This window comes from Giraffa tippelskirchi, chromosome 11, assembly GCF_054371585.1.
Source record: "Giraffa tippelskirchi isolate mGirTip1 chromosome 11, T2T-mGirTip1v1.2.pri, whole genome shotgun sequence".
Lineage (NCBI taxonomy): Eukaryota > Metazoa > Chordata > Mammalia > Artiodactyla > Giraffidae > Giraffa > Giraffa tippelskirchi.
In genome coordinates, this window is record NC_137285.1 from 47,591,352 (window position 1) to 47,735,530 (window position 144,179).

The following is a 144,179-nucleotide window of genomic DNA, read 5'->3' on the forward strand; positions in this document are numbered from 1 at the left end:
ACTCGTTCTTCTGCTTCAGATATTCTGCTATTGACTCCTTCTAGAGTATTTTTAATGTCAGTAATTGTGTTGTTTGTCTCTATATGTTCATTCTTTAATTCTTTTAGGCCTTTGTTAATTGCTTCTTGCATTTTCTCCATTTTGTTTTGTTTCTTTCATTTTGTTGATCAACTTTACTATCATTATTCTGAATTCTTTTTCAGGTAATTTTCCTATTTCCTCTTCAATTATTTGGACTTCTCTGTTTCTAGTTTGTTCCTTCACTTGTGCAGTGTTTCTCTGCCTTTTCATTTTTTTTTTTTTTTTTACGTTATTGTGTTTGAGGTTTCCTATTCCCAGGCTTCAAGGAAAGTTGAATTGTTTCTTTGAAGAAGGTTGAATTCTTTCTTCCTTTTGGTTTCTGCTCTCCTAAGGTTGGTCCAGTGGTTTGTGTGAGCTTCACAGACAGTGAGATTTGTGCTGAGTTTTTATTTGTTTGTTTTTCCTGTGATGGGAAAGACTGAGTGAGGTGGTAATCCTGTCCGCTGATGATTGGGTTTGTATTTTTGTTTTGTTTGTTGTTTAAATGAGACTTCCTGCACAGGGTGCTACTGGTGGTTGGGTGATGCCGGGTCTTGTATTCAAGTGGTCTTCTTTGTATGATTTCTCACTACTGATACTCCCTGGGGTTAGTTCTCTGGTAGTCTAGGGTCTCGGAGTGAGTTATCCAACTCCAAAGGCTCAGGGCTTGATTTCTGGTCAGGAAGGAAGATTCCACAAGTGGTTTGTTATGCTATTAAGTGAGATTAAAACAAATATCCAAACACAAGAAACCAAGGATGAACCCCAGAAAAATGGAAGTTACAAAATCAGGCAAATAACAATTAAAATAATGGAATATACACATATATACATACACCTATGAGCAAAGTGAAAACAGTCCAACAAAAGTAAAGTACAGTAGACTGATCTGGCAAACAAAGGAAATGAAAAATTATATTTACCAGTAAAGAACAAAACTAACTTAAGCACAAACTGGAAAACAAAACTAAAACAAGGTGCCAAGTGGGCAATAAAGCGATGAAAACAAACTAACAAATATGTTGAGAGGAAAGGAAAGAAAGAATAGATATGCAAAGTGAAATAGAGGTAGATGAAGAAGATTTATGTACATTAAAGATTAACTGCAAGGGGAAAAGAACAGGAATGACAAACAAAGGAATAAATGTAGAAAAAATATAATACATTTAAAAAATTAGAAATAAAAAAAAGAAAAGAGAAAAAAATTGAATATGAAAGAAAAAAGGGGAAAAAAAGGAAAACTCCACAGAACTGCAAAAGCCCAATGTAGACGCAGAGGTTTATAACAACAATAGAAAATGTGACTGAATATGCACATATACATATACACTCATAAGCAAAATCAAAACAGTCCAACAAAAATAAAGTACAATAGATTGACCTGCCAAACAAAGGAAACCAAAAATTACAGAACAAAACTAATTAAAGCACAAACTGGAAAACAAAACTAAAGCAAGGTGCCAATGGAAAATAAAGCAATGAAAATAAAACAAATATGCTGAGAAGAAAGGAGAGAAAGAAAGAATAGATATACAAAGTTAAATAGAATTAGATAAAGAAGATATATATATATATATGTTAAAGAGTAACTGCAAGGGGAAAAATAATAATAGGTTTAAAAATTAAAATTAAAAAAGAGAAAAGAGGAAAACTCCACAGAACTGCAAAAGCCCAATGTAGAGGCAGAGGTTTATGACAACAATAAAAAACGTGACTGAGGAAAAGAAAAAAAAGGTCAAAAGCTTAATTGGATTTCTTAGTGTCTATAAAGTCAACAACTGCAACAGAGGCAGGGAGAAGGAATTAAAAAAAAAAAAAAAGAAAAAATCAGAAGGTATCTACAGAACAAGTCAAAAAATAGTAATAATAAAAAGTTTTTCTTGAGTCATTGTTGTCAGAGTCCTTTCACGCGCTGGGAATCACAGTCCACCTTACCTCCCTAGGATGCCCTCCAAAACTCTGCTGATCTCTGGATGTGCTGTGGGGGCTGCTCAGATTCTAATCTGGTCCTACAGCTATGTGTTCTTGCCTCCAATGTCCACAGCTATCAGAGCTAGTGAGTTTTCTTTTGTGGGCGCTCTCAATGACCTTTTATATATTCCACAGACACAGAATCTGCTTAGTTGATTGTGTAGATTTAATCTGCCGCTTGTACAGCTGGTGGGAAGGTTTCCGTCTTCTTCCTTAGCCACATTGCCCCTGGGTTTCAATTGTGGTTTTATTTCCACCTCTGCATGTGGGTCATCCACTGTGGTTTGCTCCTGAGGCTGCCCTGGAGGGCTTGGGTTTGCCCCAGTGAGGGCCAGATGTGGAGGTGGTGCAGCTGCATGGGTCGCAGGGTTTCTGGCAGCACCAGGTATTCATGGGGGGTTTGTGGCTAGGGCAGCAGGAAATATACTGCTCTAGAAGGGTATGGCAACCAGTACTGGCCAATACACTCCACGATTCTTGCCTGGAGAACCCCCTCTTCTGACAGAGAAGCCTGGCAGGCCACAGTCTACAGGGTTGCAAAGAGTCGGACAGGACCAAAGCAACCCTGCATGCATAAATGCAAGACATTTTTTTTTTTTTTTGCTTGTGGCAGCTCTGCCCCAGTGAGAGTTGAGCGTGAAAGTGGTGCTGCTGCTTGGCTTGTGGGGACCCTGGCGGCGCCAAATGTACAGGGACACAGACTACCTCCGCCACTGGAGTTATGGCCCTATCAGAGTCTTTTTCGAGCCTCTTGTAGCTGGCAAACAGAAGGTCTTTTTGGCCAGTCTTTCTCTGTAGCTCTGCCTGTTCAGGGACTTAGAGGCTCCCTTGCCTGGGGTCCTTCTCTGTTGTTCTGCGTGTCAGGCACATAGAAGGGTCCCCCTGGCTGGGGTCCTACTCTGTAGATTGGTGCATCAGGCACTTAAAGGGGCACCCTGGATGGGGTCCTATTCTGTAGTTCAGTGCATCAGGCCTTGACAGGCCAGCCTTTCTATTGTTGCCGTGTGGGGAGAGAGAGGCTATGGTAATGGCTCCAGCCCCTATTCCTGACTCAGCAGTATCGCTTTGCTTCCATGGCTGCCTGGCTTTCCTCCAGTGGCATTTCCCACCATTATCTCCTCCCTCACATCCCCTCAATCCATCTCTCTGCGGTCAACTGCAGCCCTTACCCTGGGATTGCTCCACAATCCCTTAACTCCAGCTCCTAGCTGCTGTCCCTTCCAGGAGACCAGCATCTCTGTCCAGGGTATGTATGGCTGCGGCAAGGTCTGTCTGATTCTCATTCCATTTAGGCTGCCACAGATCAGCTGTTTCACTCTCAGCCTTAAATGTTTCTCCTCTGATTCAGACAATTGCCCCTCTATGGGGATGGGACCCCTGCTTCAGTTCCCCAACCTGCCGAGGGCAAGTCCAGTCCTGCTAACACCTGTTTTCCCCCCTAGTTCCTTCATCCTACTGAGTTTTGCGTGGGTCTATATATATTCTTTTCCACTGGTCAGGTACTCCTATCCACTCTCAGCTGGTGTTCTACATGCACTTCTGTGTCCGAAGGTGTATTCCTGATGTATCTGTGGAGAGAGATGCACTCCACGTCCACCTACTCCTCCACCATCTTGTTCTCTCCATGTCTGTTTTATATTGGTCTTTCATTTCTGCTAAGACAGATACTATGTCTACCTTGTTTATAATTTTGCTTTTAAAGACATAGGAGATTGTCTGGCTCCAATGATTCAATTAATAAGAATATAGAGTTATAATAAGGTGATTTGTTTTTCCATATTGTTTTTACCTCATTCAACTCCTCTTCATAGACAAGAAAGACAGAGTGGAAGACTTGAAACAGAAGTCTAACATCCTCTGTCAGAAGTATTGAAGGGATGACTCTCATGGAAAGAGAAGGATAGAACACTGGTTATATTCTGAAATTGAATTATATCACTTTCACTTTTTTTTTAACTTAAGGCTGTGTTCCAAAATAATGAAATATTTAAATATTGATTATTAAGATCATGATGACTATTTATTGTTGCTTTATAACATAAAAGATATTAAACAATGAGGAACTATCCTTGGAAAACTAAAGAAACCATTTAGCATTATTAACTAAACAATAAGAGGTGTATTATGACACCGATGAATCTGGGTGATTCAGTGTTTTTATTCCATAATTGAGTCTACTTGACCAATAGACCTAGAGACTCATACTCTTATTAGTAGTAATGCTGAAATTTTCATATACATTTTAATAACTCTAGTGGCTATTGATTCTTAAATCTAAGCTTTAGATTGAGAAAAGTATCATTAATTTAAAGATTTAAATATGTCTTTAATTTTCAGCACCAAGCAGAGAGAATATATATTTCATTTGGAGATCTGTGATGCTGAGAGTGTCATTATGAAAGAGATTGGATTTGAGCTGAGTTTGATTAGATCCCCCTACACACCAGGTAGAAAGAAGACCCACAGACTTTAAATTCTGGGGAAAAAATTATGACTGCAACATGTAGGAAAACATCATGCAAACATTTTCAGGGATTATCAGATTGTAAATTGACTCCCAGAGGACCCAGGAGAAAACTGGCAGGAAGTAAATCAAAAAAAGTAAGTTTGGTTACATAGGTTAATGAATGCCATATTAAGAATTGTAGTTTTCCCTGGTAGCTCAGTGGTAAAGAATCTGCCTGCTAATGCAGGAGATATGAGTTCAATCCCTGATCTGGGAAGATCCCACCCACATGCTGCAGAGCAAATAATCCCATGAGCCACAACTATTAAGTCTGTACAGTCGCACCTGGGAGCCACAGCTACTGAGACCAGTGTGTCCTAGAGCCTGTGCTCCACAAGAGAAGCCACTGCAATCAGAAGCCTGTGCACCACATCTAGAAAGCAGCTCCCACTCAATACAACTAGGGAAAAGCCCACACAGTAACAAAGACACAGCATGGCCAAAAAATAACAAAACAAAACAAAAATTTGAACTTTAAGATCAAACATTCCACGGAGTGTTTCTGACCAGAGTTCCATTCCTAAAAGGAAATATGGGGAGCCACTAGTAACATCTACTGAATATGTTTGGGATGGCAAGCAAGAGGATCTGGAGTACTGAAACAAACTACTGGCTGACTCTGCCTAAGGCCCTCAACTTAAAAATACTCATATTGTTGTTGTTTAGTCATTAAGTCATGTGTGACTCTTTGCAACCCCATGAACTCTAGCTCACCAGTCTCCTCTGTCCATGGAATTCTCCAGGCAAGAATACTGGAGTGGGTTCCCATTTCTTCTCCAGAGGATCTTCCAGACCCAGGGACTGAACTCGAGTCTCCTGCTTGGCAGTGAGTCACCTGGGAAGTCCCAAAATACTCATATATCTCAATACAAACTGTGATAGATTCCACTGACTTAAAAGGAGTAAACCGAAATGAACGAGTTATTGGTTTTGAAACAACTCAGTTTAACATTCATTAAAAAAGAGTTGTCCACTATACGATCACAAAGGTCAACCAATGTCGGGAAATGTTGAGCTTGTCTTTCTTGCTTTTTCTTTACAGAAGCACATAATTTAGCCTCTTAAAGCTAATTTAGAATTGTGACTTTGGCTTTTACTTTTACTACATCAAAGACTTTATACCTTAGCTCAGGCTCTGCATTTTAATCTCAGTATTCAGGTGTCTGGGAACTTTACTAATAACATCACAAATTAGAGGGAGAGCTTCAGAGATGGGTACTTGACATTCAAGCACAATTTTCATAGACTTACCAATTTATGTTTGACTCTAGTCTGATTTTTCCTAGTATTCATTTCCTTTGCACTTTTCAAAGCACTGTCTATATATCTGAAAATTTTCAGTTTAGTTTTCTGAGAAAGTAACACTGTTTTAAGTAATCCTGAATGCTAATTACACAGAGAATCCAATCCACGATCCATAATCATTAGCAGTCAATGTGTTGCATATGTTAATATTAAGTTGTTACTTTGCTTTACAATTTTTCTGCATCTTTAAAAAGTAGCCAATTTTGTTTAAATAATCTTAAAACACAAATTTTCCAAAATATATATTTTTATTCAACATTCTTCCTATTTTTTTTATAGTGGTGGGCTCAACTTTCTAATATTTTCTTAAGTATTTTTGTATTTAGGCTTATGAGGAATTATGGTCAGTAATATTCTTTTGATATTTCTAATAAATTTTAGAATGAAAAATATGTTACCTTAGGAAAATCGCTTGGGAAATATTTCTCCCCTTCTATTATTCTATTTCTTCCCCTCTATTATTAAGAGTATGTATAAGTTTGACATGATTTCTTTTTAAATATTATATGTAGTATCTATATGAAAGAAGACTGGAGGTTTCTTTGTTGCAAATATTTAATAACCAAGTGAGTTTTGTATCAATTTTGGTAGATCTGATTTTTTTTCAGATTTTTTTCAATTCATTAAAATGTGTAGAGTTTATCAGTATAAAGTTTATAATTTTTACTATTACTCTGATATCTATCAGCTTCCCTTGTGGGTCAGCTGGTAAAGAATCCGCCTGCAATGCGGGATACCTGGGTTTGATCCCTGGGTTGGGAAGATCCCTGGATAAGGGAAAGGCTACCCCTCCAGTATTCTGGCCTGTAGGATTCCATGGAGTCCATGGAGTCCCAAATAGGTGCTAATTGTTATAATTTCTTTGATTTCTGATATCAGTAACTTATCTCTTTTTTCTTTATCCATTATAGTGAATGTTTTTCAAATTTGTTTATTTTTTTTAAGCATTAGCTTTTGGTTTAGGTAATTTTGTGCATTGTTCTTGTAAGATTGATTTCTTCTCTTTAATTTCTACTAACTTTCTTAGTGTTTACCTTTTTTCTTGATTTCTAAGAAAGAAATTATAGATGAATGTTGTAAAACTTTGTTTTTGATATAAGCATTTGATGGTTTAACTTTCCCTGTAAGCATTGCTTTAGTGGTACTGTTTAATTTCTGAGTATTTGATGATTTTCTAGATAACATATTATTGATTCTGATTTAATTCCAATGTTGTCAGAAGATACATTCTTAAATATTTTATTCTTTTGATATTTATTCAGACTTTTAGTTTATCTTGGTAAATGTTTTATGTACACTTGATAAAATATGTATTCTGTAACTGTTGGGCATAATATTGTGTAAATTTCACTTATGTCAAGGTTGTTTATTGTTCTGTTCAAATTTGCTGAATCCTACTGATATTTTTCATCTAGAGTTTTATTGATTGCTAATAGAGTTGTGTTAAAATTTCCATCTATAATTGTGTTTTTGTTTATTATTCCTTTGATTTTGTTAGCTTTCTGCTTTGTGTATTCTGAAAATCTGTTAGATCCATACACACTTATAATTGTTTTATCTTAGAGGTTGGTTGGCCCTACTAACATTTATATTTCCCTCTTTATTTCTGGTAACAGTACTGAAGGCTGCATAATCTGATAGAATATAGTCACTCAATCTCACATGTAATTAGTGTTTTCTACTATAATTTTTTCAAGTACCTTTTTCTGTTTCATTGTCTTTTCATCTTTGAGGTTAAAAATTACATGGATGTTAGACCCTAAAATTTGTTCCTTCAGGTTCTTGAATATATTTAAAATAGCTCCTTTAAAATTCTTTGCAGGTATCTCCAATTTTCTTGAAGAGATCTCTAGTCTTTCCCATTCTATTGTTTTCCTTTATTTCTTTGCATTGATCACTTAGGAAGGCTTTCTTATCTCTCCTTGCTATTCTTTGGAATTCTGAATTCAGATGGATATAGCTTTCCTCTTCTCAGTTCACCGAAGAATTGATACTTTTGAACTGTGGTGTTGAAGACTCTTGAGAGTCCCTTGGACAGCAAGGAGTTCAAAACAGTCAATCCTAAAGAAAATCAGTCCTGAATATTCATTGAAAGGACTGATGCTGAAGCTCCATACTTTGGCCACCTGATGCAAAGAGCTGACTCATTGGAAAAGACCCTGATGCTGGGAAGATTGAAGGCAGGACGAGAAGGGGACAGCAGACGATGGTTGGATGGCATTACCAACTCAATGGACATGAGTTTGAGCAAAATCCAGGAGTTGGTGATGAAGCAGGAAGCCTGGTGTGCTGCAGTCAATGGGGTCACAAAGAGTCTGACACGACTGAGCAACTGAACTGAACTGAACTGAACTGAACGCTCTTTACTGCTTCTTCCAACATCTAGGGCATCTGGGATCCATTTCTTTTGAACAACTCATGACTTATTTCGTGAGTATGTGTTATGTTTTTCTATTCCTTATTATGTCTGATAATTTTTTGCCTTAAAATTGACATTTTGAATAGCATATTGTAGACACCCCAAGGAGGGCTTCCCTGGTGGCTCAGATGGTAACGAATCTGCCTGCCAAAGCAGGATACTTGGGTTTTATCTCTAGGTTGGGAGTATCTCCTGGAGAAGGGACTGGCTACCCACTCCAGTACTCTTGCCTGTAAAATTCCATGGGCAGAGGAGCCTGGCAGGTTAGAATCCATGGGGTCGCAAAGAGTCGGACATGACTGAGTGACTAACAGTTTCATAGACACTCCGAGTTTAGTTATATTGATTTGAAGAGGGTTGATTTTTGTTCTAGGAGGCAATTAACTTACCTTTGCAACAGATTCTGAACTGTTTTCTATGGAGCGGAATGCAGCAGAAATTTTCACTCAATTCTGTCAGATTATAGTTGCTGGTTTTATAGGAACCCTGCAGTCTCCTTGCCATGTGCATAATTCAGTGATCAAGCAATGATCTAGGCAAAATTTACAAAGACATTTTAGACCTCAATTCCTGTATGACTCTTTCATCTGGACTTTTGCTAATCTAGTTTTTGTTTTTATAATCCACTCTATCATCTCTGAGTTCTGTATTCTGACACCTCAAATAATTAAGGCTACTTACTTACTTTGCTGCACTATACCTAGGAGTTTAGGGTTTACCCTCAGCCAAAAAAGTTATGAACAATTAGGTCCCTTGTTTCCAGCATCTAATTTCCTGAATTTTTGCCCACTTTTAGACAGCCCTACTGGTGGCTCAGTGGTAAAGAATCGCCTTGCAATTCAGGAGCCACAGAAGATGCGAGTTCAATCCTTGGGTTGGGAAGGTCCCCTGGAGAAGAAAATGGCAACTCCCTCCAGTATTCTTGCCTGGAAAATTTCATGGACAGAGAAGCCTAGTGGGTTACAGTGGGGTCACAAAGAGTTGGACAAAACTGAGTGGCTGAGCACACAAACACTGTTAACCACACACAAGTTTTTAAGTATTTTGTGATTTAACCATGAAATAATTGTTATACGTGGGAAGCAGGACCAAGATATTTCATATCAACAGGCTATTTTTATTATTTCACATCAAAAATATTTCCTACCTATAAAGTGTAATGGGCAAGGAAAAAAATAACTTGCATATGAATCACTTGGAATGTATCTACTTTAGGTATATATTTAAGGATCCCCTTTTAGAAAAAAAATCATAGAAATGTGGTGTATTTTTGTAAAAATGGTGAGTTTGGGAAGGAGAAATTTTAAAGAAAATAGGAACAAAAAAGACATTGTAAACAATATAGAATTTATTAATCAGCTAAAATTATCCTGTGTGTGATGAGAGTGATACCATCTGAGCTCAAATTGTTTGTCCTCTCGGACATCAGAAATCATAGATCAATCATAAATTCCCTCCACCCCTCACCCCACCTCCCACCCAGTAATCCAGGTAATAAGTCATTGCAATGGAAACTTTGACTATCACAAAATATCTTAATAGGAACCGACCTTCTTAACATTTTCCTCCTGACAAAAAACCATAATGGACCACGGATTTCTAAGTGCTCAGCCCAATTTCTTTTACTGTTTGAGAATTCATGATACTCAAAAAAATTGTGAAGAAGCAGTGAAAAAATTCTTTGATTTTCAGACTAAAGAAAGGAAAGAGAAAGAAAATGGATAGAGTGCTTCTCGAGTTTATTGAGTCACTTCAGTAGAAATGCTTCTACTTCAGTACAGTATCTGGTATGTGCAAAGTGGCCCACAGGGGTGGGGATGATGAGCACTCAGACACACCTGGAGCCATTCTGAAACACTAGAGCCAAGAATAAAGACTTCAACATCTATCAAGAGACCACTATTGAAGAGAGTTATTCATTGTCTTAGAATTTATCATTACAAAATTCAGGATAAATAGATATCAAGGGAAAACTGAAGAACTTTTCACCTAAGCTTTCAAGATAGACAGATGAAAATAACAGCACCCTTTCTAGTTTCTTCGAATGAAACAGGAGGGAAAAAAAGTTTGACCATTTGAGACTTATAGAAATAGAGTTTTATATATCTAGCTAAAATAATTTGACTGAAAATAGTTCTTCAAATCACTTTTTCCTCCATCAAAGTCAAAAATGACTTTGGCTTAACATTATTAAGCATAACTGAAAACAGGATATAGCTATGTAATTTCAAAAGGAACTCTTTGACTAGCAAACATATACTAAATAAATGTATTCATCAATCATACTTTGTCATGGAACAGTCTTATGATATTTTTTAATAATATAAAATGGCGATTTTGTCAGCATTTTTGATGCAATATAAATTCCGTAAAAATGCTGCCCAAAACATAATCAACTGCATCCCAAGTGATGTCAGATACTTATAATTTTCCTTGATGCAGTCTGTAAATGTTTAAACTTGAGTAGCCATATTAAATACAGTTACTTTCTGGCAAAATGCAATTTTTGACTAGGCAATCATGTTTATCAGGAAGATTCACTGTATATTACTTGTACCTGAAAGAAGCATTTTCTACTTTCTACACACTCAGCACTCTGATAGCAATGCTTTTTGTGACACCTGGCTAAAAATAACTGTGTGAGGAGAAATGAAGATAAGTTTTTTTTCTTTTTGAAAAATAAATCATATAAAAGAAAATTACATGCATGTTGATACCACGTATAATTTTAAATGTTTCTTATTTCCTTTCAAAATACTGTTCTTTATAGTATGAATATATATTTCAAGAAAAAAATCATTACAGTTATTTCATTGAAAGTGACTCTTTGTGACCCATAGCCTCTAGCCCTCTAGGCTTCTCTGGATTCTGGAATGGGTTGCCATTTCCTTCTCCAAGAGATCTTCCCGACCCAGGGATCAAACATGGGTCTCCTGCATAGCCAGCAGATCTACCATCTGAGCCACCAGGAGGCCTCTTATTTGACTGTGTGAATGCTTTAGTTTCCAATCTCATACGTGTCTAATCTTACATGTCAAAGTGATTAAGTAAAGGAATCAATGTTTCACTTCTCTTTAAATGAAATTGTGTCATATAGAAATAAATATAGTATGAAAGGATATACATACATGGCTTAAAATATTTGTATTAGAAAGAAATAGAAATCATATGTACAAGTGAAATTAAAGGTCAAAGTTGAAAAGTAATGATGAGATAGTATAACTTTGCACTGGAGAAAGAAATAGCAACCCATTCCAGTATTCTTGCCTGGAGAATCCTAGGGACGGCGGAGCCTGGTGAGCTGCCGTCTATGGGGTCGCACAGAGTCGGACACGACTGAAGCGACTTAGCATAGCATAACTTTGCAATCACACCTTAAGATTTCCTCCCCTGAAGACTGAAAGAAGGATGAAGAAGTGGAAGGAAATGAAGTAACAATTGCAGTAACTTCTCCCCCATGAACAGTCAAGAGCCTAAATTTGACCCATGCACTCAATCTACTCATCAGTGGAAACAAGTAAGCTGCTATCAAGTTTTCTGCTATCTTCAAGGGATAGTGAACTAAGAATTCCCAGTTCCTACTAGAGTCAGGCACTTCACCTAGAAACTTCCCTATAATATCTCCTTGAATAAATTTGATAGTGTTGTAACAATCCTTTTCAAGTAACAAAGGTAACAGTTTTACTAATATTATGCATGTTTTCTACAAGGTGGAAACAGTATATAGAGGTCAGGTACTTCTACCTACAATTTTAATACCTAATATTTGCCTAATCATAGAACTTGCTGCTACAGGCAGTGAATTCTGAAACTGTTTATGAAAATCTGTAATCTGAATAGCTAATTCTGTCATGTTAGTTTTAAGTCCTGTCTCTCTGGTTTCTTTCCTTCTTTATCCTTCATTTCTTTAGTTTGCTGTTGCCTCTCTATATTATTATATGAAAAATTGGATCAGTAGCTGAAAACTGGCCCACAATATATTTTATTTATGCTATTATTATTTTATGCCATGGCACCATGTGATAGACTTCACTTCACATTTGACTTAAAGATTTCTAACAGTTATTAATAAAAATAACTGAAGATTTCTTTTGGTATTTCACAGATTTCTCATCATCACTTGATATTTAAATCATTCTCTTTCATAAGATCTTTATCATCATCTTTGTCAATGGTCCTTTCAATTATAAACATGTGAACCCTGCCATATGCATGTTTTTCAATGTTTTTAAGTGGTAAATAATTTTTCTTCCCTGGTGGCTCAGATGGTAAACAATCTGTCTGCAATGAGGGAGACCTAGGTTCAATCTCTGGGTTGGGAAGATCCAGTATTCTTGCCTGGAGAATCCCCATGGACAGAGGAACCTGATGGGCCACAGTTCATGGGGTCACAAAGAGTCAGACACAACTGAGTGATTAAGCACAGTACAATTTTGCTCAACATCTCACTTTACTGACTGATGAAATTCTGCATCTTTGCCAAGATAAATGCAAATGCACCTTGTTCACACTCTTTTTAAATTTTCATTCTTTTGTGAAATGCTTGTAGCATCCAAAAATTGGCAAAATACTTCTAAAAATAAACGCCTGCATTTCATGCGTATTTGTGTGCTGGGGTGAAGGTATGGATGTTTGAATAGGAGCTAATCCTAGGAGATATTTTGGTACTATTATAAAATAATGTCACATTATAAAATTATTTTATTCCTTTTGCAACCTTGCAACTGCAAGGATTCAAAGATTGAGTACTTTGATGATGAGGCTTCTTCATCAAAAAATTGGCAATAAGGGCCCTGTAGCAAGAAGCATAAATCTCAGAATGTAGAAAATGACATGAGACAGAGAAAAGGTAGACAAAACCAAGAAGAACCTAGGCTAGACCATCATTATTTTCTTAATCAAATCAATTATCTCATTACTAATTCTTCAGTGATGAAGAGTAAAGATTGATTTCAGAATCAAGCTTTGCTGCTGTTTGCCTAATTTATGATATAGTTGTCATTCCAAAGTGCATTTGAAAATGTATAGTCCTTACCACACATTTTCTTACTGTTTTCACATTGTGCTTAGTTAAGAATTCTATGAGGTAATAATATATCAATATAACAAAGTGAGAAGTGTAAAGCATGTTAAAAAAAAAAGCAAATGGCCACAGAATTTCCAAACTTTAGAGAAGGGGGATTGTGTCAGATAAAGTTTTGGTTAGGAAAACTCATTATTGGGCCTCTTGAGAGTAGAATTTGAGATTAAAAAACTGAACCTGTTTGTTTTTTCTTAGCTGCTCCTAAGGGGTCGTGGATATTAAGAAGTGGAGAAGAGAGATGATAAAATGTTCTAGATGAGGTTACAGCATCTCTTTATAGGCCAAGGTTAAAACATCAGAAACAAAAAAAAAAAAAAAGAAAAAAAAAAAAAAAAACATCAGAAACAGCCTGGCAGATAAAGCTATACCCAAGAATCTCCTGAGGTATACCAGTCTAGTTTTCTTACTTGGAAATTTACCAAGTCCTCCTTAGAGTAATTACCTTTATTTGGTGGTGGTAGAAAATCTGAGAAAAGATCTTGGGTTACTTAAAGAAAATAACTGAACTTGGTTTTGTCCTTTCTTAATATTAGGGCTCTTGTCAGAAGGAAAATGTTCTGATTGACAATGCAAAGATGTTAAATCACTACTTCCAGTACATCCTTATTAATCACATGTTGGATTGGGCAATGCTTTCAATTATTGAGGTATACATTAATGTGAATTAAACATACAACTGAATTGCATGAGCTTAAAAATTTTTTAAAAAGAATCATAATTGCTGTAGCAACAGTCATTCATTAATTTAATCATGAGAAATATGCCATGGTAGAGTTGTTAAGACCACAAAACTGGAGGTTAGTCAGATCTGGGATTGGAACTTGGCTCTGTCACATTAAATCTTGATGTTACTTTGAAAAAACTGGTTACATTTTCTTTACTTTGGTTTTTTTATTTGGGGAAAAAAAAGTGATAATGTCTACTCCTTCTCCTCTGAGGTTGTGAGCTGTGATAAGAATTACAATACACTGGGCAGTATTTCTTAAAGCAGAAAGGGGTAGCACCAGTGGTATATTAGATGCATTAAGCTGGGACTGCAGAAGTATTAGTAATATATTATAATGGTGGCATATCTGAATGTAAATATTTGTAAGTGTATGTGTATGATGGGGAAAAATGTATAATTAGGAGACCCATAATTTCACAAAAAAAGAAAAAATGAGTTCATTATAAAAGGAATCAAGCAAAAGACAGATACATCATTAATATAGCAAAATATTGAAAAAGGAAGTTTGCAAATCTATGAGAAGATACACAGAATTCTCAGAAGAGCAAACAGTACAGAGAAAGCACTCATTACACTGTAATTATTGTTGTAAAATGCCAGCTATTGTCCTAGGGGCTTTCACATACATTACTTTATGTAGCGGTATCGGCAATCTCATGAGGTATCTTCACATTTTAGAAGACAGATAATCAGAAGGTCACATACGTTGACAAGTGCTCAGCCAACATCACACAGTGAATTTGGCCTATCAAAGATTCCAATCCAGGGAGACAAAATGCCACTATCCCTTTGCAGTTTTACTCTGTCACAGCTGCCTCTTCATCTAGTCATTCTTTGCCACCAATGATACAGTCATTTTATTATATTATTTCATTTTTTGATTCAGCTATTTTAAATTCTGTGATTTTTTTTTCTGACTGAAGAAGCTCCCTTCTCTGATATCACCTAGCAGAACTATTATTTTTTTTATTTTAAAAACCATATTAGAATTCTACCAGCACATGTAATTACTCTGGCAATATTAAAAGATGAAACATTTGAAGTGAGTGTGAGAACTATAAGCTGTTCATGTCAGTAATTACCCAATTCATGCAATTATTGCTGGAATTCTTATTAACTGGGGTCACCAACAGCTCTTTTCAGGTTAAGTGGGGGAATTATTAACAAAAGGAAAGCAGAGAACTAACTACTGTATTTTTAAGATATGGTTTTTAATAGAGTGAGTTTAAAAAATTAATTGGTTCTATAATTATAGCAAAAAAAATGAAGTCAGAATCTTACATTCATCAAGCAATACATTTATATCTCTGAATAAATTTGCAAGTGTTAGCTGAATTTTGGAGAATAATAAGCATTTATTAAATTGCTACCTTATTTTCATTCATTTTCATATATACTAAAGTAAATATGAAAGTGGGAAAACATTGCTTTAACTCTTATTGTGTGGAAAAGTCATATATTTATTTTGGAAAAGAACTTAAGAATCATCTGAAAGTAACGTGTGAGAGAGTGATTTTCAGAATATCTCTGTAATTAACAAAGTAATTCTAGTAGAAAAATGTTTGAATCAAGAGTAAATTGGAAACTATGCATAATGGAATAAGGACTGCTTTTATTGGTTCTTCAGATAAAAGTGGGCCTTGAATTGAACAAGTTGATGGATTTCTGCAAAATGAGTTTAGATCAGTGTTAAGGATAATGGTTATCAGCTTATGATTCAATCCATGACAAATAAGTAGGCGGAAGCCAGTAATCAAGCCTTGCCCACAAGTTCAAACTTCCAAAGAACAAGGAGTATCAGTGAAGGCCAGCTATGTGGTTCCTTATAAATTCATTATTGAAATATTATGTATATGTAATGGACATATAAACTATCTGAACATTAAAGTATATCTGTTAATCCAGAAGGGAAATACTGAGCAAAGGAAAATAAGGAACTCTTATTTCCTTCTTCCTTTCATTCTTTTATTTCTTCCTTCAATACATGTTTATTGATATTAAACTCCATGAAAACTCTTCTGAGCATTAAGGAAGAAGAAATGAAATGAATATGAGATTTTCTCTGCTGATGGGTACTCATATATGGCAGAGAAATTGATGCTGGACTGTAACAATGCTAATTCAGGTATAACAGGCTTAGTTCTATGCCAGAAAGAGTACACATTAGATAAAAACTAATTCCTAACAGAGAAAGGAGAAGTTTTGTGGAGACAATCAGCAAGTTCACTAACTTTACCTAGAAACTGAATAGACTGAAATGGGCAGAGGGAGAGAGGAAGGAAGAAAGGTATTTCAGTATTAGGACTCTGATAGTAAAACAGAGCTTTGGAGAAATTTTAATACCTGTTGTAGCTGGCCACTATGCTAATATTGGGTTTCCCTCATAGCTCAGTCAGTAAAGAATCTGCCTGCAATGCAGGAGACCTGGGTTTGATTCCTGGATCAGGAAGATCCCCTGGAGAAGGAAATGGCAACCCACTCCAGTACTCTTGCCTGGAGAATCCCATGGTCAGAGGAGCCTGGCAGGCTACAGTCCATGGTGTCACAACAGTGGGACATGACTTAGTGACTAAACCACCACCATGCTAATATCCATAGAGTAGAAGGAATATAGAGGTATTGAGTCCAGACTCTGTGTGTGTGTGTGTGTGTGTGTGTGTGTGTGTGTAGGAGTGGGTTAGACTATGAGCTTTAATTTTTTTTATTTTTTAGTAAGGTTGGGGAGAGCTTAAAAGAGATTTTGAGCAAAAGACTGACATAAAAGTATTGAAGCTCTAATAAGAAAGTGGCAGAGGGAGGATGGATTGAAGAAAAGAAGCTTTGAAGCTCCTACAAGAGTAAAACTGAGAAGCAATGAGATCCAAATTAAAGGAGAGGGAAATTTCAAAACAGACACAAGACATATTCCAGATATAAAATCAAATGAGGCATGTAAAGGATACCCTCAAATTTTAAGTTTCTGTGACAGAATTGAAAAATACAGAGGAAGGGCTTTATGAAATAGCATGGGCACTTCTCTTGTAATTCACTCTCAATTTAGCACCTAATATAAACTACATTATTAAAGCCTGCTATTACAATTGACTGATACTGGATGCATCACAAAAATTGTGAAAACAACAAATTCAAAAATAACACTGGAAGTTTAAGTGACCCTTTTAAACCAGATCATTGCACTGCGAATATTTTCAGTTTTTTGAGTTGATTCCTAGCATCAAGTACTCACAATAGAGTTAAATGCTTTTATCATTAAAACAAGCTAAATGAACAGAATATGTTACACTATGTTTCATTAGCTTTAATAGACAACACTTCAAGGCACCAACTACATTTCTCTGTAAGGTTATTAAGGGCTTGCAAATTCAAAATTTACAAGATTTTTTTAATCATAAATTTAGACTAATTAATGAATTGATTTAGGAAAAAATGCTATAAAGGTCTTGAAAGTGAAAGTGTTAGTCGCTCAGTCATGTCCGACTCTTTGTGACCCCATAGACTATAGCTCACCAGACTCCTCTGTCCGTGTAATTCTCCAGCCAAGAATACTGGAATGGATAGCCATTCGCTTCTCCAAGGGATCATCCTAAGCTAGGGATTGAATCCATGTCTCCTGCGTTGCAGATGAATTCTTTACCATTTCAGCCACCAAGGAAGCCATGCCCTAGTGGCTCAGATGGTAGCAGATTCATTAGAAATGGTTACCCATTCTGGTATTCTTGCCTGGAGAATTCCACGACAGAGGAACTAGGTGGACTACAGTCCATGGGGTCACAAAGACACGACTGAGCAACTAACACTTTTGCACTTTGGGGTAAAAAAGGCATTTACTACAGTACTAATACATTTAGTTTTTATGTTTCAAAAATCTATCTAATTGACATGTGTACTCCAATAAATTTTTTTAAAAAATTGTCATATGTTAAGTTCATATACTCACTGTTTCCTGAAATTTGCCTCTAAATGTCTGTCATGAAAATCATGATACATTTACATTTTAAAACTAAACATCACATGTGAGAGTAAGTAAACATAATTGTGTAATGCCTTTTAATTACAGGTTTAATAACTGTCTTTGGCATTGCCTTTCTTTGGGATTGGAATGAAAACTGATCTTTTCCAGTCCTGTGGCCACTGCTGAGTTTTCCAGATTTGTCAGCATATTGAGTGCAGCACTTTCACAGTGTCATCTTTTAGGATTTGAAATAGCTCAACTGGAATTCCATCACCTCCACTAGCTTTGTTCATAGTGATGCTTCCTAAGGCCCACTTGACTTCACATTCCAGGATGTCTGGCTCTAGGTGAGTGATCACACCATCATGATTGTCTGGGTCGTGAAGAACTTTTTTGTGCAATTCTGTGTATTCTGGCCACCTCTTCTTAATATCTTCTGCTTCTGTTAGTTCCCTACCATTTCTGTCCTTTATTGAGCCAATCTTTGCATGAAACGTTCCCTTGGTATCTCTAATTTTCTTGAAAAGATCTCTAGTCTTTCCCATTCTATTGTTTTCCTCTATTTCTTTGCATTGATCGCTGAGGAAAGCTTTCTTATCTCTCCTTGCTATTCTTTGGAACTCTGCATTCAAATGGGTATATCTTTCCTTTTCTCCTTTGTTTTTCGCTTTCCATCTTTTCACAGCTATTTGTAAGGCCTCCTCAGACAGCCATTTTGCTTTTTTGCATTTCTTTTTCTTGGGAATGGTCTTGATTCCTGTCTCCTGTACAATGTCATGAACCTCCATCCATAGTTCATCAGGTATTCTGTTTATCAGATCTAGTCCTTTAAATCTATTTCTCACTTCTACTGTATTGTCATAAGGGATTTGATTTAGGTCATACCTGAATGGTCTAGTGGTTTTCTCCACTTTCTTCAATTTCATTCTGAATTTGGCAATAAGGAGTTCATGATCTGATCCACAGTCAGCTCCTGGTCTTGTTTTTGCTGACTGTATAGAGCTTCTCCATCTTTGGCTGCAAAGAATATAATCAATCTGATTTCAATGTTGACCATCTAGTGATGTCCATGTGTAGAGTCTTCTCTTGTGTTGTTGGAAGAGGGTGTTTGCTATGACCAGTGCGTTCTCTTGGCAAAACTCTATTATCCTTTGTCCTGCTTCATTCTGTACTCCAAGGCCAAACTTGCCTGTTATGCCAGGTGTTTCTTGACTTCCTACTTTTGCTTTCCAGTCCCCTATAGTGAAAAGGACATCTTTTTTGGGTGTTAGTTCTAGAAGGTCTTGTAGGTCGTCATAGAGCTGTTCAACTTCAGCTTCTTTGGGGTTACTGGTTGGGACATACACTTGAATTACCGTGATATTGAATGGTTTGCCTTGAAAACAAACAGAGATCATTCTGTCGTTTTTGAGATTGCATCCAAGTACTGTGTTTCGGACTCTTTTGTTGACTATGATGGCTACTCCATTTCTTCTAAGGGATTCCTGCTCACAGTAGTAGATATTATGGTCATCTGAGTTAAATTCACCCATTCCAATCCATTTTAGTTCACTGATTCCTAGAATGTCATGTTCACTCTTGTCATCTCCTGTTTGACCACTTCTAATTTGCCCTGATTCATGGATCTAAGATTCCAGGTTCCTATGCAATATTGCTCTTTACAGCATCAAATCTTGCTTCTATCACCAGTCCCATTCATAACTGGGTATTGTTTTTGCTTTGGCTCGATCCCTTCATTCTTTCTGTAGTTATTTCTCCACTGATCTCCAGTAGCATAGTGGGCCCCTACTGACCTGGGGAGTTCATCTTTCAGTTTCCTATCTTTTTGCCTTTTCATACTGTTCATGGGGTTCAGGCTTCAGCAATATGTGAACTGTGAAATTCCAGATGTTCAAGCTGATTTTAGAAAAGGCAGAGGAACCAGAGATCAAATCGCCAACACCCAATGGATCATCGAAAAAGCAAGAGAGTACCAGAACAACATCTATTTCTGCTTCATTGACTATGCCAAAGCCTTTGACTGTGTGGATCACAATAAACTATGGAAAATTCTTCAAGAGTTGGGAATACCAGCCCACCTGACCTGCCTCTTGAGAAACCTGTATGCAGGTCAGGAAGCAACAGTTAGAACTGGACATGGAACAACAGACTGGTTCCAAATAGGAAAAGGAGTACGCCAAGGTTGTATATTGTCACCGTGCTTATTTAACTTATACGCAGAGTACGTCATGAGAAATGCTGGGCTGGATGAAGCACAAGCTGGAATCAAGATTGCTGGGAGAAATATCAATAACCTCAGATATGCAGATGACACCACCCTTATGGCAGAAAGTGAAGAAGAACTAAAGAGCCTCTTGCTGAAAGTGAAAGAGGAGAGTGAAAAAGTTGGCTTAAAGCTCAACATTCAGAAAACTAAGATTATGGCATCTGGTCCCATCCCTTCATGGTAGATAGATGGGGAAACAGTGGCTGACTTTATTTTTCTGGGCTCCACAATCACTGCAGATGGTGACTGCAGCCATGAAATTAAAAGACGCTTACTCCTTGGAAGGAAAGTTATCACCAACCTAGACAGCATATTGAAAAGCAGAGACATTCCTTTGCCAACAAAGGTCCGTCTAGTCAAGGCTATTGTTTTTCCAGTGGTCATGTATGGATGTGAGAGTTGGGACTATAAAGAAAGCTGAGCGCTGAAGAATTGATGCTTTTGAACTGCGGTGTTGGAGAAGACTCTTGAGAGTCCCTTGGACTGCAAGGAGATACAACCAGTCCATCCTAAAGGAGATCAGTCCTGGGTGTTTTTTGGAAGGACTGATATTGAAGCTGAAACTCCAATACTTTGGCCACCCGATGAGAAGAGCTGACTCATTGGAAAAGACCCTGATGCTGGGAAAGACTGCAGAAGGACAAGGGGATGACAGAGGATGAGATGGCAGGATAGCATCACCGACTTGATGGACATGGGTTTCTCTGGAGTTAGGGAGTTAATGATGGACAGAGAGGCCTGGCGTGCTGCTGTTCATGGGGTCGCAAAGAGTCAGACACAACTGAGTGACTGGACTGAACTGAATAACTGTCAGGCCTCATAGGATCACAGAAATTAAATATGCAAAAGCACATTAACTCATCTATTCCATCCCCTTGACAGTGCACAGATATTTTCTGTTAAGAAAAACGGCGTTTTACAAAGTGCTGTTTCTATTTCAAACTACTTTGTCTTCTATTTTCTCTCTTTTTCATAATGTACCTGACCACATTGTATTGTGGAATAGAATGATTACTTACTTTCACAACAGGACTAATTTTTGGATCTAGGAGTTTGGGGGAGAAATCAGAGATAAATGGATCCAAAAATATCATGCTACACTTACATACATGATGAAATTAACATCATGTTAAATAATAATAGAAAACAATAAATGTAATAAAAGCTTTACATGTATTTTGTAATAAATAAAAAAAACCCAACTTTTCAGAGATAAAATTGATAGTATTTGGTAAATGATTCAATGGCTTCGCAGCGCTGGAGCGACTGTGAGTAGATGCCCCACATTCAAGGGCAGAGAAGCCCCAGCTAGACGGTTGGCACTGGACAGGTTGCTGTGCCACGCTGGAGTGGCAACTGCACCAAGCTGGAGTGACTTTGAGGAGATAACCCAGGGCCAAGGGCAAAGAAGAAGCCCCAGTGAGATGGTAGGAGTGGCAAAATCACATTCAGAATCGAACCGCACACCCGCCAGAGGGTTCAAACATATCTTGTGTGCACCAGGACCCAGAGACCCCACAGAGACTGAGACAGAACTGTGTTTGTGTGTTCCTGAAGAAGTATGGGTCAGCAGTGGACTGCTGCAGGGGCAGGGGCTCTGGGTGCAGTAGACCTGGGTATGGCATAAGCGTTCTTGGAGGAGGTTGCCATTAAACCCACAATAGAGCCACCAGAACTTACACAGGACTGGGGAAACAGACTCTCAGAGGGCACAAATAGAACCTTTTGTGCACCAGGACCCAGGAGAAAGGTGCAGTGACCCCACAAGAGACTGACCCTGACTTGCCTGTGAGTGTCTAGGAATCTCAGGTGGAGACATGGGTCGGCATTGGCCTGCTGCAGTGTTGGGGTCACTGAGTGTAGCAGAGCTTGCATGGGACCTTTTGAAGGAGGTGACTATTATCTTCATTTCCTCCAACATAGTTTGGCATCAGGTCAAATAACAGGGAGGGAACACAGCCCTGCCCTTCAACAGAAAATTGGATTTAAGATTTACTGAGCATGGCCCCACCTATCAAAACAAGACCTAGTTTCCCCTTCAGTCAGCCTCTCCCACCAGGAAGCTTCCATAAGCCTCTTACCCTTCTCCATCAGAAGGGCAGACAAACTGAAAACCACAATCACAGAAAACTAACCATTCTGATCACATGGAGCACAGCCTTCTCTAACTCCATGAAACTATGAGCCATGCTAAGTAGGGCCATCCAAGACTGATAGGTCATGGTGGGGAGTTCTGACAAAACGTGGTCCAGTGGAGAAAGGACTGGCAAACCACTTCAGTACTCTTGCCTTGAGAACCCCATGAACAGTATGAATAGGCAAAAAGATAGGACACTGAAAGATGAACTTCCCAGGTCAGTGGATGGCCACTATGCTACTGGAGATAAGTAGAGAAAAAACTCCAGAAGGAATGAAGAGACTGAGCCAAAGCAAAAACAACACCCAGTTGTGGATGTGACTGGTGATGAAAGTAAAGTCCAATGTTGTAAGGAGCAATATTGCATAAGAGCCTGGAATGTTAGGTACCTGAATCAAGGCAAATTGGAAGTGGTCAAACAGGAGATGGCAATAGTGAACATCGACATTTTAGGAATCAGTGAATTATAAAAGAGTGGAATGGGTGAATTTAACTCAGATGACCATTATATCTACTACTGTGGGCAAGAATCCCTTACGAAAAAAAAATGGAGTAGCCAACACAGTCAACAAAAGGTTCTGAAATGCAGTACTTGGATGCAATCTCAAAAATAACAGAATGATCTTTGTGCATTTCCAAGACAAACCGTTCGATATCACAATAATCCAAGTCTATGTCATGACCAGTAATGCTGAAGAAGCTGAAGTTGAAAGGTTCTATGAAGACCTACAAGTCCTTCTAGAACAAACACCCAAAAAGATGTCCTTTTCATTATAGGGGACTGGAATGCAAAAGTAGGAAGTCAAGAAACACTTGGAATAACAGGCAAATTTGGCCTTGGAGTACAGAATGAAGCAGGGCAAAGGCTAATAGAGTTTTGCCAAGAGAACGCACTGGTCATAGCAACCCTCTTGCAACGACATAAGAGAAGACTCTACACATGGACATCACCAGATGGTCAATACGAAAATCAAATTAATTATATTCCTTGCAGCCAAAGATGGAAAAGTCCTATACAGTCAGCAAAAACAAGACCGGAAGCTGCATGTAACATAGACCGTGAATTTCTTGTTGCCAAATTCAGACTTAAATTGAAGAAAGTAGGGAAAACCACTAGACCATTCAGGTATGACCTAAATCAAATCCCTTACGATTATACAGTGGACATGACAAATAGATTGAAGGGATTAGATCTGATAGACAGAGTGCCTGAAGAACTATGAATGGAGGTTCCTGGCATTGTATAAGAGGCAGTGATTAAGATCATCCCCAAGAAAAAGAAATGCAAAAAGGCAAAATATTTGTCTGAGGAGGCCTTACAAATACGTATGAAAAGAAGAGAAGTGAAAGACAAAGGACAAAAGGAAAGATACACCCATTTGAATGCAGGGTTCCAAAGAATAGCAAGGAGAGATAAGAAAGTCTTCCTCCATGATCAGAGCAAAGAAATAGAGGGAAACAATAGAATGGGAAAGACTAGAGACCTCTTCAAGAAACTTAGAGATACAAAGGGAACATTTCATGCAAAGATGGGCTAGATAAATGGCAGAAATGGTATGGACCTAACAGAAGCAGAAGATATTAAGAAGGGGTGGCAAGAATACATAGAAGAACTATACAAAAAAGATCTTCACAACCCAGATAATCACCACGGTGTGATCACTCACCTAGAGCCAGACATCCTGGAAAGTGAAGTCAAGTGAGCCATAGGACGCATCACTATGAGCAAAGCTAGTGGAGGTGATGGAATTTCAATTGAGCTATTTCAAATCCTAAAAGATGATGCTGTGAAAGTGCTGCACTCAATATGTCACCAAATTTGAAAAACTCAGCTGTGGCCACAGGACTGGGAAAGGTCAATTTTCATTCAAATCCCAAAGAAAGGTAATGCCAAAGAATGCTCAAACTACTGCACAGTTGCACTCATCTCACACGCTGGCAAAGTAATGCTAAAAATTCTCCAAGCCAGACTTCAACATTACGTGAACAATGAACTTCAAAATGGTCATTGTGGATTTAGAAAAGGCTGAGGAATCAGAGATCAAATTGCCAATATCCGCTGGATCTTCGAAAAAGCAAGCGAGTTCCAGAAAAACATCTACTTCTGCTTTATTGACTTAGCCAAAGCATTTCACTGTGTGGATCACAATAAACTGTGGAAAATTCTGAAAGAGATGGGAATATCAGACCACCTGACCTGCCTCTTGAGAAATCTGTATGCAGGTCAAGAAGCAACAGTTAGAGCTGGACATGGAACAGACTGGCTCCAAATAGGAAAAGGAGTACGTCAAGGCTGCATATTGTCTCCCTCTTATTTAACTTATATGCAGAGTACATCATGAGAAACGCTGGGCTGGATGAAGCACAAGCTGGAATCAAGATTGCAGGGAGAATTATCAATACTCTCAGATATGCAGATGACACCACCCTTATGGCAGAAAGAGTTGAAGAACTAAAGAGCCTCTTGATGAAAGTGAAAAAGAGTGAAAAATTTGGCTTAAAGCTCAACGTTCAGAAAAGTAGGATCATGGCATCTGGTCCCATAACTTCATGGCAAATAGATGGGGAAACAGTGGAAATAGTGGCAGACTTTATCTTTTTGGACTCCAAAATCACTGCAGATGGTGACTGCAACCATGAAATTAAAAGATGCTTCCTCCTTGGAAGAAAAGTTATGAGCAACCTAGGCAGCATATTAAAATGCAAAGCCATTACTTTGCCAACAAGGGTCCATCTAGTCAAGGCTATGGTTTTTCCAGTGGTCTTGTATGGATATGAGAGTTGGACTATAAAGAAAGCTGAGTGCAGAAGTACTGATGCTTTTGAACTATGGTGTTGGAGAAGACTCTTGAGAGTTCCTTGGACATCAAGAATATCCAACCAGTCCATCCTAAAGGCAATCAGTCCTGAATATTCACTGGAAGAACTGATGCTGAAACTCCAATACTATGGCCACCTGATGCGATGAACTGAGTCATTTGAAAAGACCCTGATGCTGGGAAAGATTGAAGGCAGGAGGAGAAGGGGATGACATAGGATGAGATGGTTGAATGCCATCACTGACTCTATGGACATGAGTTTTGAGTAAACTCGGGGAGTTGGTAATGGACAGGGAGGCCTGGTGTGCTGTAGTCCAGGGGGTCTCAAAGAGTCAGACATGACTGAGCGACTGAACTGAACTGAAAGAGATAAAGTGAAATGCTGTGAAATGTCCAGAGATTTCTGATTTGAGACCTTCAAGTGGAAGTGGGAGGTTAGGAACATCATAGGTGACAAGTATATGTGCATAAGAGAAAGAAAGAAAATTCGCCTGGAGGTCACACTCTAAGTTCACTCTTTCCTATTCCTCTTTGATTCCCAATTTCAGGCTGTCTTCTCCAGCTGTCCAAAGCTTTCTCTACTGTTTGTCTGCACAGAGTTTCATTGCATGGCTTCAAGCATTGACCTGCTCTGTCCTCCGGACATACACAATATCCAGCAGTGCTACTTTACACTTTTTGGGTACCTCACAATATGAAAAGGATTTTTGTTAACCTTTAACACTGCTTACCTCAAGCAAGAACCAAGTGACAAATATTATACTCTACATTTTGAAGATAAGTAAATGAAGCCTTCACAATTTTAAATCATTAGAAATAGATCCATTGTTAGAAGCCAGTTCTGCTTCCAGGCAAGCATTTTTTTTTCTGTCTTTCTAGAATGACCATAACTTTGGTGGTACTTCTAATATATTGTAAATAACTAAAGCACAGTTTACTAAATCATCCAACAGTCATTTCAAACCTCTTGGTAATAGATTTTCCAAGTGGTAGAATATTTTAAGTGAAATTTGTGCCATTTAATAAAATTTATAATGATTTAATAATACCTGGCATTTTAGCATTACATGTATCTACTGTATGCATTTGAGAGAGAGGTAATATTCAGAGTTCATTTCTAAAACATAAACAACATTTAGTCTAATACCGAAAACACACCATTTTACTAACACTTTTTTTCTATGAAATGAGAAGTATAATCCTTGCTATGTAACAATTGTTATTCAAAACAATTGTTATTCAAAAATATTCTTCAGAAAAAATGAAGTGAAAGAGGATGTTGATTTTTGCTTTTGAAATCTCAAGTTGATGAACATAACACTTTAACAATTGAGTCTCTCATAGAATACATTTCATCAACAAAAATCTCACATATGACATGCAAATTTATTTAACAAGTGGTATAACTAAATGGAGTGTATAGAAACAGTTGTATTGAAATGTAGGACAGTTGTAAATTAGATTTTATGATGACACTTTATGCATGTTTTTGAGGAAGAAATGTCAAAACTATCAGTTCAATGAGCCACTACAGGGGAAAAGAGACTCATCTACATTAAAAGAGATTCATTATAAACATAAAATAAATAATTAAATAAAATAAGGTCAAAAGCTGAATAATAAGATATAGATGTGTGTGTACTTTTTTCCTTTCTCAAGGCCACATAAAAAAGGTTATATAAAGTTTAGGTGACAGTTTGGGGATTAATTTTCGTTGAAATGGTACATATTCACTTTGATATATTGGAATTTTCAAATCATTAACAATGCAAGATTTAAGTTATTTAAAATTATTTAAATAATTTGAAAGAAATGATTCTGATGTTTATTTTGCAAGTATGTGCTTGGTTTAAAGAGAATACCGACTAGTATTAAATATCCTCTGTAGGGTAGAATCCACTTATCAATCCATTAATTATGATATTGTATTGAAAGCTTGCACTTTTGCTTAAGTTTGTGCTAGATTTATATAGCGTTAGTCAATGTGCTATTAGCATATATGAAATTGAACTCTGTAAGTACAGAGGATTTCTAGCTAGCTATTCAGCCACATTAAATGTTTCCTTTCAATTTAATTTAATAGAATGTACTTTTCCTCTTCTGCAAGAAGAGCTATGGTATATTCAGAGAAATACAAAGATAAGCAATACATGGACTGTGCCCTCCAGTGGCTGATAACTCCTTTGGAGAAACAGACATAAACACCAGTAGTTTGGAAACATCTCTGATGTAGGTAGAAGGACAAAATAAAATAACATCCAGTGTTTAGGATAAGAAAATTGCAGGCAATAAATTACACTGTCATTTTTCTTTACTATAGATACTAGACATTTCATTTAACCTGTGTAATCAATAATTTCATTCAACCAATGGCCATTTTTCTATTCATATGCTTCATTTCCTTACTGTTTTTTTCACATATTTAAGAGATTTTATTTTCAGATTCACTTGAGATCTCAGTGTTCCTTTTCCTTTTTGTACTTTTATTTTTGAATGCTGTAGATTTTGATATAATTTGAATATTCTTATAAAATTATGAGCTGAAAAATTAGCCATGCCCATGTCTCAGTCTGTGTTAGCAACCAAAAGATTGAAAGGATCTTTGTCTATTTAAAACATTTCAGTGTGCAAATTGACAAAAAAAAAAATCATTGCTTTTCTTATAGTTCCTTTTAGCTTTAATGTTCATTCATTTATTAATCATTCAATTAGCAAATATTATTGAGCCTCTAATATGAGCCAGATATTGCTGTAGGCACTGAGAGTGTAATGGTAAAAGATACTAACAAAACATCCTTGCTTTTGTACAAATGCCATCCTAGTGTGGGAGACTGAACATATGTAAGTAAAATACAGCATATGTTAGATAATAATAGGACTTTAGCCCATCTTTAAATTCAAATCAAAATATAGAATCCTACTGAAACTAGAATATAAGGGAGTCTGAAAAAATCTAATTGCCTGTTTTTATCTCTTGTGATAGAAAGAAGTGCACAGAGCTTGAGAACAAATACTGGGCACCTAAAGAAATAATAGGTAGCAGAATATATGCCAATTTGGCTAATATTTAAAATTTCACCCTTCAGCAGTGCTAAATACAACATAATTCTTTCTAATATTCTTTCAATATGATAATGGCCAATCTTCATACAAGGATGTCCCCAATCTCTGCTCCTCAAATAGGCACCTTAGGTACCATCAATTACCAAATCCATCCCTGAAGGGAAGTGAAGTGAAAGTCGTTCAGTCATGTCTGACCCTTTGCGAGCCCATGACTATACAGTCCATGGAATTCTCCAGGCCAGGATACTGGAGTGGGTAGCCTTTCCCTTCTCCAGGGGATCTTCCCAATCCAGGAATTGAACCCAGCTGTCCTGCATTACAGGTGGATTCTTTACCAGCTGAACCACAAGGGAAATCCATCCCTGAGTGACATTAATTATTTCTTAAATTCAGTTACAAACTATCTTTGATATATTTAGTTCCTAAAAACTTTATATGAACCAAAATTTATATGAACCACCATACTTTATGAAAATTAGTAAGTGTAAACTAGAAGAGTGAAGTTGACTTATATAGACAAAGATATACAAAATAAAGCAAATAAGAAATATAAATATACATAGTTGTTTAAGCTCTCTTTTCTGTGATGGATCACACAGTAGTAGTTTGCATTTCTAATTATCTCCTTCCACTGAGCATTCCTTTTTTCTTTGCTCTCACCCAGCATTTAGCTGTCAGGATTTAAATCTTAGTCATGAAGGGGTCAGAGACTTCGTTGATCACTGTCTTTAGTGTTCTTATGGTTCTCCACGGAATATTAAATGGTATCCCCAAAGAGAGAATCTCCTGAGATTCAGACTTATGCCTCTTTGAATACACTGTTAAACAACACTGGGTTGAACATTTTGCCAGATACTAAATGATACAGTGTTTTAACAACAGTGCTGAGAAGTAAACCCAAAATGAAAATTTGAGATGAGTTTTCCAAGATGACAATGCCTGAATTCATTGATAAAAGTCTTTGCCACCCTGGTGTTTGCTCAGTTGGCTCATATTCAGTGTGGCCAAGACAGCTGGGGTGGAGCTTATATGTAGGCTTGAAACATGAACTTTTCCTCTGCTCACCTGCCACCACCACTGCTACCAAGTGTCTACCCGTCAACAGCAAAGGTCAACACTGACTCACTAACAGGGCTTTATGTCCAAGTAAACCAGCCAGTCACCTGGTGGCAGGATAATTACAGGTGATTATTTTCAATATGGAAAGGCCAGAGATTAGTCCTCATAAAAATAAACCTCTTGGATATGGATTACTTTTCCTCTCAATGTTTGCAATGCTTCTGTGAAAGCCACGTTCTTTGACAACCTAAGTTTTATTGTTATGCTATCCCAGGACATTCACAGAGGAAAGATCTAGAAATTGCTGCAAAATATCATGTCTGTGAAGTCATGTGTTTGTGTACTACCACTGCTAAAGAAAGCAACATTTTTTTTAAATTATTTTTTATCTCAAAATACCACATAAATATATCTGGTTGGCAGAATGTTAATTGCATTTATAATCACTGAAAAAAGAGAATTTGATTAAAATGGTAGTAGGGCTTTGATGCCTTACAATACAAGAGAGAGTACAGGAATGTGTGTAGATAACTATAGATTGAAATATGGGAAGGCACTGGAAAGTTTTGCTCAGATAGACAACATAATCTAAGTTTCCCTTCTAGTCCTCTGCCCATATGTCCTATTTCTGAATCAGGTGCTTCTCTTTCAGATATAGATAAATTATCATAATTGTTAATGCAACATAGGAACTGTATTCAAATTTTAGAATAGGTGGGATGTTTTTCTCAGGGATCAAGACTTTCTTAAGAGCTACCATAATCTCTTCACATACTGAAAATGCATTGACTAGATGTAGGCACTGAGAATTTGGAGTTAAATGACGCAGGTTTCTGGACACAGGATCCCATAGTTAAGTTGGGAATACAGTTATAAAGCATTTGGACACTAATATGCAGAATTTCAGAGATTATTTGATGAACACTGTGAGAGAAAAAGATTTAAAGATAATATATTGGTTTAACTGAATTGTGAATAGTGAAAATAAATTAAGCAAAGACAAAAGGGAAAGATGTTCTAAGAAAACAAACTAGATGCTAATTACAACTGTGATAGCATATGCTCTTATCAGGAAACAACAAGCAATTTAAGTAGAGTGTTAGGGTGACATTTCAGTCTCTACAGGAAATTCAAAACTGTCTTTCCTCCTGAAGATATATAGCTTTGTTGTACATGCAGGAGAAAATGCATTTCTCAACAACAAAACTAGATCAACTTGGGTAGAGTTGGGTGGAAGAGGAAGTTTTGCCAATAAGGATAAATTGGTTATACATAGCACTAAAAGGACAGTATATTCTTCTGACTCACACGACTTGCCCTTTGATGTCCTTGTTCCATCTCCACCAACTGCTACATTGGCACAGTTCTGAGTTACCTAGAGGAGATGGTCAATCTTAGATAATCAAAGGGGAATGAAGCCAACCACAAGCTGGGAAGGAAGCATGAATACGCCACAAAAACTTCCTTGTCAAAAGCTTATTTTTATAGGAGATGTTTTAGTTTCTGGTGACCCAGCCCAACTAATAGAATCAGAAAGTGTTCTGGTCCATGCCCTAATAATAAATGAGTGCATTTTCCAGTAATGTTGTCCATGATATAAAGAACAATCATCAGATTAACAGAAGTAGCCTCAGAGTACAGACAGTTAGTCAACGACTAAGGAATTGGGTCCTCATATTGGCTATTTATATTCCAAAACAAGTAATACCCTTAACAGCCAAAGACTCTATGAAAAGGATCTGTTTTGTAATGTTAATTTGACTAATAAAGAAAGTAATACTGAATAAGATGAAAAAGAATTCCAATTTAAAAAATGAGGTTTCCAAAGTACAATATGTAATAGTCTAAAAACTTATCTAATGTCATAATTCCTGATAAGTTTTGTAATAAGTTATTACTCAATCTTTTTGAAAGTTCTACAATACAGGTAGAATTATCTGTCAGGCTTTATATAAGTTGTATAAGTATGGGGTATACATCCATATGCCAATGGATATTGTCTTAGTGTTATTTCTTCAACAAAAATTAGCCTCTTACTTAGAATTTAAATTTGAGTGTTTTTTGTTGTTGTTGTTGTTGGTACACAGATACTATAGAATACTTTGCCCTAGAACTGCTGAAAGGATCCTATCTATCTCTATCTAATTTTCAAGTTTTGTCATCAGCAGACACTTAGTAGAGAGGTTTCCTTAGTAAGAAATGATTTTTTTTATTACATGCTGTAAAATCACAGTTCAAAATTACCTGAGTAAATTTATTTTCTTTAACAAGTACTTTATAAATATTCATTTTAAAAGTCATGTTTATGAATAGAAATGGTCCTTTGTAAATGTCCAATTACAATAATTTGACAAGGATAAATACACTTTGTGGCAAACAATACCCTGATTTATGCAGATCCTATTAGATATGACTGTGAACTATAATTATCCAAGTGGACTATAATTTTGCCTGCCCAGTCATTCATCGAGTTTAACACACTCAACTGAGACTGAATTTTCAAAGCTGTTTCTAACAGTGGCAATGATGTATGTGTCACTGACCTTTCTAATTCTGTTTTTGCTTGAATAAACAATCTCAGCTAGAACCTCATTCATGTTATTTTGCTGAACTCAGGTACAAAACAAAGTAAGAATAATATTAATAACAAGACATTTTTTATTCAGTCTAAAAAATGTGTTTGCTACTTTTGTAGGTTTTTTTTTTTTTTGGTATATTTGGCCATTAGAGTTTAAACACATTAGTACTTAAATTATTGCCTTGATGAAGTAAATAGCCTTCTTTACGGAATATTATACATGGGCAAGAAGTTACAATTTAAATACATGTGTCAAGTTTGAACATACTTGAAAAATTGAATACATACAATTGAAAAATTGTATGTTTACTTCCATATTTTAAATGAATGACACATCATTTCTCTTAACTTGGTAGATAAAATCAGTTTTTAGAACCTAATATGCCTTTAGTAATCGTAAATAACAATGCATATCCAAATTAATCACCATGTGATAGTATTATACTAATGCTGATCAGTCTCCATGTTTTAAAGTTCTTCAGTCGACATTCACCAAATAGTTGTGGAATGTAGTTGTATTTTTCTAATTTTAGATGACATTCTATTGAGAACAGAGTTTAATGTCTTAGAGCAATTCTTTCATTTCTTCTCAACTCAGCAGTCAGATTTAACTTATAGGACTTATTCTTTTGGAGATTCTTCTAGTACAGTTGACCCTTGAACAATGCAGGGGTTAGAGACATCAATCATCTGTGTAATAGAAAATCTGAGCATAATTTGTAGTTGGTTGTCCATCTCTATAGTTCTTTATCTGTGGATTGAACCAATCTCACATCGTGTACTACTGTAGTATTGAAAAAATTCTCATATAAGTAGATTTGCACAGTTCAAATCTGTCTTGTTCAAGAGTCATCTGTATAATATTGCCTTTATGGATTGATTTTTTTTTAAGCACAAAAGCAAGTTAAACTATGCAATCCCAATCAAAATTCCAACAAGTTAATTTATGGATATCAACAAATTGATTCTAAAGTTCATAAGGAGAGGCAAAAGGCATACGGTCTACCTTTTTAAGAGAAACATGTTACTAAATACAACTTTCTTTAAATACTTTCCTTTCTTCTACCCTTACGCACTTGGGGGAGAAACAGAAAATTCCTACCCCTTCCATTCAGGGGATTCTATGTATAAAGTCTGAAATGGTGAGAATAAAGTACATTAAGAAGATTAAAGTTGGAGAACTGAGGCTATTTGATTTTGGATTTTATTATATAACTATAGTAATCAAGAAAGTGTTGTACTGGCAAAAGAATAGGCATATTAAGCCGAGTAGAAAGCCCAGAAATAGACCTGCATAAAAATGATCTAAGGAGCAAAGGCAATACAATGAAGCAAAGATAGTCAGCCTCTTACACAAATAGTGCTGGAATAACTCAACATCCATATGACAAAAAAAAAACACAAAGAAAAGACTCTAGACTGAGAATGTACACTCTTCACAAAAATTAACTCAAAATGGACCTACAACTAAATGAAGAAGACAAAACTGTAAAACTGCTGGAAGATAATAGAAAGAAATCTAGATGACCTTGAGTGTAGCAATGACTTTTTAAATACAACATACCAAACACAAAATTCCATGAAAGAAATAATTGGTAAGTTGGATTTTATAAAAAAACAAATCCCTTTGCTCTATGAAAGACAATGTCAAGAGAATGAGAAAATAAGCCACATACTGGTAGAAAATATGTGTAAAAGACATATTTGGTAAAGATTGTTATCCAAAATATACAGAGAACTTTTAAAACTCATTATAAGGAAACAGAAACCTGATTTAAAATGGATCAAAGAACTTAACAGACACCTCACCAAAGAAAATGTAAAGATGACAAAAGAGCAAGTGAAGACACACCACATCATACATCATCAGGGAAACGCAAATTAAGATGAAAATATATATCACCAAACACCTATTAGAATGGCCAAATCCAGAAAATTGACAACACCAAAACCTGGCTAGCACCTGCAGCAACAGAAACTCTCATTCATTCTTGAGAATGAAAATGGGTGGGAATGCAAAATGGTACAGCCATTTTGGAAGACAGTTTGGTGATTTCTTACAAAACTTGTCGACTCTGTCCATGCATTCTATTAGTCATGCTCTTTGGTGTTTATTCAAAGAGGTGAAAACTTATGTTCACATGAAAACCTGCACACAGATATTTATAGCAACTTTATTCATAATTGTCTAAACTTGGAAGCAACCAAGATATACTTCAGTAGGTGAATGAATAAAGTGTGGTGCATCCAGACAATGAATATGACATAGAGCTAAAAAGAAATGAACTATCAAGCCACGAAAAAAAACATGCAGGAAACTTAAACGCATATTAGTATGTGAAAGAAGCCTATCTGAAAAGGCCTACATACTGCAGGGTTCTAACTATATAACATTTTGGAAAAGGTAGAAATATAGAGACTATAAAACATAAATGTTTTCAGGGTTGTTGGTGGTAGTAAGCAGAGATGAATAAGTGGAGCACAGTAGATTCTTAGGGCAAAACACTGTAATTCCCCGGTGGCTCAGTGGTAAAGCATCTGCCTGCAATGCAGGAGACTCTGGTTTGATTCCTAGGTTGGGAAGATCTGCTGGAGAAGGGATAGGCTACCCACTCGAGTATTCTTGGGCTTCCCTGGTGGCTCAGCTGGTAAAGAATCTGCCTTCAATGTGGGAGACCTGGGTTCTATCCCTGGGTTGGGAAGATCTGCTGGAGAAGGGAAGGTCTACCCACTCCAGTATTCTGGCCTGGAGAATTCCACGGGCTGTATAGTCCATGTGGTAGCAAAAAATCGGATATGACTGAGCAACTTTCACTTTCACTGTAATTTCTGTTATTAAAATAATGAATACATGTTACAAATTTCTACAAACTCATAGAACGTGCAACACTAAGTTTGAATCCAAGATGAATTATGGACTTTGGATAATGATGCATCAATTTTGGTTCAACCTTGGTAAAAAATGTATCATTCTGGTAGTGAAGTTAATAATGAGGGAGACTATTCAGGGGTTATATGAGAAGTATCTATAACATCCTCTAAATTGTGTTGTAAACCTTAAACTACTCTAAAAAATGTTTTGTTATTTTTTCCCTAAAGATAAAGCTTAGACAAAATTGAAATTTATAGAATTGAATGCAGGAATTTAAAAATCAATTTGTAAAAAAAGTACTGCTTCTCAACGCAACTACTTTTTCTTGGCTACTCCCATTTATCAAAGCAATTGGTCCCTGAATGTATGTGAAGATTGTCATCAGTATTTGGCTCTGAAATGCCTGCTACAAAATGTAAATTCTTGTTTCTAGGATAATCCTTGTCATTGGCAGGGACTCTATAGCTAGTAGGAAGTGCTGCAATGAAATCAACCCTTGGGCATAAGAGTGCTGGGTCCTTGACCAATAGAAAGAACTACTGACTGGTATTTAATATAGTGTTCTATGTCAATAAACAGAAAATATTTAGCTTGTGTTCTGAAGTTATATATACTGTGTTGTACAAGTTTCAAACCAATACAAATTTTTCTGTTCATAGATCACTGAAATTTAACAAAGACACATTTTCAGGGTTTTTTTTTTTGAATAACCTTGTCTCAATCTTAAAGTCAGTTATGAGCCCATAAAATTCTGGACATGGTATATTCAAGGGGGAGAAACAAATATGAATTTTAATCAACAGTTGGTATGTATAAAACCCAGGGAATTTGAAATCTACAATGCTTTTATTCTAAGCAGGTGTGCAAGACAAACTCCCTAGAAGATTTTTTTCCCCCAAGACTTCAACTATTTCTTTCTAAGAGGCTTCCAAACTATTTTGTTTGTACTTCTGCCCAGTAATGTCAGTTCACTTATAGAGACACTTTTACAACTCAGCAAAGAACACAGCAAAGGTTCCTGGTGGACTTCTACTATATAGTGAAATTATTAATTCTATGTATAGTATTGGGGCTTCCCTGGTGTCTCAGACAGTAAGCAATCTGCCTGCAATGTAGGAGACCAGGGTTCAATTTCTGGGTTGGGACGATCCCCTGGAGAAGGGAATAGTAACCCACTCCAGTATTCTGGCCCAGAGAATCCCATGGACAGAGGAACCTGGCGGGCTACAGTCCATGGGGTCTCAAAGAGCTGGAACACAACTGAGCATCTTTTACTTTCACTTTTCATACATACATAGTATTAAAATACTGATCCATGTTTACTCATTTTTCCCCTCATATCTAAACTTTGTTTTGCTATATTTTGTTCTAAATGTTTTTCCTATTATTTGTATCAAATATTTATATTTGATCACTTTATTATTATCTATATATTAATAGTACCCTTTTTTTTTCCAATTTTATTTACTTGAGTTAAGATTAAGTAGAAAAGTCAACCAATTTGATGGATGTGGTTTTTTACCCACAGCAACTGAAAAATCATAAAAGTTGGTAAGCTCTTAAATTACTAAGGTCTATGTCTATTAAACTTATAGTTAGTTTTGAAGATAATGTATTGCACTTCTTTAGAGATGAAATTCCTTCCATACTAAGAAGTTACAGTTTCTATATATTTATCTTCTATACAAAACATTACCTGTGGATCATAACTTTTGTATCCACCTTTGGAAAGCACAAAGTCCCAAATTCCACATTCAAATTGTATTAAAAATTAAGTGTTTCATTGAGAAAAAATCATTTTTTGAGATAAAAAAATTTGCATACTCTCACTCATGCTCCATCTATAGTTCCACTTTCTCCATTGGCAACTTCAACACACATTAAATGTATTGAATGCTTCCTTAAAAACTGCCTGCCCAATAGACACACTTGGAGAGAGGAAAACAGGAGTATCAAAATAAAAGGAATGTTCCCCTTGTAGGCAGGCTGGTTAATTGTATGTGTATTCATTTTGATTGATTTTTAAGACTTACGGAAAGAAAGTAACTTTTCAGTGCAGAAACAATTACAGCTGGAACTGCTATCCTTTACTGAATGAACAATGCTATTTATAAAGGAAGAAAATTACAAAAGGCTTGTTTCCTGCTGTTAATTTTGCTAGGGCAATGATTAGTATGACACTGCTGGGAGCTGCAGGAAACCTTTATGATACATGAGCAGGAAGGAGGTGACCTGATAAGTGGTGTTAATCATCAAATGCTCCAGTTAGTGAATGTGTCAACAAGGGGCCAGAGAGGAGTTATGCCTGCCCCCGCCCCCGAGAGTCATTGTGGAAAGTAATGTTAAGTAAAATTGGAAGTGACCTAAATCAGCAATTTTTTTACTTGAATCAATTGGAGGTAAGAAATAAAATTCTTGGTGGGAACAAGCGGTTATGTTAAAAGAAAATCAACAACAGGATTCAGTTCAGTCGCTCAGTCGTGTCTGACTCTTTACGACCCCATGAATCGCAGCACGCCAGGCCTCCCTGTCCATCACCAACTCCCGGAGTTTACCCAAACTCATGGCCATCGAGTTGGTGATGCTATCCAGCAATCTCATCCTCTGTCGTCCCCTTCTCCCTCCTGCCCCCAATCCTTCCCAGCATCAGGGTCTTTCCAAATGAGTCAACTCTTCACATGAGGTGGCCAAAGTATTGGAGTTTCAGCTTCAACATCAGTCCTTCCAATGAACACCCAGGGCTGATTTCCTTTAGGATGGACTGGCTGGATCTCCTTGCAGTCCAAAGGACTCTCAAGAGTCTTCTCCAACACCACAGTTCAAAAGCATCAATTCTTCGGAGCTCAGCTTTCTTCACAGTCCAACTCTCACATCCATACATGACTACTGGAAAAGCCATAGCCTTGACTAGACGGACCTTTGTTGGCAAAGCAATGTCTCTGCTTTTCAATATGCTGTCTAGGTTGGTCATAACTTTCCTTCTATTTTCTTTTTTCAGCTCTGTATTTAATTTATGTTAGTTTTCTAGAGCTGCTTCAACAAAGTACCATAAACACAGTGGCTTAAACACACAGAAATTTATTATTTCACAGTTTTGTAGTCTAGAAGTCCCAAATCAAGTTATCATCAAGTAGCAGAGGAGAACAAACTTGAGTTCATATTGGATCTATGCCTTTAGCTCTATCTCCTGTACTCTGTTGCCTTGCTTAGTCGTGCACAGGCATGACTGACCCTCCACCTTGGTAGAAGAATGTTGCCTAATAGCTTGAAATGTACAGGATAGCCCATTCTCAAGGCTTCGACCTTTAAAGGTGTAACACTTTACCATGCATATAGAGAAAAAGTTGCAAAACAGAAAATAACAATTGTCCTGTTGGAGGTCTATAGGAACACTGTGACTAGATCTATGTGGATGGTTGCAAGAACAAAGGACTCTGGTACCGAGAAGTTTGCAACAACCAATCACACCCCCTTCCCTTTTAGTATAAAAGAAATCTGAATTCTAACTTGGACAAGATGGCTTCTTTGGGGCACTAGTCTACCATATTCTCATCTATGGGCTTTCCAAATAAAGTCACTATTCCTTGCCCAGTAACTCATCTCTCAATTTATTGGCCTGTGGTGTGGTGAGAAGTATGTGCTTAGACTCAGCAACAAGTAGGTTCAGCTCTTTTTGAAGGCCAAGAAAAGAAGTGATTCCATGCCTCTCTTCCAGCTTCTGGAGGATTGTGCGTGATCTTTGTAGTGGAGAAGCATCACTCATCTCTGCCTTTAAATTCATATGGCTCTCTTCCTGTTTGTGTGTCTATCTCTAAATTTCCTTATTTTATAAGGTCACCACTCATATTGGATCAGGGCCCACCATAATGATCTTACTTTAATTTGATTATTTCTAGTTAGAGAGCCTATCTCCACCTAAAGTCATATTCTAAAGTACTGAGAGTTAGGACTGCAACATACCAATTTGGAAGTGGGTAGAGAGAGGCACAATTCAACCGACAAAGATTAAAAAATAGTGAATAGGCTGGACTTTCATTCTATAGCTTAAAAAAGGTAAAGTTTGAGCAATGACACATATACTTACCAAAAAGTCTGCAAGGGGCAGAAAATGAAAATATGTATATGTCAAAGCACTCTGAAATATCTGCAAATTAAAACTTTTTTTGCTGTAATATTTATAAAGATAGGGATCAACTGAATCTTAGCACTGTAACCTCCCTTTTCACATGAAGAAATCAAATTTACCTTGATATTAAAGGTACTGAAGAAATTACAAAGTTAATCAGAGACAGGACATGCCAGTTTAGTATAAAGACTAATAGGACACCCCAAACAGAAGGCAGATACGGTTTACTCTTTCTGGGTAAATTTTGTGCTTAGTAGGTCTTTCATCTTCTAGTAGCCACAAAACATGCAATTATTATTAGTTTTTAGTTTGCTACATGATTAACTTGTGTAGGTTCTAGAGGAAAGAGTAAATCTTAAAGATATACATGGTACCTCTGTGGTGAATAAAATTTTCATCAAAAGGAAGAACACTGTCAAAGAGAATTAACATACAATAACATATCTGTGCTGAAAATAAGTGGATCATATTTTAAATTTCACAAGTCATGTAACATCTCAATTGTTATAAGGTCACTGTAGAAATGATTATTACAAGGGTCATTTTTCACTTTATAGGTGGCAAATGCCAATGGGAACATGATAATACTTTCAATCATCAGTGACTGTATTGGACATTCTCACAAACACATTTGGTTTCCACACCATCCATGTCTCCTAGGATTGACAATTATCCTATGAGAAAACTATTGCAAAGAGAGCTTGAACAACAGGTTTTTTGTGTGTTTTGTTTGTTTTTATTATTTTAAGTCATGTAGTTGTGGAAGGCCTATTCCTTTTCTTAGAGTTTCCCTTCAATCTAGGTTTAAAATATGAGATTCTTGACTCTCTAAGGCTATTTCCAGTGTTTGGAGCCTGACAGAGCAGTCTAACTGCTGACCTGCTTCCATATTCAGCTAATTATGTTTGACAAGAAAATATTGATTCAGTCACAACATTTAGCAACTCATTTCTTCTCCAGAACTTTTAAGCTCATCTGGATTATTGCATAACCAGCTGGTTTGCCATTTGCCCATGTTTAGTCAAATGAGGGATTTTAATGCACTATATTATGATGAAAGCCGGTCAGGTTTGCCAACATGAAATAGCAACTATGTACAACTTACATGAGAGTTTTGTACATTAAGTCTAAAAATGTTAATAACCACTCTCCTGTATCCCCTTAGCAAAAAGCAAAACCAAAGAAAACAAAATCAACCAACTAGGCTCATGTAAAAATAGCCTCAATGCTAAAGTTCTTTATGTTCTCAGGGTGTATTCCTGTGAGTTCAGAAATCATGGTAAATAATTGTGAACTATCTAGTTCAAGTTCAAAGTCATTATTTAATAATTTTTTTTCAAACCTGGAATTTTGACAGCAACCAATATGTTTAATTTAGGTATACTGTAATACAGGGAGGAATGATTAATAGAATAGAAATAAACCTTGAGATATTACACGTTCTCTCCTGTTAATCTAGGTAAGGATATGCTATCATATTTGACCATTCTTGAGTCATACATCCGAGAACTGGAATCATTTTCTCATTTAAAAATTATTACTATTTGTAAAATTGCCTAGCCTACATATACAATGCTATTTATTTCTTTTTTCCTTTTTTGAAACTCTGTTTTATATAATTTTAATGAAAATTATTTTTAAAAATGTCTTACTGATTTTTAAGGACAGAAAGAGAGCAAATATATGTGTTCAAAATAATCAGTGTTAGTACATCTAGATTTTAAAATATTTTGTAGCTATATCAAAGAGGTAGACATAATTGATGCATGAATTTGAGGGGCAAATGTAATACAAAGAGAACAGAGGAGGAACAGGCATACCTTGGCTAATTCCAACTGTTGTAGAATTACTCAGTTACAAGATCTTCTGGGGTGGGGTGATTTCTTCCTTTTCCTGAAATTATAAGGTATTTATGACTTTTTGTAAATAACAGTTTTGAACTTTAAAAAACAGAACATGATCAGCTTAATCTGGAAATACCTGAGGTTTCTAGTTGTTATTGTTGTTTGAATTGTTTCAAATATGGTGCAAAAATCAGAGAAACATAAAGCAAAACACTTCCCTGAATGAACACTAGTTTAGTTTCCTCTAAAAGGAGGTATGTATTTGTGCATGGGTGTGATACTTGTGGATTTATGATTAGAACAGCTGGACAAAATGTAGCCACAGAACTCAATTTCACATTTCAGAAATACCTGTTAGCCTAGAGATGTGGTTGATGAGGAAGACTTAAGCATGCCTAGACCACTGTCCTGCGCATTTTGGGGAAGTTGTAATTATCACCCATTACATTGTGTACCCCAATACAGAAGAGTGAAGTCATTACTGAACATGGACCAATGGGTTGATGTCAACGTTTTTTCACCCCCACAGGCTGAGAATACAGCCAAGCAGAATTCTCCCATTCCAGATTGCATAGTGGAAGTCAGACCTCTAAGTTTGGTCCACTATTTTTCTATGGACCAGGGCTGAGATTGTAGCTTCATTTGCAAGAACGACATCATTGTCCAGTGCTCCAGGGTTTATTATTTGAAGTGTTATGGTCTGAATGTTTGTGTCCCCTAACAATTCATTTGCTGAAATCCTAAAATGCCCACAGAGACAGAATTAGGAGATGCAGCCTCTGGGAGGTACTTGGGTAATGAGGGTGTAGCCCCCATGAATGGGATTAGTGCTCTTGTAAGAGACCTCACAGAATTCCTTAGTTCCTTCCATCAAGTAAAGTTACAGTAAAAAGAGAGCTGTCTATGAAACAGGAAATGGACCTCATCAGACACTGAATGGTCGTGGACTTTCTAGACTGCAGAACTGTGAGAAATAAAATTCTATTGTTTATAAGCCCTTCAGTTTTTTATACTTCGTTATAGCAGCCCAAACCGACTAATACATGCAGCTTTGAAGATCAGTCCTGCCTATGTTTACTGGAATTACAAAAATGAAAAAAACCAAAACAAAACATTTAACTAGAGAATTTATGTTTCTATAGCTTTGAGATTTCCCTGTGTTTTGGCTTTTGAGGAGGGCAGAATGTGATGTCTTTAGTAACAGGCTTTATACCATAAACACCTTGCTTCCACAATAATGGGGTTGGTTTCACTATAAGAAAACTGCTGCTGCTGCTGCTAAGTCGCTTCAGTCGCGTCTGACTCTGTGCAATCCCATAGATGGCAACCCACCAGGCTCCTCTGTCCCTGGGATTCTCCAGGCAAGAACACTGGAGTGGGTTGCCATTGCCTTCTCCAATGCATGAAAATGGAAAGTGAAAGTGAAGTCGCTCAGTCATGTCCGACTCTTAGCGACCCCATGGACTGTAACCTACCAGGCTCCTCCGTCCATGGGATTTTCTAGGCAAGAGTACTGGAGTGGGGTGCCGTTGCCTTCTCCGATAAGAAAACTATTCTACCCTTTTTATTTGTGCTTCTTCTGATAGTAGCAAGAAGAGTAATGGCTGTGCTCCACCACTTACTTTTCTCCCCTTCACCGTCTCCCTGGCTACACCTCAACTAAATGATTCAGCTTGAGTAATGACCAGCAAGGAGTCACAGATGGGTTCTATTCTGCATCCCCTTTCAAATATAAAAATGTATTTTCATCTTGCTGGTTGGTTGTGGAGTACGAGTTGGCTAATTGTGCAGCACTTAGCTGAGAGTCTCTCAAATTATTTTATGACTGCAGATCATTCTAGAAAAGAAGAAATGATGTCTTATTTCATTGCACACTGGCCACCTATATCATCCCCTTATGGAAGAAAAGAGAGTGCAGATTTTCTTGTATCATTGTAAGCAGCATTGTGAAACTTTCTCAGGAGGGTGATTAGAAAACATCTGTAATCATCGCTGAAAGGACATCCAATCTGCATGAGATAGTTAATCCATCTCTCCTTCTCTCTGGCCAGCAGGATGCAAGAAATGAGACCCTTCTGATTTCTTCAGTAGAATTCTTTCTTGAGTTACAAAAGATACACAGCTTCATGTGAAATCCAAATGGCTTTTTAATAGGCTGCCCATTGTTTCTCTGGAATAAATACAAAAAAACTCTGCTGGAAGAAGTGGGCTTTCACCACTGTGAGAGGTGAGATCTATGATTTTGGAGAGCAGTTTATCCACAGTTAAGAAGAATATGATATTGTATGCATGCTGTTTTTCTTTTTGGTGCCATATTCTCAAGCCTCAGGGACTAGAAAATGTGGACAAGCTCACCGATGCTGTTTCAGGCAGGGACTTTGGCAAAATACAAAATGTAAAAATTTCCTAAAACCTTTCTCCCATTTGAACTTTTTTTTGGACCTCACAAGTGCTAGTATCTCAGATTCTGAGGAAATTCCAAGTCAGCTATGTCAGGAAAGATATTCTAAGAGCTGGAAATCAGAAAGACAATATAAGAAAAAGATCTATATGGAGAACACAGATGAAACAGCTTAGGAGATGGGTTTCAAATTAGGAGTCAAAGAAAAAGGGTCCAAAAAGAAGGCAGGAAGGTCAGAATTATGGCTCAGGAGAGTCAGTGAAGAGGGATGTCTGACAATGAGGTAGGAGTCATTAAAAGGTCAAATGTTAAAGGGGATGGGAAGAGCTGGAAAATACTAGTAACTGTGGCAATCGGACAGCTATTGGTTCCATGAGAATAGTTTCAGTGCATCAATGTGACTGAAGTCAGAGGTATGACGTAGAAAGTAAATTCAAGTTTGAAAGTAAAGAGGCAAATGGGGAAATGGGCTGATTTGAGGGTGGGTTGCTTATTTTTCTCATGGGAGTGAATTACCTACATCTATAGGTAAAGAATTTTGTAAACCAAGAACTTCCAGATATCCAAATGGGGTTTAGAAAAGGAAGAGGAACTAGAGATCAAACTGCCAACATTTGCTGGATTACAGAGAAAACAAGGGAATTTCAGAAAAACATCTATCTCTTTTTCATTGACTACCCTAAAGCCTTTGACTGTGTGGATCATGACAAACTGTGGAAAACTCTTAAACAGATGGGAATACCAGACCATCTTACCTGTCTCATGAGAAACTTGTATGTGGGTCAAGAAGTAACAGTTAGAACACTGTATGGAACACCTGATTGGTTCAAGACTGAGAAAGAAGTAGGATAAGGCTGTCTGCTGTTACCTGTTTGTTTAACCTGTATGCTGAGAACATCATCAGAAATCCCGGGCTGGAAGAATTACAAGATGGAATCAAGATAGGTAGGAGAAACATCAACAACCTCAGATATGTGGATGATACCACTCTAAAGGCAGAAAGTGAAGAGGAACTAATGAGCCTCTTGATGAGGGTGAAGGAGAAGAGTGAAAAAGCCTGCTTAAGACTAACTATTAAAAAAAACTAAGATCATGGCATCTGGCCCCATTACTTCATGGCAAATAGAGAGGGAAATTGTGGAAGTAGTAACAAATTTCCTCTTCTTGGGCTCAAAAGTCATTGCAGATGGTGACTGCAGCCATGAAATCAGAAGACAATTGCTTCCTGCCAGGAAGTGAAGTGAAGTGATAGTCGCTCAGTCATGTCCAACTCTTTGCAAACACATGGACTATACAGTCCATGGAATTCTCCAGACCAGAATACTGGAGTGGGTAGCCTTTCCCTTCTCCAGGGGAACTTCCCAACCTGGGGATTGAACCCAGCTCTCTCACATTGCAGGCAGATTCTTTACCAGCTAAGCCACAGGAAAGAAAAAAATTACAAACCTAGACAGTGTGCTGAAAGTCAGAGACATTACTCTGCCGACAAACGTCCTAGGGACAAGGCTATGGTCTTCCTAGACCTAGGCTAGATAGCATATTTAAAAGCAGAGACATTTCTTTCCCAACAAAGGTCTGTATAGTCAAAGCTATGGTTTTCCCAGTAGTCATGTATGGGTATGAGAGTTCTACCATAAAGAAGGCTGAGTGCTGAGGAATTGATGCTTTGGAACTGTGGTGTTGGAGAAGACTCTTGAGAGTCCCTGAACAGCAAGGAGATCAAACCAGTCAATCCTAAAGGAAATCAACCCTGAATATTCATTTGAAGGACAGAGGCTGAAGCTGAAACTCCAATACTTTGGCCACCTGATGCTAAGAGCCAGCTCATTAGAAAAGACCCTGATGCATGGAAAGATTGAAGGCAGGAGGAGAAGGGGATGACAGAGGATGAGATGGTTGGATGGCATCACGTAACTCAACGGACATGAGTTTGAGCAAGTTCTGGGATTGGTGAAGGACAGGGAAGCCTGGCGTGCTGCAGTCCATGGGGTTGCAGAGTCAGTCACCGCTATGCGACTGAATAACAACAATAATAACAATAATGGTCTTCCCAGTAGTCATGTAGGGTTGTTAGAACTGGACCATAAAGAAGGCAGAAGACCAAAGAATTGATGCCTTTCAACTGTGGTGCTAGAGAAGACTCCTGAACCTCCCTTGGACAGCAAGGAAATCAAACCAGTCAATCATAAGGGAGTTCAACCCTGAATATTCACTGGAAGGACTGATGCTAAAACTCCAGCATTTTGGTCATCTGATGTGAATAGACAACTCATTGGAAAAGTCCCTCATGCTGGGAACGATTGAGGGCCAGAGGGAGAAGAGGGCATCAGAGGATGAAATGACTGGACGGCATCACCGATGCAATGAACATGAATTTGGGCAAACTCTGGGAGATAGTGAGGGACAGGGAGGCCTGGCGTGCTGCAGTCCTTGGAATCACAGAGTCAGGCACAAATGGGTGACTAAACAACAGCAAAAATAATAGGTAAAGAAACAGATGGAGAGGTAAAATTGAAATGGGTTTTGTAGACATTTAAAATCATAATTTGGAAGCATATTTTTGTATAAAATTTTATATTTCTATGTAGAGGTAGGGTATGGTGTATCAGAGTATAGAAATTAAATTTATGTTTCCATGCCAATAAGTGGACAAATACATAACCTATAACGAATTAAGAGTCTGGGTGAATTCTGACATCAAATTATTATGATCCCTTGACAGAAAGCAACACTAAAGTAGAGGAAACTTCCTCCTTTCCCATCACTTTCACTCCTGCCCAGAAACCTGGTGGTCCTGTGATCAGACTGAAAGGATCAAACTTTGTGGTAATGCTTTGCAGCTCTCATAGATATGCATTTGAATCTATGAATCAATGTTTAGGAGACAAAGAAGAACAATGCCCCTTACCAGCCTTCCAGGCACATATCATGTCCACATATATTATAAAATAATTGGGGATTTCTGACACAAAACATTAAAGGTAAAGCTGGATGTACATAATATACTAGATTTTTTGACTTGACAAAAGGAATGACTAATATATATATAAGCATTCCTAGAAATAACACTTAAGAGATTTATTCTAAATAGTCAAGCAAATGGGGAACTACAACAAATGCTTTGCCTTATTATAATTTAAAAATTTAAAAAATGCAAAGAATCAGATACAGGTTAGGGTGAGGGTTAAGGACAGAATGTCCCATTCACTTGCTGCTCAGAGACTACTATTGATAACATTTTGGTGGTTTTACTTTGAAATTTTTATATTTATTTGAATCTGATAGAGATATAAATATGCATAATCCTTTTCCAGTGTCAAAAACTGTATAAAACAGCTTTATAATATCCCATCATGTCAGCAAATTAATTTATATAAAGATAGCTTAGTGTTGAAATTTAGGGAATAAATTAATCATAAGCATACAGTGCATTTTTATGATATTTTCCTTGTTATATGTTCTCAGAAGTAGAATCACAGAGTCAAATATATAGAAAATTTAAATGGATCTTGATGCTGCAAAATTTCCCCCAAATGTAGACCCAGTATAAACTCCCACTTATCATGCAAAAGTCTGCCTGGTTCTCTTTGCCCTCAATAAACGGCCTGTTGCCCCATCTCATTAAATATACATTTTTTTTTGGTAAGAAAGTATTTTACTGTTTACATAAAACATTACATTATCTTTGATGAGACACATTCTAAAAACCTTGAAAAATTACCCATTTATTTAAGTTTCAGTTCAGTTCAGTCGCTCAGTCGTGTCCGACTCTTTGCAACCCCGTGAACGCCAGGCCTCCCTGTCCATCACCAACCCCCGGAGTTTACCCAAACCCATGTCCATCAAGTCGGTGATGCCATCCAACCATCTCATCCTCTGTCATCCCCTTCTCCCTCCTGACCTCAGTCTTTCCCAGCATCAGGGTCTTTTCAAATGAGTTAGCTCTTCTCATCAGGTGGCCAAAGTATTAGAGTTTCAGCTTCAGCATCAGTCCTTCCAATGAACACCCAGGACTGATCTCCCTTAAGATGGACTGGTTGGATCTCCTTGCAGTCCAAGGGACTCTCAAGAGTCTTCTCCAACACCACAGTTCAAAAGCATCAATTCTTCAGCACTCAGCTTTCTTTATGGTCCAACTCTCACATCCATACATGACTCCTGGAAAAAACATAACCTTGACTAGACGGATCTTTGTTGACAAAGTAATGTCTCTGCTTTTTAATATGCTGTCTAGATTGGTCATAACTTTCCTTCCAAGGAGTAAGTGTTTTTTAATTTCATGGCTGCAATCACCATCTGCAGGGATTTTGGAGCCCAAAAATACAAAGTCAGCCACTGTTTCCCCATCTATTTGCCATGAAGTGATGGGACCGGATGCCGTGATGTTAGTTTTCTGAATGTTGAGCTTTAAGCCAGCTATTTCACTCTCCTTTTTCATCTTCATTAAGAGGTTCTTTAGTTCCTCTTTGCTTTCTACCATTAGAGTGGTGTCATCTACATATCTGAGTTTATTGATATTTCTCCCAGCAATCTTGATTCCAGCTTGTGTTTTATCCAGCCCAGTATTTTTTACCTTGTACTCTCTGCATAGAAGTTAAATAAGCAGAGTGATAATATACAGTCTTGATGTCTTCCTTTCCCAATTTTGATCCAGCCCATGGTTCCATGTTAAGTTCTATCTACTGCTTCTTGACCTGAACACCGGTTTCTCAGGAGACAGGAAAGGTGGTCTGGTATTCTCATCTCTTTAAGAATTTTCCACAGCTTGTTGTGATCCACACAAAGGCTTTAGTGTAGTCAATGAAGCAGAAATTTTTTCTGGAATTCCATTGCTTTTTCAGTTTGCATCTTTATATCAGAGAGAAGATTTTCAACTTACAAATCAAAAGATTCCCATATTCTAGATTTAGAGCTATTTTTCTTTTAAATGTTTTTCTTTCTCTTTGTTTAAAAAGTTTCATTTAGCTTAAGAAAGAAGACTTTTAAAAAAAGTTCCTATCAGGATCTGAATGTCAGTTTTCAATTTTGCCAACTTCTGATCACAGAATTACTTAGAAAAATATATCCTTCCAAATACCTTGTCAGATTTCAGCTGAGACAACAGTAAATATTCCTGGAAGTATTGAATGACCTCATGGACCCAAGTGTGTGCATGCTCAGTCATGTCTGACTCTTTATGACCCCATGGACTATAGCCCACCAGGCTCCTCTGTCCGTGGAATTTTCCAGGCAAGAATACTGGAGCAAGTTGTCATTTCCTGCTCCAGGGGATCTTCCTGACCCAGGGATTGAACCTGCATCTCTTGAATCTCCTGTATTGGCAGGCAGATTCTTTACCACTGCACCACCTGGGAAGCCAAGAGGCATCCCCAAAAAGGGTGTAAAAGATACTATCTTCCCAAGATTCAGAGTCATTCTCAAAGACAGCCCAACAAAAGAAAAATTATTCCCTGAGAGTTGACAATAGTCAGTAGGACTCCAGCTATGAATTTTGCACACCCAATTCTTCTTGGCAATATCTAGCCCCAAGTGGGGTGCAACTTACATTTCTGTTCAACCATATTTTGAGGCCCCCAGCCTGACAGTTGAACTGACTGCATATGAAAGAACCAAAAACCTGTGTGTCCCAGTTAGGAAAAAGCCAAGCCAAGTTCTTAGGACACAAAATGAGACAAACAAGAAGGCAATAACTGTCCCTAGGAGATAAAAGGATTGATAATCAATAAAGGGCAATGAAAAATTTTTATCTTTCTCTCTAAACTAGACACTACAGAGATGCAGGACAGCTGACGCTGGTAAGAATTCTCATCCTTTGCAGGCTTTGCCAATTTTCCCTGGATCCCATCTGCAGACTCCAGAGTAAATAAGTTTGCAGAAGAGAGTACTAGAATATGGCAAAGTTTCCCAATAATTTTAATTTTAGTTTCTCTCTGCCTATTTGAGGGAATAACTGGTAGCATTTTGCCAGCGAATCCTTCAGAGTTCCATCAATCCTGGGAGAGCCTGCCTTCAAGGGTAGATATGAGGGTACTGGAGTTGGTGTGGCAATCTTTGACTTTTGTTTATAATCTTGCAGTCTCTTCAGAGTGGAAAAGCAATTCATATAGAGAATTAGTAGACTAAATGTTCAGGTGACAAAAGATAGAGCGCAGTAGCAGAAGTCACATCAGTCTTATGATCTCTTGCTTTAGGTGCCTCCCGTGTCTTTAATTTTTCTGTAGTCTTTTGTAATGGACCTTCCAATAAAACTATAAATTTTCAAGTTTTTTTGTAGGTGTCTGCATGCAAATTAAAACAGGAATCCCATTCTGTTTGATTTGGAAATCCTTCTTCACTTGAATGATCCTGTCTAGTTGGAATGTCCCCTGTAATATACTTTGTAACTTTAGGTTGTTTAGTAACATTTTGCCATTTTTGCAGATATCTAGAGTTTTAAAACCACAGTCTTTAGACATAAAATCAGCAGATGTGCCAGAACGTGATACTCTCAACTCTTTGAAACTCGAGGATTCTATTTCTTTAGCTAATCCTTGCTTCTCTCGGAGCCAAATTAATACCCAAGATATGCCACTGGGTTGGGGATTGTGTGGTATTTTACAAATGAATATCGCAAAATAACTTGGAATAAATTCAATGCCATATATGAAAAAACAATTTACTAGTAATTACAAAACATTTATGAAAATAATTTAAGACTATTCAAAATTTGGAGAGACAAACCAATTTCATGGATTGAAATAAATGATACCGTAAAGGTTTAGTTTTCTCCAAATGAGTCTATATAGTCATCATAATCTCAGTAAAAAAAAAAATCCCCCAAACCTCCCTCTCTCTCTTTTCTTTTTGGTTTTGTTTTAGTAGAAGCTGACAAACTGACTCTAAACTTTGTAGGAACTACAAAAGTCATAAAAAAAAAACAAAACTAAAAATGACATAGAACAAGAATTATGCTAATACATTTTAAGACACATTCTCAAGGTATCAAGTGGTGTGGTATTCACTTAAGGATAGACTTAAAGATCAAATGGAACAATTAAAAGAGTAGAGAAATTTACTATTCACCTCCGCTAATATACACCCGTCATCTGTTCAATTCACTAAAAAAATAAACCTTTTCCAAATCATGTTAATTGATTTTTCACAGTGCTGCCATGGGCAAAAAATAATCATTTGACTAAATAGTGGTGGAATGGATATCCAAAGAAATGTATCTTAACCATTTGCTTTTTCCAAAAAGTTATTAGCTCAAATGGGATCATACACTTAAAGCTGTAAAAGTTCTAGAAACAAATATAAGAAAATATTTGCCCAACATAGGATAGACAGGGTAGGCAAAATTTTTAAAAAGAACTCAGAAAACACAAGGCATAATATATACATACATATATAATATTTATGTCTGTATATATATATATATATATATATATATATATATAATTGGTTCCTCAAATTCCACAAGGTCCACATCTGTGAATTCAACCAACTATGGCTCAAAATATTTTTTTTAAAAAATCAGAAGTTCCAAAAAGCAAAACCAGAATTTGTTTCACAATGGCAACTGTTTACATTGTATTTACAAAGCATTTACACTGAGTTTACAAAGGATGTGTGTAGATTTTATGCAAATAATATACTATTTTACATTAGGAATTTGAGTATCCATGGATTTTGATATCTGCATGGGTCCTAGAACCAATCCCCATACATATATACATTTGGCCCTCAGTATATTAATATATATATACATATATATATATGGCATAAACTCACAATATAATACTGTGTAGTAAGAAAGAATATGGATATATACAAAAACATGGATAAACCTCAAAATCATTTTGCTAAACAACAACAAAAAAGCCAGATACAAAAAATGATACATATTAAATTATTCTATTATGTAAAATTTTAGGTCAGGCAAGACTAATCTGTGGTGACTGAGAGCCAGTCTATGATGGCCTGGAGTCAGGGATGGATGGGTGGGTTTAGTACAAAATGGCACAAGGGAATTTAGGGAGTAATGGAAAATAAAAATTCTGTATATCCTGATGTGCCGTGGTTACACAGATATTAACTTTTTTTTCAGATACTAACATTTTTAAACATAAGAACTAAAAATTTCAAATGAGTGCATTTCATCATATGTACATTATATAAAAATAAACTAGACTAAAAAAGTATGCAACAGTTAAATAATAAAGTAATGTTCAAACTCTATCACAGAACAATTAAATAAGAATTTCTGGTGGTAAAATCTGTGCCTTGGTGTTTCCTACAGTTTCCAGGGAAATTCTAATATATAGGCAATGTCTAAAATAACTTGTTTAATGGGAATGAGGTGACATTCTTGTAAACTTCTAGTATTCTACTTGTCTTGCTTACTAGTAAGCAGTGTGATTCTTATTTTTATGTTTTGTTTTTCTGTTCATAGACCTAGCTCAACAAAGAAAACAAACTCAGTTATAAAAATCTGATGATAATCTTAGTACAGAACATCTTTTTTGACAAAACAAGAGAAAAAGTTGGTATACTTTCATACTAGGGAGATTCTTCTTTTACCTTGCCTATAAGTAATTCTGAAAAAATGGCAGTAAATAGTTTAAGACATGATAACTTATTTAACTTTTTTAAAACTAGTTTTTACCCAGCCTGTTGTGCTCAAAATCATTTCAAACAAATAATACATTTGATTAATGTGCACACCCTAAAAAAATCTGGAAGAAGAAAAATATCAGGGTCCCAATGAGAATTTGTTCTAGGACTCTCAGCTGTCATCTGCTCTGCATTGAACAAAAGCAATCAATAAAACAAACATGTGGGAGACGTTCTGAAGTAACAAAGAGCAGTCTAATTAAGGAATGCCTTGTTCTAGAAGATTCAAAACTGAGTGATGCCGCTTACCTCTTTCTTACCACCTCTGCATATGTCATGGTTAAAAATATGAGCTTTGGAGTCAGGTGTACTGGATTTTAATTCTGTCTTTATCACTTACTAGTCAGGTGGCTAAGTGCAAGCAAACTAATTTCTCTGGACTTCATTAGTAATCTGGGATAACAATAATTTCTCTTAGATAATGTGAAGATTAATTGAATTAATGACTGTAAGGTGCCTAGCAATTTTAAGTTAAAATAAATTTTAAATACCATTGATGTAATCATATTTCAAAATTTGTCCCTTGTTAATGATCATACAGGATGGAGACAGTGACTTTTATATCACATAAATTCACACTGTTGTTATTCAGTCGCTCAATCGTGTCCAACTTTTTGCAACCCCATGGATTGCAGCCCACCAGGCCTCCCTGTCCCTCACCACCTCTCAAAGATTGCCCAAGTTCATGTTATTGCATCAGTTATGCCATCCAATCATCTCATCCTCTGATGCCCTCTTCTCCTTTTGCCCTCAATCGTTCCCAGCATCAGGAACTTTTCCAATAAGTCGACTGTTTGCATCAGGTGACCAAAATACTGGCGTTTCAGCTTCAGCATCAGTCCTTCCAATGAGTATTCAGGGTGGATTTCCCTTAAGATTGACAGGTTTAATCTCTTTGCTGTCCAACAGACTCTCAGGAGTCTTCTCTAGCATCACAGTTCAAAGCCATCAATTCTTTGGCACTCTGCCTTCTTTAAGGTTCACCTCTCACAACCCTACATGACCACCTGCAAGACCATAGCCTTGACTATATGGACGTTTGTTGGCAGAGTAACGTCTGCTTTTCAAGACACTGTCTAGGTTTATCTTAGCTTTTCTGCTGAGAAGCAATTGTCTTCTGATTTCATGGCTGCAGTTACCATCTGCAGTGATTTTAGAGCCCAAGAAGAGGAAATCTGTCACTACTTCCACCTTTTCCCATTCTATTTGCCATGAAGTAATGGGGCCAGATGCCATGATCTTAGTTTTTTTAATATTTAGTTTTAAGCAGCATTTTCAGTCTCCTTCTTCACCCTCATTGAGAGGCTCTTTGGTTCCTCTTTGCCTTCTGCCATTTGAGTGGCATCATCTGCAATCTGACGTTGTTGATGTTTCTCCCACTTATCTTGATTCCAGCTTTTAACTCATCCAGCCCTATATTTTTCATGACGTGCTCAGCATATAGGTTAAATAAACAGGATGACAGCAGACAGCCCTGTCATACTCCTTTCTCAATCCTGAATCAATCAGTTGTTCCATACAGGGTCTGTTACTTCTTGACCCACATACAGGTTTCTCAGGAGATAGGTAAGATGGTCTGATAGTCCCATCTTTTTAAGAGTTTTCCACAGTTTGTTATGTTCCACCAGAGATCAAACTGCCAACATTCGCTGGGTCACAGAGAAAGCAAGGGGATTCCAGAAAAACATCTACCTCTATTTCATCAACAATGCTAAAGCTTTTGACTGTGTGGATCATAAGTTCACATATGGAATGATAAAATAAGAACTGTATTTATTAAAATAAGAACTGTACTTAATAAAATAAGATGTGATGCACAGCCATTTAATGTTATGCCAAGTAGTGAAGAAAAGGTAGTCTTTTAGATCTAAAACATATGATTACAAGTTTGAGACAGGAAGCTCTGCTTTCAATTAAATGACTCACAAAGCTTGTGCAGAGAAGTCTGGTTTCCCACACTGTAGTAGGTCAAGGTTGGCAAAAACATGCCAGGCATGCTGTCACTATACCCGCTGTCATGGAAAACATCCAGTAGACCATGAACTGTCCTACTCTGTCTTGTGCTGTGCTGTGCTTAGTCGCTCAGTCGTGTCTGACTCTTTGCAACCCCATGGACTCCTCTATTCATGGGGATTCCCCAGGCAAGAATACTGGAGTGGGTTGCCAAGCCCTCCTCTAGGGGATCTTACCAACCCAGGAATCTAACCAGGGTCTCCTGCATTGCAGGCAGATTCTTTACCAGCTGACCTACCAGGGAAACCCCACTGAGTCTTAAAAGAGTCCAAAAATCTTTGTTATTTGAAAGCTCTAGGCTTTCCCTTCTATTGGAGTTGACATTTCTGATATAATGCTATAAATGGAATAGATGATTCTTATAGCTATAACCAGGCTTCTGGAGGCTCAGATGATAAACAATCTGCCTGCCAATGCAGAAGACACAGGTTCAATCCCTGGGTCAGGAAGATCCCCTGGAGAAGGGAATGATCACTACAGTATTCTTGCCTAGAGAATTTCATGGACAGAAGAGCCTGGCAGGCTATAGTCTGTGGGGTCGCAAAGAATCAGACATGACAGAGACTAACACTTTCACTTTTTCACATAGCTATAACCATTATAAACATTTCTGTTTCTGTAGATATACATATGAAAACAACATCCAGTGATGTTTAAATTGAAAAGTACAATGAAAACAAGAATAAAAATTATTATGGCCAGTGTATTTAGGGAGGAGAAGGGATATATGAGAATTCTACTCTCATTTTTGCTATTAACCTAAAACTGCTCTAAAAAATAGTCTCATTTTAAAAATTTAATAAGTCAAGCTGTGCATTATGCATGTGACCAAATATACAAAAAAGATGGTTTTGTGTCAAACTAATCTAAATTATGATTAATTGAAAACAGTAATGTACAAGAAGGGGCTTCCCATCTGACACTAGTGGTAAAGAACCCGCCTGCCAATGCAGAAGACATAAGAGACATGGGTTTGATCCCTGGGTTGGGAAGATCCCCTGGAGGAGGGCATGGCAACCCACTCCAGTATTCTTGCTGGAGAATCCCATGGACAGAGGAGTCTGGTGGGCAACAGTCCATAGCATCACAAAGAGTCAGACAGGATTGAAATGACTTAGTATGCACACATCCAGTTTAGAAGAAAGATGTCATTAGATAATGGAGCTCCAATAAAAAGAACAAAATAACAGATTAAGACTCTGAAAAATGAAAAAAAAAGAAGTAATGCCATGAGATAGTCACAGTTGGAAGTGGGTCAGTATTCCAGGGGTTCAAACCTTTTTTTTCAGAGACAACCAGTAGCACTAAGCTGAAAGAGAGGGCAGAATCTAAAGACTTTGAGATTAGATTCCACCCAAGATCTAAGGTCAAAAGCAGATTTTTCTCCGTCTGGAAATGTAAAGAGCTACGAGTGAAATGTTTGGCCTTTAAAACCCTTATGTTCACATTGTAAGCTTGAAACTTCACATATCCAACTAGTATGTAAAATGGTGAAGGCAGGGCAGACTCCTCTTGGGTATCTCTGAGCACACCTCTCCCTGTTCTTGTCTGGCCATTCCACAGTGGTGAAGTGTGAGCATCAATTATTAAACTCAAAGGCTAGGTATACAATCGAACAATCGGATTTGAGAGCTTGTTTGTAAAAACTAAGCAAACAAAGAGGTATTTGCATTTCTTTGATTTTCTTTATAAAATACTGTTAACATTTGTCTTGACTCAAATCAGCAGTTGATTTTTTTTAAATCCTTAAATACAGCAAAAATAAAACTCTTCTGTTTCTCTTTAAATCTACTTTCATAAACAAAATTGTTCCATTTATAATTCATTCAGTGTCTTTTACATACACATGATTATTATGTCTAGAATAAGATAATCCATATGAAAAGCAGATTTTATTGCTTTGGGTATATTTGCCAAATGATTTTAAAAAGAATAGTATAATGGGTTAGATGGATTTATGGGGCAAATAACTTACACTTGGCAATAGGATGCTAAGAAAAGGCTGGTTTAAAAGCTAAGAAGCTCATAATGCCAGCTCAGAATTTATAGCTAACAATTTTATAGGCCAAAGCCACAACACAGGCATCCTTATCCTGCAGTGCGAATAGGATTACCCTTCCAAGCATTAGCCTAATGTGGAATTAAACTGTCAAGTTGGCTTGCTTGCTGCATAGACTTGTGTATAAGATGAATGTAACTCTGGGAAAAGTTCAATATTGCTCCATCTGTTAAGCACCTTTTTCTTCTAGAAATACAAAAACTGTAAACATACACATGTATACCATTCCTATTTAAGGAGTGAGCCATTGTGGGCTGACATTGAAAAACATGAGGACAGCAACCCGGATTAATCTTAATTATGCTCAATTATAGTTAATACTTTGTACTTAATTATAAGCACAAAATTTTCTATATCTTAAAACATCTATTTCTTTAAAATTTTTTCTAGTTCTTAAATAATGAATGCAATTTGAATTATTTAACCATCACCAGAAAAGCCAAATATAAATCATATAAAATTGGGTAAATGAGTATAAGAATTTGCTGCCAATGTTAATCTCTAATCGTAAAAAAAAATCTCCATAGCTAAACTCATTTTCTTTGACCATTAGAAACTCTTTGGATGCTTTCAATTATTTTGTGTTCTGCCCATAACACATCTTTGTTGATAGAATCATTGCATTTTAACCATGATGACTGTGGAAAATTACAAGGCTACACGGGATATTATTAATTGCTGAAATAGCAATTGCCTGATAGTTTGCTAATAGGAATCCCACTGAACATAGAAAAAAAAAAAAAAAAAAAGACAAAAAGTACCTAGCTCATGTAAGAGGAGAGAGAGAAGAGGCAGCATTTTAAGGTAGTGGAACTAGAAGTTCTAAAATTGCTTCTTTGGGGAGAAATTTGTAATTAAGCCTTTGTCATAAATACTTAGCTAATATTTTTAATTGATATTTTTTGTTCTATTTATTTCTTATTCAAAAAGAAAAAAATTTACCCTTGCCTCACAAAGATAATAATTTAGTTCTAATCTAATCTAAGTATCTTCCATAAATTTCCTTTAATTGCTTCTAAAGAGTCATAACTATAGCTCAATAGATAGCTGGCTCTTATTTATCAAGAAAAATATTATGCTAACATTTTTTTATTCGGTACTAACTCAAGAGGAAAAGCTGGCTTTTTTCTCTTTCCTCATCTTTGTTACCTTTAGGAAAAATATTACAGGAATAGGAATTTGTGTAACTGTATAATCTTAACACATTTCTATCCATATTTAGGTAAAACAAATAGAAATAATTATGTAGATCTGGAGAACAGATTCTAAGGAGAATCTTTTGTGACTAAATTCTTAAATTTTCAATCATAGGACTTGACTATAAGCCAATCAACCATAGAATACATAGGAATTATATTTTTTTCTGAGTGTTACAAATTGAGTTTTTAAGCACATAAGTTAAAGGAAAAATGGTTTATATACATTTTAATGTTTTTTTCTTATTCATAGGTAATATAATATGCTAGGCACATATAAAATCATAAACTCAATGACTGGAAGCAACCACAAAAGTTGTTAAGTGGTTAACTCTAGGGAGAAATATGTGATTGAGAACAGAAGGTAATAAAATGTGTTTGTGCTGGGGTTGGATGGAGGGGAGTGTTGTATGGTATCATATATGTAGTGTAATTGCATTTTATGAAACAATAGTATATAAAATGTTGACTTTTTTATTATCAAGACTTTTTGAATGTAAAACTAACAGACCAGCTTCACTGTATTTTATGTTTTTATGATTGCCACAAGCTAGCATCACCTTACCTGGTAAAGAGGAATATCCACTCCCCTCCTTTTTTTTTTTCCAGTGTATCTTTTAAAATAGACTATTTTAATGTGCATTGGAATTCCCAGGAATTTTTTTTATAACACCTGTGTTGTTATTCTGACATTCAACATTTTTATTACCTGAAAATATTTTTATCTTATGGCAATATCACCTAAGAATTAATTAAATAGTAGAATCAGTGCTAGTTCAGAAAAATGCTGTCAGGTGACAGAAACCTTGGAATTCAATTAGGTATGTTAAACTTCTATGAAGAAGGTCAAGCTTTTAATTTAGATAGCTTTATTTCAGATAAAATTAAAAAAAAAAACATAATTGGGGAAAAGCACATCTAGGAGATGTATGTGCTGTGATTAGAAATGTCTATATTCTAAGACTGCATTTTTCCATTGCCTTTGCTATAGATAAAAGATATTCTGGAGTTATTTTAGGCTTGAATTATGCAAACTTTCAATTATGTAATATCCCCAGAAATGTCTCTCTTAAAATAAAATGCATTATTCCTATATCTCAATGCTGTTTGAATTATTTTCATGAGAAAAGTAGTATTTTATTTTATAAATAACCATTAAGAAGGAAAACAAATGACTGTGATAGAAGTTTCAAAAATATAAAGAGATTTTTAAAAATTATCTAGTGATACTCCCTATCAGAGATAAATCATTGTTAACATTTATCAGGTTTCTTTTTAATATATACATATACATATATACATACAAAGTTTTACAAGCTATGTAAATATGTGATATACTTTCTCTTGTCAATTTATTGTGGGAAGATGTGCATGTCCATATGATATTTTGAAAAACAATGTAGATAACTATATGTACGTAATCATTCCACTCTTTTCTTAATATAAGTAACAGTGTACTAATTTATGGAGGATTCCTGTAGTTTCTGATAATTTCCTTAGGATAGTTTCCCTGAGCTGAAATTATAGTATATTAACTAATTTAAAGGTTACTCTAAGTTTTGCTATGTTGCTTAACTGAGGATAGCATGTCAAATATGAATTGAACTGTCAAATATCAAATTAACAAACTTCTACCACAACATGGAAATCAATTTTATGAGAGTTAGTATTTTCCATTGGTCTAAGTCTTATGCCTGTCTTGGGCAGATAGATCCCTGTCATTAACACCCCAATAATTCTTCATAGTCCATTTATTCAAGCATTTTCCCTCTTCATACATATATTTTCTTCCTATTTCTGGAATGTGGTTACTTCTGTTTTTTTTTTTCCTGCTCTAGAAAGCCTGTCTCTTAGCCATGAAGGATGAAAAAAATGGGTGATTGCTATGTGGTCCTTTCATTGTTGTCTAACACCCTTAATTAGGGCTCTGTTGGCATTTAAGTGTGGCTACTCTTTGCATGAAATTCACCAGACCATTTCAGAAAGTTTAGTTTTTCTCCCCACCAGCACCTCTGCTCAAATAACTGCCTGTAGGACGTCACCAGGTACTGTGACACTAAAAATCACTCTTGATGTTCCCATATGACCACTGGGGGCTGGCACTGCCTGGGGAAGGGAAACGGGAGGGCAGCCTCCATTTTCATCTCATGGAGGTACTCACTATGTTTGGTTGCTCTGTTTTTATATCATTTCATGTCGACTCCCTTCAACATATTGGTTGATTTTTATCTTGGTTGGGACCCTTTAATACACATTTGAAGAGATGAAAATAACATTGCATTGATGTTTGTATTACCACATCCTTTATTAATAGAGTTAAGTATACATATATTATAATATGTATTAATTCTGTAAGTGCTTTGTTCATATTTTTGCCTGTGTTTTATTTGCTGGATTTCCATATGTGATCAGCTCTTTGTATAGAAGGATTATCCCTAATCAATCTGTTTTCAAAGCAACTAACATAGTGATGTTTCTAAAACGCATATGGCATTGTAGTGCCACCCTGGCTTAATTTTTTTACCCCTCACATTTAAAATAAAATCCAGGGAGTTCCCCGGTGGTCTAGTGGTTAGGATTTGGCACTTTCACTGCCATGGTCTGGATTCAGTTCCCAGTCAGGAAGGTGAGATCCCTCAAGCTATGTGGTACAGCCAAAAAAAAAAACCCTAAACTAAAATTCATGACATGAAGGTCCTCATCACATCATTCTATTCAAATCTTTCCTTATCTCATACCTGCCCAAGTTTACCAAGTCTGCTTCCCACATCAAGCTTATTTCAGTTATTGAAATATGCCAATGCATATGTGAAAATTTTCTTACCCTGTCCCTTGTTATGTAATTTGCATTCTTATCCAATGAACTACATGTGTATGTCACCTCAAAATATACACATTGAATCCTTATTCCCCAATGTGACTGTATTTGGAGACAGAACCTTTAGAGAAGTCATTAGGGTTAATTGAGGTCATAAGGGTGGGGTCCTGATCTCACATAATTAGAGACTTGATAAGGGAGAATTAGAATGTTTCTCACTCTCTCTCTTTCTCTCCCCAAGCACAAAGGAAAGGCCATATGAGGACACAGAAAGAAGATGGTCATCTGCAAGCCAGGAAGACAGATCTTACTGGAAATTGGGTCAGAACCTTGATCTTAGACTTTAAGCTTCCAGAACTGTTAGAAGTAAATTTCTTTTGTTTTACTTGTACTATTTTGTTATGGCAGCTAGACGAAACTAATATACATTTTGGTACCATGAAATGAGGATGCTCCTATACAACAAATAACTACAAATGTTAAGTCAGCTTTGGAACTAGCTAATGAGTAGAGGGTTAGAGGAGTGTTGAGGTGCATGCTAGAAAAACTCTACATGGCTGAGAAGGAACTGTTCATGGAAACATGGATATTCAAGGTGATTCTGGTGAGATATCCTTTAGAAAAGAGGAGAGCTGGAGAGAAAGCCTGCATCATTAGAGAATATATAAGTTATCATTAACAGAATGTTAGTGGAAATATGGCCATTAAAAGTCAATCTGCGAGGTATCAGACAAAAATGAGGAATAGGTTATTAGAATCTGGAAGACAGACAATACTTGTAAAGTGGCAAATATGATTAATTTTTTTCCTAGTGTTTTGTGGAAATAACTGTGAATGATGAAATTGGATATTGAGTTGAGGAAATTTCTAAGAAAAATATTGAAGGTGTGATGTGGGTCCTTCTGATTGCTTGTAGTAAAATGCAAGAGGAGAGAGATAACTGAAGAGGAATTATTAAAGAAAAAGGAACAAAAACTTAAAGGTTTGAAAAATTCTCAGTCTGTCTGTATTGTAGAATATGAGAAAATCTGGTGTGAAGAGACCACTGAGAGTGTGGCTGGACTGCCATAGACACATCATGGGATTACGGAAGCAGAAATAATGCCAGTTTTAACCGAAAGGGACAAAGACAGGACAATTGAGGGAAGGCTGTAGGACTTTATATTCTACAGGATGGGTTCCCTGGAATTCAAGTAGTTAAGACCCCATGCTTCCACTGCAGGAGGCATGTGTTCGACCCCTGAATGGGGAAACGAGATCATGCATGCTTCATGATGTGGTTAAAAATAATGTGGTATATTCTACAGGATGGGGCCATAGAGTTACTTGGCTATGAGTATGCCTTATCTTTCAAGAAAAGGGAAGAATGACCTTAAAGGTGATTCTCCAATCATCAGGGCTGCCACTCCCACCACAGGTCCAGAGGCTGCTTCTACTCCATTTTCAAAGGGTGGAGACATCGTAAGTTTCAATAAGCTAGGCTGCCACTAAATGGAGCCTTGCTTAGGTCACTTGGAATCCTGAGGGTAACTGTTGCCTAGTGCCTTAGGGGTGAGGATCTCTGTCTGGCAGAACCACGTGTGCAGTTAACAGTCTTAGTGGGTTCAGAAGATAGATATACAGCCAAAGAAGATTATTCTTAAGCCTCAAGATCTAATATCATCTGCCTTGCTAGATTTTGGACTTGTGTGGGACTTATCACTTCTTCCTTCTTTCCTATGCTTCCCTTTTGGACTGGGAATGTGTGTCCTATCAACATGTATTTTGGAAGCATATATCTTGTTTGATTTTAGAGGTTTACAGCTAGAGAGGAATTTTGCCTCAAGATGAATTGTACTTTGAGTTTCAGTAATACTGAATTAGATGGTATTTACAACAGACATTAGACCTTAGATTTTTGAGTTGATGCTGGAGTGACTTAAAGTCTTTCGTAGATGTTGTGATGGCAAGAATGACATAAATTTGGGGGGCCGGGGTGAAATGTGAATTTAATGTTTGTGTTGCCCCCAAGTGTATATGTTCATGCTCTAACCACCAATGTGACTGTATTCAGAGACAGATCCTTCACAGAAGTAATCAAAATTAAATTAGGTCATAAGAGTAGAGCTCTGATTCAGTAGGATTAGTAATTCTTCTAAGAGAGGTTCAGCACCAGAGAGGTTCAGCTTGTGCCCCACACCCCACCTCTTCCGGTGAGCAAGCAGCAAAGGCCATGTAAGAATACAGCAAGAAGGTGACCATCTGCAAGCCAGGAATAAAGCCCTCCCCAGTACTCTTTTGTGTGGAAAATCCCATGGACGTAGGAGCCTGGTAGGCTGCAGTCCATGGGGTCGCTAAGAGTCGGACACGACTGAGCTACTTCACTTCCACTTTTCACTTTCATGCGTTGGAGAAGGAAATGGCAACCCACTCCAGTGCTCTTGCCTGGAGAATCCCAGGGACGGGGGAGCCTGGTGGGCTTCCGTCTATGGGGTCGCACAGAGTCAGACACGACTGACGTGACTTAGCAGCAGCAGCAGCAGAAATTGAATAGGCAAGAACCTTGATCTTAAGAATTCTAGACTTGAGGACTATGAGAAAGAAATGTGTCGTTAAGTACCACTCTCTGTGGTACTTTGTTATGGCATCTTCATCAGATTAATACAGGCTGTGACTTAAACGCCATCTCCTCACGACACAACTAACAATAACCTTTGAAAATATAATGTCTACCCTACAACACACACACACACACACACACACACACACACACACACACATACCAGTGCTGTCTACTATTCTGTTTCTTTCAGGGTGCTGATCACTTATGAGGATTCTGATTTTAAAACATTTTTAGTCTTTTTAAATTTGTGGTTGCATTTTCTCATTTGTCTTTTATCCAGACTGCCAACTAGACTGCCAGTTCTACATACAGAAATTATTCTTGTTTCATTCATTAAGTTATGTACCCAGACTTAAGACTTAGGCTGTGTACATAGTAAATTTACTAAGAGCTCCTTAGTAAATATTCCCTAGTAATTTATATAGCTAAGATTTATTGACTTATTATTTACCAGGTACTGTCAAAATACTTTACAAGCTTTCTCATATTTACTTTTCCAGGAACCATGTGGTGTAGGTATTATGTTTTAGAGAAGAGGAAATTATGTGTCTAGCCCAGGAATAAGAGTTAGTATCAAAGAAACTAAGCTTAATAAACGGAATCTGTCTCCAAATCACTCTCAGCCATGACAACACCTTATATTTTTTCATCAGTAATGAGTGAATTACTTGAATAATGAATATCATCCTGTTGACTGTCACATAAGCAGGAAACATTTTCCCACACTGCCACCCATATTTACATTTTAATTAGTTTACTATGATCTTTTTAACAAATTTTATTTTATAAAAGTTGTACATACAGTTTTTTAAAAAAATCAAATGGTACCAAAAAGTCTGGTAATGAAGTTCTCTTTTTCCCACTGTTTCCTAGTACTCCCTAATCCCATTTCTTGGCTTTTTTTCCCTAAGGCAATGTCTACTTATATTTGCCTGTGTATACATAAAATGTATATCTAAACTTCTATATTGAGATACAGAATTTTTAAAAAGTACATCTTGTTTTCTATAATGGTGTGTAAGATTTGTGTCTCCAACAACAAACACCTTTTCCATCATTCTCTTTTTCCTACTCTTATAATAAGCCCGTATCAAAATTTACTTAAATACTCAGTAAGTACTATTGATACTATCCAATTACACTTATCATTCAGTGCTGAGCAATGTATTATACATGAGCCAATTAGTCACTCAGTCTTGTCTGACTTTTTGTGACCCTATGGACTGTATTTTGCCAGGCTCCTCTGTCCATAGAATTCTCTGGGCAAGGATACTGGAGTTGGTAGCCATTCCCTTCTCTAATGAATCTTCCTGATCCAAGGATCAAACCTGGGTCTCTCTCATTGCAGTAGAATCTTTACCATCTGAGCCGAGGAAGCCCCATATACATTAATAAGTACCTATAAAAAAGTTTTAACTTTTCTGAAATAATTGGTTGCCCCATTTTGGAATTTGTACTGTTTTGTAAGAAATACTGTTCCTTCAAAAATAGCCACTAGATTCTAGAAAGTCTTTCAGCGGGATTTCCCGTATGTTCAAACCCATCAAAATATCTATCAATTCATTATTTTCAAAGTGATCTCTGTCCTGAAGCCCTCCTCCTTCTGCACACATCCCCATGTGGGTGATGCTGCTGTTCTCCATACCTGCTATGCAACTCTCCCTGGACTTCTTTTCACTATCATCCTTTTGCTAGAACTAATCTGGATCTTCTATTTTCTGGAATCAAGGCCTTATTTTTTTCTTGATCTATTCTCTAGAATTTTAGGGAGTATAGCCTCCAGTGGTTTCCATAAAAGGCATAGGAGGTAATATTTTGAGAAGATGCATGCCACCAAAAAATATTTGTTGTATCGTAAAACAAAATCCTATTTTGCCTTGATACAGAACTCAAGGTAGAGGGATAACCCTTTTTCTTGGTATGCAAAGGTATTACTCTCTTACCTTCTACCTTCCATATATTAGTGACAATTCTAATGCAGTCCAGCTTGACTGTATCTTTATCCACTATGTTCTGAAATTTCATAATGTCATGTTATTTTGAGTGTTTTTCATTACTGCTATATACTCAATGGGTCTATTAATGTGAAAACTCATGTTCATCAATTCAGAAAAAAAAAATCATTGTCTATGATTAATGTCTTTCCTCAAAGTATAACTATGTTTGGTTACTTATTCATGTTAAAAGGAGAGAAAATGCTAAATGGAAGTTATCTAAATTGACAGAACTTGTCTGATGGTGTGTATATTATTTCATTTCTTATTGTCACATACCAAATTACCACAAATTTAGTGGCTTAAAAAATCAATTTTAATCTCACAGTTCTGTACATGAGAAGCCTGGGCATGGTTCAGAAGACTTTTCTGCTCAGGGCTTCACAAGGCTGAAGTGAAACAGTTGGCCAAACTGAATTCTCCTCCAGAGGCTCAGCTGGATAAGAACTTATTTTCAAACTCATCCTGATGGGTGACAGAATTTAGCTGTAGAAAGTCTCACCCTTACAGTACTGAGGTCCATGTTCTCTTTGCTGGTTGCTCGCCAGGGGTTGTTTTCAGATCCTAGAGTTTGCATTCAGATCCTTAGAAACACGGCCCTCTCCAGAACATGGCAGTTTTCCATTTTAAGGTCCAAAGGTCTTCTGTATTCTTAAAGTCTCTTTTAAGAGCTCACCTGTTTGGGTCATGTCCATCCCAGATGACTCCCTTTTTATTAACTCAAAGTCAGCTGGTTAGACACCTAAATTACATCTGCAAAATCCTTTTGCTTTTAGCAAATAAGATGACCTTATAATTGGGGTGATCTCCCATCCTATTCACAGTTCCTTTCCATGCTCAAAGAAGGGGGTTATATGAGGCTAAGATGAGGAGTCATCTTAGAGCTCTGCCTAACATGATGTGGACCACAGTAACATAGCAAGTCAATAATTGAGGCCATTTTTCTGCAGAAATGCACATTTCACTGAGAGCATACTTTTTTCTGGTGCTGATCAGTTTAAAGGAAGGACTAATTTAATTTTATCTCTTGAGAGATGGGAATTGTAACTCTAATTTTAAAAATTCTGGGAAGTTATCAGGAAACTGTCTGGTTTCCTGCTAATCACCAAGTAGACTCCCATTTAATTGACATTATTAAATCCTATACTCCCCTTCCACAACTGTACCTTAGGTACCAGAATTTGCCATCCTTCCATAGAGTAAGCCATCTACCTATATTCTGACAAAATGGCAAGAGATGATTTTTGTTTTGTTCCATTTTGCTTTGGGTTAGGAGAGTGAGAGGACATTTTGGAATCTAAGTTCTCCTTTTGTTGACTCTCAATTATCCATCCACCAAAAGAAAAAAAATTTATCCATCCACCTGTTTTCAATCCTACCCACATTCTGTCTTCTATCACTTGTCTGTTTGCCTTACAGCTTTCAGACTGTTACCAGCTTCCATTTGCTATGATGTGTTTTATTCTGTTTTATTTTTTCATTGTATCACTTTTACCATTAACAAATTAGTTCAAAGTTTACCAAGTTAAAACAGCAAACATTTATCATCTTTTGGTTTGGTGGTTTAGTCACTAAGTCATGTCCGACAGTTGTAACCCCATGGACTACAGCCCGCCAACCTCCTCTGTCCATGGGATTTTCCAGGTAAGAATACTGGAGTGGATTGCCATTTCCTTCTTCAGGGGATCTTCCCTACCCAGGGATTGAACCCGGGTCTCCTGCATTGCAGACAGATACTTTACTGACTGAACCACCAGGGAAGCCATCTTTTGGCTTATGTGGCTCAAAAACTCAGAAGCAGCTTAACTGGGTAGTTTTGGTTCAGTGTTCCCAAGAGGTTGTGGCCTAGATGTTGGCCAGTGCTGCAGTCATCTTGACTGCCACACAGAATCTGGTTTTAAGATGGTTCACTTACATGGCTGTTGGCAGGAAACACCAGTAGCTCAAGGGCTATTCACAGGAAGCCTCACTTTTTTGCTACATGGACCTCTCAGTAGGCTGTTTGAGTGTCCCCACAACATGGGAACCAGCTTTCCTCAGAGCGAGTGCTTCTTTTATTTAATCATAGTGTGATTTGGGGAAATAGATAAATGCATGTATTAATATATTGAGGTCTGAACAAAAATAAATAAATAAAACGACCCACCCCCAAACAACAGCAAAATAGAACAAAACAAACCCCTGATTCTATTAAAGTGTTTCTCTTTTCTTGTTCTTATCTCAAATGCTATTTCTCTCTTTGTCTTATAAGGTTACAAAGTTTTATAGTTTTGTAGAATCAACATTGAAGATGAAAATTATCATATCAAGTATTGAGCCATACCTATCTATATACTAGATAGCCTTGTGAATATACTGGATAGTCTTGTGAATTCTTTGTGTCATATTCAAAGTTTTGCAAACTGATATTTTAGTCAGACAGATTATATCACTTTTAGAAAACATTGCTTTTTTTTTTTCCTCCAGTGGGGGAAAAAGAGAGTCTAATTTAGGTTGAGGAATGACCCACATTTTTCTCATACAGCCCTTGATAAACTTCACTCAAAGATAAGTGATGGTTTTGACTGTTTCCATGTTGTTGACTATTAAAAAAGATACATAAGTTTCCCTGGAAATTCCCTAACTGTGATGAATTTCATTTTTATTATGAAAAGAGTTCCACAACATTTTTTTTCTTATTAGTATCCAGTGCCTCAACAGATAATAAATATTTTATCAAAAAGCTTACAATAAGTGGGAAGGTAGAAAATTCCATATAGTCCATTATTTGCAGGAAGTTGGGATTCAACTTTAAATTTATATTATATTAACTACCTGGGTGAGTGCAAAATTATTTGCTTTGTAATAGTTAATTTGCTCACATCAGAACATGCAAGCATTTGCTGATAAACTATGAAACTTTTAATACTACTGAAAAAACAATATAAATGATAATATTGAAAATATGCTGGGTATACACTGATATTTTAGACTTTGTAACCAACACTGTAAATGGTTCCTTTACTTGAAATTTAGAATGCTGTTTCTGTTAAGAATCTCAGCAATCTCATGATACTCATCAGAATGAAGTCAACTATCTCCAGTTGTCAGTGTCATTTTTGTCTTGTACAAACACTAAATTTTTCTATGTGTTTGTTCGGTATGATTTTTCCTCATTATATGACTGAAACACTAACAATTCTGACCTACTGATAGCATGACTGAAGAGAAGAGAAAATGACAACAAAAACTTAGGTGACTAACTTAGGTGGTATTTAATTAAAACCAAATGAAATCACAATGAGATAAAAAGCAAATATTGCAGTAAGAGAAATGGATTCTGGCGAAACTGCTTTAACAATTTTGTGATTGAAAAGTCACATACATTCATAAGCAATAGAACTATATTTATAATACATGACAAGAATAATTAAAATATCTAATTGTTACCTATATACAAGTACTATTCTAAGCATTTAATTCTGATGATAACCTTTTGATGCATGGTCACTACTTCCACTTTTTCAAGAAAACTGAGGAATAGGTAAATTGGCCAATGTCACTCAGACACTTCCCATGTGGAGGCAGAATTTAGACCCAAACAGTTTGACTCCTGAGCCTAAGAGATGTTTGTTTCCTTATTAATCAGAGTTTCCCAATCTCAGCACTCTTGACATATTAGAATGGATAATTTTTTGTTGTGAGGGTCTGCACTATCTATTGCAGGATATTTAGCAGTGCCCTGGACTCTGTTCACCAGATGCCAGCAGTTCCCTCCACCCATCATTGTAGCAACCAAAAATGTCTCCAGGCACCGCAAACATTCTCTGGAAGGCAAACTCACCACAAATAGAGAACTGATGATATGGATTTATTTTTTCTATATTGACCAGCCATTTTATAGTAACTTAAGTTGCCATACAGAAGAGCTTGATATAAAATATAGAGAACATATTGGATGGAATTATCAATGTTTTAGTTCATCAGACATAGCATATTCTTGTTTAAAACATCAGCAAGGAAAATGAAGAAAATGAAGGTAATATGGAAAATGAAAGTAATACGAGAAGACTATTGAAAATACTATTATAAAAGAAAATTTAAAGGTACTTGTAGGAGCCCTTGAGAAGAGAAAAACTTAAATAAGACCATACAGTCAGGAAAGTTTCAGATTATACTCAGAAGAACACAGTCTCGAAGGACAAATACTGATATATCTAAGCAACTTGCCTAGATATCATGAAAGTAAGGGGGTCCCAAAGTCAACTGGAGAGTGCAGGTCCCCACTCAAGCCATTCAAATTCAAGTTTTCAACAAGTCAGCAAATTATATTTTTTCAAAACCACATTCTTAAGGACAATAATTTTTGAAATCTAAAGTAGTGGGTGTTCTAGGAAGAGAAGTTGTCACGTGATCAGGCACAAATTTGAGGAAATTGACAGTAGTAAAATGTATTTGCGCCATAAGATTTGATGATAAGATAAATGTCTGGAAAGGTACTGTATAGACACAGTACTGGAGCCTTCTATGTTATGCTATGCTAGAAAGTCTTAAAGATAGAGGGCATGGAACATGTAATAGAAGGACAGCATGATTAATTTTGCATTTAGAATATTCATCCTGGGAATAATTTTGAACTTGGTTTGGAAGATACTAGCTGTAAGAATGCTATGAAATAATCTAGCCAAGATTGATCAGAATCACAAAAGCAACAATGAAGTTAGAGGGAAGAATGAATTCAAATGTTAATAAAGAGGTAGCAGCCAGCCTGGGCATGATGTAGGGAATGCATGTAAGGATTATGTGAGTAAGAGTCTAAATTAGCTCACAGATTTCTTGTTTTAGGAGCTAAGTGTTTGGAATCATTCCCAGAAGATATACGGGAGGAGGGGTAAGTGGGGAGGGATGGATGACAAGTTCAGAAATAACTAGATGCGGACACCAAAAACGTTTATCATGTAAAAGTGAAATTTTGGTGTTTTCTTTACTTTATTGTGATACAAAAGCAAACTGGCATTAGTGTTCAATTTAAAGCAATATTCAGCATTAGCTTGGCACCATCTTTTCCCATTGGCACTCTTTAAGCTCACCCTGGCTTCAGTGCCAATACTGTCAGGATGTACTTAGCAATCACAGGATCTAGGTGTCAAATTATAAAATGATTTTGTTCTACTTTCTTTTTAAATAAATGATTTTTGCAAGCTAACTTTACTTCTAGTTAGTAATTTAAAGTGAATTTCTGAGATATATTTTCCATACAATATTCATTATGTAAATTAAGCAGTTCCATTCATTTTTGGTTACCCTGGTCATTTCATGCGCCTCATTCAACTCTCTCATGCTCACTACTCAACTCACGGAAAACTTAGCCCTTTCAAGATAGAACCATGTACCTGAAAAGCCACTCTACTACAGGTATCAATTCAATGGTCATTTGTTTTATATACAGTTCCAATGAAACAGATTCTAAAACAAAGATCTATGCAGAATGCTTACCGGGGAGCAGTCTTGGGAGACAGAACCTGTCAGAAGTCAGAAGAGCACAACTAGACAGAGGGACAGTTGTAATGCTGTGTAAACAAGATCCCAGCTAATCTTACATGGAGCTCTGCAACTGGGATCACCCTTCAGGGTAGTTCCAAATTTAGGCAAAGGACCAGGCCTTTGTATCCCCACATCAGCTAATCTCTGATCACTCCTGGAAAGGTGAACAGCCTTGAGTGAAGCATTTTCCTGTGACTAAGAGAGGAATAGGGTTGCAAACAATCAGTGATCAAAATTATATGCTTGGCAGCTGCAGGACCTGGTGGCTGAGAGGGAATCTGGGTGAAATACCACCAAACCTGCCACCCTATCATTCATAACATTTCTGAACCCTATCTCTCCCAGGAACCTAATTCCCATTCCTCAAATTATCATTGTCCAGCTTGAACTTGCAGGTTCAATTATAGCTTTATCTCCACCTGTATAATTTATAAATTACATTACTTTCCATTTATTTATTTTTGGCTTATTTTTTTTCCCCTTTCTTGTTCTCTCTCTATTATGTATATTTGGATTTCAGACACTGAAGGAAAAGCAGCCAGATATAAATGGAATGTGGTACAGAATTACACATAATCTTGAACTTGAGCACTCACTGATCTTCAAAGAACTGTGTAGTCAAGAATAAAAAAAATTTGAACAAAATGTATGGATAAAAGCATGAGAAAAACTTAAATATGTAATGTATATGAACATCAAGCCTAGTTCTGGGAACAAAAAAAATCTTTCCTTTTTTAATGTCTTACCTAAAGTGATACAAAGTATTTAACTAAGGTCAGTTAGACCACCCATTTAATTAACTAGAATTAGTTTTGTATTCTTTTCATTGTATAATCATGAAAATGTTAATAATTGATATATTATACAAGATATAACAAAATATTAATATCAAGCTCTTGAGAACATTTTATTAGACAATTTTAAGTGAAAAATACCTGCTCTTTTCCTTATATCAGAGGGAAAGCATTTAAGCATCATGTTAGCTGTAAGTTTTCATAGGTGCATTTTATCAGTTTGAGGAAGTTCTTTTGCATTTCTAGTAGGCTGAGAGCTTTTATCATGACTATATTGTTGAATTTCTTAAAATGTTTTACTGCATCTATTAAGATGATCACATAATCTTTAATGTTAGTCTCTCAATAATGTGAATTATATTGATTACAAATTTTACACAAACCTTGCATTCCTAGGATAAACCTGGCTGTGACCTAGTATTTTGCATATAAATTGCTTTATTAAATTTGCTTAACTACATTTAAGGATTTTACAACTGTGTTCATGAAATGATAAATGTTTATGGCTCATCTGTTTCCTGGATATGCTAGTTCAATTCAGTTGATTAGTTGTGTCTGACTCTTGGCAACCCCATAGACTGCAGCATGCCAGGCCTTCCTGTCCATCACCAACTCCCAGAGTCCACTCAAGCCCATGTCCATTGAGTCGGTGATGCCATCCAACCATCTCATCCTCTGTTGTCCCCTTCTCCTCCGGCCCTCAATCTTTTCCAGCATCAGGGTCTTTTCCAATGAGTCAGCTCTTTGCATAAGGTGGCCAAAGTTTGGAGTTTCAGCTTCAACATCAGTCCTTCCAATGAACACTCAGGACTGATCTCCCTTAGGATGGACTGGTTGGATCTCCTTGCAGTCCAAGGGACTCTCAAGAGTCTTCTCCAACACCACAGTTCAAAAGCATCCATTCTTCGGCACTCAGCTTTCTTTATTGTCCAATTCTCACATCCATACATGACTACTGGAAAAACCATAACCTTGACTAGATGGACCTTTGTTGGCAAAGGAATGTCTCTGCTTTTTAATATGCTGTCAAGATTGGTCATAACTTTTCTTCCAAGGAGCAAGTGTCTTTTAATTTAATGCCTGCAGTCACCATCTGCAGTGATTTTGGAGCCCCCCAAAATAAAATCTGTCACTGTTTCCAGTGTTTCCCCATCTACTTGCAAAAAAGTGATAGGACAAGATGCCATGATCTTAGTTTTCTGAATGTTGAGCTTTAAGCCAATTTTTTCGTCTCCTCTTTCCCTTTCATCAAGAAGATCTTTAGTTCTTTTTCACATTCTGCCATAAGGGTGGTATCATCTGCATATCTGAGGTTATTGATATTTCTCCTGGCAATCTTGATTCCAGATTGTGCTTCATCCAGTCCAGCATTTCTCATGATGTACTCTGAATATAAGTTAAAAACACAGGATGAAAATATACAGCCTTGATGTACTCCTTTCCCGATTTGGAACCAGTCTGTTGCTCCATGTCCAGTTCTAACTGTTGCTTCCTGAGATGCATACAGATTTCTCAAGAGGCAGGTCAAGTGGTCTGGTATACACATCTCCTTAAGAATTTTCCAGAGTTTTCTGTGGTTCACACAGCCAAAGGCTTTGGCATAGTCAATAAAGCAGAAATAGATGTTTTCTGGAACTCTCATGCTCTTTCGATGATCCAATGGATGTTGGCAATTTGATCTCTGGTTCCTCTGTCTTTTCTAAAACCAGCTTAAACATCTGAAGTTCACGGTTCACAAACTGTTGAAGCCTGGCTTGGCTAATTTGAGCATTACTTTACTAGTATGTGAGATGAGTGCAATTGTACACTATTTTGAGCATTCTTTGCATTGCCTATCCTTGGGATTGGAATGAAAACTGACCTTTTCCAGTCCTGTGGCCACACCTGAGTTTTCCAACTTTGCTGGCATATTGGGTGCACCACTTTCACGGCATTGTCTTTTAGGATTTGAAATAGCTCTACTGGAATTCCATTACCTCCACTAGCTTTCTTTGTAGTCATGCTTCCTAACGCCCAGTTGACTTTGCATTCCAGGATGCCTGGCTCTAGGTGAGTGATCACACCATTGTGATTATCTGGGTCATGAAGATCTTTTTCATACAGTTCTCTTTGTATTCTTGTCACCTCTTCTTAATATCTTCTGCTTCTGTTAGGCCCATACCATTTCTGTCTTTTATTGAGCCCATCTTTGCATGAAATGTGACCATAGTATCTCTAATTTTCTTGAAGAGATCTCTAGTCTTTCCCATTCTGTTGTTTTCCTCTGTTTCTTTGCATTGATCACCGAGGAAGGCTTTCTTAACTCTCCTTGCTATTCTTTGGAACTCTGAATTTGAATGCATATATCTTCCCTTTTTTCCTTTGCCTTTCACTTCTCTTCTATTCACAGCTATTTGTAAGGTCTCCTCAGACAGCCATTTTGCCTTTTTGCACTTCTTTTCCTTGGAGATGGTCTTGATCCCTGCCTCCTGTACAGTGTCACAAACCTCTGTTCAAAGTTCTTCAGGGACTCTGTCTATCACATCTAATCCCTTGAATCTATTTCTCACTTTCACTGTATAATCATAAGGGATTTGATTTAGGTTATACCTGAAGGGGCTAGTGGTTTTCCTACTTTCTTCAATTTAAGTCTGAATTTGGCCATAAGGAGTTCATGATCTGAGCCACCGTCAGCTCCTGGTCTTGTTTTTGCTGACTGTATAGAATTTCTTCATCTTTGGCTGCAAAGAAAATAATCAATCTGGTTTTGGTATTGACCATCTGGTGATGTCCATGTGTAGAATCTTCTCTGTGTTTTTGCAAGTGGGTGTTTGCTATGACCAGTGCATTCTCTTGGCAAAACTCTTTTACCCTTTGTCCTATTTCATTCTGTACTGCAAGGCCAAATTTTCCTGTTACTCCTGGCAGTATACCACAGACTCAATTAATTTTACTTCCTAAGAAGACCTGAAAGATTTTTTTTTTTAATCCAAGGGGGCAAGATCCCTTAGAAGAAATGGGGTAGCCATCACATTCAACAATAAGGTCTGAAACGCAGTACTTGGATGCAATCTCAAAAACGACAGAATGATCTCTGTTCATTTCCAAGGCAAACCATTCAATACCAGGGTAATCCAAGCCAATGCCCTCACCAGGAATGCTGAAGAAGTTGAATTTGAACAGTTCTATGAAGATATACAAGACCTTTTAGAACTATCAACCAAGAAAGATGTCCTTTTCATTACAGGAGACTGGAAAGCAAAAGTAGAAAATCAAGAAACACCTGGGGCAACAGAAAATTTGCCCTCGGAGTACAGAATGAAGCAGGGCAAAGGATAATAGGAGTTTTGTCAAGAGAACACACGGTCATACCAAACACGCTATTCCAACAACACAGGAGAAGACTCTACACATGGACATCACCAGATGGTCGATACCAAAATCAGATATATTCTTTGCAGCCAAAGATGAAGAAGTTCTATACAGTCAGCAAAAACAAGACCAGGAGCTGACGGTGGCTCAGATCATGAACTGCTTATTGCCAAATTCAGACTTAAACTGAAGAAAGTAGGAAAACCACTAGCCCCTTCAGGTATGACCTAAATCAAATCCCTTATGATTATATAGTGGAAGTGAGAAATAGATTTAAGTGACCAGATCTGATAGACAGAGTGCCTGATGAACTATGGACAGAGGTTCATGAAATTGTACAGGAGACAGGGATCAAAAGCATCCCCAAGAAAAAGAAATGCAGAAAATCAAAATGGCTGTCTGAGGAGGCCTTACAAATAGCTGTGAAAAGAAAAGAAGTGAAATGTAAAGGAGAAAAGGAAAGATATACCCATTTGAATGTAGAGTTCCCAGGAATAGCAAGGAGAGATAAGAAAGCCTTCCTCAGTGATCAGTGCAAAGAAGTAGAGGAAAACAATAGAATGGGAAAGACTAGAGATCTCTTCAAGAAAATTAGAGATACTATGGGCACATTTCATGCAAAGATGGGCTAAATAAAGGACAGAAATGGTATGGGCCTAACAGAAGCAGAAGCTATTAAGAGGTGGCAAGAATACACAGAACTGTACAAAAAAGACCTTCATGACCCAGATAATCACTATGGTATCATCACTCACCTAGAGCTAGACATCCTGGAATGTGAAGTCAAGTGGGCCTTAGGAAGCGTCACTGCGAAAAAAACTAGTGGAGATGATGGAATTCCAGTAGAGCTATTTCAAATCCTGAAAGATGATGCTGTGAACGTGCTGCACTCAATATGCTAGCAAATTTGGAAAACTCAGCAGTGGCCACAGGACTGGAAATGGTCTGTTTTCATTCCAATCCCAAGGAAAGGCAATGCCAAAGAATGCTCAAACTATAACACAATTGCACTCATCTGACACCCTAGTAAAGTAATGCTGAAAATTCTTCAAGCCAAGCTTCAACAGTATGTGAACCATGAACTTCCAGATATTCAAGATGGTTTTGGAATAGACAGAGGAACCAGAGATCAAATTGCCAACATCCATTGGGTCATTGAATAACCAAAAAGTTCCAAGAAAACACCTACTTCTGAGTTGACTATGCCAAAGCCTTTGACTGTGTGGATCACAATAAACTGGAAAATTCTGGAAGGATGGAAAAACCGGACTACCTGACCTGCCTCTTGGGAAATCTGTGTGCAGATCAGAAGCAACAGTTAGAACTGGACATGGAACAATAGACTGGGTCCAAATAGGAAAAGCAGTACGTCAAGGCTCTATATTGTCACCCTGTTTACTTAACTTATATGCAGAGGACATCATGAGAAATGCTGGACTGGATGAAGCACAATCTGGAATCAAGATTGCCAGGAGAATTATCAATAACCTCAGATATGCAGATGACACCACCCTTATGGCAGAATGTGAAGAAGAACTAAAGATCTTCTTGATGAAAGTGAAAGAGGAGAGTGAAAAAGTTGGCTTAAAGCCCAACATTTAGAAAACTAAGATCATGGCCTCTGGTCCATCACTTCATGGCAAATAGATGGGGAAACAGTGGAAAGAGTGACAGATTTTATTTTGGGGGGCTCCAAAATCACTGCAGATGGTTGACTGCAGACATGAAATTAAAACATGCTTACTCCTTGGAAGAAAAGTTATGACCAACCTAGACAACATATTAAAAAGCATAGACAATACTTTGCCAAAAAAGGTCCATCTAGTCAAGGCTATGGTTTTTCCAGTGGTTATGTATGGATGTGATAGTTGGACTATAAAGAAAGCTGAGAGCCGAAGATTTGATGCTTTTGAACTGTGGTGTTGGAGAAGACTCTTGAGAGTCCCTTGGACTGCAAGGAAATCCAACCAGTCCATCCTAAAAGAGATCAATCCTGAACGTTCATTGGAAGGACTGATATTCAAGCTGAATCTGTAACACTTTGGCCACTTGATGCTAAGAGCTGACTCATTTGAAAAGACCCTGATCCTGGGAAAGATTGAAGGCGGGAGGAGAAGAGGACGACAGAGGATGAGATGGTTGGATGGCATCACCGACTCAATGGACATGGGTTTGGGTGGACTCTGGGAGTTGGTGATGGACAGGGAGGCCTGGCATGTTGCAGTCCGTGGGGTCTCAAAAGAGTCGGACAGGACTAGCAACTGAACTGAATTGAACAGTTCTTATTTTATTAGTCGGCTTTAGATATCTATGCTACAAACACTACTGGTCCTATGATCCTTCATGAGCTTGCTCTCAACCAGCATTTTGTTTTCAAAATAATCAGTTTAGATGAGATGAGGATAATGATAACAGTGATTTAAAAATTGTTTTCACTCATACTGTATACCCAAAACATTTTTAAGAAACACAACTCAGAATTTCTAGATGGAAGATGCTTCTATAACCTAGAAAATATCTTAATTTCTAGAATTACTTGAACTTTTGCAGTAAGATTCCAAACATTAGGAAGAAGCTATTTAAAAATAAAATGAATGACTTTGTTTTTAAATATCTTCCCTCTAAGTAACTACAGATAGACTTAACAGACTCAGAAAGATATCGGTTGGCATGAAAATATAAGAAAGGATTAACAGAAGATGAAGGCAATGGAGGGGCTGAACCAGACCATAATGAAACTACATCAAACCATAACCACTAAAAGTGACACTAACTTGTAGAGAAGAAGAAGTATAAGTTAATATCACAAATGTACTGTGATTTTGTATGTATAAAACTTGTAGTTTTATTCTTCCTTAGGTTAAAATTAAAAATATATAAAATTTTACTGCATGGTTTATTTTCTTACCAAATCCATTGAATTAACTTCATAATATTCAATTTTAAAATGTATCTACTTAATATATATATGAAAAGATAGGTGCCTATGTCTGATGAATCTACAGAAAATTGCAAACCAGTATTGATGGCTGAAGGGAGCAGAATGAACACCATGCCTTATAGGCTGGTTCCTTCTACACCTAGGTAATTAAGAAAGCCCAAGATAGAACTTAAGCCCAAGATACAGTGCAATACCCATTTGTGAGATCGTGTCCTGTAAGGCCTGCAAGTACATACACATTCACACCAACACTGATTCAGAAAGAGAAGATGCTTTAAAACAAGTTTAACAAGATATAAGGTTGACTTCCTCCTCATTTTAATGTCATTTAAAAATAGTGTAATGGCACAAAAGTAATGCAATGACACAAGCATAGCCTCTGTTCCTTTTTAATTTTCTGAAGACTTTCTTAAGACCCTGTTTTTTTCACTTACTTTTCATAAAACGGTCTTATTTTAACTCAGACAAATATTAACCAATAAATGTGATAATTTCCACATTCAGACTTTTGTGTTATGAATATTACACAGAAAGGTGATGACAAGAGTCTTGACTTTAGAAAAAAAAGAGAAAACAAATTGTTTTCACATTGGTGTTTTTTTGGCAAGTAATATAAAAGTGTATGCATATTTGAATTCAAATATGAGACATATCAGAGAGGACATGACTTGATTTGAGAAGTCTTTGTTTATTGGTCAGAAAGAATAAAAAAGGAAATAAAGCTAGCAAGTATAAATCACTTCCTCAAAATGCACTGAAATAGTTTCTAGTATTTTTACATTTTTCTCATAAATGTTTATCAAAATTTATGTAAAAGAAACCCTGTAAATGGCAAGCCCTGATGAAAATAGGTTTCATTTTCTTATTATATGTTTTCATCAAAAACAAAGAGGGTGGAAATAAGAAAAGCAAATAAAGACTAGACCAATTAATTAATTTCTATGAAAGTTTATAACTATCATTTAAATTAAAATAACTTGCAAATAGGTATAATACTTCATTTGTTGTTCACTTTTTATATGCCTCAAGAAGCTTTAAAAGGGAAAAAAAATTGCAGAATGTTTATAATCCATACAATAAACATTTCTTGAATACCTGATGTCAACCACTATGTTAGATACCTGAAGTCCCAAAACGGACCAAAAAAAAAAAAATAAACTGTTCCATTGGCTAAGAAATCACAACCCACTGGGAGGTGAATGCTATACTGGTATGAATGGACTAATACAGCAGCATGATAGAATATGCTTTCCAGCATGGTATGAAAATATTCATTTCTTCAATAAATTATATATCTCAATTTGTTCAGGAATATAATGTCTAATAATAATTTTAATATGGAAGAGTCACGATTGACTTTAAAGTGCTAATCTAAGAAAAAAATATTCTTTTTGTTCATGAGCAAAATAGGTAATATTAATGCTAGGGGCCATATTTTAAATTTTCAAAAAGCCTTAGTGTGTTTTCTACATGACAGCAATCATGCAGAGTCTTAGTGCCATTTAAGCTCTGTGCTCAGGAAACTGTCTATTTGCATAGATGGAACCTAAGGAGGCTACTATGGATATTCATTTCATGTTTAGAGATGTTACAGATTGTGATGTCTAAAATCAGAAGGATAAACTATATGTGTATGATATTGTTGTACAAACAAAACTACAGGTGGCTTATTGGCTTATTTTCCACATCATCTGGTTAATCTACTCAGACCTTTCCTTTAAAACATTTGAAGTGACAGTATGCCATATGATCATTCACATAGTAAATATCATTACAAAAGGTATGTGCCTCTGTAATGCAAAATTTTTACATCTGTGAATTCATTTTATTTTGCAAATTTTAGATAAAAATGGACATTTTTGATATTACTATTTTTGCATCATATTTTTTCTACATTAGTGGACTGACAAGTGGCTAATTGCATTCCTACATAAAATATCCAGATTTCATTTAAGGCAATATCAAGTGATTTCAGAGATTTTGATAACTCTCCACTTACCATTCCTGATACTGTTTCCTGAAGAAGGTGGTCATGTATGCACATGGATGTAAAACTGCCTGTCATCTCATGATCCACTCTTTCATCTCACTATTTTTAATAAAAATAGTTCAAAGTGAGCAATATCAATCACTCATGATTTAAATGAGGAAATACACATTTTACTTCATTCAGTTTTATTTTTATGACAATGGGAATTCCTTTTTATTAGATATTTGTTGGTGATAACATCATACACAAATGCATTATTGGAGCAAATAATGTGTTCATGGGTCGTTTGTGTGAAAAAAAGGTTTCATTCTTTCATAATACAAAATTCATATCATTGAACTTAAATGAATAAGAGTAGTGTGAATTTAATGTGAACTGACTGAGCTTGCTTAATCTATATTTCACAGTATAGATTATAGCATTTTACACATGTGAGAGTCTGGAATGACCCAAAGCAAAGGATCTGGTGTCTACGTTTCTCATAAGACAGTGTTCATGTAAAAAAATTCTCCCTACAAACTGAATGTGAGAACCCTGGATCAATACTCCCTTAGAAGGAAAAATGCATGCATATCATTAGCATTATCTCTTCTGCCATCACTTGTCACTGATTGTAGCCTCGATTAGGTGGTTTTATAGTCACAAAGCCACAGAGTACCAGTGGCATGTGACTAGTAACAAAAATAAGCCTTTTGACTAGAAAGGAACATTCTAGTGAAATAAAGATGTGCATACAAAACGTGCAGAGTTGCTCACCTCAGAATAGGTAGCACATTAATACATCTGTCAAGGCCAAAGGTCAATATTATGACTCAAGAGATGAAACGCTATATTTTATTTTTCTGTATCTAAATTTAAGATAACAGAATCTTACAAGGAACAACAGACTGGTGCAAAATTTGGAAAGGGATACAAGGCTGTATATTGTCATGCTGTTTATTTAACCTATATGCAGAGTACATCATGCGAAATGCTGGACTGGATAAATCACAAGCTGGAATCAAGATTCCTGGGAGAAGTATCAACCTCAGATACGCAAATGATACTACTCTAACGGCAGAAAGTGAGGAGGAATGAAAGAGCCTCTTGATGAAGTGAAAGAGGAGAGTGAAAAAGCTAGCTTAAAACTTAACATTCAAAAAACTAAGATCGTGGTCTCCTGTCCCATCACTTCATGGCAGATAGATGGGGAAAAAGTGGAAGCAGTGACAGATTTCATTTTCTTGGGCTCCAAAATCACTGTGGATGGTGACTGGAGCCATGAAATGAAAAGATGCTTGCTCCTTGGAAGGAAAGCTATGACAAACCTTGATAGTGTATTAAAAGGCAAAGACATCAATTTGCCAACAAAGGTCTGTGTAGTCAAAGCTATGGTTTCTCCAGTAGTCATGCATGGATGTGAGAGTTGGACCATTGTGAAGGTTGAGCAACAAAGAATTGATGCCTTTGAATTGCGGTGCTGGAGATGACTCTTGAGGGTCTCTTAGAAAGCAAGGAGATCAAACTAGTCCATCCTGAAGGAAATCAGTCCTGAATATTCATTGGAAGGACTGATGCTGAAGCCGAAACTCCAATACTTTGGCCACCTGAAGTGAAGAGCTGGCTCAGTGGAAAAGACCTTGAAGCTGGGAAAGATTGAAGGCAAAAGGAGAAGAGGGAAGCAGAGAATGAGATGGTTAGACAGCATCACTGACTCAGTGGACATAAATCTGAGCAAACTTCAGGAGACTAAAGGCAGAGAAGCCTGGCATGCTGCAGTCCATCAGGTTGCAAAGAGTTGGGCATGACTTAGCGATTGAACAACAACAACAAAAAACCTGATATTATTAAAATTCCAAGATGTCTTCATTATTTTGACTTTATGTATTTTATTATATAATTATTTTAAAAAGAGAAGAAGAAGAAAAAAATAGAATAAGAGGGGGAAAAAAGTTATTCACCAAGTATCTGGAAAGCATAATACACCATTAATGCTTTCATTTGTTTTTTCCTTATAATAGTCATCAGTTACTAGCAAAGATATAGGAACTTGCCAAATCAAGGCTGTAATACTTTGTAAGAACTACAAATAATTCAGGAAATAAGCTCTATGTTAATAATTAGGCATTAAAAAGTAGCAATCTCTTATATACAGCTTCCTTCCAACAATCTCAGGAGCTTTATTTAAAAGAATAGAATACAGCATTCAATTTGTTGAGTTATTACTATTTACCAGGGACTATTCTAGGTGTTGGAGATATAGAAGAAAACAAGATATCCATAATCTGGGGCCCCTTGAGGCTTATAGTGTAGTGGGATAAATGATAATACACTAATAAATAAATAAAATAAACAAATAAATGACATATATTGTTTGCCTATGTGGATAATAGTATATAGTTCTTATGGTAGCCAAAAGAAGTACTAAAGAAATCAGAGAATATGGATTGGAAAAATGACAAGGGGGCAGTTGTAATTTTAAGATGATCATGAAGTTTCCCTGCAATGGTAATGTTTGTGCCAAAACCCAAAGAAGACAAGAGAGCAATCTTTGAAAATATTTGGTACCACTGTTTTAGTGAATGCAAAAGCTTGGGTCTGGCTTGGAATCTGTCTGGCAATTTCCAGGAGCTGGCTGGAGTCTGAGTATTGCATTGAGATGAGGGCCAGACGGAGCAGCACCAGTCCTAAGAGGTAAGGGAGGGGAGATTTGTTAGGGTCCCTTCCCACAATAACAACTTTAGCTTTAAGCTTAGAGAAATAAATACCTTCTGAAGAACAATTACCAAAATTACCAAAATTCTGAAAGATTGGAGACAAGTGGTTAATAAGATGACATCTCATTATCTAAAACTGTCACATCAGCTGGCATTGACTAGTCACCTAATCTGATGTTGTTATTGGATTAAAAATGCTAGTGACCAGGAAAAATTACTGTCACACATCAATGGCCTTTCCATACAGTTTAAGCTTATCAAATAAAAGAAAAAGAGAGAGACATTTTACTTTAAAATATAAACAAAATAAAGTATAAGTAGTTGTCTATACTCTCTAGTTCAGATATCAACATTTGTACAAAAGAAAATTCGTTGCAGATAACTTTTTATTGAGAGAGGAGGATGAATTGATTTCTGAAACTGCCTGTGGTTGATCTTGGACAAATCACTTTATGTTTATGGAACTCCATGTTTTTTTTATCTGTAAAATGATAGGGGTGAAGTAATAAATTTAGAAGCGTCCTTTCATGGTCTAAAATGTTATGATCTATAAATGAAAATTATATTGTAAATACAGCCTATGTATAAATACATCATATAATCTGAGAAGGCAGATCGCTAATCTTCTGTAAAACTAATACCTAAATACTATATACCCATGCATGAATATAGTGTGAAAATAAAAGAAGCATATGAAGCATACAGAAAAAGTTTATTTTTTTAAATCACTGTAGAGTCGTTTTGACTCAAAATTGGAGAACACTTCTTCCGAGCAACCAAAGAGCTATGCTGCCACCTACTGGTCAAATGATCGGCACCTACACGATGTTGCAATTCCTTATTAAAAAACAAAAACCAAACAAAAAACAACAGAGCAATAAATACCTACCCAGGATCGTAATAGAGTCCTCACATTCTAAAATGAGGACTATAATTCTATTTAGATCTCTGTATTTATTATAAACCAAACATTACTGCTATTTTTCAGGTAGTCTTAACTAATGATGGTGCAACACATTTCTCATGGACTTTCTATAGGAGGAAAACATCGTTGATACATTGATCAAAGTTCCAGTATTCTATTCTTTTAAAGTAACAGAAAATGTATTTTTACAGGACTCCCACAAACGATTTAGTTTTAGAAGTCAAAATTTAATTACTTTTTTTAAAAAAGAAAACCTCCAGTAAGTCTTGGTTAATGACTATCTATAATAAAAGTGAGTCATGTAAAAGCTTCTTTAAGCACTAATGTCCCTAAAATAGCTGTGGTACTTCTACCCTTTTCATTTAGAAACATTAGCACCTAAGCATCTGACAGAGCTGCTGAGAAAGTAGCCATTTGTTCATCTGTAACTTTTTATTCTTGCAAGAAAAAGCTTAGCAGTTTGTGCAGTTTTTAAGGTGCTATCCCCACCGCTGATTATGTGATAATGCAGTCCGTTGATACGATTCTTATTCTTTTGAAATTTGTCACTTCCAAAACAAGCACTGCTCTTTTCAACAAATAGAAACTTTTCATCCCCATAAGGCAAAATAAAACATAAAAACTGAGGGGAAAATATAAATCAAGCATTAAAAAAATTAAGCTAGCATCATTTGTATTCCATACTTTTTTCCAAAAAAGGTTTTGATGTGTGTGTATTCTGTCTTTCATTTAGAACGCAAATTGTAGACAGTGGAGAAGGAAAGAGTGCATCAAATAACTTCCGTGCTTGCTCTCAGAGCAAAGCCACTCTGAGATAGCCTGAGTGCTTTGAACCACCTGGCTTTAATGTTCCTATCCCTGAATCCTTAATCAAATAGATTACCTCATCAGAAAGATTTTTTTATAAACTTGCTTAAAATTTAATTTTCCTTTAACAAAGCAAACTCTCACATTTCCTGCAAATATATTTCATGCTCTGGTACTTAAACCTTTCATTAGTCAAGTGAAGTGAAATTCGCTCAGTCGTGTCCGACTCTTTGCGACCCTATGGACTATACACTCCATGGAATCCTCCAGGCCAGAATACTGGAGTGGGTAGCCTTTCCCTTCTCCAGGGGATCTTCCCAACACAGGGATCGAACCCAGGTCTCTCGCATTGCAGGTGGCTTCTTTTACCAGCTGAGCCACAACCATATTATTTCATTTTTAATGTTTTTATGTTTTATATTATATATATATATGTGTGTGTGTGTGTATGAACTGTGGTGTTCGAGAAGACTCTTGAGAGTCCCTTGGACTGCAAGGAGATCCAATCAGTCCATCCTAAAGGAAATCAGTCCTGGGTGTTCATTGGAAGGACTGATGTTGAAGCTGAAACTCCAATACTTTGGCCACATGATACGAAGAGGTGACTCATTTGAAAAGACCTTGATGTTGGGAAAGATTGAAGGCAGGAGGAGAAGGGGATCACAGAGGATGAGATGGTTAGATGGCATCACCAACTCAATGGACATGAGTTTGGGTAAACTTGGGAGTTGGTGATGGACAGGGAGGCCTGGCATGCTGCGGTTCATGGGGTCGCAAAGAGTCAGACATGACTGAGCAACTGAACTGATGTGTGTGTGTGTATATATATATACACACATATAATACATAAACATAAAGTTTTCCTCTCTTTGTCGTTTTCTCTCACTTTCTCCATCTCTCTTTCATTATCTCTTATGTCTGCATTCTCTTAAATCTCTTTTTTGTGTATGCCCATATTCTAAAACACTGAATAATTAAAAGTACTGAAGCAAGGGTAGCTAACTTCTACTTTTATACAAAGCATTGATTTAAATCCATGCACTACTCCTTATAATAACTTAAAATAACCCTTTAAATCTAGAATTTTTGAAAATTGTTTCATTCATAATGACATTGTGAGAGCTAAAGGAAATATTAATATCACTCTTTAGGGTGCTTATCTTTTATGTTACCTATATCTAAATTATTCCTGATACATAGCGGAAAAGATTCTTTTGAAAATAAACCATCTTGATCATAATTCAGAGAACAAAATGTACATTATCCACATAACATTTTTTAAAATTTTATAAGTAAATATCTTCAATATATACTATCGCTTTAAGAAAGAAGTAATATATTTTGAATGTTCATGCGAATTGTTGAATCTAATCTAATCTAACAGTCACTTTTCATTGTATTAGCCTCTATAAATATTTTATTTCAGCCATAATGTATATCATTAATTTGGGGTACACAATTTATTTTTACTGTTATTATAAATAATGGGGAAATTATATAATAAAAAGCTTCTTTGTACAGGTTATTGAGGTAAATTTGACATAAAATTATAAGACATTTAAGCTGTACATCATGAAGTGAAGTGAAGTGAAGTCACTCAGTCGTGTCTGACTCTTCGCGACCCCATGGACTGTAGCCTACCAGGCTCCTCAGCCCATGGAATTTTTCAGGCAAGAGTACTGGAGTGGATTGCCATTTCCTTCTCCAGGGGATCTTCCTGAACCAGGGATCGAACCCAGGTCTCCCGCATTGTAGGCAGACGCTTTACAATCTGAGCCACCAGAGAAGCCCCATGAGTACAAGAGTACATCATGATGATTTGATATATGTATACATTGTGAAATTCCCACCATTTAGTCAATTAACATACCACTTTATCTATTTATTTTTTTATTTTTGATGAGAACATTTAGGTTCTATAGTCTTAGCAAATTTCAATTATATAGTACAGTGTTACCAACTATAGTCACCATGTTTTGCACTAGACCTTTAGACCTTACACCTATCTTCTTTATCCACTGATCCATTAATAGACAACTTGGGTTATTTCCCTATCTTGGCTAATGTCAATATTGTTTTCATTTCCTTTGTATATAAACTTAGAAGTGGGACTGCTGGATCATATCGTCATTCTTTTAATATTTTGAGGAACCTCCATATTGTTTCCTGGCTGTATCAATTTACATTACAATATAACATAAAACATTTTATGTATTTTCAAATTCATTCTTTAGAATCATCAAAACAGGGATCACTGGCTTAAAAGATACTCATGATTTTAAGATTCTTGTCTTTGCTCCGAAATTTAGGTTAAGACATCGTGAACCAAGTACAAAACATTGGGTTCTGTCACTGCTGGAGAAAGGATCATGGAGAGGTTAATTTGCCACTGCCCCAGAGTGAAAGATACAGCTTTGGAACAGTTATCAGAGAAGCTGTGTTAACCAAGTGAGGTTCTTCCCTTTGGAGGTTTTCACTAGTTCATCTTCAGGTCTGTAACTCAAGGAGTAAAGATTGTCAGCCTTTCTTATTCTTAAAAGGATAGACGAAGCTCTGGAAGTATATGTTTTATTAATAGATATAATACAAACCTTATTGTGTAACAAGAATAAAAATATGAGGATGTTTGTTTGGATTGTAATCCCAAGAACTCTAAACAAGAGCTTCAATTCATGAAATAGAGTAAAACTCCTAAATCTTGTGGGACATGTCATCTGAAAATAATGTTACTCCAAAGTCTCACTGGGTTTAACACATTTCCTAAGTTGGTTGCAGTTCAAATATTAATACATTTGCTATAGACATTTCAAAAGCATTTTAATTTTTGACTATAAATAAATGAATATAAATAGGTATGTATATGTATCAGGAGATATCAGTTAACTAACGCAAAGCAAAATAGCAAATAGTTGAATCAATCTGTGTTTCTTTGTATTAGCTCTGTGATAAAGTAATTATTCACCTAAGGACTTTATGTTTTGATAACTATAAGGAAATGCAAGTACAAGAACAAATAAATAGATTCCTTTGATGTTGATCCCATTGTACATATGTACAGGCTAGATTGCAGTAGCCAAATAATATAAATTTAATGTAGGATAAAGAGAAATAAAATTTAATCAGTGTTCAAAATGTAATATTTTAAATATTATTTAATCATCCCACATGTTTAATAATGATACTAGAGTCTCCTTCCATCCCATTACTTTAACAATCTCCACATAGATCATGCCATTATAAATTTCATTTGCTATTTTTCAGTAAAGAACATGTTGAAAATATTTAGTTAATGTAATTGCTTGTATACAAGGGTTCAGTGAAAAAGTCAAGTTATGAAAGGGTCATGTAAAGCAAAAACAAAAGGTGAAGAACTATTGAAGTGACTCCTGTGTGTTTGGTGACCCCTGTGTTTCCTATTTTAAGTTAAAAGATGTTCCAATCCTTAAAAATAGGTTTGGGATGTTTCACTACTCACAAAAATTTTTCTAAGTAGATTAAAGACTTAAATGTAAGACCTGAAACCATGAAACTCCTACAGTGGGAAAAGAAACAGGAAAAAATCTCCTGTCACGTGGGTCTCGGTAACGACATTTCAGAAATCGCACCTAAAGCAGAGGACCGACAACAAAAGTGGGACTTAATCAAATGAAGAATCTTTACAGACAGAAACACCATCAACAAATGAAAAGTAAACATACAGAATGGGGGGAAAAAAAACACATTTGTAAACCATATATCTGGTAAGAAGTTAATATCCAAAATATCCAAAGAACTACTACAACTCAATAACGAAGAAATGCACATAAAAATGGACAAAAGACTTGACTAGACCATTTCCAAAGAAAATATATAGTTGGCCAATAGGTACATGAAAAGATGCTCCACGCTACTAGTCACAAGCAAAATGCAAATTAAAACTTCAATGAGGGATAATCTCACACTTGTTGGAATGACTATTATAAAAAAGACAGGAGGTAACAAATGCTAGTGTGGGTGTATACAAAAGGGAACTCTTGTGAACTGTCAGGGGGACTGTAAACTGGGACAACCAGTATGGAAAACAAAATGGAGATTACTAAAAAAGTTACAAATAGAATGCCATACAATACAGCAATTCTACGTCTGGGAAATTATCCAAAGGAAATGAAAACACTAAATCAAAAATATATCTGCACCCCAAATTCAGACTTAAATTGAAGAAAGCAGGGAAAACCACTGGATCACTCATGTATGACCTAAATCAAATCCCTTACTATTATACAGTAGAAGTAACAAAGCAATTCAAGGGACTAGGTCTGATAGAGTGCTAGAAGAACTATGGATGGAGGTTCGTGACGTTGAACAGGAGGCAGTGATCAAGACCATCACAAAGAAAAAGAAATGTAAAAAGGCAAAATGGTTGTTTGAGGAGGCCTTACAGATAGCTGAGGAAAAGAAGACAAGCTAAAGGCAAAGGAGAAAAGGAAAGATATACCCATTTGAATGCAGAGTTCCAAAGAATAGCAAGGACAGATAAGAAAGCCTTTCTCAGTGTTCAATGCAAAGAAATAGAGGAAAACAATAGAATGGGAAAGACTGGAGATCTTTTCAAAAAACTAGAGATACAAAAGGAATATTTCATGCAAAGATAAGCACAATAAAGGAAAGAAATGGTATGGACCTAACAGAAGCATAAGATACTAAGAAGAGGTGATAAGAATACACAGAAGAAGAACTATACAAAACAGATTTTCATGACCCAGATAACCAGGATAGTGTGATCACTTACTTAGAGCCAGACATCCTGGAGTGCAAAGTCAGGTGGGCCTTTGGAAGCATCACTATGAACAAAGCTGGTGGAGGTAGTTCAGTTCAGTTCAGTCGTTCAGTTGTGTCCAACTCTTTGTGACCCCATGAATTGCAGCACGCCTCTCTGTCCATCACCAACTCCCGGAGTCTACCCAAACCCATGTCCATCAAGTCGGTGATGCCATCCAACCATCTCATCCTCTGTCGTCCCCTTCTCCTCCTGCCCCCAATCCTACCCAGCATTAGGGTCTTTTCCAATGAGTCAACTCTTCGCATGAGGTGGCCAAAGTATTGGAGTCTCAGCTTCAACATCAGTCCTTCCAATGAACACCCAGGACTGATCTCCTTTAGGATGGATTGATTGGATCTCCTTGCAGTCCAAGGGACTCTCAAGAGTCTTCTCCAACACCACAGTTTAAAAGCATCAATTCTGCAGTGCTCAGCTTTCTTCACCATCCACCTCTCACATCCATACATGACCACTGGAAAAACCATAGCCTTGACTAGACGGACTTTTGTTGGCAAAGTAATGTCTCTGCTTTTAAATATGCTATCTAGGTTGGCCATAACCTTCCTTCCAGGGAGTAAGTGTCTTTTAATTTCATGGCTGCAGTCACCATCTGCAGTGATTTTGTAGCCCCCAAAAATAAAGTCTGACACTGTTTCCACTGTTTCCCCATCTATTTCCCATGAAGTGATGGGACCAGATGCCATGATCTTAGTTTTCTGAATGTTGAGCTTTAAGCCAACTTTTTCACTCTCTTTCACTTTCATCAAGAGCCTCTTTAGTTCTTCTTCACTTTCTGCCATAAGGGTGGTATCATCTGCATATCTGAGGTTATTGATATTTCTCCCAGCAATCTTGATTCCAGCTTGTGTTTCTTCCAGCCCAGCGTTTCTCATGATGTACTCTGCATATAAGTTAAATAAGCAGGGTGACAAAATACAGCCTTGACGGACTCCTTTTCCTATTTGGAACCAGTCTGTTGTTCCATGTCCAGTTCTAACTGTTGCTTCATGACCTGCATACAGGTTTATCAAGAGACAGGTCAGATGGTCTGGTATTCCCATCTGTTTCAGAATTTTCCACAGTTTATTGTGATCCACACAGTGAAAGGCTTTGGCATAGTCAATAAAGCAGAAATAGACGTTTTTTTGGAAATCTCTTGCTTTTTCGATGATCCAGCAGATATTGGCAATTTGATCTCTGGTTCCTCTGCCTTTTCTAAAACCAGCTTGAACATCTGGAAGGGGATTCCAGTTGAGCTATTTCAAATCCTAAAAGATGATGCTGTGAAAGTGCTGTACTCAATATGCCAGCAAATTTGGAAAACTCAGCAGTGGCCACATGACTGGAAAATGTCTGTTTTCATTCCAATCCCAAAGAAGAGCAATGCCAATGAATGTCCAAACTACTGCACAATTGCACTCATCTCACGCGCTAGCAAAGTAATGCTCAAAATTCTCCAAGCCAGGATTCAACAGTACATGAACCATGAACTTCCAAATGTTCAAGCTGGATTTAGAAAGGGGAGAGGAATAAGAGATCAAGTTGCCAACATGTGTTGGATCATAGAAAAAGCAAGTGAATTCCAGAAAAACATCTACTTCTGCTTTATTGATTACCCCAAAGACTTTGACTGTGTATATCCCAATAAACTGTGGAAAATTCTTAAAGAGATGGGAATACCAGACAACCTTACTTGCCTCCTGAGAAATCTGTATGCAGGTCAAGAAGCATCAGTTAGAACTGGACATGGAATAACAGACTGGTTCCAAATAGGGAAAGGAGTACGACAAGGCTGTATATTGTAACCATGCTTATTAACTTATATGCAGAGTACATCATGCAAAATGCGAGGCTGGATGAAGCACAAGCTGGAATCAAAATTGCTGGGAGCAATATCAATAACCTCAGATACGCAGATGATACTACCCTTATGGCAGAAAGTGAAGAGGAACTAAAGTAAGTACCTCTTGATGAAACTGAAAGAGCAGAGTGAAAAAGTTGGCTTAAAGCTCAGCATGCAAAAAACTAAGATCATGGCATCTGGTCCCATCACTTCATGGGAAAAAGTAGAGCCATTACTTTGCCCACAAATGTCCATCTAGTCAAAGCTATGGTTTTCCCAGTAGTCATGGATGGATGTGAGAGTTGGACTATAAAGACAGTTGAGCACCGAGGAATTGATGCTTTTGAACTGTGGTGTTGGAGAAGACTCTTGAGAGTCCCTTGGACAGCAAGGAGATACAACCAGTCCATCCTAAAGGAAATTGGTCCTGAATATTCATTGGAAGGACTGGTGCTAAAGCTGAAACTCCAACATTTTGGCCACCTGATGTGAAGAACTGACTCATTTGAAAAGACCCTGATGCTGGGAAAGACTGAAGGCAGGAGGAGAAGGGGATGACAGAGCATGAGATGGCTGGATGGCATCACTGACTCAATGGACATTAGTTGGAGTAAACTCTGGGAGTTGGTGATGGATAGGTAGGCCTGGTGTGCTGTAGTCCATGGGGTCGTAAAGAGTCGGACATGACTAAGAGACTGAACTGAACTGAAGTATTGATGCTTTTAAACTGTGGTGTTGGAGAAGACTTTTGAGAGCCCCTTGGACTGCAAGGGGATCAAACCAGTCCATTCTAAAAGAAATGAGTCCTGGGTATTCTTTGGAAGGACTGATGCTGAAGCTGAAACTCCAGTACTTTGGTCACCTGATGTGAAGAGCTGACTCATTGGAAAAGACCCTGATGCTGAGAAAGATGGAGGGCAGGAGGAGAAGGGGACGACAGAGGATGAGATGGTTGAATGGCATCACCGAGTCAATGGACATGGGTTTGGGTAGACTCAAGCAGTTGGTGATGGATAGGGAGGCCTGGCATGCTGCGGTTCATAGGGTGGCAAACAGTCAGACACGACTGAGCTACTGAACTGAACTGAAGTACCAGAAATACTAAACATGATGACCACAGTTAACACTGCATATGGTATACTGGGGAGTTATTAAGAGAGAAGATACTAAGAGTTCTCATAACAAAGATAATTTTGTTCTTCTATTGTTTTTGTATGAGGTGATGGATATTAACTAGATCTTTTTGGTAATTATTACATAATACATGGAAATCAAACCATCAGACTGTACATATTATCTGATATGGTGATGTATTGGGTTGGCCAAAATTTGTTTGGGATTCCCAGTAAGAGCTTATGGAAAAACCCAAAGGAACTTTTTGTTCAACCTAATACATTATTTCTTGAAACAGGAAAAAAGATTTTGGGAAGCCAATAATTTACAAAATGGTACCAGACTGCATCCACCTAATCTTTACCTTTTAACACTCCTTAGGTTTATTGCTTTTGCAAGTTTATTCATGATGTTTATTTTAAAACTCCAGAAAGACACTTAGAAAACTGTAACGAGAAGAGAGACAAGAATACCAGCATTAACAGAGTTATGCACATGTTTGTCCCTCCCTATGGAAATACAGCCCACTGAAGGCGGGAGCTGGTTTTCATCCATGTTGGACGTTTTTCATGGCGCATCACCTAGCATATCAAAGCTACAGAGAAATTCATAAAAGGGGTATTTGAGAGTCAGGATTGCCCAAATCTATTCATAACTCATCTAATCAAAATATGGAATATTGATTTATCTATTGAGGGATTATAAAAGTTACATATAATAACTTGATTTTTTTTCCCAAAAGGTAAATTTCTAAGGCACTGCTGTTACTATATGTAAATCAACAATGCAGTTAGTATGATGTCATAACACACACACACACACACACAAACAAACACACACACTACTTTGTCACATTTAATATATCTCCTAAGGCTCATAAGTATTATTATCTTAGAATTAGGATGAGGAAAGGTGAGAAAGATCTGCAAATAAAAATTCTTTCATTCAGAGTCGTTGGACTTGAGTTAAGACTGGACAGAAAGGCATGTTAGAATAGTCCAGGAGACTTGTGAAGTGGGCATAAGAAACAGTGTAAGAGTCTTTGGGTAGTTTTACTCCATAAGTCAGTATTTCATTATGTGGTGACTTACACACTAACCCTTTATCTCATTTCACTGTACTTTGTGATTTATTCATATTTTGGGTCAGTGAGACAAACAGATCATACATATGCACAACTTCACAATATTATTAAGCATATTTTATAAAAGCTGAAGAGGCATTTTTTCCTAATTAGTTTTAAATTTAATATCTTCATATATGGTATGCTGAGTTTAAAAAAATCTATGTGTGCATTATTTATAATCAACAAACTTGAGAAAAATTACGTCAGGGTCAAGAAATTTGAAGCATATTGCAACATGCTAAATGTTTTGCAAACTTTTCTACTCTTTTACTTGTTGGGTTTGAATTTAATTATAAAGTTTTGTATATTAATGAATTACTTGGAGGGTAGTTACATATAATATAAAGAAACAAAACATTAAATGTCAACAAATACACAAATGAAAAACAACCATCAAATATCACATCTAAACAAACTAGTTAATAGATAACCACTAAATTGATATCCAGGTCATTCTACTCATAGCCTTAATTCCTGCTTCATGTACCAAGATATCCTGTTTATTTCTCTTGAAACACAGTGTTACATTTCCAGCAGATTTCACTTTAAGAATTTATGAGCTGAACGTCCAACTTCACTTTTACTTGATAGTTTTTACTTATTGTAGGTAGTTAGTCGCTTTTCTGTTCTTCATTATTTTCACTCCAGAATAACCTACAGGGTGGAGTCCACTAGGAACAGTTTATTGCAAGTTATTTAAATATTAATTGATTTCTGTTCAAGGGCTCTGGTATACATGTCTTCAAAGTTGATATGCATTTTTAATGAAGACAGACAGTAGATGACACACCCATTGTGAAATATCAATAAAAGTGAATACTGAGTATTTCTCAAATTGAAAGGAAAAAATAATAATTTAAACAAGATCAAATAATTTTCCCATGGGAGAGATGGACAGAAAAATCAGCTTGTTTTCTGTAAAACATTCTTAAAAATGGGTTATAAGAGAATCTTGCACTATATGAAATATATAATAGTAGATCGTATCTCTTTTTGTTTCCTCTACCACAGTCACTGCTCAGAACTGTTTATGGGAGGTCTCATTAATGGTTCTTTACAACTGACCCCTGCTGTAGAGGGTATTACCACTCCACAGGTTTCTATCGCACAATTTTCTGGGTATGTCAAAAGCATATGTCAGAGCAGAAAGGGCAGAGATAAACCTTGGGGATTCTAAAGAGTGACACCTGGCTGGAATTCAATTTGTCACGAAATGTAAAGCTGTGTTGCAATGCACCAAGAAGCTTGGGTTAGCTTAAAATGACTCATTTGCTGGAGTTTAACTCTCCAGACCCTCTGTGACAGTGTTCAAACATAACGCTGAAATATTTAAACCCAGTGCAAATTATGTTTTGATTCAAGACAATGAATATGCTTAATTAAACTGGCACTGAAATGTAAATATTTTAGCTAGTATCATATTAACGCTAAAACCCTGGGAATTAAATTGTACATTTCTAATCTTTCATAATGATGAAATTGAAAATGTTATTGTTGTGTTTATAAAGGAGTCCATTGTTAGGCAGCATATTCATTATGAGACAATGGTTACACGTCTAATTTCACAGCAAGAAAGGGATTCAGTGGTTCACTATTGCATACAACAACAATAAGAGATTTTACTGAAAAAATCAATACGATGTAATATTGGATTAGAAAACCTAAAGTCAGAACGAAAGAAGGTATCAAAATCACCTGATATTTGTAATTATGGTTATATTCTACCTTAGTGGGCATGGTGAACAAATTATTTTGATAATAAAATAAATTGGCATTTTAATTAACTAAATTAAAAACAGGGACCTTTTCAGAGGTAAAATGTTATACTTAAAACACTAATAGCAAACACAGCAAAATAAAAATTAAAAACAAAATACCACCTTGATTTTCTGAAGTGTATAAATGCATTTCTTTAATAATGAAATAGTTCCTTATCATTTTATGCAAAGCTATTTAATGTTTTTTTTGTCTAATGTTGTCTTCTCTTCATGCAGTATAAAGATGAAACATGGTAACCAGATATCTTTTATTCCAATATTGAAAAAATCAATTAAAAAGTCAGAAATTTCAAGATGTTTTTGTTGAATTATAAATATAGTTTTAAATGTTGGTAGAATCTGTTGACATTTAAAAATATTTAACTTAAATGACTATTTTGAAGGTGAGACATTGTGTCTCTGTAGCATTTAAATTTATTAATCTTTCATATGGTTAGTTTCCCACCTACCACACAGCTACTCATATCAACAAAACAGGATTATACTCAGGCTATATCTGTTCTCTTGATCATTTATATGCATTTTCTTTAATTACAAGTATGAAAGAAAAAAATCAAATTGGATTTTTCAAGAAAATAATTTGCTTATATCATGACTGACAACAAAGACCTTGTGATAGGTTAGCCTCTAATGCAACCCCCAATAATCTCTGCCTACTTTTTATCATGCCCTTTTATAACCCTCTCCTCTTGAGTGTGACCTAGACCTAGGGATTGAATAGAATGAAGCAAAATTGATGGAACAGTATTTTCAAGATTGGGTTATAAAAAGAGAGTGACTTCAGTCTTGAGTGACCTTGCTTGCTCTTTTGCTCATTCACTCAGAGGGAATCCAGCTGCCTGCCATGTTTTCATCTGTGCTATAAAAAGACTTTCATGATAAGGAATTAAGGTGGACCTTCAACCAACAGCTGGTGAAGAACTGAGTCCTGTCAGTTTTCACGCTCATGAACTTGGAAGCAATTCCTCTCCCAGTCACATCTTCAGATGTGACCACAGCCCCAGCCTACACCATGACTGCAGTCTCATGGGAGACCTTGAAGTATAGGACCCAGATAAGTTACACCCTGATGTCTTACTCACAAAGCTGAAATAACTAGTGTTCATTGTTTTAAGCCACTACTTTCAGTGGGGGGTCATTTCTTGTGTGACAAGAGATAGCTAATACAACCATGTTCACACTCACATCATGTAAGAAACCAGTGACCAAAACTTACTAAGTCAACAATGGGTATTCAGAGGAAATTTGAAATTTAGTTTCTGACGTTGAGTTAACCAACCAAGATCAAGATTCATTCTCTTCCTTATTGATTATTAGTGACTATTCACAGGGAGCTGGTGCTGTATGGTCCCACAAATCATACTGTAATTTTACGTTTTTTTCTAATTATCAAAAAGTTTTAATATGGCACTTTAAACTCTATAAGAAGTATTTGTTGTTGTTGTTTTAGTCACTCAGTCATGTCCAACTCTTTTGCAATGCCATGGACCATAGCCCACCAGGTTCCTCTGTCCAGGGGGTTTTTCAGGCAAGAATACTGGGCTAGGCTGTCATTTCTTTCTCTAGGGGATCTTCCTGACCCAGGAATGGAACCTGCATCTCCTGCATTGCAGGCAGATTTTTTTTTTTTACACTGAACCACCAGGGAAGCCCATAATAAGTATTAGACACAAGCTAATTTTATTTTGAACTTCCATAGCCAAAGGGGTTTTGACCTAAGCCACGGTGTTCTTAGAAATCAACCCTAGATACAAAAAGATTCTAAAAGTAAGAACTAGATTTCTTCCCCTTTCAAGTGTCACCACACAAGTCTCCCACTCTGAGCCTGATATAGATATAGATATAAATATAGGTATAGATATAAAACTTCAACTATCATAATTATCAGGGCTTCCCAGGTGGCGCTATTGGTAAAGAACCCATCTGCCAATGCAGGTAGATGCTGGAGGCAAGAGTTCAATCCCTGGGTCAGGACAATCCCCTGGAGGAGGGTATGACAATCCACTCCAGTATTGTTGCCTGGAGAAACCCGTGTACAGAGGAGCCTGGCAGATTAGAGTTCATAGGGTTGCAAAGAGCCAGACATGACTGAAGTGACTTCAACCACACACCATAATTATCAAGTATTTATTGAGCATCTCAAATACATAGGTTATCTGCTGACTGAACACCAAAAGGCAAATATAGGGTAGCATAGTCTCAGATCATTCCATGGAAAGTGTTCTGTAGAACCTAAAAGGTCCACACATACTCACTGAAGGGAACAGGGGGATGAAGGATTGTTGTGCGGATACGTATCACTAATTTAAACAAAGTTTTTAAACTATGAAGATGGTGGCACATGCACACACAGATACACACTCAGTTCCTGGTTATAAATGAATAGGACATGTTGGTCCTGATGCTGATCTGATTCTATACCATTCAGCCATATTTTTTGTCTCTGTAATCAATCAAGATAAACTGGGGACTTCTACGTGCTCACCATAATCACCAATATAAATCACCTTCTGCATTTTCAGGTTTGTGAAGATGCAACTGATAATCTGTAGAATAAATTAGACATTTAAAATTGAAATAAAATTGAAATAAAAAACAAACATAAAACACAGAATTTGTAAAAGATTCAGCCTAGAAGCAATGACTGTTCAAAACTAATACCTGGTACTAATACATACATAAAATTTCAGAGGAAAAAAAGATGAGAGACTCAGATTATAACCCAAGTTATTTTATCTTTCACTTATCTCTTGTCATTTATAGTCAAGGAGTTTACTGATAACTTAGTTAAAAGAATTTGTTACGTAATATCACTGCAAGTTTGCCTATCATCTTCTATACGTAAGTAGCCCTTTCTTATTCAATAGCTCCTCAATATATGCACACATACAAATAACACACTTACACCACTAATTTTATTAATTTATGAATGAACAAGCTAGATATTTATTATATAAAATTCTTTGCACAAAGGATAAGAGTCTCTTTTTTGGTGTCTTACTATGTTACATAAAGAAACATATTTCTAGTTACTTTGGCTAAAGTTAACAAAAAACTGTCCTAACTACTACACTGGGGTTCAAGAAAATATTTACCAAGATAGACCATAGCATGGGTGATAAAATAAATCTTAAAAAACCTAAGAATTAAAAGTATGCTAGTAGATTATGTTCTCTGACTATAATGGAATCAAAGTAGAAAATCAGTAACTAAAGGACAAGAGGAAATTTCCAAACACATGACAATGAAAAACACACTTCTAATTAATTCACAGGTCTAAGGGAAAGTGTCAAAAAAAAGTTTTAAAAATACATGTAGAAATGAATAAAGATGAAAATGTGAGATATCAAAATATGCATAATTCAACTAACCATGCTAAGAGGGCAATTTACAGCACTAAATTCTTACATTAGGAAAAAGGAAAAGTCTCAAACCAAAGACCTATATTCTCCAGTTTTAACATAAATAAACACAAAGCAAACCAAAGAAAGGAAATATTAGAGATTAAGGCAAAATCAAAAAAAAATTTCAATTTTTAAGAGGAAACAATAAAAGAATCAATGACTCTAAAAGCAGATGCATTTTAAAAAAATGAACAAAATTGAAAAGCCTCAGGAAATAGACATAGATACAAAGAGAAAAGACTGAAATTACCAATATTAGGAATAAACCAGGAATATTCAATTTAGGCCCTGCCAGCATCAGAAGGATAGTAAAAGATTACTGTCAATAACTTTAGATTCATAAATTATACAATTTAGAAAAAACGGTCCCAGGATGACAAACTACTAAAACTCAAAAAGATAAAATAGGAAATATGAATAGCCCTAAAACCACTTAAGAAATTAAATATTTAATTTAAAAGTTACCCCCAAAGAACTCTTCAGGCCTAGATGATTTCACTGGAGAATTCTATTAAATAATTAACACCATTTTATGCAACAACTTCTAGTAAAGAAAAGATGGAGAACACTTCCCAATTCATTGTGAGTGTACTCTTGCCTTGATACCCAAAGTAGAAAAGAAAAAAATAAAAATATAGACTAATATCTCTCATTAACCTAGGTATAAAAATCTCAGTAGAGTATTAGCAAATTGAGCCTAGCAATGTATGAAAATAATTATATACTACGACCAAAGTGGATTTGTTCCAGGTATGCAAGGTTGGCTTGAGAGTAAAAAAAATAATCCATTAAAATAATTCATTGAAATAATTCATTCAAACTACCACACCAATTTCTTAAAAATATTTATGCAGTTCTATCAGTTGATACAGAAAAGACTTGACAAAAGTCAACATTCATTTGTTTGTGATAAAAACTCATAGCAAACAAGAAATAGACAGGAACTTCCTGTCAGGGGCTGAATTGTGTGTCTCTACCAACCCTTCAAATTGTTATGTTGAAATCCTAACCTAAGTATCTCTAATGACTATTTGGCGGTAGGGTCTTTGAAGTGATCAGTTCAGTTCAGTTGCTCATTCATGTCCGATTCTTTGTGACTCCATGGACTGCAGCACGCCAGGCCTACCTGTCCATCACCAGAACACGAAGTTTACTCAAACTCAAGTCCATTGAGTCGGTGATGCCATCCAACCATCTAATCCTCTGTTGTCCCCTTCAGACTCCCACCTTCAATCTTTCCTGGCATCAGGATCTTTTCAAATGAGTCAGTTCTTCACATCAGGTGGCCAAAGTATTGGAGTTTCAGTTCCAGCATCAGTCCTTCCAATGAACACCAAGGACTGATTTCCTTTAGGATAGACGGGTTGGATCTCCTTGTATCCAAGGAACTCTCAACAGTCTTCTCCAACACCACAGTTCAAAAGCATCAATTTCTCGGTGCTCGGCTTTCTTTATAGTCCAGCTCTCACATTCATACATGACTACTGGAAAAACCATAGCTTTGACTAGACAGACCTTTGTTGGAAAAGTAATGGCTCTACTTTTTAATATGCTGTCTAGGTTGGTCATAAGTTTTTTTCCAAGGAGCAAGCGTCTTTTAATTTCATGACTACAGTCAACATCTGCAGGGATTTTGGGGCCCCCCAAAATGAAGTCTGTCACTCTTTTCATTGTTTCCCCATCTATTTGCGCAAAGTGATCGGACCAGATGCCATGATCTTAGTTTTCTGAATGTTGAGCTTTAAGTCAATTTTTTCACTCTCCTTTTTCACTTTCATCAAGAGGCTCTTTAGTTCTTCTTCGCTTTCTGATATAAGGGTGGTGTCATCTGCCTATCTGAGGTTATTGATATTTCTCTCAGCAATCTTGATTCCAGCTTGTGCTTCATCCAGCCTGGCATTTCTCATGATGTATTATGCATATAAGTTAAATAAGCATGGTGACAATATACAGCCTTGATGTACTCCTTTCCCTACTTGGAACCAGTCTGTTATTCTACGTCCAGTTCTAACTGTTGCTTCCTGACGTACATACAGATTTCTCAGGAGGCAGGTCAGGTAGTCTAGTATTCCCATCTAATGAAGAATTTTCCACAGTGTGTTGTGATCCACACAGTCAAAGGCTTTGGCATAGTCAAGAAAGCAGAAGTAGATGCTTTCCTGGAACTATCACTTTTTTGATGATCCAACGGATGTTGGCAATTTCATCTCTGGTTCCTCTTCCTTTTCTAAAACCAGCTTGAACATCTGGAAGTTCATGGTTCATATACTGTTGAAGCCTGGCTTGGAGAATTTTGAGCATTACTTTGCTAGCATGTGAGATGAGTGCAATTGTGCAGTAGTTTGAGCATTCTTTGGCATTGCCTTTCTTTGGGATTGGAATGAAAACGACCTTTTCCAGTCATGTGGCCACTGCTGAGTTTTCCAAATTTGCTGGCATACTGAGTGCAGCACTTTCACAGCATCATCTTTTAGGATTTGAAATAGCTCAACTGGAATTCCATCACGTCCACTAGCTTTGTTCATAATGGTGCTTCCTAAGACCCACTTGATAATTAAGGTTAAATGAAGTTATTGGAGTGGGCCCTAATCCAATATAACTGGTGACTTTACAAAAAGAGATTAGGACACAGATACACACAAAGGAGAGACCATGTGGAAACAAGGAAAAGAGAGCCATCTACAAGTTAAGGAAAGAGGCCTCAGAAGAAAGCAACTTTAACACCACTTTGGTCTTGGATCTCTAGTCTCCAGAATTGTAAGGAAATAAATTTCTGCAGTTTAAAGCACCCAGTTCATGGTACTTTACTGTAGTAGCCCTAGCAAACCAGTACACTACTCAACTTGATTAAAAAGCATACACATAAATGGAACTTATAGCTACCAAAGGGGATAGCAGTGTGGGAGGGAGATAAATTAAGTTTGGGATAACATATACACAGTACTATATTAAAACAGGTAAACAATAAGGACCTACTGTATGGCACATTGAACTATATTCAATATTCTGAACCTATAATGGAAAAGAATATGAAAAAGTATATATATATGTATACATACATATATATACATATCTGAATCACTTTGCTTTACACTCAAAACTAACACAACATTTAAATTAATTATACCCCAATTTTAAAAAAGAGGGATTTAAAGAAAAATAGCATCTACAAAAAAATCGACAGAGAACAGTCTACTTAATGGTAAAAGACTGAATACTTTCCCATTAAGTCCAGGAACAAGGCAAGCATACTAACTTCCACCAATTTTATTCAACATACTGCTGAAAAGTTCATTAAGGCAAGAAAAGGAAATATAAGGACTATTAATTGTAAAGAAGTAAAACTTCCCGTATTTTATGAAGTACTCTTAGAACTAAGCAGTGAATTCAACAAGGCTGCAGGATATAAGATCAATATATAAATCACATTTCTATACACTGAAAAGACATGTGGAAACTGAAATTTGAAAAACAAATGAACAAAAAACAATGCTGGCTATATACCAAGGAGTGAGACTATTAGATCATATGGTAACTCTACTTATAGTTTTTAAGGAACCTCCATACCGTTCCCTTGTGGACTTCCCTGGTGACTCAGCTGGTAAAGAATCCACCTGCAATGCAGGAGACCTGGGTTCACTCCCTGGGTTGGGAAGATCCCCTGGAGAAGGGCATGGCAACCCACTCCAGTATTCTGGCCTGGAGAATTCCATGGACTGTATTGTCCATGGGGTTGCAATGAGTCGGACACGATTGAGAGACTTTTCACTTTCCATACCGTTCTCCATAGTAGCTGTACCAATTTACATTCCCACCGACAGTGTAGGAGGGTTCTTTTTTCTCCACAGCCTCTCTAGCACTTATTACTTATAGACTTTTTGATGATGGCCATTCTGACCAGTTTTTATTTGCATTTCTCTAATAATTACCACAGCTGGGCCTCCTTTCATACACATGTTAGCCGTCTCTGTGTCTTCTTTGGAGAAATGCTTATTTAGAGCTTCTGCCCATTTTTTGATTGATTGTTTCCTGATATTGAGCTAATGAGCTGTTTGTATATTTTGGAAATTAATCCCATTAGGTCACATTACTTGCAAATATTTTCTCCCATTCTGTAGGCTGCTTTTTCATTTTCTTTATGGTTTCCTTTTCTGTGAAAAAGCTTTTAAGCCCAATCAGGTACCATTTGTTTATTTTTGTATTTATTTCCATTACTCTAGGAGATGGATCCAAAAAAAAATATCGCTGCAATTTATGCCAGAAGTCTTCTGCCTATGTTTTTCTCTAGGAGTTTTACAGAGTCTGATAAATAGGTCTTTAATCCATTTTCAGTTTATTTTTGTATATGATGTTAGAGAACGCTCTAATTTCATCCTTTTACATGTGAAAGTGAAAGTCGCTCAGTCATGTCTGACTCTTTGCAACCCCATGGACTATACAGTCCATGGAATTCTCTAGGCCAGAATACTGGAATCGGTAGCCTTTCCCTTCTCCAGGGGATCTTCCCAGCCCAGGGATTGAACCCAGGTCTCCTGCATTGCAGGCAGATTCTTTACCAGCTGAGCCACGAGGGAAGCCCAAGAATACTGGAGTGGGTAGCTCATTCCTTCTGCAGCAGATCTTCCTGACCCAGGAATCAAACCGGGATCTCCTGCATTGCAGGTGGATTCTTTAACAACTGAGCTATCAGGGGAGCCCATCTTGTCCAGTTTTCCAAACACCATTTTTTGAAGACATTGTCTTTTCTTCACTGTATATTCTTGCCTCCTTTCTCATAGATTAACTGACCATAAGTGAGTGGGCTTCTGAGGTTTCTATTCTATTGCATTGATCTTTGTCTGTGTTTATGCCAGTACCATTCTGTTTTGATTACTGTAGATTTGTAGTATAGTCTGAAATCAGGGAGCCTGATTCCTCCAGCTCTGTTTTTCTTTCTCAAGATTGCTATGGCTATTTAATGACTTTTGTGTTTCCATACAAATTTAAATATTTTTTCCTCTATTTTTTGAAAGAATACCACTGGTAATTTGATAGGGGTTGCATCAACTTGAGTTGCCTTGGGTTATATGTTCACCTTAACAATATTGACTCTTAAAGACAAAAAGAAAAACAAAATTCCTTAGATGCTTTAAGGAAAATGAAACACTTTTAGATATAAAGCTAACAAAATATCTCCTGAATTTGTATATTGAAAGTAATAAAATCCTGATCAAAGAAATCAGGACCTAAGTAAATGTAAAGACACACTATATTTTTGGTGAAGACTCAACATGAAATGATGTCAATTTTCTTCAAATTAGCCCAGTGCTTTAATGTAAGTTGTATAAAAACCCCAGCAAATTATTTTACAGCCTAGACAAACTTATCTTAAAATTTATATGGGATGATACAATGCCTAGAAAAAGCTAACAAAAAAAAAAAAGTTTTGATAAGTGGAAATGAAGTGTAAGGAATTACTCTGTCTGGTGTTAGGACTTATTAGCTAGTGACTGAAGATAGCAGCATGTTGGTGGAGAGTCTCATAAATCAATGAAGCAGAATAGAGAACTGAGACACAGACCCACAAATAAGTGCCTGAGACCAAAAAAATGAAAAAGCAACTCAACAGACAAACTAAACTATTTTTTCAGTGATGAAACAATTAGATATTTACACGCTAAAAAAAAAAAGCAGAAAAAAATCATACTGTAATACAAAACTTAACTCAAAATGGATTATCAACTTACATATAACACTAAAACTGTAGAATTTTTAGAAAAATACATAAAGAATTCTTTGGGACCTAAGGCTATGTGGCAAGTTCTTAGACTTGTTATCACAAGCACAATTCAAAAAAAAAGGAAAAACTGATAAACTGGACCTCATCTAAAAATTGGATCTCATTTAAAACAAACAAGCAAACACTTCTCTGTAAAAGATTCTGTAAAGAGGGTAAAAATTAAGCTCCAAATGAGAAAAAATATTCCAAGTTATATATTTAAGATAAGAATTATACCTGGAATATGTAAAAAGGTCTCTAGGGAGAAAGTGAATGATCCAATTAGAAAATGGGCAAAAGATAAAATAGCTTTTTATTAACTATTTAACAGGTATCAGATAAGTACATGAAAATATATTCAATTTTGTTAGTCATAAGGAAAATACAAATTAAAACTACAATATTATATACTATACACCATTGAAAACACCCTCTTCCAACAATACAAGAGATGACTCTACACATGGACATCACCAGATGATCAATACCAAAATCAGATTTATTACATTCTTTGCAGACTATATAGTCAGCAAAAACAAGACTGGGAACTGACTGTCGCTCAGATCATGAATGACTTATTGCAAAATTCAGACTTAAATTGAAGAAAGTAGAGAAAACCATTAGACCATTCAGGTATGACCTAAATCAAATCCCTTATAATTATACAGTGGAAGTGGCAAATAGATTCCAGGGATTAGATCTGGTAGACAGATTGCCTGAGGAACTATGGACAGAGGTTGATGACACTGTACAGGAGGCGGTGATCAAAACCATTCCCAAGAAAAAGAAATGCAAAAAGACAAAATGGTTGTCTGAGGAGGCCTTACAAATAGCTGAGAAAAGATGACAAGCTAAAGGCAAAGGAGAAAAGGAAAGATATACCCTCTTGAATGCAGAGTTCTAAAGAATAGCAAGGAGAGATAAGAAAGCCTCCCTAAGTGATCAATGCAAAGAAATAGAGGAAAACAATAGAATGGGAAAGACTAGAGAGATTTCTTCAAGAAAATTAGAGATACCAAGGGAAGATTTCATGCAAAGATGGGCACAATAAAGGACAGAAATGGTATGGACTTAACAGAAGCAGAAGATATTGAGAAGAGGTGGCAAGAATACACAGAGGAATTATACAAAAAAGATCTTAATGACCGAAATAATCACATTGGTGTGATCATTCAACTAGAGACAGACATCCTGGAATGCGAAGTCAAGTGGGCCTTAGGAAGCATCACTACAAAAAAGCTAGTGGAGGTGATGGAATTCCAGTTGGGCTATTTCAAATCCTAAAAGATGATGCTGTGACAGTGCTGCACTCAATATGCCAGCAAATTTGGAAAACTCATCAGTAGCCACAGGACTGGAAAAGGCCAGTTTTCATTCCAATCCCAAAGAAAGGCAATGCCAAAGAATGTTCAGATTGAAGCACAACTGCACTCATTCACACACTAGCAAAGTAATGCTCAAAATTCTCCAACCTAGGTTTCAACAGGAAGTGAGTCGAGAACTTCCAGAAGTTCAAGCTGGATTTAGAAAAGGCAGAGGAACCAGAGATCAAATTGCCAAAATCCATTAGATCATAAAAGAGGCAAGAGAGTTCCAGCAAAACATCCACTTCTGTTTCATTTACTATGTAAAGCCTTTGACTATGTGGGTCACAACAAACTATGGAAAATTCTTAAAGAGACGGGAATACAGGACCACCTTACCTGCCTCCTGAGAAACATGTATGCAGGTCAAGAAGCAACAGAGAACTGGACATGGAAAAACGGACTGATTCCAAATTGTGAAAGGAGTACATACATCAAGGCTATATATTGTCACCCTGCTTATTAACTTATATGCATAGTACATCATGTGAAATGCCAGACTAAATGAAACACAAGCTGGAATCAAGATTGCCAGGAGAAATATCACTAACCTCGGATATGCTGCTGACACCGCCCTAATGGCAGAAACCAAAGAGGAATTCAAGAGCCTCTTGATGAAAGTGAAAGAGGAGAGTGAAAAAGCTGGCTTAATACTCAACATTCAAAAAACGAAGCTCATGGCATTCAGTCCCATCACTTGATGGCAAATAAATGGGGAAACAATGGAAACAGTAACAGACTTTATTTTGGGGAGCTCCAAAATCACTGTATATGTTAACTGCAGCCATGAAATTAAAAGACGCTTGCTCCTTGGAAGAAAAGCTATGACCAACATAGCGTATTAAAAAGCAGAGACATTACTTTGCCAACAAAGATCCATCTAGTCAAAGCTATGGTTTTTCCAGTAGTCATGTATGGATGTGAGAGTTGGACCATAAAAAAGGCTGAGCACTAAAGAATTGATTCTTTTGAACTGTGGTGTTGTAGAAACCTCTTGAAAGTCCCTTATCCTAAAGGATATCAATCCTGAATATTCATTGGAAGGATTGATGCTAAAGGTGAATCTCCAATGCTTTGGCGACCTGATGCAAAGAACTGACTCATTAGAAAAGACTGTGATGCTGGGAAAGACTGAAGGCAGGAGGAGAAGGGAACAACAGAGGATGAGATAGTTGGCTGCCATCACCGACTTGATGGACATGAGTTTGAGCAAGCTCTGGGAATTGATGATGGACAGGTAGGCCTGGTGTGCTGCAATCCCTGGGGTTGCAAAGAGTCAGACACGACTGAGCAACTGAACTGAACTGAATAAGAACTGCTGAAATAAATCATAGCAATTACATCACATGCCATCAATGATGTCCAGGAATTAAATCCCTCATACATTATTGGTGAGAGTTAAAAATAGGATATCTATCTGGAAAAAATATGACAATTAATTAAAAAACTAAACATTTGCTTACCATAAGATCAAGCAGTTACACTCTTGGAAATGAAAATTTATGTTCAACCAAAATCTGTAGACAAATGTTCGTTGCAGCTTTATTTTTAATGATCCAAATCTGCAAACAACTGAATTATTTCAGTGGATGAAAAGTTAAACATAGTACTATAGTTGCTCTATTCCATGGACTACTACTCAGTCTTAAAAAGGTAAAGACTATCCTTATATCTGAAATTTTGGATGGATCATAAAAGAATTATGCTGTTATGAAAAACTCCAAATTATGTATCATTATATTCATAAAATATCCTTTAAATAGCAGAATTATAAAGATGAAGAAGAGATAAGTGTTCTTATCTGTTATAATCAGGTATTATAGAGAAGGTGAGGGAGGGATAGAGCTCTCACTATAAAGAGTAGCAAGAGTAATCCTTAAAATGGAATTATCCTGTTTCTTGACTATGGTCTCTGTCACACAAATATATGCATAGCACTAAACATACACAAATGAATATACATAAAACTTGTGAAATCTGAATAAGTTCAGTGATGTATCAATGTCTATTTCCTGCTGGTGTATATTACAGTTAATACAAGATGTTCAGATCGAAAGAAATTGAATAAAGTTTATATGGAATTTTTTTGACTTGTTTCTTAAAACTAAATGTTAATCTACAGTTATCCCAAAATAAAACTTTTTGAAAAAGCATTCTTAATAATAATCAGAATTTAACTATCATGATCATAACAGCTACTTACTAGGCATCATATACAGTGCTAGGCTCTGTATATGAAATAGGCTCTCTCTATTTAAAAAATATCATTTTTAAATTGTTGTGGGAACTCTATAACAGGCACATGTTGTTAATCCCGACATTGATGTTTTGAAGGTTAATATAATTTTCCTAAAAGGATATAGCTTATGAGTAAGACAGGAAGTGATTTAAACTTATGTTTTGTTTGAGTGCAGAGCTCTTTACTAAAATGCTTTTTTGTTATGAAAAAAGCAAGTTTATTATTTAATATATCCTTTATATTTATATTTGGCATAATGGTTGGAAATAAGTCTATAAATATTTGTGAAGAAGGAACACAGTAATTAAACTATCACAGTTTATTCTCTGAAAGCATAGGCATAATGGCATGAGTGAAAGAGCAGATTCCATGTTCCTTCAAGTCACGTAATTTGGAACTAAATGAAAATTGGAGCTTTAGTTTCTTGATTGCCTGACTAGAGAAATGGATGCTTCGTATATCTTTTAGATCCTATCTTTCAAATATCAGATGTTTCAAGCAAGTTTTTGGCATCACAGTTAATTTATGATTGACATTTTTAATGAGTGTCTGAATGCCAATATTTTGTGTTGTTGATAAAACGATCCATATGCTTTACATTTCAGACACTCAGGCAGCTGAATTGACATTCTGTTGTGAAATGTTAAGTTCCTAATATGATTCCAAATCCAGGCAGTAGGCTAACCCATTTCCATAAGGAATTTAGAATGTGCTCAAGGTTTTCTTCTTGTTTTCATCTGAGACTAGGGATTTTGAAGGACCTAGAATGTGCAAAGACAAATGTTGCTATAGATTAATCTTAATCAAGAATGACAAAGGCTCTGTAGAAGAATTAACAATATTATTTGCAAGCACAAGAGGTTGAGGCAGTAGTGTTATACTAGGAGAGCTCAGGAAACCCTCACTAGCACTTGAACAAAAACTTATTGCTTAGGTATCAACTGTCCATATCAGGACTTCAGGAGGGCAGGGTTTGGTGTACTTCCATTGCCACAGGATTCCCAATGCTTAGAATAGTGCTTGGCACACATAGAGGGCTGCTCAAAAATCATCTAGTAAATATCTTAGGCAAGCACATTTATATTTTTCCCCAAATACTGTATATTGATCCCAATTTCTGTTTAACTTCATCCCAGTTAGTCTTCTCTCTTTTAAAATTGAGGTATAGTTGCTTTACACTATGATATAAATTTAAGGTGTACAACCTAGTTATAAATAACTTTGTGCAGATTATGAAAACAATCTACTAAATACTCCCTTTCTCTGTCTCTTGTCTCAATAAAGTCCATTTGCTAAATGTTATCAATAATGTTTCTTTTATATTACCAAGTCAGATAATGTCACTTTTCTGTTCAGAAACTGTCCGTGGCTTCTCTGTTCATTCATATTAAAGTCCAGAACTTAACAGTGGCATAAATCAGATTCCAGCAAAATTTTCTGTAAAGATCAGTAAGTAAATATTTCAGTTTTGTGGGCAATAAGCATAACATGCAACTAACTAAACTCTGCTATTGCAGGGTGCTAACAACCATAGACAATGTGAATAAAAGAATGGTTGTGTCTATGTTCCAAAAAAACTTTGTTAGAAAAAAATGGCAGTGGGCAGAATTTGACCTATAGGTTTACCATTTGCCAACTCCTGGCCTAAAAATCTGGTTCTTTAATCTTAAAAACTAACTCACTTCCTTCACTCACTTCACTCTTAACCCTGAAACCTGCCAGGCACTCTTCAACCCCAGGTTCTTTGTACTTTCTGTCCCTTCCTCCTGGGATGATCATTCTCCAGACCCCTACAAGGCTCACTCCCTTATTTTATCTCATTCAAGCATCTTCTTAACACAAAGGCCTTTTCTAATTGCCTTTCTCTGCTGTATTTTACTTCATAGCATTCATTACAACCTGATTTGTGTGTGTATGTGTGTGTGTGTGTGTGACCACATCCTCTTTGTTAAAAGTAAATTACATAAGAGAAGGATGTATCTGTTTTGGCTTAATGGTGGCACTAGTGGTAAAGAATCTGCCTGCAATGCAGGCAGGGGACCCAAGTTTGATCCCTGGGTCAGGAAGAGTCCCTGGAGAAGGGAATGGCTACCCATTTTAGTATTCTTGCCTGGAGAATTCCATGGACAGAGGAATCTGGCAAGCTACAGTCCGAGTGGTCACAGAAAGTTGGATACCACTGAGCGACTAACACTTTCATGCTTTCACCTATCTGTTTTATTCATTGTTGAATCTCTGGCACCAAGCACCTAGTTATCTCTCAGTAAATATTACAGAATAAATGATTAAATTAATTAGGTAACATCTGAATCTAATGATATATTGACATATATGTTGTAATTTATGAATCTATTAATAGTTTTTACATTTTGTTAACTATTGATTTTAATTTTTTAACCAAGATTCCATATTTCTAAATAACTTATCTTGATATACCTCACTGTTAACTCCAAATATGCCTTTGAATTGCTCTATATTCCAAGAAGTAAACTTTTTGAGATTGTCTGTGGCTAGCTTTAAAATTTGAGTCACAATTTGTGTTACTCAAAACTATATGGAAATGGATTCACGGTCTTTGACACTTATTTTTGTCTGAAAATTCTCACGTCTATCTTATTAGGCACCAAGTTGTTGTGAGTTTTTCTTTTTTTTCCTTTGTATTGTTTATTTTTTTATATTTCTGCATGAATAAGTATAGCTGTTGTTGTTGTTGTTGTTATTCTTGAAGTTACTTAATATATTAAGATGTGAGTCTCTTTTCATCACTAGAATTTGTTAGAGGTGATTAGAGGAAAGGGCTCAGGGAAAAGCTCTGTGGGTTTGAATCCAGGCTCTAACTTTCATCATGCACTTCAATTTCTGCTTCTGCAAAGTGCTGATAACCGCACTCCTTTAATAAGCTTTTATAGGGTTAATAAGTTATAAACATTAAGTGAATTTATAGACATAGAGCACTTTAGAAGTTAATCATTATCGTTACAGGCATAACTTACTTCATTGCTCTTCACCTTATTGTGCTTCACAGATACTGTGTATTGCAAACTGAAGGTTGTGGCAACTCTACATTGTCAGAGGATTAGTTAGTGTTTTTTAGCAATAAAGTATTTTTAATTAGGTATGTACATTTTAAAGACATAATGTCACTGCACACTTAATAAACTACAATATGATATAAACATAACGTGTATGCACTAGGAAACCAACAAATTCATGTGATTCACCTTATTGTGATTTGCAGAGGTCTGGAACCAAATCTCAAATATCTCAGAGGTATGCCTGTACTTTAATGCTAGTTATCATCATTACCATTATCAATTTAATTATCTAATATATCATGAATATTAAAAAAGAAATTTTCTTAAACTTTTATAAAAATCTTATTTCTTTAGTATTGCTTCTCTTCCATTTTTTACCCTGGCATTCTGTTTATAACACTATCTAAAATTGTCAACAAATATATTTTATTTCTTCAATTATTTCATTTTTACCTCTATCATTTATTTTTAACTATGTGGGAAATTCTTGAACTTCTTTATTATTTTGGTGCTGATATTTTCTATGTGAATAACTCAATTTCACATAAGGGCTTCCTGGTGGTTCAGACAGCAAAGAATCTGCCTGCAATGTGAGAGACCTGGGTTTGATCCCTGTGTTGGGAAGATTCCCTGGAGGAGGGCATGGCAATCCACTTCAGCATTCTTGCCTGGAGCATCCACGGACAGAGGAGCCTGGTGGGCTATAGTCCATGGGGTTGCAAAGAGTCGGACATGACTGAGCAACTAAGCACAGTACAGCACATATATTTATATAATCAGAAATCCTCTCCCAAATACAACAAAATTCAAATCAACAAATATTTATTGAGCTCCTACTATGTGCTACATATTATCCCAAAGCCATGATCCTTTTTTGATCTTATATTTTTCCCTCTTTATGTCTTCCACCTCTATTTTCCTATATAGAGCATGCTCTTGATTTTCTTCTTAAGAATAAAATCTGTGAAAAGGGGATTATAACAAAAATTTACTATAGTGATACAAAATTATTTGTTATATGCAACACTCTTTAGAGTTGTTACTCACAACTCTTAGTGAGTTGTTTTAGAAGTAGTATTAAACTTAATCAAGTACAGTTATACATTGTCTACATATTTTCTTGACTCTTTATTATAATTCTGTCATAGAGAGGGAGACATGTTTGTTTCTTAATACTGTGCTCTTTCCTTTGAACTGCAATATTTTTTCTTATGTCAAATAATTTTTCCCTTTGTTCCATGTTTAACAGGAAGAGGAATTAACTTTCATATTGTGAACTAAGATTCTGCCAGAGAATGTAGGAAACACTCATCTCTTCTTTCAACTTGCTCTGAAGGAGAACATTTAGATTTCCTACAGTCAATTTGGTTGTTAGACTTGACAATAGGCAAGATATTGAGAGAAGACAAAAAGGAGAGGATGGGTGGTTTTCCTTTGTTGAGGAAGCATCTGGACTCTAGCTGAAACCAACTGTTTATCACCTGGCATGGATGCAGTAGCTGAACAGCAGCAAGGCCACGGTCAGTCACTTTGCCTGTGACTAATATTGTGCTTAAATAGATTTAAGGGACTAGACCTGATAGACAGAGTGCCTGACGAACTACGGACAGAGGTTCGTGACATTGTACAGGAGACAGGGATCAAGAAAATCCCCATGGGAAAGAAATGCAAGAAAGCAAAATGGCTGTCTGAGGAGGCCTTACAGATAGCTGGGAAGAGAAGAGAAGCAAAAAGCAAAGGAGGAAAGGAAAGATATTCTCATCTCAATGCAGAGTTCCAAAGAATAGCAAGGAGAGATAGGAAAGCCTTCCTCAGAGATCAGTGCAAAGAAAAAGAGGAAAACAACAGATTGGGAAAGACTAGAGATCTCTTCAAGAAAATTAGAGATACCAAGGGAATATTTCATGCAAAGATAGGCTCGATAAAGGACAGAAATGGTATGGACCTAACAGAAGCAGAAGATATTAAGAAGAGATGGCAAGAATACACAGAAGAACTGTACAAAAAAGATCTTCACAACCCAGATAATCACAATGGTGTGATCACTCACCTAGAGCCAGACATCCTGGAATGTGAAGGCAAGTAGGCCTTGGAAAGCATCACTACGAACAAAGCTAGTGGAAGTGATGGAATTCCAGTTGAGCTATTTCAAATCTTCAAAGGTGATGCTGTGAAAGTGCTGCACTTGATATGCCAGCAAATCTGGAAAACTCAGCAGTGGCCACAGGACTGGAAAAGGTCAGTTTTCGTTCCAATCCCAAAGAAAGGCAATGCCAAAGAATGCTCAAACTAACGCACAATTGCACTCATCTCACATGCTAGTAAAGTAATGCTCAAAATTCTCCAAGCCAGGCTTCAGCAATACGTGAACCGTGAACTTCCAGATGTTCAAGCTGGTTTTAGAAAAGGCAGAGGAACCAGAGATCAAATTGCCAATATCCGCTGGATCATCGAAAAAGCAAGAGAGTTCCAGAAAAACATCTATTTCTGCTTTATTGACTATGCCAAAGCCTTTGACTGTGTGGATCACAATAAACTGTGGAAAATTCGGAAAGAGATGGCAATACCAGACCATCTGACCTGTCTCTTGAGAAACCTGTATGCAGGTGAGGAAGCAACAGTTAGAACTGGACATGGAACAACAGACTGGTTCCAAATAGGAAAAGGAGTACGTCAAGGCTGTATATTGTCACCCAGCTTATTTAACTTATATGCAGAGTACATCATGAGAAACGCTGGGCTGGAAGAAACACAAGCTGGAATCAAGATTGCCGGGAGAAATATCAATAACCTCAGATATGCGGACGACACCACCCTTATGGCAGAGAGTGAAGAAGAACTAAAGAGCCTCTTGATGAAGGTGAAGGAGGAGAGTGAAAAAGTTGGCTTAAAGCTCAACGTTCAGAAAACTAAGATCATGGCATCTGGTCCCATCACTTCATGGGAAATAGATGGGGAAACAGTATCAGACTTTATTTTTTTGGGCTCCAGAATCACTGCTGATGGTGACTGCAGCCATGAATTTAAGAGATGCTTACTCCTTGGAAGGAAGGTTATGGCCAACCTAGATAGCATATTTAAAAGCAGAGACATTACTTTGCCAACAAAAGTCCGTCTAGTCAAGGCTATGGTTTTTCCAGTGGTCATGTATGGATGTGAGAGTTGGACGGTGAAGAAAGCTGAGCGCCGCAGAATTGATGCTTTTGAGCTGTGGTGTTGGAGAAGACTCTTGAGAGTCCCTTGGACTGCAAGGAGATCCAATCAATCCATCCTAAAAGAGATCAATCCTGAGTGTTCACTGGAAGGTCTGATGTTGAAGCTGAAACTCCAATACTTTGGCCACCTCATGCAAAGGGTTGACTCACTGGAAAAGACCCTAATGCTGGGTAGGATTGGGGGCGGGAGGAGGAGGGGACGACAGAGGATGAGATGGTTGGATGGCATCACCGACTCGATGAACATGGGTTTGGGTGGACTCCGGGAGTTGGTGATGGACAGAGAGGCCTGGCGTGCTGCAATTCATGGGGTCGCAAAGAGTCAGACACGACTGAGCGACTGAACTGAACTGAACTGAATATTGTGCTTTTGTCAGATACTGCAGACTGGAGTAATGAGCACATCAGGATCTCCATTCAACACGACCTCATGAACATCTGAGAAACATTGCTGGAAAGGCTAGTGACTTCCCTGACACGATCTAGTTCTCACCCCTTCAAATTATGAATTCCACGATCAATTTTAAAGTGATTTGTGGTGGGTCATGTTCATCGTTCATCATCTTTCCTTTCATTCCATTTTTCCCTTTATATTTTGTCTTTATATTTTGACACATATATACAAGTTTTTTTTTTTTTTCTGGTTTCCACTGTAATTCTTTTTCCATTTAATTATTTGAAGATGAATCTGTGTTATGGGCAACTTTGGAACGTGTTCTCACATATTTCATATCACAAGTTTGATTCTTACTAGTATCAAAATTACATTTTGATGGAATGTCACTATACTTCACCACACGCAAATAAGAAAAAACAATGATTTCTTTCCACATAAAAATGGAATCAATTATTGAGAAATGATAAAGATTCAAGACAAAATTTTTTTAAAACTCAAACTCATATATATTCACCTTACACAGATTTTGTGGCATATATTTCATGTTAATGTGTTCATATGAAACTTAAAGGAATAAATCTGTCTGGTTTAAATGAAAGCAAGGCTTTAAGTGTAGTATTTTAATTATAAATATTATTGGCCCACTGTTTTGAGAGAGTTTCTCTCCAGAGATACAAATAAACAAGTACAGCAAATTAAATACAAGATTTATAAGAATTTTCCTTTATTTACCAGCAACCCTCAAATAAATCATTAAGAATTAGAGATTCAAGTACTCTCAGTAACAGCAGGACTCAACCTTCTACTAATTCTGGCATTTCTATCTCTGCATAATAGAAATACTAGGACTTCTATTTGTGTGTATGTGTGTGTGTGTGTATGTGTGTAGTGAAAGTAATAAAAAAAGGAAATAAAATATGTTGCTGCCCATTTTTCTCTGCAGGCAAAAGATTTTTAAAATTTTCATTTCTAAACATGTCATCTACAACTACATAGCTCAAAACCAAACTAAGAGCTGTGTTCGTCATAATAATGATTAAGTGTTTATATGAAAGGAATTTGCATGCAAAATAAATGTGTTCAGTACAGTTCAGTTCAGTCGCTCAGTCGTGTCCAACTCTTTTCGACCCCATGAACTGCAGCACGCCAGGCCTCCCTGTCCATCAACAACTCCCGGAGTCCACCCAAACCCATGCCCATCGAGTCGGTGATGCCATCCAACCATCTCATCCTCTGTCATCCCCTTCTCCTCCTGCCCTCCATCTTTCCCAGCATCAGGGCCTTTTCAAATGAGTCAGCTCTTCGCATCAGGTGGCCAAAGGATTGGAGTTTCAGCTTCAACATCAGTCCTTCCAATGAACACCCAGGACTGATCTCCTTTAGGATGGACAGGTTGGATCTCCTTGCAGTCCAAGGAGCTCTCAAGAGTCTTCTCCAACACCACAGTTCAAAAGCATCAATTCTTCAGCACTCAGCTTTCTTTATAGTCCAGCTCTCACATCCATACATTACTACTGGAAAAACCATAGCCTTGACTAGATGGACCTTTGTTGGCAAAGTAATGTCTCTGCTTTTTAATATGCTGTCTAGGTTGGTCATAACTTTCCTTTCAAGGAGTAAGTGTCTTTTAATTTCATGGCTGCAATCACCATCTGCAGTGATTTTGGAGCCCAGAAAAATAAAGTCAGCCACTGTTTCCACTGTTTCCCCATCTATTTCCCATGAAGTGATGGTACTGGATGACATGATCTTAGTTTCTGAATGTTGAGCTTTAAGCCAACTTTTTCACTCTCTTCTTTCAATTTCATCAAGATGCTCTTTAGTTCTTCTTTGCTTTCTGCCATAAGGGTGGTGTCATCTGCATATCTGAGGTTATTGATATTTCTCTTGGCAATCTTAATTTCAGCTTGTGCTTCATCCAGCCCAGCGTTTCTCATGATGTATTATGCATATAAGTTAAATAAGCAGGGTGACAATATACAGCCTTGACGTACTCCTTTTCCTATTTGGAACCAGTCTGTTGTTCCATGTCCAGTTCTAACTGTTGCTTCCTGACTTGCATACAGGTTTCTCAAGAGGCAGGTCAGGTGGTCTGGTATTCCCATCTCTTTCAGAATTTTCCACAGTTTACTGTGATCCACACAGTCAAAGGCTTTGGCTAAGTCAATAAAGCAGAAGTAGATGTTTTTCTGGAACTCTCTTGCTTTTTCAAAAATCCAGCAGATATTGGCAATTTGGTCTCTGATTCCTTAGCCTTTTCTAAAACCAGCTTGAACATCTGGATGTTCACAGTTCACGTATTGCTGAAGCCTGGCTTGGAGAATTTTAAGCATTACTTTACTAGTGTGTGAGATGAGTGCAATTGTGTGGTAGTTTGAGCATTCTTTGGCATTGCCTTTCTTTGGGATTGGAATGAAAACTGACCTTTTCCAGTCCTGTGGCCACTGCTGAGTTTTCCATATTTTCTGGCATATTGAGTGCAGCACTTTCACAGCGTCATCTTTCAGGATTTGAAATAGCTCAACTGTGTTAATAAATGTTAAATAAGGCCGTTAATATTGAATATATTTAATTAGTAATATACTATAATATAGATAATATAATAAGTATATATAATCTGAAATTAGGATAGTATCATTTACAGTAAGAGAGTGACCAAACAAACCAATATAAAAACTTTCCAAAAAGCAACAGTTTGGTTGTTGTTGTTTAGTCACTAGGTGGTGTCTGACTCTTTGAGATCCCATGAATTAATTGCAACCTGCCAGGATCCTCTGTTGATGGGATTTCCCAGGCAAGAATACAGGAATGGGTTGCCATTTCTTTCTCCAGAAGATCTTCTTGGCCAAGGGTTCAAACTCATGTCTCCTGCATTGGCAGGCAGATTTTCTACCTCGGAGCCAACAGGGAAGTCCAAGGAATAGTTTAGTTTTCTAAAATTATAAAAATACAGTCTGAAAAGATAAACAGATTAATTTGCCTGTCTACCACTTAGCAAAGATGAATACTCAATATAAATAGGAAAAATTTTGACAGCTGGGATAACGTGCCTTAATGATTCATTGACAGGCAGACTGGGTTTCAACCATCTGCATATTTATTTCCATTCCATGATGGTCCAGATGCAAGTGTTACCACATTTGATAATGCCCTCAATTAGATCTGCACTCTTAATGGATATCATTATTTTTGATAACCACTCTCAGATGGGTTTCATTCAAAGTATTCAACAATAAAAATATATAAGCAATACAGTTAACATTCAGTAATTTTCATGTCTCATTTCATTACAGGAATGCCAAATATTGATAGATTTTAGCAAAATTATGGCTTTGTACTATTTCAACATATCTCAATTTGTCTCCCCAGTGATTTTGCCAACAATCTTATATGACTTTTAAATTAAAGTATATATTCATCTGATATATTTTACATGAAAAATTAGGTCATACATATTAGTGGACTCCTAAAGATTCATTCCTACTTATTTTTGTTTATTTTGTGATTGATTCCTGCTTTCTTAATCAACTCTCCCTTTAAAATTATGGAAACACTCTAGTTCTCCATGAAGTAAGAGGAAAGCTGAATTACAATTCATTTTTTCCTTAAGGCTTCAAATGATAAAGGTGGCTTCAGAAATCTGAGACATGCTGAGATTTAACTGAAAGCAAGGAGAGGCTTAAATCATCTCCACAACAGAAAAGCCTGCAGGCAAGTAAGATGGACAAATTAAAACATTCCAAGTCATTCCCAAAGGTTCTTTTAAGTCAGATGTTAATTATCATTAGATTCATTGGGGAGTGAGCAGTGTTTCTGTGTATCAGGACTTATTTCTACCTTAATTTGGCTTTGTCCAAATAACCTTTGTCTGTGACAAAAGTCTTCTTTAACTCATAAGGCTAATTAGCCTCTAGTATATAAGAATGGTGAGCTAACTTTATTTTGAAGTCCTTTGATAGCTATACTAACTAAATTCCTGTCCAGAATACATTTACCAGTTAAATAATTCCAAATTAATCCCAGAGATAATCTTGAATCATTTGGATTTTTTTTTATTATGGGAATTAATATTATTATAATAGTTGTAATTTTAAGCAATAGGAAACGCTTTTTGATGACTCAAATATTTTGCTTTGTTTTTTACACAATCAGAAAGGAAAGAAAGAGAAAAAAAAAACACTAAACAACCTTACATGTGGTTCTAGTTTATTAGTTAAAGAAAAAAAAATCTGGTTAATTGATGGGTAGTATGTTTGCCTGAAAACTCTGAACTAAGACCTCTGTTGTTAGAGTTTAACAGAATTTTTAGAGTTTAATAGAATAGCATATTGGACATCTATGTTACCATCTTTTGAGTCCCTATATTCCAACTATTCCTTTTTAAAACAGGACAATGAATCCACTTCTGGCGCATTATATAATTCGTGACAGAAATATTTTAATGCACTACTAGTTTGAAGCTGAGCTTGGGGCTATAATTTAAAAGGTACACACTTTAAAGAGAAACAAAATTGAATTCAAATCCTGGTGCATTCTTTTGCCAGGTACATGGCCAGGCAAATAACTTATGAGTTTCAAACTCCGCACTCTAAAAAGTAGATAGTGATCACAAATGTTTAGGGATTGTGGAAAGGATTAGAATTTAATGTATATGGTGCACTTAATGCAGTTCCCGGCAAAAACTGAATGTGTACAAATATATCTTTTTTTTTTAATTTATTTATTTTAGTTGGGGGCTAATTACTTTACAATATTGTAGTGGGTTTTGCCATACATTGACATGAATTAGCCATGGGTTTACATGTGTTCCCCATCCTGAACCCCACTCCCACCTCCCTCCCCATCCCATCCCTCTGGGTCATCCCATTGCCCCAGCCCTGAGCATTTGTCTCATGCATCGAACCTGGAATGGTGTTCTGTTTCACATATGATAATATACATGTTTCAATGCTATTCTCTCAGAACGTCCCACCCTCACCTTCTCCCTCAGAGTCCATAAGACTGTTCTACGCATCTGTGTCTCTTTTTCTGTCTCATATATAGGGTTATCGTTACCATCTTTCAAATTCCATATATATGCATTAGTATACTGTATTGGTGTTTTTCTTTCTGGCTTACTTCACTCTGTATAATGGGCTCCAGTTTCATCCATCTCAATAGAACTGATTCAAATGTATTCTTTTTAATGGCCGAGTAATATTCCATTGTGTATATGTACCACAGCTTCCTTACCCATTGGTCTGATGATGGACATCTAGCTTGATTCCATGTCCTGGCTATTATAAACAGTGCTGTGATGAACATTGGGGTACATGTGTCTCTTTCAAGTCTGGTTTCCTCAGTGTGTATGCCCAGCAGTGGGATTGCTGGGTCATATGGCCGTTCTATTTCCAGTTTTTTGAGGAATCTCCATACTATTCTCCATAGTGGCTGTACTAGTTTGCATTCCCACCAACAGTGTAAGAGGGTTCTCTTTTCTCCACACCCTCTCCAGCATTTATTGCTTGTAGACTTTAAGATAGCAGCCATTCTGACTGGAATGAAATGGTACCTCATTGTGGTTTTGATTTGCATTTCTCTAATAATGAGTGATGTTGAGCCTCTTTTCATGTGTTTATTAGCCATCTGTATGTCTTCTTTGGAGAAATGTCTGTTTAGTTCTTTGGCCCATTTTTTGATTGGGTCGTTTATTTTTCTGGAATTCAGCTGCAGGAGTTGCTTGTATATTTTTGAGATTAATTGTTTGTCTGTTGTTTTGTTTGCTATTATTTTCTCCCATTCTGAAGGCTGTCTTTTCACCTTGCTTATAGTTCCCTTTGTTGTGCAAAAGCTTTTAATTTTAATTAGGTCCCATTTGTTTATTTTTGCTTTTATTTCCAATATTCTGGGAGGTGGGTCATAGAGGATCCTGCTGTGATTTATGTCGGAGAGTGTTTTGCTTATGTTTTCCTCTAGGAGTTTTATAGTTTCTGGTCTTACATTTAGATCTTTAATCCATTTTGAGTTTATGAGGCCACCATCACCCTAATTCCAAAACCAGACAAAGATGCCACAAAAAAACAAAACTACAGGCCAATATCACTGATGAACATAGATGCAAAAATCCTTAATAAAATTCTAGCAAACAGAATCCAACAACATATTAAAAAGATCATGCATCATGACCAAGTGGGCTTTATCCCAGGAATGCAAGGTTTCTTTAATATCTGCAAATCCATCAATGTAATACATCACATTAACAAATTGAAAGATAAAAACCATATGATTATCTCAATAGATGCAGAAAAAGCCTTTGACAAAATTCAGCATCCATTTATGATAAAAACCCTACATAAAGCAGGCATAGAAGGAACATACCTCAACATAATAAAAGCTATATATGACAAACCCATAGCAAACATTATCCTCAATGGTGAAAAACTGAAAGCATTTCCCCTAATGTCAGGAACAAGGCAAGGGTGCCCACTCTCACCACTACTATTCAACATAGTTTTGGAAGTTTTGGCCACAGCAATCAGAGCAGAAAACGAAATAAAAGGAATCCAGATAGGAAAAGAAGAAGTAAAACTCTCACTGTTTGCAGATGACCTGATCCTCTACATAGAAAACCCTAAAGATTCTACCAGAAAATTACTAGAGCTAATCAATGAATATAGTAAAGTTGCAGGATATAAAATTAATGCACAGAAATCCCTTGCATTCCTATACACTAACAATGAGAAAACAGAAAGAGAAATTAAGGAAACAATACAATTCACCATTGCAACAAAAAGAATAAAATACTTAGGAATATATCTACCTAAAGAAACAAAAAACTTATATATAGAAAACTATAAAACACTGATAAAAGAAATCAAAGAGGACACAAACAGATGGAGAAATATACTGTGTTCATGGATTGGAAGAATTAATATAGTGAAAATGAGTATACTACCAAGAGCAATCTATAGATTCAATGCAATCCGTATCAAGCTACCAATGGTATTTTTCACAGAACTAGAACAAATAACTTCACAATTTGTATGGAAATATAAAAAACCTCGAACAGCCGAAGCAATCTTGAGAAAGAAGAATGGAACTGGAGGAATCAACCTGCCTGACTTCAGGCTCTACTACAAAGCTACAGTCATCAAGACAGTATGGTACTGGCACAAGGAGAGAAATATAGATCAATGGAACAAAATAGAAAGCCCAGAGATAAATCCACGCACCTATGGACACCTTATCTTTGAAAAAGGAGGCAAGAATATACAATGGAGAAAAGACAATCTATTTAATAAGTGGTGCTGGGAAAACTGGTCAACCACTTGTAAAAGAATGAAACTAGAACACTTTCTAACACCATACACAAAAATAATGTATCTTATTTTTGTTATTATTATTAGAACTCTCATTCTGTTAGGGTGTTTCCAATTATCTGATCACTTCTACATTAAGAATCCTACAAAGCCATGGAAATTTATTATGTCCCGCTATAATATTTTATATTTGGGGACATAATAGAGAATTAATGTCTCCTGGATATTTTCAATGTTGCAGCTTCAGAGTTATCGAGAATATTTTGTCAGAAGTTGTTTTCTGTAAATCAGGCTCTGCTAAAGAGCATAGTCTAATTGTAAGCACATGGTGAACGTGGGCACATGGAAAACTGTCTCATTTGCGTCTTTCCATCTGCAGATCACACAGAATCTACTGAAACAGTGATGTGGAGAATGAGCCAACTCTCTGAGATATACTGGAGGAATGCAAAAATAGAAATAACCAGTAGTATAGCACAATCTCTTGCAAAGAGTGACATTTCCAAGTCTTGGCTAAATTTCATCAGTTCCTTAAGATGCAAGCCAGAAAGTGATTAGTATGTGACTCTTTATATGGCCTACTTAGGGTTTCTCTCAACTTTCAGCTATGAAATTTCGACTTCCCTCAAACCTCAAAGGGTTTGGTTTTCTGGTAAATTAAGGTACATGTGAAAGTGTATGAGGAATATAATTTGAAAGAATAATATTAGTGATTTTAGAAGTTTTCCTAGACCACGAGGTGAGCAGAGACAATAGAAGCTGAGGTCACCAAAACAAGTGCCTGGACTGCACACTTGGGAGGTACTTCAGGTAAGAGAATTTGACATGATCTAAAGTGAAAGGCTTTTATACTCAAAGGAAAACGAACAGTCATGTTACACTTAGAGATGGATACTTTCCACAATAAGAGGGAAATAGCTTTATGGTTAGAAACATTTTGCATCAAAGAAGCTAAACTCAGATCATCACCATATGTGAGTAAAATACCAGTTATCAAAAGTTTCCGTTAATTTTTATAACCCACTGAAAGATTAGAGAGCATTCAGTGATTCCCCACAGTAATTGTAATCACTTGTGTTGTATATAATACTGTTCTCAGAACATCAATTGCTTAAAATTGATAACAGTTCCACTCTAGAAACATAGCCAATTATGTGTCTCTTTCATTTGTCACACCAGATTAGATTTCTAGCCCATCTAGTTAGGCAGATTGCCTCTGCCAGTGGCCAATACAAGCAATGTTTCAATGTGAGGAAAAGAGAACACAAAGATATAAGAAGTGAAACAAATTAGGAAGTCTCATTGCTTGTGCTTCCTGAGAATATTATAATATTCATAATAATGTGTGAATATTATCACATATCCTAGGCTTATTAACATATATAATACCAGTATGTAATCTGATAAAAATATATATGACACATTTTGACATAAAAAATCTTTACGGGCATTTAAAACATCTTTCAATAAATTTATTTTCTATCACTCTGAATATTAAGTACAAAGCATTGTTATCCCTGTGGTTTAAAGGAAAAAAAAAACTCATCTTAATAAAGTGAAGGCATTGACCGGACTGACGTGTTTCATGTTAAGGCAGTACACAGACAGTCATGATTACTGGGGATCTAGCTCTATTCCACTGTCAGCTCTGTCTTCAGGCTAGCTCTCTTCATTGTGACTTGAAGTCTTCTCATAGTTTCTGTGGGCACATTGCTTGTTTTTGTTTTTTGTGTTTTTTTTACATAAAAAGTGATAGATGTGAAACAGAACACCATTCCATGTTCGATGCATGAGACAAATGTTCAGGGCCGGGGCAATGGGATGACCCAGAGGGATGGGATGGGGAGGGAGGTGGGTGGGAGGTCCAGGAAGGGGAACACATGTAAACCCATGGCTGATTCATGTCAATGTATGGCAAAAACTACTTCAATATTGTAAAGTAATTAGCCCCCAACTAAAATAAATAAATTTATTTAAAAAAAAAAAGTGATAGAAACCATTCTGTCCTACCACCAAACAACAAAAGAACTAAATTTACTCTAATTTGATCATCTTTGGCCACATATGTTAGAAAAGAACATCTATTTTCTTGGTTTCCCATTTTTTTCAGTCGATTTTTGCAAAAATAAACATTCTGGCCATTCTTTCCATATTTCCTCTCTCATTGTAACAGAGGAGGCATGTCCTGTCTAATGGGTAAGAGACTAGAGTCTTCCATTCTTTAGCCAATTCTTCTGGGAGAATTTTTTTTACTGTACTTGTAACTTCCTATGCTTATACTGTTTCAGCAAATATCATAGTCTCCTCTGGGATTTTCTCTCTTTATTGGGTGCAGCCTTCTCCAAGGCAAGAATGAAATATTTATCACTACTCTACTGCCTGTTTTTAGCCCTGAATTCATAGTAGATATTCAATATGTGGTTGATGAATATATTAAACTGACGTTTAATTAAATAGTATCATAGCATGTTTTAGATATGCCTATATAAATTAAAAGACATTTGCTCCTCAGAAGGAAAGCTGTGATAAATCTAGAGAGCATATCAAAAAGCAGAGAAATCACTTTGCCAACAAATGTCCATATCATTAAAGCTATGGTTTTTTCAGTAGTCATGTACAGATGTGAGAGTTGAACCATAAAGAAGGCTGAGCACTGAAGACTTAATGCTTTTGAACTGTGGTGCTGGGGAAGATTCTTAAGAGTCCCTTAGACTGCAAGGAGATCACAACAGTCAATCGAAATCAACCCTGAATATTCATTGGAAGGATTGATGCTGAAGCTGAAGTTCTAATACTTTGGCCACCTGATAAGAAGAGTCAATTGATTGGAAAAGATCCTGCTTCTGGGAAACATTGAGGGCAAGAGGAGAAGAGGGCAACAGAAGATGAAATGGTTAGGTAACATCACTGACTCAATGGACATGAGTTTGAGCAAACTCTGGGAGATAGTAAAGGACAGGGAAGCCTGGTATGCTGCAGTTCATGGGGTCGCAAAGAGCGGGACATGACTTATTGACTGAACAACAACAACAATATAAATTCACACTGCATTTCTGTGCTGACTGCATCACTCCCTCCTACTACTTTCTTCAGTTTCAACTTGCTATGTGTAATGTCTTTCACTTGGGGAAGAAGTATCATAGTATCATAAAGATCCCTATTCATTTAAGCTGATTTTAGATATACTTGCTTGAAGGCTGCTAACCTGGGTATTCCATATTGAAACAAAAAGACAGATGTTTTCACGCAGGATTACAATGCTTAGGTCTTATAGGCAGAGGATATAACCAAGTTCATGCATAATTACCTAATGAGAATATACCATTAACCATTGCATCTATTTATCAGCTCTCTATCAGTATTCTGGATAATTAGTTTATAAATGAATTTAGGGGCCATCTATAAAGTCTAATCATCAATCTTACTTGGGGATTTCATGTGAAAGGAGAATTAATTCTAGGAAGAAGAGTAGAGAATCAATGGGGGAGAATAAATACACTATAAAATCCCTTGAGAAGCTTCTTAATTGGTTAAAGGCCTTGCCTTGAGCTAGATCATCCAAATTTTGAGGTTTGGATCTAGCATTACAGATAATCTTGTAGTTTGTACCATTGCTAAAGGTAGCCTGTGCTGCAGTTTCTAGTAATATAGAAGGAGAGTGAAAGGCTTTGGTGCCCTTTCCACCATATTCCTTGGATCACCATCTCCAAAGCTGATAGAAAGTGAAAGTGAAAGTCACTCAGTTGTGTCTGACTTTTTGTGACTCTATGGACTATACAGTCCATGGAATTCTCCAGGCCAGAATACTGGAGTGGGTAGCCTTTTGCTTCTTCAAGGAATCTTCCCAACCCAGGGATCGAAGCCGAGTCTCCCATATTGGAGGGAGATTCTTTACCAGCTGAGCCGCTGATAGAACCAGGATATATTTTTGAGCACTTGCTTTTTTGGTTCCCTAAGATGAAAGAATATCCATATTTCATCTCATGGACATATGGGAAAGATCATTAGGTCTCTAAACTAAGACTTTTTAAAGCCTTCAAACTGTATACTTCCCTTTGAGATAGAGATGACCAAAGAAGACATACAGTGTAATATTAATTGCATCATATATCTCTAACATTAGACCCCTCCTTGGACTCTGTTGGGCTGGGAGTAAGTATGGGAACAGGGGAGTGGTAAGTTCTATGAACATGAAGAAGACATCTGAACTATTAGACAGTGGGCCTTGGGCTTTGACTCCTCTCCAGCATTTTAGCTACGACAGATACCCATGATAACATTTTAATAGATAATCATTTCAGTACAATCAATTTGGAAGTCTACTTGTCACATTTCTGTCATGAGGACTATGAATTCAGAGGTATAGTTATCAGTGTTAGGTTATAGCAAAAAGTATCTGGGATTTCAGATTTAGGGGGAGGTGGGCAATGCAACAGTCTGGTGTCTGATAAAACTAATAATACTCTGATCATATATTTATGGCATTTTTTGTGTAGCGAATTCTTAATATTCACATAGTCTAATGGCATACCTAAGATTACTTGTGCATTTTATGGATTTATTTATTTATGTTTTGGGCACCTTGTCTTCAGCAAAGACACTGCTACTTCAAGGACAGTATCTTTTTTAGAAAGAGAAATAAAACAAGACACTATGAAAAAATAATAGGTAGCTTACTTAAGAATGACAAAGTTTGGTGAAAATTTTTATATCAGGAAAGGGCAATATAATCAGACCATTTGCTTTATAAAAGTCTAAAAGAAAAAGCTGCCAAATATTTAGGGAGGAGGCAATCTCAGCAATTCTTGGGTTATGAGGTAATAAACTACAGAATCTATGCTAAACCTGTCACTCTGGAAGCTTTCCACATTTTCACACTGAAGTGTCCACGTACTGAGAGGCATATCTTTGGAAATGCATATACTTGACATACTTTTCTGACCTAAGCAACAATCAGTTAAGTTCAGTCACTCAGTTATGTCTGACTCTTTGTGACGCCATGGACTGCAGCATGCCAGGCCTGCCTGTCCATCACCAACTGCGAGAATTTACTCAAACTGAAGTCCATTGAGTCTGTTATGCCATCCAACCATCTCATCTTTTGTTGTCCTCTTCTCCTCCCACCTTCAAACGTTTTCAGCATCAGGGTCTTTTCATATGAGTCAATGCTTCGCATCAGGTGGCCAAAGTATTGGAGTTTCAGCTTCAGCATCTGTCCTTCCAATGAATATTCAGAACTGATTTCCTTTAGGATGGACTGGTTGGATCTCCTTGCAGTCTAAGGGACTCTCAACAGTCTCCTCCAACACCACAGTTTAAAAGCATCAATTCTTCGGCAGTCAGCTTTCTTTATAGTCCAACTCTGATATCCATATATGACCACTGGAAAAACCAAGCTTTGACTAGACAGAGCTTTGTTGGAAAAGTAATGTCTCTGCTGTCTAGGTTGGTCATAACTTTTCTTCTAAGGAGCAAGCGTCTTTTAATTTCATGGCTTCAGTTACCATCTTCAGTGATTTTGAGACCCAGAAAAATAAAGTCTGTCACTGTTTCCATTGTTTCCCCATCTATTTGCCATGAAGTGATGGGACGAGATGCCATGATCTTAGTTTTCTGAATGTTGAGATTTAAGGCAACTTTTTCACTCTGCTCTTTCACTCTCATCAAGAGGCTCCAAGGGCAAAGGAAAAGCAAGATGGCAGAAGGGGAGAAATCATGTTTAGAATCAAACCCCATACCCACCAGAGACACTCAGAGGGCTCAAAAAAAACTTGTGCGCACCAGGACCCAGAGACCCCACCCAGACTGAGACAGAACTGTGTTTGAGTGTCTCCTGTGGAGGTAAGGGTCAGCAGTGGACTGCCGCAGGGGCAGGGCCTCTGGGTGCAGCAGACCTGGGTATGGAATAAGCCCTCTTGGAGGAGGTTGCCATTTACCCCACCATAGAGCCGCCAGAACTTACACAGGATGGGGGAAACAGACTGTTGGAGGACACAAGCAGAACCGTGTGCACAGCAGAACCCAGGAGAAAGGAGCAGTGACCACACAAGAGACTGACCCAGATTTGCCCGTGAGTGTCCAGGAGTCATTGGCAGAGGCTCAGTGGTGGGTGAGTGGTGGCCTGCTGGAGGGTTAGGGGCATTGAGTGTAGCAGAGTGTGCATGGGAACTTTGAAGGAGGTTGCCATTATCTTCATTACCTCCACCATAGTTTGGCCCCAGGTAAATAACAGGGAGGGAACACAGCTCCACCCATCAACAGAAAATTGGATTAAAACTTACTGAGCATGGCACTGCCCATCAGAAAAAGACCCAGTTTCTCCCTCAGTCAGTCTCTCCCATCAGGAAGCTTCCATAAGCCTCTTATCCTTCTCTCTCAGAGGGCAGACAGATTAAAAACCACAATCACAGAAAACTAACCAATTTGATCACATGGACCACAGCCTTGTCTAACTCAATGAAAGTATGAGCCATGCCAAGTAGGGCCTCCCAAGATGGACGGGCCATGGTGGAGAGTTCTGACAAAATGTGGTCCACTGGAGAAGGGAATGGCAAAGCACTTCAGTATTCTTGCCTTCAGAACCCCATGAACAGCATGAAAAGGCAAAAACACATGATACTGAAAGATGAACTTCCCATGTCGGTAGGTGCCAAAGATGCTACTGGAGATCAGTGGAGAAATAACTCCAGAAAGAATGAAGAGATGGAGCCAAAGCAAAAACATCACCCAGTTGTGATGTGACTGGTGATGGAAGCAAGGTCTGATGCTGTAAAGAGCAATATTGCATAGGAACCTGGAGTGTTAGGTCCATGAATCAAGGCAAATTGGAAGTGGTCAAACAGGAGATGGCAAGAATGAACATCAACATTTTAGGAATCTGCGAACTAAAATGGACTGAAATGGGTGAATTTAATTCAGATGACTATTATATCTACCACTATGGGCAAGAATCACTTAGAAGAAATGGAGTAGCCATCATAGTCAACAAAAGAGTCCAAAATGCAGTACTTGGATGAAACCTCAAAATGACAGAATGATCTCTATTCATTTCCAAGGCAAACTATTCAGTATCACAGTAATCCAAGTCTATGCCCTGACCAGTACTGCTGAAGAAGCTGAAGTTGAACGGTTCTATGAAGACCTACAAGACCTTCTAGAACTAACACCCAAAGAAGATGTCCTTGTCATTATAGGGGACTGGAAAAGGACTGGAAAAGGACCCTATAGAAGTCAAGAAATACCTGGAAGCAGGAAGTCAAGAAATACCTGGAGTAACAGGAAAATTTGGTCTTCAAGTACAGAATGAAGCAGGGCAAAGGCTAACAGAGTTTTGCCAAGAGAACGCACTGGTCTACACACTCTCATCACCAGAAGGTCAATACTGAAATCTGATCGATTATATTCTTTGCAGCCAAAGATGGAGAAGCTCTATACAGTCAGCAAGAACATGACCAGGAGCTGACGGTGGCTCAGATCATGAATTCCTTATTGCCAAATTCAGATATAAATTGAAGAAAGTAGGGAAAACCACTAGACCATTCAGGTATGACCTAAATCAAATCCCTTATGATTATACAGTGGAAGTGAGAAATAGACTTAAGGGACCAGATCTGATAAATAGACTGCCTGAAGAACTACTCACAGAGGTTTGTGACATTGTACAGAATTCAGGGATCAAGACCATCCCCAAGAAAAAGAAGTGCATAAGGGCAAAATGGTTGTCTTAGTAGGCCTTACTAAAGCTGTGAAAAGAAGAGAAATGAAAGACTAAGAAGAAAAGGAAAGATACACCCATTTGAATGCAGAGTTCCAAAGAATAGCATGGAGAGATAAGAAAGCCTTCGTCAGTGATCAGTGCAAAGAAATAGAGGAAAACAATAGAATGGGAAAGACTAGAGATCTCTTCAAGAAAATTAGAGATACCAAGAGAACATTTCATGCAAAGATGAGTATAATAAAGAACAAATGGTATGGACCTAATAGAAAAAGTGAAAAGAAGTCACTCAGTCGTGTCCAACTCTTTGTGAACCCATGGAATGTAGTCTACCATGCTTTTCTGTCTATGGTATTTTCCATGCAAGAGTACCGGATTGGGTTGCCTTTTGCTTCTCCAAGGGATCTTCTCGACCCAGGAATTGAACCCAGTTCCCCCACATTGCAGGCAGATGATTTACCCTCTGAGCCACCAGGGTAGCCCAGACCTACAGAAGCAGAGAATATTAAGAAGAGGTGGCAAGAATACACAGAAGAGCTATACAAAAAAGATCTTAATGACCCAGATAATCACGATGGTGTGATCACTCACCTAGAGCCAGACATCCTGGAATGTGAAGTCAAGTGGGCTTTAGAAAGCATCACTACGAACAAAGCTAGTGGAGGTGATGGAATTCCAGTTGAGCTATTTCAAATCCTAAAAGATGATATTGTGAAAGTGCTGCTCCCAATATGCCAGCCAATTTGGAAAACTCAGCAATTGCCACAGGACTGGAAAAGGTCTGTTTTCATTCCAATCTCAAAGAAAGGCAATGTCAAAGAATGCTCAAACTACTGCACAATTGCACTCATCTCACATGCTAGTAAAGTAATGCTCAAAATTCTCCAAGCCAGGCTTCAGCAATAGGTGAACCATGAACTTCCAGATGTTCAAGCTGGATTTGGAATAGGCAGAGGTCCCAGAGATCATATTGCCAACATCCCTTGTATCGTGGAAAAAGCAAGACAGTTCCAGAAAAACATCTACTTCTGAGTTATTGACTATGCCAAAGCCTTTGACTGTGTGGATCACAACAAACTATGGAAAATTCTTCAAGAGATGGGAATACCAGACCACCTGACCTGCCTCCTTAGAAACCTGTGTGCAGGTCAGGAAGCAACGGTTAGAACCGGACATGGAACAACAGACTGGGTCCAAATAGGGAAAGGAGTATGTCAAGGCTGTGTATTGTCAACCTGCTTATTTAACTTATATGCAGAGTACACCATGAGAAATGCTGGGCTGGAGGAAGCACAAGCTGGAATCAAGATTGCCGGGAGAAATATCAATAACCTCAGATATGCAGATGACACCACCCTTATGGCACAAAGCGAAGAAGAATGACAATAGAGTAAGGTGATCCTCTCTGGAGTAACACAGTTAGGTGTTTAGCTATACAGATAGGAAATCCATCAAATAATTCTAAAAATAGAGGACCAGCATTATGCATTTACATATAGTTGAACTATGAAGCAACGTACTCACAGGCAGAAGCAATAGATACTGTGAATTGGTCCTACTAACAAAATCTTTTTATTTATGTGGACATTGGACACTTTAGATTAAAACATTTGACATGGTCTTTAAAAATTCATGGAGAAAATACTGGACTTCTTGATATTATGGCCAATGGTATTTGGAACAGTTAATGGAAAATAATAAATACATTAGCACACTGATTTAGTGGAACATTTTATTCTGATAATTAAGACACTGTGCTTTCTAAGTAGTTACCTGAAAATTAATGTCCTACAGTCTCCTTGTTAGTTTGAATGGACTCCTTAGAGTTCCCATAACATCTTATAGATCACTTTATTGTAGCTCTTCTCACGTCATATTAGAAGAGTTTGTCGCTTAGTATTTAATAATGCCCTGCAGAAGGAAATGATAGCCCACTCCAGTCTTCTTGCCTATGAAGTCCCATGTATAGAGAAGGCTGGTGGGCTACAGTCTGTGGGGTCACAAAGAGTCAGACACAACTAAGCGACTAAAGAACAAACATTTAATAATGAGGATTATGTCTTATTTGATATGAATCCTCAGTACCTACATAGTTATTAGCACACAATAATACTTATTGTTTTGAATGATTGACTGAATAACCAGATTTCTAAAAGTCTGTGATCAAGAGAAAATTCTCAGCTACTTTCCAATCTGATTGAAACTTGTTTACTCAATTGGAAAACAAAAAAATAAAATTAAAACAGTATTTATTTGTCTTGCTTTCTTCTAATAAAATGTAAATCCTAACCCTTGTGTGTACAAGAAATATCCCAAAATGTAGCAAAATATGTCTGAATAGAAAAGACAAAAATGTGCTTATTAAATCTAACATTTGTCTCACAATAATTTTATGATAGCAGTCATTTCCAGGAAGAAAAATGATGCTGACATATACATATGAAAAATACTGCTATATATAAATTTTATTCAGGTAGAATATTCATCATCTATTTATTTTTATCATCTAGGATAGGAGTCACAATCCTACGGCTCTTGGGTCAAATCTAGTCTTCAGTCTGTTTTAGAAATAGTTTTGTTAGAATACATCCACCACATTCTTTTATGTTTGTCTGCTTTAAAACTACCATGACAGAATTGAGTCATTACAACAAAGCCAATGATTTTCAAAACCTAAACATTTTACTATCTGCTTCTTTATAATAAAACATTTGTCAAACCCTATTATGACATAACCTCACTCAAACTTCCATTCCTTAGCAAAATCTTACAATCTTTCATAAAGCTTTTAAATTTTGCATGGCCGTGTATTGTTTCATAATTAAAACCAATTGTATCAATAGTACTGTTCCATGTTGTCATCTTTAATTTACATTTCAAAAGCATTTTTAATAGGTTATAGACTAAGGCTTTTTGGTAGTGTTAGAGAAGTCATGATGCTTTTAATCAAACTAGTTACATGTTTTTATTTATGCCAATATTTCTTATTTAAATAAATAAGAAACCCAATAAATTTCCTTGGGGAAAGAATGAATTAAGAGCCTTTTTGATACTTCTTGGAAAAAAAGACATTTACTCTTTATATTAATTTGCTACTAACTGAATTTTTTAATGGAGAAGGAAATGGCAACCCACTCCAGTGTTCTTGCCTGGAGAATCCCAGGGACGGTGGAGCCTGGTGGGCTGCCATCTATGGGGTCGCACAGAGTCGGACACGACTGAAGCGACTTAGCAGCAGCAGCAGAATTTTTTAAATGCTTTCAAAGCTACGTGGTTTTTTTTTTTTGGTGGAGGTGGGGGATTGAGGTGAGTGGGTAGATAAAGGGTATATGGTCAGATCAGGAGATTTACAAATTCCAATTCTACTGACTTAGAATTACAGTAAGATATTACTTTGCTGAACCTCTTCCTTTCATGTTCTTTTTCTCCAGCTCTGGCAGGAGAATCATTTCTGAGATCAACAGACTTTACCTCCTGGAGAAACAGAGGTAGAACTGACAAGAAGTAATTAATAGGGATGACTTTACTACACTGTTCTATCAGAGATTGAGACATCAGGGACAATATAAACAATACATGAAGGAATGCTCCAGAAATTCAGAGGCAAATACTTGCCAGAGACCACATTTTTTTCTCATCAAGAATCCCAAGACAAAGTGGTACAGTTAGTTCTTCTTTACTTCTCCCCAAGGTATTCTGAAATTAGGATCCTGCTTCTCAAAAATACCTTTTACAATGGTCAAGGTTACTCTTTTGCCCAGATCAAACTGAATCAGATAAATAAGCTCAACTTTTTTCATAACCCATATGCATATAAAACCTACACTGTCCTTACAGATATTATCAAGACTACTGCATTAAGACAAAGAAGAAGAGAAATAGAGATCTCCTTGCTCCTGGTTTTTTTCCATCACTATTCAAACATTAAAACTTGTTCATTAAAGAATCCCTTCATTAATCCAATCATTGTACAGCTGCTTCTTTATCTTTTCTATGATAAAAATAAATTTTTTCCAATAACCTGTTAATCTCATCGTCCCCTTTTCCTCCATAAGTGATTGCATTATTAATAGTTTTCTGTGTTCATAATTCCCCTGAACCTGGGATCCAAAATCATTTGACTTGTTCACCTTAAATTCACTGAAGATACACATTTTTTTTCTTTTTCCATTTGCATATAAGTCACCTTTTGATCCCTCCTTTTACTTCTATAAAGCTACAAAGCTATGCCGCAAATCACCCTACTCTCTTGTTTGCTAAAGATATATGTTCAATTGCCAATTGCACATGTACGTTTGAGTGTTTTCCAGACACATAATACTTAATATTTGAACATCTAAACTCATCATCTCCCAAAATTGCCTCCTTTCCAGTGTTCTCTTTTTAAGTAAATAGTTTGATGTCTACCCGGTTGCCTAACATGGGAGATTGTGACGCTTCTCTGTTTTCAACTACTTAATGGCTTCTATTTCCTTTTAGGAGAAAGACTACACTCCTAAACCTGACTTACAAATGCCATCATCACGAGAAGATATAGTCCCTTCTTTCTCCAACCCTGCCTCAAACTAATATCTTTTACATTCTGTATTCCAGTAGCTATCACTGAATTTATTTATTTGGTCCCCTTGATGTTCCATGTTTTTCTCATCTAAATCTTGAAATATGCTCTCTCTGTCAAAAATATTTATCTCCACTCTGTGTTATGAGTTCAGTGCAGAGGTGGGGAAATCATGTCTGTTGTGGCACCATTATATTCCTACCCCAAGACAGGGCTTGGCATTGAGTAGGCACTCTATATAAACTGCACAGAAACACTCATATTTGCTATGAGTGACTCTGTTGTGGATATTTTGAGTCTAAGTTTTTTTTTGTGTTTTTTTTTTTTTTTTACTGTGGTTATTATGATTTCTTTGCTTGCTTGCTTTAAGAAAGACTGATAAATTTTTCAATGTGCATTTATAGAATACTAAAGCAATTCGAGAAACAGCAGGTTCACAATTTATCATAACCATGTTCTGAAAAGTCTCTGTGCTTTGATGGAGAGCAACAATCACATTTTTGGGCATTAGAGTTTCAGCCAGCCGCCCTGAGTCCCCTATTATAGGAGAGCCACTTTGCTAATGAGAGCCATGGGGAAAGCCAGCTACCCTTAAGGGTTTCCACCATGGACCCGATTCCTAACTGTTCTTTCAAATATGAATGGACTAGGCAGGCTGTTTATGTCTAAGTTATGGAATACCTGGACAGGAAAAGTTATGTTTTCAATGACTTTATAAATGTTGCAAATATTTTATCATTTTCTCTCTCCCATCTTATTGGGAACATTTCATGCAAATATAGGCACAATAAAGGACAAAAATGGCAAGGATATAACAGAAGCAGAAGAGATTAAGAAAAGGTGACAAGAACACACAGAAGAACTGTGCAAAAAAGCTCTTAATGACCCAGAAAACCGTGATGGTGTAGTCACTCACCTAGAGCCAGATATCCTAGAGTGCTAAGTTAAATGGGCCTTTGGAAGCATTACTATGAACAAAGCTAGTGGAGGTATTGGAATTTCAGCTGAACTAGTTCAAATCCTAAAAGATGATGTTGTTAAAGTGCTACACTCATTATGCCAGAAAATTTGTAAACTCAGCAGTGGCCACAGGACTGGAAAAGGTCACTTTTCATTCCAATCCCAAAGAAAAGTAATGCCAAAGAAAGTTCAAATTACCGTACAATTGCACTCATTTGACATGTTAGAAAAATTATGCTCAAAATTCTTCAAGTAAAACTTCAGCAGTATGTGAATTGAGAACTTCTAGATGTTCAAGCTGGATTTAGAAAAGGCATAGGAACCAGAGATCAAATTGCCAACATTCGCTGGATCATAAAAAAAGCAAGGGAATTCTAAAAAAAAAAAAAAATCTATTTCCACATCACTGGCTATGCTAAAGACTTTGACTGTGTGGATCATAAAAAACTGTGGAAAATTCTTAAAGAGATGACAATTCCAGGACACCTTACCTGCTTCCTGAGAAACCCATATGCAAGACAAGAAGCAATGGTTAGAACTAGACATGGAACAACGGTCTGGTTCAAAATTCGGAAAGTAGTACGTCAAGGCTGTATATTGTCACCCTGCTTATCTAATTTATATGCAGAGAAAATCATGCGAAATGCCAGGGTGGATGAAGCACAAGCTGTAATCAAGGTTGCCAGGAGAAATATCAATAACCTCAGGTATGCAGATGATACCGCTTTAATGGCAGAAAGCGAAGAGGAACTAAAGAGCCTCTTAATGAAAGTGTAAGAGGAGAGTAGAAAAGCTGGCTTAAAACTCAACATTCAAAGAACAAAGCTTCATGGCATCTAGTCCTATCCGTTCATAGCAAAAGATGGGGAAAATGTGGAAAGAGTGTCAGGTTTTATTTTCTTGGCTCCAAAATCAATGTGGACAATGACTGCAGCCATGAAATTAAAGGACACTTGTTCCTTGGAAAATTAACTATGACCAACTTAAACAGTGTATTAAAAAGCAGAGACATCACTTTGCTGACAAAAGTCCATATGGTCAACACTATGGTTTTTCCAGTAGTCATGTATGGATGTGAGAGTTGGATCATAAAGAAGTCTGAGCATCAAAGAGTTAATGCTTTTGGATTGTGGTGTTCGAGTTTTGGAGAAGACTCTTGAGAGTCCCTTGGACAGCAGGAGATCCAACCAGTCAGTCCTAAAGAAATCAACCCTGAATATCCATTGGAAAGACTGATGCTGATGCTGAAGCTCCAATACTTTGGCCACCTGATGCAAAGAGCTGATTCACAGGAAAAGACCTTGATGCTGGGAAAAATTGAGGGCAAGAGGAGAAGGGGGAGATGTAGGATGAGATGGTTGGATGGTATCACTGACTCAATGGACATGAGTTTCAGAAAACTCAGGGAGATAGTGAAAGACAGGGGAGGCTGACACGCTGCAGTCCATGGGATTGCATAGAGTCGGGACACAACTGAGCAACTGAACAACAATAATCTTATTAGGTTTTTGTTTGCTAATATAGTTTTAAAATTTTAAATATATATACCCAAAGCAAAGAAAAATAGTATTTTACCCTTCATATTTATAGTTTTAAATTGGTGTTACTAATTATATGAATTTGAAATCTTATTTTTTAAATTTACCTTGGAATATTCATTTTAACTAGATGCTCCCATTTTTAATAAAAATTATTCTACATTCCTAATGGTAATAATAAACTATCCAACATTTTTATTGGTTTAGGGGGTCAAACTGCTTGAGGACTTCAATGTAAACAACATATGCAATATGTTCTGATTTCTTCCACAAGAGGTGTTATAGACTTACAGAAGTTTCTCAAGCACTCTGAACATACTATATGACCTACAAATGCATTAATATAACTCTCTTTTCAAGAAGATAATCTCAATATTAGACTACTAGATTGTACAACTGGTATCAAATGAAATTTTTTAAATATAGGCAAAGATAATTTGGAATAATGTGTGCAATTCAAGCCTAAAATATTTTTTCAAGCTTTTGCAGATTTTGTTAGATTTCAAAATTAAATTTCATTTGCTAGATGATTATGTTAGCACCACTGAGCCCATCAAAATGATAGAGTATCTTAAAGAGATACTAACACATGTACATCATTAGCCATTAAAATTTCCCCCCCAGTTATTTGAACAGATGGTAGGAAAAGCACATCTTGGAAACTACTTATCTAACAGGAGCATAACTTATCTAGAATAAATAAAAATGCAAATTGATGTACTTTACCTCAAATCCTACTGAAAAAATGTTAAAATAATTTAAAGCATAGTAAAGATTTAAAAATAAAAAATACACTTTTTAACACAAAGCAAAAAAGAAATGAACTGTGATCTAGGAAAAAGTAAAGAAAATTAAGTGCAGAGATGAAGATATATAATCCACATTTTAAAACTTGGTAGTATATTTTAAAACTCAGTAGTGCATAGAGGTTATATATTGTATATGTTGTTTATTGTTGTACAAAGTTGTATAATGTCACCTTGCTATTTAACTTATATGCAGAGTACATCACGCAAAATGCTGGGCTAGATGAACTCAAGCTGGAATCAAGATTGCCGGGAGAAATATCAATAACCTCAGATATTCAGATGACACCACCCTTATGGCAGGAATTGAAGAACTAAAGAGCCTCTTGATGAAAGTGAAAGAGGAGAGTGAAAATGTTGGCTTAAAACTCAACATTCAGAAAACTAGGATCATGGCATCCAGTCCCATCACTTCATGGCAAATAGAAGGGGACACAAAGGAAATAGGGAGAGACTTTATTTTTTTGGGCTCCAAAATCACTGCAGATGGTGACTGCAGCCATGAAATTAAAAGATGCTTGCTCCTTGGAAGAAAAGCTATGACCAACCTATATAGCATATTAAAAAGCAGAGACATTACTTTACCGACAAAGGTCCATCTAGTCAAAGCTATGGTTTTTCCAGTGGTCATGTATGGATGTTGAGAGTTGGACTATAAAGAAAGCTGAGTGCAGAAGAATTGATGGTTTTGAACTGTGGTGTTGGAGAAGACTCCTGAGAGTCCCTTGGACTGCAAGGAGATCCAACCAGTCCATCCTAAAGGAAATCAGTTCTGAATATTCATTGGAAGGTCTGATGCTGAAGCTAAAACTCCAATACTTTGGCCACCTGATGCAAAGAACTGAGTCATTCGAAAAGACCTTGATGCTGGGGGATGACAGAGGATGACATGACTGGATGGCATCACCGACTTGATGGACACGAGTTTGAGCAAGTTCCAGTAGTCGGTAATGGAGAGGAAAGCCTAGTGTGCTGCAGTCCATGGGTTGCAAGAGTTGGACATGAACTGAACTGAGTACATAGAGGTGGTTATATCTGCTTTATACACTGTGATAATTCTAGAATGTCCAGCCAAAATCAATAGTGTTTGGTGAAAAATGTCACTGTTTAAGTAATGATGGCTGCTTTTGATGACACTGCTAATATGAACAGATTTTTATGTTTTACCCAGTTCAGCCAGTGATTGGTGATATATAGAGTAATTTACACAATTCAACAAGTGATTGGTGATATATAGTTCTATTAAATTTAATTCTGCCTATAAATATTAAGGAGGACTTCCCAGCTAGCTTAGTGGTAAAGAATCTGCTTGCCAATGCATGAGATGCAGGGGATGCAGTTTCAATCCCTGGGTGGGGAAGATACCCTGGAGTGGGAAATAGAAACCCACTCCAGCATTCTTGTCTGCAAAATTCCATGGACAGAGAGACTGGTGGGCTACAGTCCAAGAGGTGGCAAAGAATCAGACAAGACTAAGTGATTGAGCACATATGTAAACTTAAGAGTGCTAAGGTTGGATATACACAGATGCTTGATATAAATAAGGTAGTTCAATCTTTTGAAGAGCCACATGTTTATCAACTGACCCACTGACTTATCAAAGTTAATTTAGTTTCTTGGGTTTATATAAAGAGCTCTTAAAGAATTGTGGTGATATATGATTTGCATGGATTGTGGGAAGGTGTGAAATTCCACTTGTTATATATATGAAGAGACTTTAGGTCATTATAGTAAAGATGCTATGATAATTAGAAGGTATCATGGATAGAGTATTATACATGACATCTGTGTTCTTCCAAGGCCCAATTTTATGACTTGTACATTAAATTAGCATATACATATTGCATCTGTCCAAGTGAAAATAACATATGCTACTTAGAAGTACAACATACAAATCATAAAATATGGACTAGCACATATTTGGTCCTGCGAGTCCATTAAGATATTTGGTCCAAGACAAAAGGTCCTTGAAATCTGATCCTATCAAAACATCCATAAGCATATTTGCTCCATAACAAATGTCTCTTGACATTTGGTGTTGTCAAAATGCCCATGCTTAGAAAATGTCCCTGGGTTCCTAAATGCCCATAACATTTACTTATACTTTGGTTTAAGAGACTAATACATGAAATATTATATTTTATTGGTCCAATAACTATGTTGTGGTTGTATTGACAATTTATAATAACCCTTCTTGCCTCAGTAGCCTACCTAGTAATGGCATATACAGTTAGGTAGATGGGTGAGAGTTCAAATCTTGCGAAAGAGTAGGAGTTATATTAATTATGGGTCCCAAGGAAGAGTCTTACAGTTGGAGTCTTAGAGTTGGAGAAATGCATAGAAGATACCAAGTCAAGGATGGGATCTTGTGATGCATGGTGTACTAATATTTCATTGGGAAATTGGTAGGATGAGGCTTGCCATTAAATAAGAGTGGAGTTTGTAAGCAGGAGCTTCGTCAAGACACTGTAAAACAGGTGGCAAATGAGTTTATGTAAACACTTTATAAAGTATCTCACTTGTCACTGTAATATCTACCGTGGGGTGATATCACACATCTCATTAATGCCCAACCAACTATTTTATTGCTCAGAGCTAATGGGTGATTTTTCCCTTGAACTGATGTCCTACAGAAGTACAACTGAGGTAGACTTCAAGAAGCATAGAGAGGCTTTAGTGGGTATGACTCCCACACTTACCTGCTAACCAACATGAACCACCACATCTTCAGCTGGGGTCTCCCAACTGGCTGAGTCAGCCTGGCCAAATAGGATGTCCAGTCCGTAAGACATTAATAAGGTTTCCTCTACCAGTAAACCAGCAACCACTCGTCAGATGTCTACAAAAGAAAAAAAATAAATAAAACACTTCTTTTATTGCTTAGCAATGTGAATATGAATGGCAGAAAAGGTATGTTCACAAAAAATGTTACATTATAATGGTTTTGTTACCATTTCCATTCCTTTAACAAAAATAGAAGTAAAAAGTAGGAGCACTGTAAAGGGAGAAAAACCTGTAATTCCAGATGTATAACTAGTCAGGATTACGACAACAGTCCAGTCATTCAAGATGCGACAGGAAAATATCAGCCCAGTGTTGGTGTTGGAAGGAAATCAGTCCTGAATATTCACTGGAAAGATTGACACTGAAGCTGAAACTCCAATACTTTGGCTACCTGATGCGAAGAACTGATTCACTGGAAAAGACCCTGATGCTGTGAAAGACTGAAGGCAGGAGGAGACATGGATGACAGACGATGAGATGCTTGGATGGCATCACTGACTTGATGCACATGAGTTCGAGAAAGCTCTGAGAGTTGGTGATGGACAGGGAGGCCTGGCGTGCTGCAGTCCGTGCGATCACAAAGAGTCAGACACGACTGAGCAACTGAACTGAATTGAACTGAGCACACTACTCAGTAATGGCAACTTCAAGATGGTGTCAACACTGTTCACTCAGATATTTACTGTGCACAGTACTGAGTTACACAGTGCCACTGATTTTGTATAATAATGGAAAGATGAAAAGACATATATATATATATATATATACATATATATATATATATGTACTTGCATTTGCATGGGAAAAACTTTTCAACATTATAACCTTTCACTGTGTGCGATGGATTTTGAGATTACAAATATGTGTGTGATTTAACTACACTTAACCAAAGGCACAAGTAAAAGAATCCTTGTTTCACTTTTCATAATCACTGTGGCAAAAATTATCTTTGTTGGCTTTAACATGAGAGTGTACGACAAGTAACACCCCTAAGCATGTATTCATGTTTTTGTATTTTCATATGTGCTTTTGGAAGATGTGAATGAAACTTTTGAGTACATTGTGGAGAGTGCAAAAAATAAAAATTAGATGATCAAATGGATTATGTGGAGAAAGTATATGCCCCTGAAAGGCATGACAAAGGCAGAGAACTAGAAGGTCCACGATTTCCACAAGAAACTTGGAATGTTCACACATCAGCAACTGAACAGTAGCCACAGGATGAACAATGCAGTGGAAGGCTGGCATAGCAAATGTCAAAAGCTGATAGTAGTGTCTAAGGCTTTAATTTGGAGATCTAGTGAAGTGCTAAAAGATAAACTGAAAAAAACATGTATAAGTTATCATCCAGATTTTTGGTGGTCACACCCAGAAAAGGTCACCAACCTCATGATGATACTAACAAAATCAAATTCATACTATAGAGATTGTTAGCATATAACAAATACAAAGCTAATAATCAGGTCTATATACATTTGAGAGAAATTTCTCATTTACTGCAAAGTAATTGAATGATGAAGAACAAGAATAAATGTGAAATCCAAAATTCATCATGAACTACAATAAAAATAATAAAAATTAATGAAGTTAAATGTTTATATTAATAAATAAATCATGGACCAACGTCTCAATGGATGTTTTGGACAAGACCAAATGTCTTCCAAGATAGACTATGTAATACCATGAGGCTAATTTTCTGGTATTTATTATTTTTTAAGTGCTTGGGAAATTGATCATCTTGGCTATATGACCTTCACATGTTCTTACCAATCTTCAAATATATTTGCAAAGGTGTCATGTTCCTTTCACAAATACCTGGACCCATCATATCTCTGGTTGTGTGCTTACCTTAGGACAGAAACAATTTAGTTGGCAGAATTAAAGGTAATACATTGGTCATAGGCACCTTCACTCCACCATTTGCCATAATAAAGAACTTGTTCTGAGCCAGAGACAAATTTTAATCAGTCACAAATTTGATTTCAATAACTCTTCAGGAACACTTTCTACCAATTCTGTTTTCTCACCTAAATGACAGATTAATAACAACCCTCTTTCATATTAAAGGGTCAGAGAGGAGAGTTTTTCCTAAGGCAAAGACAATTTCAGTAAAGAGAGAGATGATGCTAAATTTTATCCCATCTTTGTCCCGGTGGTAATATCTGCCTGTCTGTCTCTTTTTCTTCATTCCTCTTAAAATACCTTAATTTCCTCTCCAGTTCTTATAATCTAGCATACAACATAGTAGCCTTTTTGTTTATTTATTACTATCTTTCTTCCTGGTACATAAACTCTATAATGAATAGATTTTTTGTCCATTTGTTGGACTAACATCTAGAACAACAGTGCAGGCCAAGTAGTCCACACAATATCTTTTGAATTAAAGCTTTTCCTATATCCTGGGAGTTCTCATTTCCTAATTAATATCCAAAATCACCTATGACTACATTTACTACCGCCTTTGACAAATTTCAAAAGCAAGCTGGCTGATAATTTGTCAAGCCTAGTAAAACTTAAATTGTTTCAAAATTCTTAAGAATTTCAAGACAAAGAGGTAGAGAACCATACCAAGTGTGGATACCTCTGAATGTAAGGCCATGTGTAAGCATATGGGGTCACACTTATGAAGCCAGCCCTGTTTAAAATCCTTTATGTTTAGACTTTGATATAATCAATAAGGAAACAAAGGTATTCTTTAGCAGCCCTATATATACAATTGTTTATAGATATTCAACTATAAAAGGGATCAAAGTTGGGACACATATTTGTTTAATTAAGTATATAAATTGAATCAGCAGAGACAGAAAATATTATAGGGAAGGCAAGATAGAATGATTCTGCCATTGAAGGCACACTTTAAAAAAATTATCATCTAAGTTGACTCTTAATTATGTGTTAATGTACAATTAATAATATTACATCTCAGAACCACACATTTGCTGGGTCTGACATAGACTTCTGTGATAGTTGCTGGTAGTGGTCTGTGTCAAGTGGTATTTGCTCTCAGTTTAACAGCCAATGGATACCAAGGACAAGTTAAATTAGACATCATTCAAATTCTAGGGAACAAAGTGAAAAGTTGAAAGACTGCAAGGAAGACAACTGATATGCCAGTAAGACTGCCCTGAGCAGAAGAGACAGAGTTAATCAAGACTCAAAATTAGTGTAGTCCAAGGCAAGCAAGATAAAATGGGTCAAATGAGAAATTTTGGTGTTAGTGCCATATTTGCAAGTCTATTATAATATTCTGGTTAACAGCACTTTGGCATGTCATTCAGAGGTGAACTTAGTAGGCTCAGAATACAAAATTTAATCATGTACATTTCAAGGCCCAGAGGTTTCCTCAAGTTTAGAGTTTACATAATCACAATCCAATAAATACCAATCAAAATAACTACATATGAATATTATATTAATGAAAAGCTGTATTTAAGCTAGTTGTATAATGCCAAACTTAGAGCTAAGATTTATTCTAATGTCCTTAAGTAGCATGACAAAAGAAGCCCATTTTGTTCATGCTTTCACTCCAGGACCTTAGATTCTACTCTATGCATAGTGCTTTCTAAATATTCTCAATATCTGGAATTGGGAATCTGAATCTGGATATTTTCCAATATCTGCACCTTGCCTATAAGAAAAAAAAATTGCTATAAAGACATGAGTTTAATGTTTTTAGCAGTTTAATAATTTTATGATATACTCATGATATGTGTTGTTTCTTTTGACTAGAAGCTTCTCTACCTTAACATTCTAACAATAAAATACTACCCTCCCTGTGACACTTGGTTGGATGGTTTCTGGTGATTTACTTTACAATGATATCACAGATGAGTAATAGTTGTGAGTAATAGCAGTTAGTAGCCAATGTTAGATATTTCCTAAGGGGAAGGATTTATGCGTAAAAAAGGATCAAAGAAGTTCTCACAGCAAAATTACATTTGAAAGTAGAGTATTTAGAGGTGGGAAAAACTGTTTTCTCAAGCAGTGATCATACAAGAACAGCTGTGATGACTGGATCTCTGCCAAAACCTTTACAAAATCTCATCCCTGTTAGTATATAGCAACAAGGTGTCAAATTGAACCATTAATTGATAGGAGTTAGCTCTTAATTAAATACTGGGCCTCTGCCATCATTGTTATGTTAAAATAAAATTAGGCAGTATGCTTACTCGAAAGCAATTGTAAGACAGGTGAGAAATATATTTTTTAACAATATTCAATTCAAGTGACTTAGAATTATGCCCTTTCTGACCTATATATAATTCTGACACATCTTGTCACTTGATTCAGGAATCAAAATTTTAATTTCTCAATTAAGTAACTGATGTTTAAAGAAAAGATACCGAATCCTTTTATAAGTGACGCACACTAGGCCTGTGGTTGCATATTTTTCCCTGAATATTTTTGCCACGTGTATGGAAGAAAGAAATCAAGAAAAATGCTTTCTGATACCATTCTTCACCTATCTCTTTCTTCCTTTTTTCCCCTGAATTAACACTAGCTTCATGGAAAAAAGGCTTTTTTCCCCCTATTAGACAATAAAAAATTTAAGAGAGCTGCAGTCTCTTTACAAGTAGCCCAAGTGTCTTTTCTCTCCTAAGCTTCCTGCCCTTTCACTCAACCTGCATCATTGCTCCCTTATGTCAGGGTCAAGCATGGTTTACTCTTAACTGAAACTAACTTTAGAAGGAACTTAAGAAGTAACCTGCAGTTGTAAAACCCATGGTGCCCTTACAAATAAAAAAGCTGGAAAATGTGGCAAATTATATTAAATTTTTAAATGCTTGTAATTTAAAACCAGAAACTTCACTTTTTTATTTAATTTACTATTTTGTTTTTGAGTTTGGGCAATAAAAACACATCCGCTTATCTAGTTATTGTGTGAGGTATATACAAAACATA

At 36.7% G+C, this 144,179-nt stretch overlaps 1 long non-coding RNA gene across 1 annotated transcript; it reads right to left on the reverse strand.

Moving 5' to 3' along the window:
- Nucleotides 1-7,718: 7,718 nt before the first annotated feature.
- LOC145527356 (uncharacterized) lies at nucleotides 7,719-61,431 on the reverse strand. The gene is made up of 3 exons (XR_014069709.1): nucleotides 61,298-61,431; nucleotides 40,764-40,836; nucleotides 7,719-8,793 (listed from the first exon to the last, which is right to left on the reverse strand). It is a non-coding gene; the product is annotated as an uncharacterized LOC145527356 (long non-coding RNA).
- Nucleotides 61,432-144,179: the final 82,748 nt, after the last annotated feature.